Consider the following 144179-nt stretch of genomic DNA (forward strand, 5'->3'; position numbering starts at 1 on the left):
CTCCCAGGTGTACCCTGTACACCCTCCACGGCCCCTGCAGGCAGCCCACAACACAGGGGACTACCCTGCATCCCTGGTCATGTCCCGCAGGCAGCCCACCCAACATGGGCATGCCCCCCAGCAAAGGCACATGTCTCCTTGAACTAATGAACACCAACACATGTCCCCTGGCACCCCCACCCCCCAGCACTGTGGGGCACCTGCCAGCAGGCCCCCACCCATGTCCAACTCATGTCCCCCACCACCCCCACCCCCCAGCACTGTGGGGCACCTGCCAGTAGGCCCCCACCCATGTCCAACTCATGTCTCCCACCACCCCCACCCCCCAGCCACCAGGGTCACCCTCCACCAGGCCCCCACCCATGTCCCCTATCACCCCCATCCCCCAGCCACCAGGGGCACCCTCCACCAGGCCCCCACTCATGTCACCCACCACCCCCACCCCCCAGCCACCAGGGTCACCCTCCACCAGGGCCCCACTCATGTCTCCCACCACCCCCACACCCCCACACCCCAGCAGTGCAGGGGCACCCTCCACCAGGCCCCACTCATGTCTACCACCACCCCCACACCCCCAGCCACCAGGGGCACCCTCCACCAGGCCCCCACTCATGTCACCCACCACCCCCACCCCCCCAGCCACCAGGGGCACCCTCCACCAGGCCCCCACTCATGTCACCCACCACCCCCACCCCCCAGCCACCAGGGTCACCCTCCACCAGGCCCCCACTCATGTCACCCACCACCCCCACCCCCCAGCCACCAGGGTCACCCTCCACCAGGCCCCCACTCATGTCACCCACCACCCCCACCCCCCAGCCACCAGGGTCACCCTCCACCAGGCCCCCACTCATGTCTCCCACCACCCCCACACCCCAGCAGTGCAGGGGCAGCCTCCACCAGGCCCCCACTCATGTCCCCTATCACCCCCACACCCCCAGCCACCAGGGGCACCCTCCACCAGGCCCCCACTCATGTCACCCACCACCCCCACCCCCCCAGCCACCAGGGGCACCCTCCACCAGGCCCCCACTCATGTCACCCACCACCCCCACCCCCCAGCCACCAGGGTCACCCTCCACCAGGCCCCCACTCATGTCACCCACCACCCCCACCCCCCAGCCACCAGGGTCACCCTCCACCAGGGCCCCACTCATGTCTCCCACCACCCCCACACCCCAGCAGTGCAGGGGCACCCTCCACCAGGCCCCCACTCATGTCTCCCACCACCCCCACACCCCAGCAGTGCAGGGGCAGCCTCCACCAGGCCCCCACTCATGTCCCCTATTACCCCCACACCCCCAGCCACCAGGGGAACCCTCCACCAGGCCCCCACTCATGTCTCCCACCACCCCCACACCCCAGCGGTGCAGGGGCAGCCTCCACCAGGCCCCCACTCATGTCTCCCACCACCCCCACACCCCAGCGGTGCAGGGGCAGCCTCCACCAGGCCCCCACTCATGTCTCCCACCACCCCCACACCCCAGCAGTGCAGGGGCAACCTCCACCAGGCACCCACACATGTCCCCCTGGCCCCAGGTCCTGACGATACACAATCATGGCAGTAATGGGCAGCATACCCAGCACAAACACCCAGGCAAGGATAGCATCCACCCACATAGTGAATGCAATTACATGATACAACCCCAATGGCAACAATGTAAATGGACACATGCCCGACACACACACATACACAATGGGTGCAAGTGAATGTCAAAACACATATCATGACATGTATGAAACCAATGAGAAAATAACACAAGTGAAAGTAAAAATAAAAAATGTATTATAGATTCAAAATAAGTAAACAAATCAAACATACAACTATGTGGATAAGCAAATTAATGGTCCATGTCCGAGAACAAAAGTCATAATCAAAAAAACAAAGGAATAAAAAAAATAAATGTCGTCCAAAGCAATATCATGTAGTATGAAAAAAAAGGAAAAACCATTTCCTCATGGTGAACACAATAAGAAATGAAAAAGAAGTATCTACAAAAAGCAAACTATATACAGGAATGTTCCAGGGTCCATGAGCCCAACACCATAAATGAAACCTACTACTACCTAATCTAAAAAATATATACAAAAAAGTGGCCATTGTCCGAGCGGTCCAAAATAATAAAACAAAATAAAGGAAACCTAACACTAACTAACTAAATAACTATATACAAAGGCAGCGGGCAAGTCCTGCGGCTCACTTGTTGATGTTGCTGGCCAGGGCATCATCGAACTCCATGTCGATGTCCTGGAGGCGGGACTCTGTCCTGGCCCCGAGGTCTCGCAGGGATAACCCCATGTTCAGCTCAAACTCCCTGCGAGCTTCCTCGAGGCACTCAGCCCGCCTCAATGCCCGACGCATGGAGAACTCCGCCCTGACCATGGCGAGCCGCTCCTCTTCCGCCCGCTGCCGCTCCGCACCTATCCGCTGGACCAACTCCTCCCACACGGAAGACACCACCATCCCAGGGTTGCCCTGCCCTCCGGCCGATGGCTGCCCCTCTGATCTTGATGGCCCCGAGCCATTATGCCTCCCACGTCGAGCCCGCTGCTGCCTCCGACGCCACTGCCTCTGCCAGCACGACGGCATCCAGGCTGATGGAAACCACCGACGCCGTCGTGCACGTGCCCTGCCTGATGATGCTGTCACATCTTCCATCTGCTGGGGTCCAGTTGCAGTGTTGTCCACCCCTGCTGGACCTCCGACTCCCAACTGTGGCAGGGATGGGATCCCCACCGAGCTGGCTGCATTGGTCGGGGCAGGTCCACAGGGGGCCCTGGTGGCATCTGGCCCGGAAGACGGCAAGGAGAACGACTGGTGGATAGCCTGCACAGAGGAGGAGAGGGCCGCCACATTGGCCAACACATGCAGGAAATCCCCGAACATGGCCGATCCCAATTGGGCCACATCGGCACGGTGCACTTCGTGATGACGTGCGTGCTCCTCCCGGGAAGCACGCACGGCATCACGAATCACAGCCGTGCGCATCGCGACCCCAATCAGGACCTTCTCCACACGGCCAGGGGTTCCCACGTCCGCAGGTGGAGGGGAGTCAGGTGACATGGACATCCCCACTACCTGCGGACGGGCCTGGGACGGGGCATCCCTGCTGGTGCATGGTGGTGCACTCACAGGGTCAGGGACAGCGACATGCACAGGCCCCTCCACGGTGACCTGTGTTGCCTCCTGCCCCTGGCCCTGGACTGCACCACTTGCACCAGCAGGGATGCCCCCACCAGGCCCCATGTGTGCCCCAGTGGCGGCCTCCTCCTCCTCTGTGCAAACCACCAACCTGGATGGCTCCTCACCGTCTCCCGCCGTAGCAGGCCCCTGTGGGGGCTCACCCACCCCTTCCGCTGCAGCCGTGGGTGCATCCCCGCCGCCTTGCTCCACAGCGCCGTCTCCGCCCTCTTCTTCACTAGCCGCTGCGTAGAGGGAGACAAAGAACACAAGCATCAGGGTACTGCACAATGGTCCCCTAGACAGGAAGCAATAGCAGATGAGCACCACTGTCAAAGTACACTTCCATCATGTCCCTCCACAACACATGGGTCAGTCCAGGCAAAACACACACAGTAACAGGCATGCTGCATGCCATGGATATTTCCATGCATGTCCAATGGACTCTTGAAACATTCAATGATATGCAACTCACATGCATCATGGCTCATGCATATCACATGCACACACTTCACCTCAGTCACATCCATCTGGCCCCAAACACACCAAACACAGCCAAAACAAGGGTAAATTGGCTGCTTCACTGAATCTGTGCATTGTCACACACATGTGTCATGCATCCATGGCATGCACAAGTCACAGACACGCAGGTCAGGCACACAGACATGGCTACCATATATGTACCTGGCATCAGCACCCATCCCTCACCCCCACCCATGTCCAGGTACAGAGACTGGCATGCTCTCATGTTCAAAATCTGCATAGGGCTCCCCATGCCGCATTTGGACACATGCAACAACCACGTGGGTCACACATCACTGGTCGCACATGCATTACCATGATGTCCCTGCACACATACATGCATACATGGCCTATGGCACACATACAGGCAAGTATCATAGAACCAGCACACCACAACATGCCCTGTCTCACACAGTAATGCTTGGACACTTACCGCTCAACTCCAGACGGGCCTCCCTCTCAAGGATCTGGGCGTGGAGCGCTGGGCGTACGCGTTCCAGGACCCTCTTCTGGATGGAACTCATGTGGCCCCGGCCCCCCTCCACGAGGCGCCGGGCCTTCACAAGGGTCCTGGACCTCAAGTCCTCCCAGCGCTTCTTGATCTTCTGGACGTTGCGGGTTGCCACCCCCTCCGCGTTGATGGCAACCACACAGTCGGCCCAGATCCTCTCCCGTCCTTCCTTGCTGGCGCGGGACGATCCAAAGAGGGCATCATACTGCCCCAGGACATGCTCCACCAGGACACCAACTTCGGTGGCAGTGAAGCTGGTGCCCCTCTGCCCCTCTGGCCTGGGGTTGCCACTGGTGCCAGATGTGGAAGTGCCCGACATGGCAACCCCAGAGGCAGGTGTGGGTGGGCAACTGGGTCCTGGGGCTGGGCTGTGGAGCGATGTAATCCCAGTTGGGAGTCTTCAGTTCCAGCAGGGGTGGACACAGCAACTGGACCCCTGCAGATGGCTGATGTGCAGGCACCAAATGGCAGGGCACGGTGGCAGCAGGCAGGCAGGCAGGCAGCAGCAGATGGCACGTGGGAGGCTGCTCGGGCACTGGGGGGCAGTAACTCAGCCTTCTGGGCAGGAGCGTGGTCTTCCGTGTGTTTTCGGGTGGCCAGCTTGATACGGAGTGATTTGGCACGTGAAAATCCTGCACGTCAGCGTGAAATCCGAGGAAAGGCCCTTAGCGCGTAAGCGCGTCAGCACGCATACGCGATTCTATTGGACCAGTGTCCCTCAGCGCGTAAGCGCGTCTGTGACGTGACCCGCACGGGTGTTCCCCACTCAGCACGTGATGACGGAGCACACGTGAAAATACTGCACGTCCGAGTGTCATCGCGTGTAATTGGACAAAAGTGCGCTTACACGCGATTGGCCTATGTACGTGTATTTCAGGGGTGCGCGGGCACTTACACACGCAAGTACGTCAGCGCACCTGTATCCCGTGGTGCGTGTGAATTTCCACACGCTATTGGACTGGGAACGAGATTCCAGGGGTGTGCGGGTCACGCGCAAAGCATTAATTTGCGCACTTATCAAATGACAAGCCAGATGCCAGGATGAACATACCGTTCCTAGCAGCAGTGGCAGTGGCCTACCAAAGGAGGAGGAGGAGGAGAGTCAGGGCCAGAATATTCACACCCAGAACCAGCCTGTTCGGGATGCCTGATGACCAGGTGTATGGAAGGTACAGGTTTCCACCACACATTATACTGGACCTGGTGAGTGAGTGGGAGGATGACCTCACATCACCCACCCTGTGCTCCCAAGCACTCAGCCCCCTGGAGAAGGTCCTCAATGTACTGCACTTCTTAGCCACTGGATCATTTCAGCGGACAAGTGCCATAGTGGGTGGGGTGTCACAGGCCACCCAGTCACGCTGCCTACACCAGGTCTTGGACATCATCACTGCACGCCCATCAGTCCGCAGGCACATATACCTGCCCAGAACACCTGCAGAAAGGCATGCTGCGGGCCAGGATTTTTACGGTGTGGCACGATTCCCCAAAGTGCTAGGTGCCATCGACTGCACCCATGTGGCTCTACGTCCCCCCAGAGCCCTGAGCACGCTCCCACCTGCCATCTGCTGCTGCCTGACTGCCTGCTGGCCACGTGCCCTGCCATTTGCTGCCTGCACATCAGCCAGGGGTGCTGTTGCTGTGACCACCCCTGCTGGAACCAAAGGCTCCCGACTGTCACCCCACAGGCCAGCACCAGGACCCAGTTGCCCACCCACTCCTGCCTCTGGGGTTGCCATGTCGGGCACTACGACATCTGGCACCAGTGGCAACCCCCGGCCAAGGAGGCAGAGGGGCACCAGCTTCAGTGCCAGGGAAGTTGTTGTCCTGGTGGAGCATGTCGTGGGGCAGTATGATGCCCTCTTCGGAAGGTTGCGCGCCGATGGACGTCGTGACTGCCATCAACGCGGAGGAGGTGGCAGTCCGCGACTACTAATGTGTCAGGAAGCGCTGGGAGGACTTCAGGTCCAGCACCCTCAACAAGGCCCGGCGCCTCATGATGGCAGCAGTTGCTAAGGGGCGGGCGGGGCCACTTGTCGGAAGATCAGATGAGGGTCCTGGAACGCATATCCCCTGCGCTCCACATCCATGTCCTTGAGAAGCAGACCCGTCTGGAGTCGAGCGGTAAGTGTACATGCATACTGATAGTAAGTTGTGCGTGTGGTGGTGTGCCAGGAGTGTGCAGGTTGAACATGTATTTTTATGTGGCCAAGTAGGGGGGGTGTACAGGGCTGTGAGGGTGACACATGCGAGGGGTCTCATGTGTGACACATGGATGGTGCTTGTGTGTGTGGGCTTGCATGGCACAGGATGTGGAGGAATGATTGTCAGGTGTGATATGGATGTCGATGGAGACACTGCGACAGTTGGCGGAGGTGTACACATGCATGCAGGTTTGGTGTTGTGTGTGCATGTGTAGTGTACTCCCTATGTTGCATGTGATGTGTGGATGACCTTTGGCTGCACATGCTGTTGTATGTGAATGGATGGTGCTGGCTGTTGCATCATGGCTGTGGTATGGCTCATGTGTGCAAGTTGAAATTACATGTGTGTTGGGGATTGTGATGCCATGTCTGAGGTTTACCTATGCCACTCATGTATAACTGTCATGTGTGTATGAGTCCATTTTACAGTGCCCTGATGCCTGTGTTTTCTTTCTCCCTGTCTGCACCGTCAACTGATGAAAAGGACGGAGCAGGTGCTGTGGAGCACAGCGGCAGGGGTCGCACCACCAGCCGGAGACGCAAGGGCCAGATCCCCTCCCTGTGATCTCGTCGGGGAGTGAGGAGTCTGGTGCCGCGTCCCAGGCCGCAGCTGGCAAGGGGAGGTCCAAGAGGCGGAGGTCGGAGTTGGACTCCTCAGCAGCAGAAGAGGCAGCTGGGACCCCACAGGGCCCAATGAGGGAAGATGGCACGGAGTCATCCAGGTTGGTGGGGTGTATGGTGGTGGGTGCCCCTGCACTGCTGGGTGGTGGGGGTGGTGGGAGACATGGGTGGGGGCCTGGTGGAGGCTGCCCCTGCAGTGCTGGGGGATGGGGGTGGTGGGAGACATGGGTGCGGGCCTGGTGGTGGGTGCCCCTGCACTGCTGGGGGGTGGGGGTGGTGGGAGACATGGGTGCGGGCCTGGTGGAGGCTGCCCCTGCACTGCTGGGGGGTGGGGTGGTGGGAGACATGGGTGCGGGCCTGGTGGTGGGTGCCCCTGCACTGCTGGGGGGTGGGGTGGTGGGAGACATGGGTGCGGGCCTGGTGGTGGGTGCCCCTGGTGGCTGGGGGGTGGGGGTGGTGGGAGAAATGAGTGGGGGCCTGGTGGGGGCTGCCCCTGGTGACTGGGGGGGTGGGGGTGATAGGGACATGAGTGGGGGCCTGGTGGAGGCTGCCCCTGCACTGCTGGGGGGTGGGGGTGATAGGGGACATGAGTGGGGGCCTGGTGGTGGGTGCCCCTGCACTGCTGGGGGGTGGGGGTGGTGGGAGACATGGGTGGGGGCCTGGTGGAGGCTGCCCCTGCACTGCTGGGGGGTGGGGTGGTGGGAGACATGGGTGCGGGCCTGGTGGTGGGTGCCCCTGGTGGCTGGGGGGTGGGGGGTGGTGGGAGAAATGAGTGGGGGCCTGGTGGGGGCTGCCCCTGGTGACTGGGGGGGTGGGGGTGATAGGGGACATGAGTGGGGGCCTGGTGGGGGCTGCCCCTGGTGACTGGGGGGGTGGGGGTGATAGGGGACATGAGTGGGGGCCTGGTGGGGGCTGCCCCTGGTGACTGGGGGGGTGGGGGTGATAGGGGACATGAGTGGGGGCCTGGTGGGGGCTGCCCCTGCACTGCTGGGGGGTGGGGGTGGTGGGAGACATGGGTGGGGGCCTGGTGGAGGCTGCCCCTGCACTGCTGGGGGGTGGGGTGGTGGGAGACATGGGTGCGGGCCTGGTGGAGGCTGCCCCTGGTGACTGGGGGGGTGGGGGTGGTGGGAGACATGAGTGGGGGCCTGGTGGAGGCTGCCCCTGGTGACTGGGGGGGTGGGGGTGGTGGGAGACATGGGTGGGGGCCTGGTGGAGGGTGCCCCTGGATGGTGGGGGGTGGGGCTGGTGGGTGACATGAGCAGGTGTGCAGGGTAGTCCCCTGTTTTGTGGGCTGCCTGCAGGGGCCGTGGAGGGTGTACAGGGAACACCTGTGAGGACCCACCCAGCCAAATCGCGTGTGAGAATTCCCACGCACCCCTGAAATACACGTACCCTGCTGAAGTCGCGTGTAAAACTTCCCGCGCACCCCTGAAATACATGCGCCCAGGCTATTCGCGTGTGGAACTTCCCGCGCACCCCTGAAATACACGCGCCCAGGCTATTCACGAGTGGGACTTCCCGCGCACCCCTGAAATGCACGCTGGGAGACATGAGTGGGGGCCTGGTGGAGGGTGCCCCTGGTGGCGGGGGGGGTGGGGGTGATAGGGGACATGAGTGTGGGCCTGGTGGAGGATGCCCCTGCACTGCTGGGGGGTGGGGGTGGTGGGTGACATGGGTTGGGGCCTGCTGGCAGGTGCCCCACAGTGCTGGGGGGTGGGGGTGGTGGGAGACATGAGTCGGGCATGAGTGGGGGCCTGGTGGAGGCTGCCCCTGCACTGCTGGGGGGTGGGGGTGGTAGGAGACATGGGTGGGGGCCTGGTGGTGGGTGCCCCTGGTGGCTGGGGGGTGGGGGTGCAGCGGGACATGAGCAGGTGTGCAGGGTAGTCCCCTGTTTTGTGGGCTGCCTGCAGGGGCCGTGGAGGGTGTACAGGGAACACCTGTGAGGACCCACCCAGCCTAATCGCGTGTGATAATTCCCACGCACCCCTGTAATACACGTACCCAGCAAATTGGCATGTGATAATTCCCACGCACCCCTGTAATTCACGTACCCTGCCAAATCGCGTGTGATAATTCCCGCGTACCCCTGTATTACACGTGCCCTGGCTAATCGCATGTAAGACTTCCCGCGTACCCCTGTAATACACGTTCCCTGGACAATCGCGTGTTGAACTTCCCGCGTACCCCTGTAATACACGTTCCCTGGACAATCGCGTGTTGAACTTCCCGCATACCCCTGTAATTCACGTTCCCTGGACTATCGCGTGTTGAACTTCCCGCGTACCCCTGTAATACACGTTCCCTGGACTATCGCGTGTTGAACTTCCCGCGTACCCCTGTAATACACGTTCCCTGGACTATCGCGTGTTGAACTTCCCGCGCACCCCTGAAATACACGTACCCTGGCACCCTGGCTAATCGCGTGTATAACTTCACGCGTACCCCTGATATGCACGTTACCCGCTTTGCGTTCCTTGTTTGGCAGCCCTGTAAACTGGTCCATGGTTAGCGCAGCCCTTTGCGATGATTTAGCGATTTTGATGGCTTTTCCTTGCGCGAGGGCGTTCTTGGGGGCGTTACTGGCACTGCTGCAGGGTCGCTGCGATACTCTGCGCCACGGCTGGTTTGGGAGCCTGAAATCCATGAATACGCTGTGCGCGGAAATCGGTTTTAGCGCACGTGCCTGGCACAGACAATCGCACGCGGACACTCTGCGCCAGCCGCTTGCGACACTTTTCTGCGAAATTCTATGAATTACCCTGTCAGTTTTTCTGAAGAAATGTTTTGCTCTTCACATTTAGAGGCCGATTCATGGAATAATTAGCGCGGCGCAAGTGGGCAAAAACGTGCGAATCGCAGTGGAATAGCGAAAATCGCAGTGCAAGTGCGAAAATCGCACGAAAAGCAGCGCACGTCGATTCATGGAAGGCCGTGCGCAAGAAAACCAGCTGTGCGATAAAAAAGTGCGCGCGCACGTTGGCGCACGTTGGCGCACAGGCCATCTAACAGCGTGCGCCAGGTCACAGCGAAAATCGCACAGGCCACAGCGAAATTCGCACATAGCGCGGCGCACGCAATAAAAGTAGGCGGAACACGGGCGTAACACTCGGAATGGGGAACAACTTGCCAAAACGTGGGCGTCACGGGGGAAGTACAGGGCACAAGTGCGCGGAACGCCCACACGCTCGCCTACAACACGTATTCATGGAATAGAAATAGGGGAAAAAAGCGCACGCTCAAACCAGCGCACAGGCACAAACACGACCGCCACAAGAAAGGAGGCGGTAGCGTCTCTGCGGCTGTAAGAAATGTGCGCCAAAAGGTGCGCCAACAAATAGCACCTATATACTGCCATGATGAATGTCCCATACTGTGGCCCTCCAGGAAAAATGACGTGCAAAGGGGTACCCACAAACAGGACACCCGCTGACAAAAAATAAGTGTGCATGTATACCGGGGTGCGCGGGAAGTGTCACACGCGATTTGCAGGGTACGTGCATCACAGGGGTTCGCGTGAAGTTATTCACGCGATCGGGCTGGGGGAGCGGGCTACGTGTATTACAGGGGTTCGCGTGAAGTTCCTCACGCGATCGGGCCTGGGGGAGTGGGCTACGTGTATTTCAGGGGTTCGCGTGAAGTTCCTCACGCGATCGGGCCTGGGGAGCGGGCTACGTGTATTACAGGGGTTCGCGTGAAGTTCCTCACGCGATCGGGCCTGGGGAGGCCGGGCTACGTGTATTACAGGGGTTCGCGTGAAGTTCCTCACGCGATCGGGCATGGGGGAGCGGGCTACTGTATTCAGGGGTTCGCGTGAAGTTCCACACGCGATCGGGCCTGGGGGAGCGGGCTACGTGTATTACAGGGGTTCGCGTGAAGTTCCTCACGCGATCGGGCCTGGGGGAACGTGCTACGTGTATTTCAGGGGTTCGCGTGAAGTTTCACACGCGATCGGGCCTGGGGGAGCGGGCTACGTGTATTACAGGGGTTCGCGGGAAGTTCCACACGCGATCGGGCCTGGGGGAGCGGGCTACGTGTATTACAGGGGTTCGCGTGAAGTTCCTCACGCGATCGGGCCTGGGGGAGCGTGCTACGTGTATTTCAGGGGTTCGCGTGAAGTTTCACATGCGATCGGGCCTGGGGGAGCGGGCTACGTGTATTACAGGGGTTCGCGGGAAGTTCCACACGCGAATAGCCTGGGCGCGTGAATTTGAGGGGTGCGCGGGAAGTTCCACACGCGAATAGCCTGGGCGCGTGTATTTCAGGGTGTGCGCGGGAAGTTCCACACGCGAATAGCCTGGGCGCGTGTATTTCAGGGGTGCGCGGGAAGTTCCACACGCGAATAGCCTGGGCGCGTGAATTTGAGGGGTGCGCGGGAAGTTCCACACGCGAATAGCCTGGGCGCGTGTATTTCAGGGGTGCGCGGGAAGTTCCACACGCGAATAGCCTGGGCGCGTGTATTTCAGGGGTGCGCGGGGAGTTCCACACGCGAATAGCCTGGGCGCATGTATTTCAGGGGTGCGCGGGAAGTTCCACACGCGAATAGCCTGGGCGCGTGAATTTGAGGGGTGTGCGGGAAGTTCCACACGCGAATAGCCTGGGCGCGTGTATTTCAGGGGTGCGCGGGAAGTTTTACACGCGAATAGCCTGGGCGCGTGTATTTCAGGGGTGCGCGGGAAGTTCCACACGCGAATAGCCTGGGCGCGTGTATTTCAGGGGTGCGCGGGAAGTTTTACACGCGAATAGCCTGGGCGCGTGTATTTCAGGGGTGCGCGGGAAGTTTTACACGCGATTTCTGCACGGTACGTGTATTTCAGGGGTGCCGGGGAGTCCCACATGTGATTTGACAGTGTGGGTCCTCCCAGGTGTACCCTGTACACCCTCCACGGCCCCTGCAGGCAGCCCACAACACAGGGGACTACCCTGCATCCCTGGTCATGTCCCGCAGGCAGCCCACCCAACATGGGCATGCCCCCCAGCAAAGGCACATGTCTCCTTGAACTAATGAACACCAACACATGTCCCCTTGCACCCCCACCCCCCAGCACTGTGGGGCACCTGCCAGCAGGCCCCCACCCATGTCCAACTCATGTCCCCCACCACCCCCACCCCCCAGCACTGTGGGGCACCTGCCAGTAGGCCCCCACCCATGTCCAACTCATGTCTCCCACCACCCCCACCCCCCAGCCACCAGGGTCACCCTCCACCAGGCCCCCACCCATGTCCCCTATCACCCCCATCCCCCAGCCACCAGGGGCACCCTCCACCAGGCCCCCACTCATGTCACCCACCACCCCCACCCCCCAGCCACCAGGGTCACCCTCCACCAGGGCCCCACTCATGTCTCCCACCACCCCCACACCCCAGCAGTGCAGGGGCACCCTCCACCAGGCCCCACTCATGTCTACCACCACCCCCACACCCCCAGCCACCAGGGGCACCCTCCACCAGGCCCCCACTCATGTCACCCACCACCCCCACCCCCCCAGCCACCAGGGGCACCCTCCACCAGGCCCCCACTCATGTCACCCACCACCCCCACCCCCCAGCCACCAGGGTCACCCTCCACCAGGCCCCCACTCATGTCACCCACCACCCCCACCCCCCAGCCACCAGGGTCACCCTCCACCAGGCCCCCACTCATGTCACCCACCACCCCCACCCCCCAGCCACCAGGGTCACCCTCCACCAGGCCCCCACTCATGTCTCCCACCACCCCCACACCCCAGCAGTGCAGGGGCAGCCTCCACCAGGCCCCCACTCATGTCCCCTATCACCCCCACACCCCCAGCCACCAGGGGCACCCTCCACCAGGCCCCCACTCATGTCACCCACCACCCCCACCCCCCCAGCCACCAGGGGCACCCTCCACCAGGCCCCCACTCATGTCACCCACCACCCCCACCCCCCAGCCACCAGGGTCACCCTCCACCAGGCCCCCACTCATGTCACCCACCACCCCCACCCCCCAGCCACCAGGGTCACCCTCCACCAGGGCCCCACTCATGTCTCCCACCACCCCCACACCCCAGCAGTGCAGGGGCACCCTCCACCAGGCCCCCACTCATGTCTCCCACCACCCCCACACCCCAGCAGTGCAGGGGCAGCCTCCACCAGGCCCCCACTCATGTCCCCTATCACCCCCACACCCCCAGCCACCAGGGGCACCCTCCACCAGGCCCCCACTCATGTCTCCCACCACCCCCACACCCCAGCGGTGCAGGGGCAGCCTCCACCAGGCCCCCACTCATGTCTCCCACCACCCCCACACCCCAGCGGTGCAGGGGCAGCCTCCACCAGGCCCCCACTCATGTCTCCCACCACCCCCACACCCCAGCAGTGCAGGGGCAACCTCCACCAGGCACCCACACATGTCCCCCTGGCCCCAGGTCCTGACGATACACAATCATGGCAGTAATGGGCAGCATACCCAGCACAAACACCCAGGCAAGGATAGCATCCACCCACATAGTGAATGCAATTACATGATACAACCCCAATGGCAACAATGTAAATGGACACATGCCCGACACACACACATACACAATGGGTGCAAGTGAATGTCAAAACACATATCATGACATGTATGAAACCAATGAGAAAATAACACAAGTGAAAGTAAAAATAAAAAATGTATTATAGATTCAAAATAAGTAAACAAATCAAACATACAACTATGTGGATAAGCAAATTAATGGTCCATGTCCGAGAACAAAAGTCATAATCAAAAAAACAAAGGAATAAAAAAAATGTCGTCCAAAGCAATATCATGTAGTATGAAAAAAAAGGAAAAACCATTTCCTCATGGTGAACACAATAAGAAATGAAAAAGAAGTATCTACAAAAAGCAAACTATATACAGGAATGTTCCAGGGTCCATGAGCCCAACACCATAAATGAAACCTACTACTACCTAATCTAAAAAATATATACAAAAAAGTGGCCATTGTCCGAGCGGTCCAAAATAATAAAACAAAATAAAGGAAACCTAACACTAACTAACTAAATAACTATATACAAAGGCAGCGGGCAAGTCCTGCGGCTCACTTGTTGATGTTGCTGGCCAGGGCATCATCGAACTCCATGTCGATGTCCTGGAGGCGGGACTCTGTCCTGGCCCCGAGGTCTCGCAGGGATAACCCCATGTTCAGCTCAAACTCCCTGCGAGCTTCCTCGAGGCACTCAGCCCGCCTCAATGCCCGACGCATGGAGAACTCCGCCCTGACCATGGCGAGCCGCTCCTCTTCCGCCCGCTGCCGCTCCGCACCTATCCGCTGGACCAACTCCTCCCACACGGAAGACACCACCATCCCAGGGTTGCCCTGCCCTCCGGCCGATGGCTGCCCCTCTGATCTTGATGGCCCCGAGCCATTATGCCTCCCACGTCGAGCCCGCTGCTGCCTCCGACGCCACTGCCTCTGCCAGCACGACGGCATCCAGGCTGATGGAAACCATCGACGCCGTCGTGCACGTGCCCTGCCTGATGATGCTGTCACATCTTCCATCTGCTGGGGTCCAGTTGCAGTGTTGTCCACCCCTGCTGGACCTCCGACTCCCAACTGTGGCAGGGATGGGATCCCCACCGAGCTGGCTGCATTGGTCGGGGCAGGTCCACAGGGGGCCCTGGTGGCATCTGGCCCGGAAGACGGCAAGGAGAACGACTGGTGGATAGCCTGCACAGAGGAGGAGAGGGCCGCCACATTGGCCAACACATGCAGGAAACCCCCGAACATGGCCGATCCCAATTGGGCCACGTCGGCACGGTGCACTTCGTGATGACGTGCGTGCTCCTCCCGGGAAGCACGCACGGCATCACGAATCACAGCCGTGCGCATCGCGACCCCAATCAGGACCTTCTCCACACGGCCAGGGGTTCCCACGTCCGCAGGTGGAGGGGAGTCAGGTGACATGGACATCCCCACTACCTGCGGACGGGCCTGGGACGGGGCATCCCTGCTGGTGCATGGTGGTGCACTCACAGGGTCAGGGACAGCGACATGCACAGGCCCCTCCACGGTGACCTGTGTTGCCTCCTGCCCCTGGCCCTGGACTGCACCACTTGCACCAGCAGGGATGCCCCCACCAGGCCCCATGTGTGCCCCAGTGGCGGCCTCCTCCTCCTCTGTGCAAACCACCAACCTGGATGGCTCCTCACCATCTCCCGCCGTAGCAGGCCCCTGTGGGGGCTCACCCACCCCTTCCGCTGCAGCCGTGGGTGCATCCCCGCCGCCTTGCTCCACAGCGCCGTCTCCGCCCTCTTCTTCACTAGCCGCTGCGTAGAGGGAGACAAAGAACACAAGCATCAGGGTACTGCACAATGGTCCCCTAGACAGGAAGCAATAGCAGATGAGCACCAGTGTCAAAGTACACTTCCATCATGTCCCTCCACAACACATGGGTCAGTCCAGGCAAAACACACACAGTAACAGGCATGCTGCATGCCATGGATATTTCCATGCATGTCCAATGGACTCTTGAAACATTCAATGATATGCAACTCACATGCATCATGGCTCATGCATATCACATGCACACACTTCACCTCAGTCACATCCATCTGGCCCCAAACACACCAAACACAGCCAAAACAAGGGTAAGTTGGCTGCTTCACTGAATCTGTGCATTGTCACACACATGTGTCATGCATCCATGGCATGCACAAGTCACAGACACGCAGGTCAGGCACACAGACATGGCTACCATATATGTACCTGGCATCAGCACCCATCCCTCACCCCCACCCATGTCCAGGTACAGAGACTGGCATGCTCTCATGTTCAAAATCTGCATAGGGCTCCCCATGCCGCATTTGGACACATGCAACAACCACGTGGGTCACACATCACTGGTCGCACATGCATTACCATGATGTCCCTGCACACATACATGCATACATGGCCTATGGCACACATACAGGCAAGTATCATAGAACCAGCACACCACAACATGCCCTGTCTCACACAGTAATGCTTGGACACTTACCGCTCAACTCCAGACGGGCCTCCCTCTCAAGGATCTGGGCGTGGAGCGCTGGGCGTACGCGTTCCAGGACCCTCTTCTGGATGGAACTCATGTGGCCCCGGCCCCCCTCCACGAGGCGCCGGGCCTTCACAAGGGTCCTGGACCTCAAGTCCTCCCAGCGCTTCTTGATCTTCTGGACGTTGTGGGTTGCCACCCCCTCCGCGTTGATGGCAACCACACAGTCGGCCCAGATCCTCTCCCGTCCTTCCTTGCTGGCGCGGGACGATCCAAAGAGGGCATCATACTGCCCCAGGACATGCTCCACCAGGACACCAACTTCGGTGGCAGTGAAGCTGGTGCCCCTCTGCCCCTCTGGCCTGGGGTTGCCACTGGTGCCAGATGTGGAAGTGCCCGACATGGCAACCCCAGAGGCAGGTGTGGGTGGGCAACTGGGTCCTGGGGCTGGGCTGTGGAGCGATGTAATCCCAGTTGGGAGTCTTCAGTTCCAGCAGGGGTGGACACAGCAACTGGACCCCTGCAGATGGCTGATGTGCAGGCACCAAATGGCAGGGCACGGTGGCAGCAGGCAGGCAGGCAGGCAGGCAGGCAGCAGCAGATGGCACGTGGGAGGCTGCTCGGGGCACTGGGGGGCAGTAACTCGGCCTTCTGGGCAGGAGCGTGGTCTTCCGTGTGTTTTCGGGTGGCCAGCTTGATACGGAGTGATTTGGCACGTGAAAATCCTGCACGTCAGCGTGAAATCCGAGGAAAGGCCCTTAGCGCGTAAGCGCGTCAGCACGCATACGCGATTCTATTGGACCAGAGTCCCTCAGCGCGTAAGCGCGTCTGTGACGTGACCCGCACGGGTGTTCCCCACTCAGCACGTGATGACGGAGCACACGTGAAAATACTGCACGTCCGAGTGTCATCGCGTGTAATTGGACAAAAGTGCGCTTACACGCGATTGGCCTATGTACGTGTATTTCAGGGGTGCGCGGGCACTTACACACGCAAGTACGTCAGCGCACCTGTATCCCGTGGTGCGTGTGAATTTCCACACGCTATTGGACTGGGAACGAGATTCCAGGGGTGTGCGGGTCACGCGCAAAGCATTAATTTGCGCACTTATCAAATGACAAGCCAGATGCCAGGATGAACATACCGTTCCTAGCAGCAGTGGCAGTGGCCTACCAAAGGAGGAGGAGGAGGAGAGTCAGGGCCAGAATATTCACACCCAGAACCAGCCTGTTCGGGATGCCTGATGACCAGGTGTATGGAAGGTACAGGTTTCCACCACACATTATACTGGACCTGGTGAGTGAGTGGGAGGATGACCTCACATCACCCACCCTGTGCTCCCAAGCACTCAGCCCCCTGGAGAAGGTCCTCAATGTACTGCACTTCTTAGCCACTGGATCATTTCAGCGGACAAGTGCCATAGTGGGTGGGGTGTCACAGGCCACCCAGTCACGCTGCCTACACCAGGTCTTGGACATCATCACTGCACGCCCATCAGTCCGCAGGCACATATACCTGCCCAGAACACCTGCAGAAAGGCATGCTGCGGGCCAGGATTTTTACGGTGTGGCACGATTCCCCAAAGTGCTAGGTGCCATCGACTGCACCCATGTGGCTCTACGTCCCCCCAGAGCCCTGAGCACGCTCCCACCTGCCATCTGCTGCTGCCTGACTGCCTGCTGGCCACGTGCCCTGCCATTTGCTGCCTGCACATCAGCCAGGGGTGCTGTTGCTGTGACCACCCCTGCTGGAACCAAAGGCTCCCGACTGTCACCCCACAGGCCAGCACCAGGACCCAGTTGCCCACCCACTCCTGCCTCTGGGGTTGCCATGTCGGGCACTACGACATCTGGCACCAGTGGCAACCCCCGGCCAAGGAGGCAGAGGGGCACCAGCTTCAGTGCCAGGGAAGTTGTTGTCCTGGTGGAGCATGTCGTGGGGCAGTATGATGCCCTCTTCGGAAGGTTGCGCGCCGATGGACGTCGTGACTGCCATCAACGCGGAGGAGGTGGCAGTCCGCGACTACTAATGTGTCAGGAAGCGCTGGGAGGACTTCAGGTCCAGCACCCTCAACAAGGCCCGGCGCCTCATGATGGCAGCAGTTGCTAAGGGGCGGGCGGGGCCACTTGTCGGAAGATCAGATGAGGGTCCTGGAACGCATATCCCCTGCGCTCCACATCCATGTCCTTGAGAAGCAGACCCGTCTGGAGTCGAGCGGTAAGTGTACATGCATACTGATAGTAAGTTGTGCGTGTGGTGGTGTGCCAGGAGTGTGCAGGTTGAACATGTATTTTTATGTGGCCAAGTAGGGGGGGTGTACAGGGCTGTGAGGGTGACACATGCGAGGGGTCTCATGTGTGACACATGGATGGTGCTTGTGTGTGTGGGCTTGCATGGCACAGGATGTGGAGGAATGATTGTCAGGTGTGATATGGATGTCGATGGAGACACTGCGACAGTTGGCGGAGGTGTACACATGCATGCAGGTTTGGTGTTGTGTGTGCATGTGTAGTGTACTCCCTATGTTGCATGTGATGTGTGGATGACCTTTGGCTGCACATGCTGTTGTATGTGAATGGATGGTGCTGGCTGTTGCATCATGGCTGTGGTATGGCTCATGTGTGCAAGTTGAAATTACATGTGTGTTGGGGATTGTGATGCCATGTCTGAGGTTTACCTATGCCACTCATGTATAACTGTCATGTGTGTATGAGTCCATTTTACAGTGCCCTGATGCCTGTGTTTTCTTTCTCCCTGTCTGCACCGTCAACTGATGAAAAGGACGGAGCAGGTGCTGTGGAGCACAGCGGCAGGGGTCGCACCACCAGCCGGAGACGCAAGGGCCAGATCCCCTCCCTGTGATCTCGTCGGGGAGTGAGGAGTCTGGTGCCGCGTCCCAGGCCGCAGCTGGCAAGGGGAGGTCCAAGAGGCGGAGGTCGGAGTTGGACTCCTCAGCAGCAGAAGAGGCAGCTGGGACCCCACAGGGCCCAACGAGGGAAGATGGCACGGAGTCATCCAGGTTGGTGGGGTGTATGGTGGTGGGTGCCCCTGCACTGCTGGGGGGTGGGGGTGGTGGGAGACATGGGTGGGGGCCTGGTGGAGGCTGCCCCTGCACTGCTGGGGGATGGGGTGGTGGGAGACATGGGTGCGGGCCTGGTGGTGGGTGCCCCTGCACTGCTGGGGGGTGGGGTGGTGGGAGACATGGGTGCGGGCCTGGTGGAGGCTGCCCCTGCATTGCTGGGGGGTGGGGTGGTGGGAGACATGGGTGCGGGCCTGGTGGTGGGTGCCCCTGCACTGCTGGGGGGTGGGGTGGTGGGAGACATGGGTGCGGGCCTGGTGGTGGGTGCCCCTGGTGGCTGGGGGGTGGGGGTGGTGGGAGAAATGAGTGGGGGCCTGGTGGGGGCTGCCCCTGGTGACTGGGGGGTGGGGGTGATAGGGGACATGAGTGGGGGCCTGGTGGAGGCTGCCCCTGCACTGCTGGGGGGTGGGGGTGATAGGGGACATGAGTGGGGGCCTGGTGGTGGGTGCCCCTGCACTGCTGGGGGGTGGGGGTGGTGGGAGACATGGGTGGGGGCCTGGTGGAGGCTGCCCCTGCACTGCTGGGGGGTGGGGTGGTGGGAGACATGGGTGCGGGCCTGGTGGTGGGTGCCCCTGGTGGCTGGGGGGTGGGGGTGGTGGGAGAAATGAGTGGGGGCCTGGTGGGGGCTGCCCCTGGTGACTGGGGGGGTGGGGGTGATAGGGGACATGAGTGGGGGCCTGGTGGGGGCTGCCCCTGGTGACTGGGGGGGTGGGGGTGATAGGGGACATGAGTGGGGGCCTGGTGGGGGCTGCCCCTGGTGACTGGGGGGGTGGGGGTGATAGGGGACATGAGTGGGGGCCTGGTGGGGGCTGCCCCTGCACTGCTGGGGGGTGGGGGTGGTGGGAGACATGGGTGGGGGCCTGGTGGAGGCTGCCCCTGCACTGCTGGGGGGTGGGGTGGTGGGAGACATGGGTGCGGGCCTGGTGGAGGCTGCCCCTGGTGACTGGGGGGGTGGGGGTGGTGGGAGACATGAGTGGGGGCCTGGTGGAGGCTGCCCCTGGTGACTGGGGGGGTGGGGGTGGTGGGAGACATGGGTGGGGGCCTGGTGGAGGGTGCCCCCGGATGGTGGGGGGTGGGGCTGGTGGGTGACATGAGCAGGTGTGCAGGGTAGTCCCCTGTTTTGTGGGCTGCCTGCAGGGGCCGTGGAGGGTGTACAGGGAACACCTGTGAGGACCCACCCAGCCTAATCGCGTGTGTAACTTCCCACGCACCCCTGTAATACACGTACCAAGCCAAATCGCGTGTGAGAATTCCCACGCACCCCTGAAATACACGCGCCCAGGCTATTCGCGAGTGGGACTTCCCGCGCACCCCTGAAATACACGTAGCACGCTGGGAGACATGAGTGGGGGCCTGGTGGAGGGTGCCCCTGGTGGCGGGGGGGGTGGGGGTGATAGGGGACATGAGTGTGGGCCTGGTGGAGGATGCCCCTGCACTGCTGGGGGGTGGGGGTGGTGGGTGACATGGGTTGGGGCCTGCTGGCAGGTGCCCCACAGTGCTGGGGGGTGGGGGTGGTGGGAGACATGAGTCAGGCATGAGTGGGGGCCTGGTGGAGGCTGCCCCTGCACTGCTGGGGGGTGGGGGTGGTAGGAGACATGGGTGGGGGCCTGGTGGTGGGTGCCCCTGGTGGCTGGGGGGTGGGGGTGCAGGGGGACATGAGCAGGTGTGCAGGGTAGTCCCCTGTTTTGTGGGCTGCCTGCAGGGGCCGTGGAGGGTGTACAGGGAACACCTGTGAGGACCCACCCAGCCTAATCGCGTGTGATAATTCCCACGCACCCCTGTAATACACGTACCCAGCAAATTGGCATGTGATAATTCCCACGCACCCCTGTAATTCACGTACCCTGCCAAATCGCGTGTGATAATTCCCGCGTACCCCTGTATTACACGTGCCCTGGCTAATCGCATGTAAGACTTCCCGCGTACCCCTGTAATACACGTTCCCTGGACAATCGCGTGTTGAACTTCCCGCGTACCCCTGTAATACACGTTCCCTGGACAATCGCGTGTTGAACTTCCAGCGTACCCCTGTAATTCACGTTCCCTGGACTATCGCGTGTTGAACTTCCCGCGTACCCCTGTAATACACGTTCCCTGGACTATCGCGTGTTGAACTTCCCGCGTATCCCTGTAATACACGTTCCCTGGACTATCGCGTGTTGAACTTCCCGCGCACCCCTGAAATACACGTACCCTGGCACCCTGGCTAATCGCGTGTATAACTTCACGCGTACCCCTGATATGCACGTTACCCGCTTTGCGTTCCTTGTTTGGCAGCCCTGTAAACTGGTCCATGGTTAGCGCAGCCCTTTGCGATGATTTAGCGATTTTGATGGCTTTTCCTTGCGCGAGGGCGTTCTTGGGGGCGTTACTGGCGCTGCTGCAGGGTCGCTGCGATACTCTGCGCCACGGCTGGTTTGGGAGCCTGAAATCCATGAATACGCTGTGCGCGGAAATCGGTTTTAGCGCACGTGCCTGGCGCAGACAATCGCACGCGGACACTCTGCGCCAGCCGCTTGCGACACTTTTCTGCGAAATTCTATGAATTACCCTGTTAGGATTTTGTATGTTCGCAATGCTTCATAAGATTACATTAATTTGAGTGCCAAGCAAGATTTTGAATGTTGAGAAGTGTTGTGTTATAGGCATTTAGGAGTTTTTAGCAACAAAGGAAATGTTGCTTATAGGCACATTTTGGGGTTTCACTTTCAAAGTGCTGCTTCTCACTCTGCCCTCTGTTGGCTGGTCATGGAGTCCACTGGCACATTTTCTGCAGGGTGTGCTCTATTCCACCACACATGCCCCATGGGTGCCTGGTTGTGCATCCATCTTTTTGTATGCTTCAGAACGTGTTTTTTGTAGGTTTTCGGCGCACACCAGGGTTTTGCCACCATTGTTGCAGTTCCTTGCACCATAGCATCAGAGTGATGGCGCATAGCATAGTGGAGTGTGTCAATACATCCCACAGATTGCAGCACCGCTTTTCTAGTTTTTGAAAGTTTAAGAAACCTTTCTTAATTAGAAAAGTGGCAGTCTTTTAAGAACTGCTTGCAATACCACTGGAGCATGTTTACCCCACTATGTGAGATTTTAGCTGCTTTTGTTGCTGGAAAGCATTACATCTCCCCTCCAATACTTCGACTGACTGCAGAATGGTGGTGCTGGAAACTGGAGGGGAAAATGTCATATTTCTACACTCTTTTGATCATGAGTTCCAAATTGACCCCTCAGCCTGGTTTTAGTCTTCACTTTTTAAGTCTGTTTTGTAAAAGTTTAAAATTGCATGCAGTGGGTTCAACAACGCAAAAGTGCTAACACTGGTGGTTCCTTGAATGCAATTTACACTTCATGTAAAATTACCCATGATACCTAAAGGTGGAGAAAGAATGAGGTGGAGGAGACATATTTTCCTTGACGTCCCCCACTCTGCCTGCAAGGATAGCTGAGGGGCAATGAGCTTCTCCTGTAAAGAAGACGACATTGAGCAGCACAGGTTTGATACCCAGTCCCTGTCCCGCACATAGATGCTGCAGTCTGCCATGAAGCACGCTATAAGAAACCAATGTAGACACATAAAAAAAGTGTACACATTTTTGTACAACTTTGATGACTTCTTTTTACACTTATTACGCTGACGTTGAACAGCACATTGGAAACATGCACTTGCTCTGTTCTGGTCTTTTTTCCACCTTAAAGTTATGTGGATCATGCCTCCCCAGATGTAACTATTAGGGCCCATTTTTACTTTCTTAATGCTAAGTCCTCTTCAGGCCCCCCAACAATATTGTATTCAGCTTGCAGTTCAGCAGCCAAGGAATTAGCCCCAGTAAACCAGCTCAAGAAGCCCCAAAGGTTTGTCAACTTCTGGTTTATTGAGCATTTGCACTCCCTTGAACTTCTTTATGAACATGCTGGGCACCAGTGGCACCTGGGCTACTCCAAGACTAATAAACTTTCCTTAAAAGCATAGCAACTTGTCTACCAACAGGCCATTAAGAAGATCAAAATGGCTTATTTTCCTACTCGCATTTGTGCAGCACATAATCATTCTAAGGCGATTGATGTGGTGCGGGTGTTGTCTCAACCCGTTTCAAATGTAACCAAAGTGTCTGGGTCCCAAGCTCTTTGTGATTTTATTTCTGATTTTTTTCTCCAAAAGATTCTAACAATCTGTCTGGAGATATCAGATGCTAGTGCAGCCCAAGCTGCTTCACTCGTAGTGGAGTTACCCCCTCTTCCTCCTCTTGAAAACCCTTTTGTCTCTTTTTCTCCTGCTGGGGAGGAGCAAGTTCTTCAGGTTGTTAATTAGCTTATATCTGCCTCCCTACTGGACCCTATTCACTTCAGGTCTTCAAATGTATTAACCCGAGTTGGCTTGGCTTATTAGTGACTTTGTCAACTAGTCCTTGCAGACTGATACTATTCCTGCTTTTTGAAAACATGCTGTGATTTTGCCTCTGCTTAAAAATAATTCCTTGAACCCTGCCATTACGGCACATTTTCATTTGATTTCATTGTTGAGGTTTCTGATGAAGATTCTTGAATCCATTGTGATGCCTGGATTAAGAAAGTATTTAGAGTCACTGGGCCTCATTACAAGTTTGGAGGTAGCCATGCCCTTAATAAGGGCATGGATTCCCCCAAACTCAGATCCGGGTTCCCTGAATGGGGAAATACCAGGCCATGCCGACCTTGGAGGGTCCAGTATTTCCCCATTAGGGAACCCGGACCAGGTACATCCCCATTCCCATTTGAGCCCCCATAGGGCTCAATGGGAATGGGGAGGATGCTAACAACTGGCCCGTAATGACGGGTCTGTTGTTAGCATCCAGGTCTGCTCGCGAGACCCGCTAAGGACGCCTGGCTTTACCAGGTGTCCTTGCGGGACATGCGAGCAGACCTTGGAATGAGGCGGTAGGGGGTTAACGTCACCGGCAGCTCTACCGGCACTGTTAACCCCCTACCGCCAGGGTCATAATGAGGCCCTCAGTCTATTTTTGACCCATTTCAGTCAGGTTTTCATCCCCTGATGTATTCGGAATCTATCCTGGTTGTGGTTATCAATGACCTAACCCTGATAGTTGATCAAGGCGTAGTCAGCGTCATTAATTTATTAGACCTTTCCACAATGTTTGACACTATTAATCACGCTATCCAGTGCCAACGCTTTAGGGAGATTGGAATGTGAGGGTTGGTCCTAGACTGGTTTCAGTCCTTTTTGTCTGATATAACCCAATCCCTGTACATCCCCACCGCTTCCTCTACTCCTGTTCCTCTTAGTTGTGGAGTCCCTCAAGGCTCTGCAATTTCGCCATTGTTGTTTAATATTTATCTGATTCCTTTGGCCAAACTTATTCATGCACATGGTTGCAGATTTATTTCCTATGCAGACAATACGCAATTAGTTTTGCGTATCGACCATGATCAGGCGGTTGCAGCCACCTGTTTGCAAAATTGTCTCTCTGACATCAGAGATTGGATACGGAGGAATTGTCTTAAACCCAATGCTGACAAGACGGAAGTTATGGTGCTGGGTGCTGACTATTTGACATGTTCTCTTTGGTCGGCTGCTTTCTGGCCTCCTCCATTGGGCCCGGTTCCCACCCCAGTTACCACTGTAAAAATGTTGTGCATTAAAATTGCTACATCACTTTCGGCAGCACCCCAGATTAAGGTGAGATGTAGTGTTGCCTACTTCAAACTTAAAATACTCAGCAAGATTATCCCTTTTGTGCCGGCCGAGCTATGCAATTTGGTGGTTTCTACCTCGTTTATGGGGAACCTAGACTATTGTAACGCCACCCTACTTGCTCAACCCAAACCCCTTCTTCATCGTTTGCAGGTTGTGCAAAAATACGGCATCCCAGTTAGCCATGCGACTGCCTAAATTCACCCGGACCTCTACTGTGCTTGAGAAGCTGAATTGGCTTCCAATTGCAAGTCGGAATAAATTTAAAATCCTTTGCATTTTGCACCGGGCCTTTCATAGTTTTGGAGCCGCCTTTCTCTGTCGGAAGATTAGGAGATACTGTCCCCATCAGAATCTCTGTTCTGCAAATAATTTTTTCGTCATGTCCCCCGCTTTTGTAAATCCACGGTTGGTGGTAGAGCTTTCTCAGTAGCTGCTCCTGTTTTGTGGAATTCTCTCCATTTATCCCTTCGGATTATTGAGGATCATTTATGTTTTTGAAAAGCATTGAAAACGTTCTTGCTTAATCACTGATTTTGATGTTTTTCCTGTCTTGGTTTAGTTTTTCTCTTCTTGTCAGTTGTTGGGCCCTTTTCCTTTTCTGTGGCCCTTTCTTAGCGCCAGGACCCACTCGAGTAACTGCTGCTCTTTATAAGCTCTTTTTAACATAACAAAACATAACATAACTTAATGTAATTCTAGGATTCAGACTCAGTCACAACTTAGTTTATTATCTGATTGTCTCCAGAGCAGGAGACACTCTAAAAGTCACTGGATCTTGTTATAATTAAGCTTCATAGACCTAGCCCGAAGGCCATACTGGGAGTTATAGGTACTGCAAACTAAGTTAAATACACAAGCGCTAGGTAGTTTCCAGCAACCTCATACTGTCACGGAGTTCCCCCCTTCTCACCTAAGACCGATCCTTGCTGGACTCCGTGGGAGGTGTCTTCTTGCGGACAGACCTGGACTTGAACAAGGCTGAGCGAGTCTCTTCCGACTCCAGCGTGCGTTTAAGATTCCGGGATGCAGCAATCCGGGAATCCGGGAAACGAAGAAGACGTGCTGATGGCGCACGAGTCCAGGAAGCAAGAGGAAAGGGAAAGGGGCAAGGAATGGAAGTAGAAAAGCTAGGAACCAGGAAAGCAATACAGCGAACTACGGAGTACACGTCTGATTGCTACTTGGCAATAGCATTCAGACGTGCAGAGCCGCGGGGGTGCGGTCTATTAGTAGAATACGTTACGTCCAACGTATAGACCGCAGAAGGCGTGTCACGCTGGACGGCCATGTTGGGAGTGTCAGGGAATGCAAGGCCCGTTGCGATAAGGACCAGGAAGACCAAAAGGGGTGCGTCCTGTGGGTCATGACAGCATGCCTCCTCCGAAAACCTGTTCCTCCAGGTTTGCCTGGGTGTATGAGGTGGTATCTTCTGAGCAGTCGAGGGGTATTCAGATTAGAAAGTGGTTTACAAGTTCTTTCACTGGGGGGATATCCTTTACATTCAACCAGGTATTGAAGCTGACCCCGTTTATACCTGGAGTCGCATATCCGGGACACATCATATTCCAGTTGATTGTCCACCACCACAAGAGTGGGTCTGCAGGATTTCCCGGAGGATTGCATGTAAGGTTTTAATAAGGAGGTGTGAAAAACTGGGTGAATCTTTTTCTAGGATTCTAGTAGCTTGAGCCGGTGTGAGACTGGTTTTATAATTTCCTTGATGGAAAATGGACCATGATTCCCGGGGGGCCAATTTGTTTGGCTGTAGATGTTAGGGTACTAATTTCGAGGACAACCAGACTTGATCTCCAACTGAATAAGAAGACCCAGGTCTTCTTTTGGAATCTGCACATCTCTTGGTCTGTGTTCTGGCCTTCTCTAAGTGCTATTTGCTCTCCTGATGTATGTTGATGAGTGTTTCAATCCAGGAGACGACAGTAGGTACCGGTGTGGGTTGTGGAAGAACAGAGGGCAGAACTGATGGATGGAATCCTTGGCTGCAATAAAAGGGACTGGTTTTAACTGCTGAATGATCGGAATTGTTATAGGCGAATTTAGCCACGGGTATCAGGAGCGACCAGTCATCCTGAACCTTAGTGGCAAAACATCGAAGATATTGTTCCAGAGTCTGATTAGCACATTCTGTGGCCCCGTTGGTTTGAGGGTGATAACCTGATGAAAGAGTGCATTGGATTCCTAATATTTTACAGAGGTGTTTCCAGAATTGTGAGACGTATTGAGGTCCTCGATCAGAAATTATCTTGGAAGGAAGTCCATGAAGGCGGAATATGTGCTCCAGGAAGATTCGAGCCAGTTCAGATGAGGATGGTAGCTTACTGAGGGGTGTGAAATGAGCCATATGAGTGAACAAGTCAATGGTGACCCTGATGGTGGTGTACCCTCTGGAAGGCGGTAATTCCACAATGAAGTCTGTAGCAATACATTCCCATGGCCTTGTTGGCAGTGCAGGTTGTAGCAGAAGACCCGCTGGTCTCTTGTTGTCATGTTTATTCTGACTACAGATTGCACAGGCTCGGACGTATAGTTGGACGTCAGTCTTCATTTTAGGCCACCAAAATTGTCTTAGTATGAGGTGGAGAGTGTTGGTGATGCCACGATGTCCGAAGTGAATGGTATCGTGACAGAGGTTTATTATTCTTTGTTGTAATTTTTGTGTAAGAATGAGCAGAGCCTTGTCCTTGAACAAATATCCTTCCTTGACTCTCAGGTTCCATTGATTCTTTCTTGAAATATTCTTCCAGAGTTCAGAGGATTGGGTTTGTACTCTGATTTCTTCCAGGAGATTGACTGCTTGAGCTACAAAAATCGTGTGGGGAAACATCTTAGGATAGGCCTTATCTTCAGTAGTTTCATAGTCAGGCCGTCGAGATAAGGCATCAGCAATCAAGTTTTGTGATCCAGGAACATGAGTGATGTGTAACTGGCACTGGGCAAAGAAAAAGGCCCAACCAGCCTGATGACTGTTCCGACACTTTAATGACTGTAAAATTTGAAGATTTCGGTAGTCCGTGCGGAGCTGGACTGGATATCTAGCTCCCAGGAGTAGATGTCGCAACTCAGTGAAGGCTTGGAGGATGGCTAAAAGTTATTTTTCCAGGACGGAGTAGTGTGTCTCACTGGGAGTCAGGGTTCGTGAAAGGTAAGCAATGGGGTGTTCTAGTTTATCCTCAAATTCTTGCTTCAACACCGCTCCAATGGCGTAGTTAGAGGCATCCGTTTCCACAAGGAATGGTCGATCAATGTCGGGTTGGGCCAGAATGGGGGTTGAGTAAATCTTGTCTTCAAGAGTTGGAATGCCTTATCTTGCAGAATAGACCAGACAAAGGGGGTGTCTTTCTTCAGGAGAGCAACAATCGGTTGAACAATCTCAGAGAAGGTGGGTATAAACTTCTGGTAGAAATTGGCAAGCCCCAGGAAGGATCGAACTTGTTTCACAGACGTGGGAGCAGGCCAGGATAATATAGCCTTTACCTTTGAAGGGTCCATGCCAATTCCCTCTGGAGTAAGGATAAATCCTAGGTAATGAACAGAAGCAACGTGAAACAGACATTTCTCAGGTTTGGCCAAGAGTTTATGTTCACAGAGTCATTGTAGTACTGCCTTTACAAGCTCTTCATGCTTTAGAACGTCTTTGGAGTAGATCAAAATGTCGTCCAGGTAGACGATGACGAAGAGGAATAGCAGGTCAGAGAGCACCCTGTCCATAAAACGTTGAAAGACTGCTGGGGCATTAGCTAATCCAAAGGGCATGACCAGATATTCAAAGTGACCAAAGGGTGTTCTGAATGCTGTTTTCTATTCGTCTCCTTCCTGGATACAAATCAAATGATAGGCACCCCGGAGGTGCAGTTTCGTGAAAATCACAGCACCTCTGACCGCTTCCAGGATATCCGAGATTAAGGGTAAAGGGTACCGGTCCTTGAGGGTGCATTGATTTAATCCACTATAATCGAGGCAGGGTCTGAGTTCCTTAGTGTCCTTCTTAGGAACAAAGAACAATGAAGCTCCGGCTGGAGATTTTGAAGGTCTTATGGTGCCATTCTCAAGGTTGGTATCCAAGTATTCTCGGAGGGCCTTTTTCTCAGGTTCGGAAAGGATGAACATCCTGCCAAAGGGAATCACTGCTGAGGGATCCGTGTCTATGGCGCAATCTTCAGGCCTGCGAGGGGGTAAGGCCTGGACTATGGCAGTTGAGAACACATCAACAAATCCCTGATAGGCCTTAGGAACCTGCACGATATTGGAAACCGTGGGAGGTGCTTGATGGTCTATTGGTGGTTCTTTGCAAGGGGTCAAGGAGGGATCCAGGATTAGACAGTGAGACATACAAAACTCTGAGCCGAGGAATAGTGATCGTGCTGTCCAATTGATAAACGGATGGTGTTTCTGTAACCAGGGCATGCCCAGTACCATGGGGTAATGAGCTGACTTAATAATGTTGAATCGAATCTGCTCTTGGTGGTGGTTAATTGAAAGCTGGTTCTCTTTGGTCTGCAGGCTTATGGGCCCCGAACTGAGGGGTCTTCCATCGATCGCTTCCACCGGCTGCATGATGATTCGTGTTTCATATGGGATGTGGTGACTAAAAACCCAATCTTGATCTATGAATATTCCCATAGCCCCGCAGTCTACCAAGGCCAAAACAGGATAGGTCTTATTCCCGGAGGTTGATAGGAAGGCCTGTAGTATCACTAGATTGTTTTGTCCAGGAGAGTTCAAGGATGGAATTGATGTGGAGCAAACATCTCTCTCCCAAAGCCCTGCTCCATCTAGGATCGGGAGTTGGCGTTTCCCGAACGCAGAGGAGGGGCCAGAGGGCATTCTCTAACCAAGTGTTTGTCTGAGGCACAATACATGCACAACCCCATATTAATCCTTCTCATCCTTTCTTGCGGGGATATGGGTCCACGGAAGGCTCCTCTCTGCATGGGTTCTGGTTCGGTGACTGATCCTGGGTTTGTGTCAGATTTGGAGGTACTCTCAAAGGACACCTTTGGAGGGTTTCCTCTAGATTTTTTCTTCTCTGCCTTCCTTTCCTGGATGCGACAGTCTATTTGCATGGCAAGGTCCATAAGAGCCTGGAATGAGTTTGGTCGGGCCACTCTGGCTAACTCATCTTTAATCTCCTCATTTAGTCCTCTCCTGAAAAGGGTAAAACTTGCCTCCGGAGACCAATCAGCTTCCTTGGCCAATTGCTTGAATCGGGTTACATACGTGAGCACATCCTGGGATCCTTGCTGAAAGTCTAAGAGGCGTTCCTGGGCACTAAAGACCTGCTCTGGGCGATCAAACATGGTCTTTAGGGCCCGTATGAAACCATCATAGTCATCTAGGAGAGCGTCGCCGGAGTTAACTAGGGGTGTAGCCCAGGTTAAAGCATTTCCAGACAGGTGAGAGATTATGAAACCCACCTTAGCCCTGGGAGTGGAAAAGTAATAGGGCTTAAATGTAAAGTGAACCAAACATGAGTCCAGGAATCCACGAAGGGTTTTTGCTGACCCATTGTATTTGTCAACAATGCCGCCCAGTTACACACTTTCTTTTGCGGCTGAATCACGGGATAGAACTAATTGCTTGAGAGCAGCGTTTTCCGCCTTTAAATTCTGCACCTTGGTGGTTAATTCTTGCATACCTCGCATCAGGCCCTGGAAGGCCGCTTCCATGTCGACTTCGAGTGCGGTCGGTAGGTGTCTCAAACTGTCACGGAGTTTCCCCCTTCTCACCTGAGACCGATCCTTGCTGGACTCCGTGGGCGGTGTCTTCTTGCGGACAGAGTTGGACTTGAATAAGGCTGAGCAAGTCTCTTCCGACTCCAGCGTGCGTTTAAGATTCCGGGATGCAGCAATCCGGGGATCTGGGAAACGAAGAAGACGTGCTGATGGCGCACGAGTCCAGGAAGCAAGAAGAAAGGGAAAGGGGCAAGGAATGGAAGTAGAAAAGCTAGGAACCAGGAAAGCAATACAGCGAACTACGGAGTACATGTCTGATTGCTACTTGGCAATAGCATTGAGACGCGCGGAGCCATGGGGGAGCAGTCTATTAGTAGAATACGTTACGTCCAACGTATAGACTGCGGAAGGCGTGTCACGCTGGGCAGCCATGTTGGGAGTGTCAGGGAATGCAAGGCCCGTTGCGATAAGGACCAGGAAGACCAACGGGGGCGCGTCCTGTGGGTCATGATACATACAGCATAATGAGGAGGAAGGGACAGGGCTCGGTTTGCAGCCAGGAACGCCTCTGCAGGTTGCGGTCTGGAAAGGTGAGTGGGTGGTGGTGATGGTGGAGAAGCTGAGTCGTGTCTGCCATATGCAGTGCAGAGAAGATTCTGTAAGGGCGTGGAGCCATCTGCCACCCACCTAACGGTCTGGACACGGGGATGGAAGACAGGGAATTCACAGTGCCTGGACCACGTCCTTCAGGTGTGGACTGGGTGAGACTTAATGCTGCTGTTGGGAAGAGGGAATCTTAGCATTGCACACCCTATGTTGAGAGGGAGCACCACACAGACTGCTCTGCCAGCCAAGGAGAATGAAAGAGTCATATAGCTTCCCCTCTCATTGTCCATTGTGGTTTATTGAATTTCTGAGTCATACCGGCTAGTATGGCCTGGAAATTAACCAATAACAGAGTGCCATTTCACCACCCCAGGTCGTAATGCAGATTATAGGATAAACCATGGAAGATAATTTTTCAGTGACCTATTCATAATTTAATTGGATTTAGTAAAACATGCTTTGGGTGCTTATTTTCCACATCAATAGGATTTTCCATAGAATCATGTCCTTAATGGCCCCTTCATGGCCCCAATACTAGGCCTATATAATTTACATCTAATCCATTTGTGTGGATCCTTTCACATCAAGTGCAAATTGCATTCAGGGGACTGTGGTAACATTGTCACCTACTTGCTGTTGGGTAATCTGTATCCAATGTTCATTTTTTAAAGTCAAGAGTAAAACCAGGCAAAAATCATCTTTACCCTTTAGTTTAATGTTCGTTTTTGTAACACAAAAAAGTAAATGCTGTCTGTAAAGTACGCTTTGCAGATGTCATTTACAATAGATTCCTACAGAATGCACCTGCTTTTAGGCGCTGCTAATTAAATGGACTCAGATTCCACAGGACTCCATTCACTTTGCACCTGTGTGAAAATCACATGCAGGCCTAACACGATGAGCACTTTGATGACAGAGGAGGAAAGCACGTCGGAAATGTTCATTTCACTTGTGCTCCATCATCTCCTACAATCGGATTGAACATGTCCCGGAGTGTTAAACTATGGCATAAACATATTCTGCCCTTGATTTTACGCTCTGGTTTACCGGTTCAATGACTACACAAGGACCACCTTTGTTGTTTGTGTCTTATATATGAAGCTAGTAACCCATATATACGCGCATAAACGCTGTGCCCTCCTGCTATGGACTCACTCTAGTGGAATAAGAGACTCACATTTCACTGGTGTGACCTCACTACAAGGTGAAATGGTCTTCTCTGGTAGTGTTTTAAAGGAAGGAGAATGAACATATTACAAGATGGAGGTGATGTGGTCTATTGGTGCCCCTTGTCGCCACAATCCACCCCCTGCCTTGGAGGCCCATGAGACAATGCAGGTAGTGGAACATTGATGCTTAGTGGGATATACACCGATATATTGTGCTTGGGGAAGTACACACAATAGGGTTCATTTCACCTCAGGGTTGCATGTGACATCATTGACAATATTCGTTTCTCTGATTATCTATCTCTGATCCCATTACTAGAATGTATCCCAGTTTTTGATAGTAAGTGGCCCCATATTACACATTTTCAGCAATCCCAACCGTTTTCCTATAAGAACATCTGGAAATAATATAGTTTACCACAAATACAAAAGTGGCCCAGGGTGCAGAGACCTAGTGGGAAATCCCCAGAGTGCCCTATAGGCCAGTCCACCCCTGCATACGTCCCATTTTCAGTAAACATCACAAACAGGTATTGTGGAATAATGGTCTCTTACTTTTGGGTTTTTATCAGGGCTTTCAAATGTATTTATGATGTTCTTTAAAATGCATTTCGTAGATTTCTTGTCATACATTTTGCGAATTCGCTCCTGCATTGGTAAAATGGAGTTTATCTAATGCAACATATTCTTAAACCTTTAAAAATACATAATTCTTCCAAAATCCATGGCTAAAAATAAAACTATCAATGAGGTGTTTTTCAAAAATATCGCTGCAATGTGATTTTTACATTAAAAGGCAACTTGTTTTTGTGTTTGCTTTAAACAACAACGAATCAAAGTGTCTGTCGAAGACACAATCTCTAACACTGGGACATTGATGCAGAAATGTGTTGCTGTGTCCCATTTCTCGTCAAACGTGCAAAACGATAACGCTGCTTTTTTCGGGTACCTGCAACTTAACGCCAGCTATAGTTGTAACTCTTAAACTGTACGGCATGCCACATAAGTAGATTTATTTTACATTCAAAGCAATCATGGGCGGCTCGCTAGTTAAGGGCGTCAGAGTCTGTGCCCTCAGGTAAATCGTGAATGCAAGCTTATTAATTAAATTGGTACCTCATGTCGTGCGGTTTTGCAAGGATCAACTGTTCGGGTTTATGATTCCTTTGTGGTGGCAAAGCTTGCATGAATATCAACATGGAAACCATAGACGTTTCGCTCTCCACAGGAAGAGCAACCTGAAACGATTGCCTTATTGTTCCGTTGTCGTTTGCTGCACATCTGTCACTTCCTCATTGTCCGCCATTTTGAGTGAATAGAACAGGAAAAGAATACACTCAGGATATTTGTGCATGAGGGTGGTGGGTGGATAACATTTTGGAACATGATACCCTTTAAGCTCGGATAATTTAATTTCCCTGCAAACAATTTCTACTATGAAAATGGTTTGCACTGCCAGTGTCCCCCTCTCTTTGTAACAATGCTCGATTCTGTAATCCTCTTGGAGGCACTTGAAGCTGTGCACTAGATGAACTATCCTGTCACAAATGTGCCCCAGGACATTGAGATAAATGATTTTTTGGTGAAAGGGCTGTGAAAATACAGGCAAACCTGTTCTAGTGTGCTAATGTAGTATCAACATTGAAGAGTTGAAACGAGCAAACCGGTCCTATTGGGAACTAAAGATGAGGCACAAGCAGTATGACGCATTTGCTGAAATGCAGTTCAGATTTTTAATCCTGTCCTCTACCATAAAAAAAATATGTTTTGACTTTGAGCATCACTTGAAAAAAATAGCTGGATAGCATTAAATATATTCGTTTTTTAAAATGATGTCCTTAGCTCCTCTGGTGCCTTTCTCTTATGCTGCAAAGATGTCATCCTGTGCCAACTCTCCACCGTAGTGGTCTCAGAGCACCTTGGCTGGCGTGGAGGTTGCATACTTTTAGGAAGGATTTCATAATTGTATGTAATTTTCCCTCCATGTGGCAACCCCCAAACTTTTTGCTGTTGTTTTACACCCTGATGTAGTCTTTGCCAGAGAAGCGCAGCCTTCCGCCGCACTCTTCTGGGCTTTCGCTCAATTCTTATGGGGAAACTGACATGCCCTTAAGACAGTCAGTACTGGGAGACTTTGTTTCCCTTAGTCCTTTCCTCATGTTGCAGCTTTTGTGCAACATGAAACAAGAGTGCACCGTAACTTACATTACCGCGCTCTTGGGTCTCTAGTCATTCCAAAGGCCCTAGAAACTCTCGCTCGACTTATTATGAACTGTGCAAGTGTGTCACGGATGGGACTGGTGGCAGCTATCGTTTCTCTTGTCTTTTTAACCCTTTTTTGCCATGTATTCGCGCTTACCGCGTTGGGCACGAATAGGTGGCCTGGCTCCCAAAATGGCCATGCCACGAGGTTCTTTGTCCTGTCCGCTGACCGTCTTGCCCCTTCAGCTTCCCCCAGGTCGAACCGACCCGGGGCAGTCCTTATTTGGTCATGCACTTTCTCGCGAAACATAACGCTTTTGCGGGCTTCTGCATGCCTTGTGTGTGCCTCCAGGATGTGGGCTGGGATGTCTGTTCCCATTACACATCCTGGGTGCCAGAGAGTCTAGAGTGTCCTGAATGCCTGGGACCACTGTGGTCCATGATAGGTCCATGTATGGTGTGAGTGTTTGTGAGCAGATCTCCCATTGGGTCCTCTCCGTTTTGGCACGAAGGGAACTTTGGTTAAGAGGAGGCTGGAAACACCACTACCATGTCGATCTCGTGAGTTCACACCGAACAAGGGATAAGGAGCCAAGTATCCTGCAACAAGAAGCTGAGTCGAGGAACCGCTGGTGACCCACTGAAGGTTTGGCACCCTGAACTGCTGTCATCCTGCGAGACCCCCGCTGCATCTGATCGTCCTAGAAGGTCTGCGAAGGGGCTTCGACTCATTGGAATGGTGGGATCAACTATTCCCGGCACCTTCATCAAACCCTGCAAGTAAGCCTCTTCGGAAGTGTCCCTGGGCCAACCAGTGGGCTGACCAGCTTACGCAGGACGCTTTGCTCTGTCACCGCCTCCGTTTTGGGGAAGCCCTCGAAACTTGGTCTACTGCTTGCTCTGCGTCCACGGCACCCTCTCACCGAATTCGTACACTTGGCATTCCCAGGTCTGAAGTGCGACGAGTGCGCCCGGACCAGAGTAAACGCGGTTGCCGTGTTGCCCTGCTGTGGTAACAACCTGTGCACGTCCGCTGCATTTGGGACACCCTCGACCCTGCATCCTGCTATGCAGAACCTACACGGTGTCGAGGCGTCCTGATCATCGCAGCTGAACCTGCCAGCAACGTGAACTGAACTGAAGAAGTCTGGGTCTGCCTGCGTCGGGGACCGGTGAGTAGTCCATACCCCAACCGGTGGCCCCTCGCACAGGAGCCCGTTTCTTTTATACCGCTGTTGCGAAATAGCGACTCTATCCCGCACTCTCACCCTGCCTCTGCCCACAAGTGGAGGCCTTGCTTGTGTAGTGGGGACTTGGTTCTGCATCGCTTCATTCACCTTCCTGAACTGCCTGATATCCTTGAAGAGGCCCTCTTTGTCCATTGGCACCAGCGCGTGCAGGTACTTTTGAGCATAAGGCTCCTCTCTTCGTAGGTCTTGGACTTTCTCCTAGTTAGGTGTATTTCGGATGTCGAACAGGGTCTAATGATTACTTGCACTGCCTGTTTTCCTCCCCATCTAGATGGTCTACATATTACGTGCTCATAACTCCTTAGACCCTGCGGACTTGTATATATTTTGTATTGATTGTGATGTGTTGGTTTACTTAAGTATTATTGTGATTCTTTGCTATGGTCGATGTTACAAAGGCCTTGTAATAAATGTGTCTATATTTTTAATATAACACCTGTCTGGAGTAATTTGTAAGTGTCCTTGCTTTGTGTGCTCATTGAGGTCTTTCCGTCACCCTCACCCCTCTTGAGACTTAGTCTTGACCGCCACCATCGCTACCCTGATTGGTCTGGCTTGTCCAGAGGTTACCCTGTTCCAAGAAACTAAGCTGGCCTCCAGGTCAGAGTTCAGAAATCCACCTTAATACATACTGTGCCCCCTTCGGAGGTATCCAGACCTTAGCCTGCAGAGAGAAAGTAAGCAAGAGCAAGATGAACGGATGGCCAAAAGTGGTTCAGCTACCACAGACAGAAGGAAGGGAGGATGTCGATGGGAAAGACAGGTTTGATTACATGTTGCAGAGAGTCATAGACCAAAGATTAAAGAAAAGAGGGTGTAGTCTAAAATGCCAGGAATCAGAGTGTATCATTGTAGCCGTTTTGAAAATCAAAGGGTCGTTAACAGTCAGTTTTGGTTGGCTGCATCACGGGCTTGAGATGTGCTCAAGCAGACCGTTGAAGTGTGTTGGCATTTTGGCACGAGATCACCTTTACATTTTTCCCACCTGGCTAAATCTATGTTATCATTTGGGGAATACCAAGCCTGTAGGCCAAGTGAGGCCCTGTTGAGAATAGACAGTGTGAAAGCTGAATATAGTTTTGCAGCATAAACGTAGGTGCACAAAAAAGGGGGAGAAAGGGGAAGTACAGGTTAAATGATAAATTCCAACATGTGTTGAAAGTGTAACACCCTTAAATTTGAGAAGTTCTACTGAAACAACTGAGCAACTGAATCTGCTTCAATTCGTAATGAAGCTGATGAATTGGTACAGCTTACCTTTGCAGGAGCTCACATTAACTCTGTTGGCCAAATGCTTTATGTTACTGAGTGTGCCCCTTGTAATTGATGTTCTACTTACAATCATATAGCAGAGGCTAAAATGGAGTCCATAGTTCAATAAGTCCTGAAAAACAGAGGATAAACTAGTCGGAAACACATGCAAATACGAGCTAGAGTGAAATAGCCAACTAACCGCACAGATAAGGGAACATGATATTCAAGCAAGTCCCACTTGCCCTCCACAGCCACAGAATGCCTCAGCTCACCGTAGGGTTTGGCAAGCTGCAGTCTGAATACACATGACTGGCAGCACATTGCAAACTGCAGGTGAAGTACAACACGTGATGGTGTGCCTGCGCAATAGCATGCACATGATAAACAAGATAACGCAAGAGAAGTAAATAACTTTTTATTACACATTTACGACATACATGCAAATTACAATTTGTGGCATAAATGACCATGGCTGCAACATCAGACATAGCTGTATTTTGTGTTGAGTACAGAGTGCTCTGTGATATACTATGTGGTTGCTGGGATGAATTCCAATCCTGGACCCAGAACAACTGAGTATATCCGAAGGCTTCACAATATATTAAATGCACATTTGGTAACCTTTACATACCAAATGATACATGTATCACTTTAAGGAGTGGTAATGTAAGCAGGATAGCAGAAACGATCCTACATATGTGGGCCTACCTGCAGTGAATGGAGCCCCAGATCCCGTCGCTGGCCTTCCAGTCAAGAGAGACGTCCATCTTGATGTTCCAATGATTACAGTCCACAATGGTGCCACAGTAGTTACACTAGTCCTCTCATTCGATGGCCCTCATTCGCTGGTCTTCTGATGATGATGATGTGTTTATTTATATAGCACCTTAAACCAAAGCACATATTTACATACAATATGACCCAACAGAAATTGGGACTCATTTTTCGACCTCAGAATGATGAAAGGCTGAGTTGGACTTGCCAGGATTCGAAACTGCGACCTGCCGATCACGTTCAGATGGCAGTAGCGAGCGCTCAACCCGCTGAGCTATCTTACCAGCTGATCACACAGACAAGCCATTATTGTGGTTCTTACCACGGATGATGTTTACTGTGGCTGGCAGGCACATGCCGAGGCTGCTTATCATTTGGCAGACTTAATTGTAATCATGCATTGATAACCTGCAAACATCTGCTGGGCCGGCTGCTTACAAGGCAGTTCCTTCCATTCAAGCATCCCTTTGGGGATGCACAGGAAAGCAATCTTCCATGTTGGTGCAGGTTGCTCATGTGAATCTTCACAAAAACCTACACGTGAAAAGTACAATACAAAACGGAATGGAGGAAATATGTTAAAAATAATTATTTCTATCAGGGTGTGAAACAGAATGCCAAACATTTGCATTATTGTTTTTGGACACACAATCCTGCTTTTGCATTGCAATCCACTGCATAAAAAAGAAATTCAAAGTTTTTTGGAAAATGGGCAAAGACACTGGGCCTCATTACGACCCTGATGGTGACAGCATGAACGATGCCGGTACGGCACCAGCACCGTTGATACTGTCCCACCGCATTACGAGTTCTGCTCGCAAATTCATGACAGACCTGAGAGGCTGTGTGGCACCCGCGAGCATAACTCGTAATTGCGCCGGCACTGTTATCAACAGTGACGCCGCATCCATGCTCCTCACCTCCATTCTGGCCTATGGAGCAGAATGGGGATCGGGAGCCTGGCAATACCGCCACCCGCGAATGGCCAATTCCCGGGACATTCATCTCGTAATGGGCCAGTTATTGCCCAATCGTGGGAGGCACGATTGGGCAATAACTGGCCTATTACGAGATGAATGTCCCGGGAATTGGCCATTCGCGGGTGGCGGTATTGCCAGGCCATACAGGCACGACTACCGCCATGCTCGTAATGAGGCCCACTATTTACAAAGTTGGCATTGTTCTCTGTGAATTGTCAATTTCTGCAGGGAACATATTCTTGGGTTCATGTTAACCATGTTTGGCATCTCCAACATGTGTGGTAATACCAATATCTTTCTTGGTATAGATTGAGACTTAAATCCTATATAGCCTTATGTGTATGAATCGTTCTAACTGATCAGTAGCCTGCATTGGTGGAGAAAATATCAATTATACATTGGATTGCCAATCCTATCCTCCCTCCCAATCATCCGTTCTTTACTATCAGCATGCTCCTCTTGACCTTCCTACAGGCACAGCACCGCTTTTAGGCCAAGGGTTGGTTCACCTAAATTTGTTCGGTTCTACAAGGAATCCGCACTCCATCTGTGTCTTTATGCATCCTCCATTTATCACAAAGAAGTCCTTACAGAGTTTCAGCATAAGTGTGGAACTGAGTATATGGGGCTGCCTCAATCCAGGTGCATGGAAGCCAGTTGGGGGCCAGGGCAATTTCATTTTGGCATTTGGCTGTGTGCACTGTGTGATAGGAGTTCTAGGCTTGTGGGAGATTGTGGGATAGACCTGTGGAAAAACAACAAGGGATTTTGGCGCCTGAACTGATTGCCTGAGAAACACCTGATACATGTAATTAATTTCCCTGGTGGGTGTTACCCCAACAAACCAAATCCCCAGCTGGCCAATGAGCAGAGCAACGTATTAAATTAGAGGGAGTGATGAGACAGTGCATAGCCTTCTAACCAACTGAGTAAGGCAGGTGAAATTGGTGCCAGCGATCCTTATAGCTCAAGCAGCCCTTCCTCTGAACCAAATGTTCTTACCGCCCATACCCCTTAGCACGTAGATGATGGTAATGAGTGGAATCTCCAGACTGCCTCATCCCTCATCTGCCAATTCTCAGATCCTTATTGCACACAGTAAAATATATCTATATGAGAGTGAGAGAGCCAGAGACAAGGAGAGAGAGAAGGAGACAGAGAGAGAGAGAGAGAGAAAGATATACAGATATAGAGACAGAAATGCAGGTTGGCAGTGGCAATATGAGAAATGAAAGGTGGTCTGTCTTGCTGAGGCCAATAGTAGCAGTGTGGACTCCAGGTTATTTCTCCTTGTAAGGTACTATTCATGTATTGCTATGACGTGTAATGCTCTGCAATAATGTTCCTGCCTTTTTCATGTGTTGCTATGCAATGCAATGTTGTCCTTATATGTTGATTCAGGATTGTCTGTACTCTTCTAAATTATTTTCCAAGATGGCACCTCTTACCTCAATGAGAGCACAACACACTTCTTGAACCCGCTTCAACTGTGCCCCTTATTTGTATACAATCCTCTTGTCTCTATCCAACCTACTCACCACTAAAATCTCTTACCAACTTACAGCACACACAAACCCCCTCACAAAGCTAGCACACACCTAGCCATTACCACCTTTACATTAATCGAGGTCTGACTAAGCACCCTTTCTAGCCCTATCACACAACCTCATATTAGCAGCTAACTAGACCCAATGTGCTGTAGTCTCAGACATTGATCTCTCTCCTTCAGATAACATAATCCCACGTTTTTCCATCAATCCCATACAGGAAGAATGCCACTCTAGCCTTGGGTGATTCTGACCTCTATGCATTAGCGCCATCAGCACCACAGGCTTCACATCTGCCTCTTCTGTTATCGTACTAACAACCTGCTACTTATTAACGCACTCTGCAGTGAGCCCAACCAACACAGAAGGACACTTTGCTCAGTTGCCGTATTGGTAGTAACCATAATGTTGCCACTCCCAAATTTGATAACTTTACCTTTATATATTTAGTGACCATAACTCTTTAAAAATAAATCTCAGTTATGTGTGTGTATGTTCACAGGGCCATCTTAAACACTTTGGGGGTCTGGGGCACAAACACATTTGGGGGCACCCCCTCTGTTGAGCCAAATGAATTAAGGTACCCAGAATATCTGGTTGTGCCTCCCTCCTCGCAATCACAACACATGCTTGGCATGTTACCTCGCAGAGATAAAAATAGCCAATGGTACTCCCTTTCATTCCCCTTACCCCCTTCATTCTTGCTGTAATAAGAATGATAAAGAAGTAGCATTTCAAGGCCAACATCAGCAGTCCACGACAAGGCTACTTGCATTCTAGCATATGTACAGGCCATTTTTCATCATTAGCAGTAACAAGGAAGATACATTAGTCATAGTATAAATCCAGGACACAGATCGAATGTAAGAGGCGCACATAATCCAGAATGGACAGACAACTCAGATTAGCTCCCTCACAGAATGCAAAAATGCTCAAGCATGGAGACCAATTGGAAGCAAGGAGAAATATAAACCTACCATGGAATAGATAATGGATGAAGATTAGTAGCTACCAGGAAGGTACACCATCCAGGCAGATTGAGATTAGATTAGTTGCATGGTTTTCAAGTAGGGTTGCCATTAGAGAGCAAAGAAACAAGTGGCTATGATGTGCAATATATCTAAGCTCACTATTATTATAGAGGAAGCAACACCATAGCCAGTTAAACCATGTGTGAATCTGTTATGAAAATCATACCCTGAAGAAATCACTCAGAAGGGTGAAAATTGTGAATGGTTTAGGGACTACCAATTTTACCATATTAGGCAATGCAAGATTAAATTAGATACTCAGGATTACCCATTGGTTAAAAGGTGAAGCTGGGATTTGCACCCACTCTGCAATTTTATGTACTTTACCACTTGTGTTTCTAGTACGTACCATGAACTGAAATAATCCCATTCTATAGATCTGATTTAGAAAGGAGACAAATCACATAGCCTAACATGACAATTTTAAAAATAAAATGTTATAGAAGCTTATTATGCAAAATGGGAATGATTCTAGCTTCATTGCCTTGATCATCAAGGGAAGTATATAGGTGCCAACATACTATTTGATGTGATCCTAAAAGATTAAATCTGGGTTTCCCTTTTGTATTTTTATGCTTTAAATTGTTATTGTGAAATTGTTATTTATAAACATACACAAAAACCTTTCGGTTGTACAAAAAGCAAACAATTCTTTGTGCCAAATGAGCAGACTTTAAAATATGCTTGCCACAGGCCTGCAATATCTCATCCGCTCTTTTCTGTCTACGAGCCCTTTTGCTGAAATTACCTGCATAAAAAGTCAGATCAGGTAATGAATGGGCTAAACAATACCACCAGCATGTAAGACGGCAACCTTTCCAAGGAAGACAGTACAGTACTGTCAGTGAATTAAGTTGATTTGCCCAGGATCACTGTATCGTCTGCCAGGGAAGCCAGGATAGCATGAGCGCTTTGGTTCCACAAAGTTGAATTTGCATACCTAATCACTTCTCGAACTAACACATTATAGTCTTTATTTGAGGTAGCTGCCTAGGTTTCACAAGCCTCCATCTACAGAAACCAATTTCTAGACCTTCACTATACTGATGCTATATTAGTTTTTTGTTTTTATAGCAACCACAGGTACACGGCTGAAAATAGCGCCTGTTGCACTACAAAACAAAGTACACATGCCTGCAGATTTATCAAATTCAAACATAGGAAAGGCTGAGTAGGCCTTGCTGGAATTCAGAATTATAATCTTGCATATGAACACAAATCTCTGCAATTAGTAATGAACACACTGAGCAATTTTCTGAATCCATGCGGTACTCACATTTATCAGTATGCATTTCAACTTTGGCTTTTGCACGTGATCAATATAATTCCCATATAAAGGTGAGATTGCTACAGGAGTTGTCGTTGTGACCACACAAACTATGGGTGGGACAGGGAACACAGAAAGCATTACAGGATGAATTGATCAGAGCAGTAAGTATTTGTTAGGACAGGCAATAGCTTCAGAGCCTCAGCAATATGCCATGCAATATCTTTACGTGTGCTATTTAAGTTTTGTAAACAATGGTCACTAACTTCTTTAGATTAGACACCTTTGTGGGGGCACCCCTCCAAGGTGGGGGCCCGGGGCACGTGCCCCTTTTGCCCTCCCATAAAGACGTCACTGTATGTTCATGTGAGTGAGAGGGAGGGGGAGAGAGACAGAGAGAGACTGTGTGTTTTTTGCTGAATGTTTGTGTGTGTGTGTGTGTGGATGTGTGTATGTGTGTTTGTATGTATGCATGTTTGAGGAATTGCCATCTTGCAAGGGTGTAGAATTCCTGTTTTTTTGATTTTTTATTGACTAATTATATGATGCAATTCCATCTCAGAAAGGGTGACCCGCTAATCAGGTCCTCTTTTCTAGAGCTCCACGCGAAAAGCATAGTGTACACATCTGTCATGATGAATCAGTAGCCTGATTGCAGCACATGCTCTCCAGTGGCACAGAGCAGGTGCAGGCCACAGGTGCCCTCTGGACAGCTGCAGTGGAAGTTAATTCTATGCAGTGCAGGGGCTGCATTAAAGATATGCACACCGGTTCCATAAAAACTACATAACTATGAAAATGCTATCCCGCTGACAAGTTAAACTGTACATATAATACCATACCTGAGTTTGAGGTAAGCTGGCTAGCATCCCTCATAATTATCCAAGCCACATCGATTTGATGTCACACATGTGTTAGCCTTGAGAGCACAGCCCAGCTGTGGAAGGGATGTGTGTTTTCCCACCAGAAAGACTATATATGCTGCTTCAAGCAAGACCAAGACGGTAGCCCTGGAGGCTGCCTTTCTCTGATCACTTGTGACAGCAGATAACATCTAGAGGACACTGCACTGGGAACAGAAATCAAAGGGCATACCCTTCACAAAGGATTAGCCTCAAACCAGGGAGATGGATACCAAAATTGCCTTTGGTTCTATTGACAAGGCCTTTGATTCTATTGACAAGGGACAAGGGAAGGGGGTAGGGTTAGAGTATGCAGAGGGACGTTAAACCAGCTGGAGGAAGGTTCCACCATCTTGTTCTCATTCTTAGCCTTTCTTCCTTTCTGTCCCCTCCATGTCCTTTAACACAAAGCACTTTGGGTATGGTGTCGGAAAGCAAACTCCACTTGTTCAAAGAACAGGGATTGAACCCTTAAATCAGGCTTGCGATGTCCTAATCGCTGCAGTTATAAAGTGTGCCACACACACCAAAGGTAAAGATCCAATTTCTTATGGCAACGATGAAGCAGAATTAGCAGCAAGTGAAGCAGCATATCTAGAAGTACCAAATTCCAATGTGTCGCTTGAAGTAATATTAAAGCAGGTAGAAATAAAGGTTCCTTACAATGCAATCCCAGTGACACAGATTATCGAATTTCAGGAACAGACCCCGAAGGAGGTGAACAAATTATGGATCGAGAGATAGTGCTCCTTATCCCCAAAATATGTAATTTGAAGACAGAATATTTCAGGGAAAACAGTGATGCCCCAAGTACTGCTCACAGTTGCTCTTCAACAATTGCACTACCCTGCACACACATCAAATCAGCACATTACAGCTGATTTACAGGATGAATGGTGTGTTCTGACCCTCCAAGAACATCTTGGCATCTTCATATTCATCTGCACCACATGTCAAACATACACTACAGGTTGCACCCTGAAAATGTTGAAAGCAACATTGCCCTGCCCTTCAGGGCCATTTTGACACCTCCAATTTGACTACATGGACATGGTTACCAGGTGCCCCTTCTCTCATTGGCTTTAAGCAGGTCCCTGTGTCCACCCTGATGAGAAATCGGCAGCCAGGTTTCTAGAACAAGAAGTATTGCCCCGGTGAGAATATGTGACATCCTCAGATCTAATAATGGGACACACTTCTTTAATGAGCTCTTCAAGGAAATGTCCCTTTTATAGGGCATAAAGCACAAATTGTGTTCAGTTTATCACCGCAAGCCAATGGAGATGTGGATGCCTCAATGGCCTATTAAAGCAATGGTCCTCATTATGGCCTGTGCGGAATGGGTTAACAGGTCCCGCTGATGGGTGCGGACCCGTTAACACCATTCTGCACGATTACAAGCTCCCCTCGCGGGACCCGGTAAGGAACGCCTGGTCAAACCAGGAGTCATTACCGTGTCACGCAAGGGGAAGAGGGAGCAAACAATGGGCCACTTGTAATCGGCCCGTTGTTTGCTCCCTCTCCCATTCCCATTGAGACCTATGGGGGCTCAGATGGGAATGGGGAAGGTCCGGGCCTGGGTTCACAGAGGGAGACATTACCGGGCACTCTGTATTCGGAATGGCCCGGTAATTCCTCATTCTGTGAACCCAGTAAAGGAGCCTGGTTTGGCGGCAGCCATGGAGCTTATAGCTCCTTGGCTACCGCCAAACTCGTAATGAGGCCCTATGTCTTGCAAAAAAGTTGTTACACATTGAAAAAGAGTTGGCTTTATTGTCTTCCTCTGGCATTGTTTGCTCTCTGAAAGCAAAAAGGGTCAGATCATCATCTTACTCCACACAAGATAGTTACTGGCAGGAGGCCGCACACTCCACTCTCAATTGCACACAAAGCCTCTGATGCACACAATTCTGCACAAATTCTAGGTTATGAATTTCAGGGATATCTTAGGGCGTTAACAAATTCTGGCAGATTTATCTGCCACCAGCTTGGGTCCCCTAGTAGACAAGTCACTTTACCAGCAATGAACACTGCCACAGGACCACAAGACAAAACACCTTCACAGCATCAGCAACAGCTCTACCCCTAAGTAAAATATTCATTAAAACTTTTGTCAAGAAGTGCTATCAACCAAAATTTGAAGCCCCTATGAAGTTATCTACACTATGCCCACAGCAGTTGAGGTTGCCAGGTGAAAGACGTCGATTCACATAACAGACACCAGGAAAGACAGCAGATCCAGTGCATCTCCCCAGCAGCAGTTGAAGGAAAAGGGGAGAGAATAAAGATGAGTTGCTTTGTTACTTCTTTAGTTTCTCTGAACTCAGTGCACCCTTTTGGGTGGACGGATACTCATTTTTTCTTACAGCAGCGTGGAACATCAAATTGTGTCAAGCGGATTATGCCTTGTATAATTTTGCTTTTCTTTGCTCTTTCTCTCTTTATGGTCAAAGTTATTTGGTTGTTCTCATGGGTTGGGTCCAGTAACATTGCTAACATTGCATACACACCAGTGAACAATTGTGTATCCATCACCAGATTTAGAAGGGATGTTTCAGATCCAAGAGCTTATTTAGGTACTGTTAAAGATGTGCACCACCCCGAAATAGACAATATGTGGTATACCCACATGAAGGTGGTGGGAAAAGGGAAGCCAAACAACTATTGTTATGTATGCATCTAATCCCCCATGCAACAGGCACACCCAGACTGTTCATACCACAATAATTACCACCAGAGGTTGTGCAATGTGTAGTACATCTTGCCTTATGTATGGTGCAAAGAGTGATTCAGGCGCACTTGGTCCAAGCACAATTGGTAGAAATTGACACCACAGCATACACAGATAACTACATAAGTATAAGGGAGATGGCAGAGACAGAGGGTTCTAAGGAGCTTATATTGAACTATCAGACAACATGACAGAGTAAAGGCAAAGCGGTCTTTATTGTACTACCCCTGATTAGGTGTCCCGAGGAGGTAGGACAGGAACAGCTCCAGTGCAAAATAAGACATCTATTGCAGATGGAAGGTGCCGTATACTATGAAGATGAATGAGTGGAGGAACTCATGGGATGCGGAGCAGGAGGGATGGTTGGACTATCAAAAAGTGCAGTATTGTGTATAAATAAGAACTGTTCTGCTGTGTGGAAAAAGTATGTTACGATAACTAATGTGGATTAATCAACCAGAGATGCCTACCCAAGTACTGAAACCCATACGATTCTCCTTGTGCTTCAAAGGCATGTGGGGACTAAAACATTATGTAACCAGACCATTGAACTTCCAGATATCGAGGGTCAGGTGGACAGCAGCTCACATGGATGTGTACTACCTGTACAGGAGCTTATTATAGACCCAACTGCTGCCACTATGCAAGGATGTGCTTTCCTCAGCAATGCTACAGTCTCCCATGCTCATTGTTCCTAATGTAAATATCACCACCATCAGCAAACAGCCCATGTCGAAGCAAGTGTACATCATACATCAGTGGGCCTGTCACACTTTGGGCTTGCAACATCATCAACGCAGCAATTACCTTTCACAAGAATCCAGTGATAGATTACCTGCTATTCCCGAGGAGTTTATGCTTTACAGTAAGGTGGAGACGTGTTTTACCTCTCTTCTTGCTCCAGGTGTATAGTCATCGGCAAATGCAAAATCACTCAAAATAACAAAGTGGGAGCTCCTCCAGCTGAAATACATTACGGAAAAAGGACAAAATGCCATAGAGAAGAACTGCACACAAATTGGTTAACCTCCCTCCAGAACTCATATGTTCTGGACTTACTGACTGCCATGGAGGGTGACAACTGTGTGAAAATAGGTTTTTCTTGTAGCACATACAAACCTTCCAATAATGCAGAGAATTAAAGCTTAACACAAGCAATTCACTCACTACACATTGTACATACTAGGATGGAGAAGGAAGGAGGGATCGCAGAGCATGATTGGTTTTCAAATACGTTTTCATGGGTACCATCAAGGCTGGGTAATAACTGTAAAGTGCTGATTCCTGTCCCTGTGTTGTTACTCATCCTTTTTTGCAACTGTCAGCTGGTTATGGGTTGCTGCAGAAAGGCCCAATGGAATCCCTATGATGTCACTCATTGTGAAGAAAGTTGAGTCCACTTCCCTTTTAAAACATGTGCACACACAGACAGACAAATCGAATGGTGAGATCGAAAACTGAATGGTTAGAATAGAGCAACTGATTTATCCACAAGGAACACTTTCTTATCCCTCTCCTGACCCAGAGAACTATTGGAAAGAATATGTGAACTGCAGAGAGGACGGGGGTTGTTTTTTTCTGACATGTACCCCAGAGGAATATGCAGCACAAAGAGGCAACCTATGTTATGTTAGTAAGGTATTGGTACCAAATACTGATTTTCACACAATGAAAAAATGCATATAAGGTATTTAATGAATTTACAAAAAAAGGGAAATGTACGAATGCAGACGCAGCACTCAAAACGTGGTGGGACGTCCAACCTGCGGAAGCTCTATTAGCATGGAGATTTGGTTATTTTTAGTGTTAGTGCTTCTGTCATGTGTCACAGTGTTTCAGGCCATCTTCAAAGGGGATGTAGTTTTGGCTTAGTTTTGCCTCATTTTAGAGAACACAAGGCGACCAAGCACATGGTGGAATAATGGGCAGCAAAGATATTGCTACTTGTTTCTATTAGAATAAGAGCCTCTTGCCACATTAGCCAAGGCCTCATCAGAGTGTGTAGATTTCTGTTATTAAGGGCACTAAGCAACAGTTCATAGCCTCTGTCCTTCTGTTTAATTAAATATTATTCCTTTTTCCCCCAGCGATTGCTCAGCATGCCAAGGTCCATGGAGGAAGGGTGAGGTGCAGTACACATATTAGTTATTGTTTCAGGGTTTTGTGAGGAAGATTTTACTGAACAGAATAACGGTTTGTGTTCTTGACAGTAGATAAAATACAATAGTTGTAAAGGACATCATTTGGTGGGAACGGGGCCTTGGGTGAACAAATTGCTAAAGCGTCAAAACTAGATTGTGGTCACACTGCCCCCTAGGGAGTTTTTGGGACAACTTGGTCTGCAATGGGATAACTTGGTAGTGCAAATACATATGGGAAATTAATATCCAAGGAGTTGAGCCTTATTTAGGTTTTTTATGAAGCCACCTGGTTCACAAGAAATAGCCGGAAGAATGTGTGCCAGGGATAGCACCATGTTTCAAAAAAGGAGTTGCAAAAAGTGTTGCATATGCAATTCATTACAAGGCCTGAAAAGTGCATGGGATTGTCAAATTGACTGAGCTCATGTGAGCATATATTTCTGTGTCTAATTTGTTGACTTCACTGTTCACACCTACTACATGATTCCGTCGTTTTGGTGGGACTGCACATCAGAAGTTACATGAACGTGTCTTGTCCAATGAGGGAATGCCGTTTTAATGAATGTTGCATGTGTAATTTAGACCAATCAGAATGAAGCATTTGTCTGCTGACTGCACAATTAGTTCATTCATAGGGGTCTGCATTTAAAATGGTCATGTGTAATGTAATAACCAATAGGACCTTTTAAATGTATACAATGCTTATATGTCTCCATAGGTGGGAGCCAATGGAGAACATGTGATTTACATGTACTTGATATGTGTAATTTATTAAAATTTAGTGTTTTTTCCCCCTTTAATATTGTAACTCAATGTGGGTATATCACAAGCATTTTCAGTTACACAGAGCTGACTGACCCTCCTGTCTGTAATTTGACTGCATTAAAAACTGTTAGATTTTTTCTAATTGGGTTTTGGACCTATCAGTTGTTATATTATTAGACAGTGGGCCTCATTATGACCATGCCGGTCCAGTAACAACGGTGCCGGTTAGCCTACCGGCACAGTTGTTACTGGACTGGCATAGTCCGACTCTGCGGGCGGGAGCCTTCCACCCGCCTGTCAGGTACATACCTTGCGGGCGGAAAGGCACCTGCCCGCGGAGTGGCACTGAAGCACTGGCACTGTTATTAAGTGTGCCGGTGCTTCCATGTTCCCCATTCCCATTGAGTTCAATTGGACTCAATGGGAATGGCGAATTACAAAATTGCCAGCGCCTGACTTCCCGGCCTCCGGACTCGCAATAGCCCGGTGGCACCGGGAAGTCAGGCGCCAGTAATACATTACGGGTTCGGCAGCAACCTGCCGGTTTTAGCGGCACGGTTACTGTCAGACCCGTAAAGAGGCCCATTGTGTACGAGAGTTGGAGTTAATACTGCATCACAAGTTTCATTGCGCCAATGTTGAGATACATTTTTGGCATCACTAGACTTGTTATTAGCCTGCTAGACTTGGTGCATTGCTCTTAGATTAAATTGCTTCACTGGATTTCTTTGCATCTGAACTAGATTAATTGTTTCACTCCCAAAATCTATTCTTCTTCTATTAAAGCAGTTCCACTGGTCAGATGACTAGTTGGAAACACCATATCAATGATAACTGCTAGCTACTGGCCACCTTCGAAATTAAGATTTCTCAGAATTATTATATGCAATGCTAGTTTATGTACAGCACTACATAACAACTTGACTTTGCTCCTTGATTGCTCCCAGATTAGTTGCTTCAATGCTCATTTTTTTTTGTCTCTCCTAACATCACATATAGGTCTTCAGCAATACTCAGACTCATACTCGCAAGTTTAGTCTATGCCAACAGCCCTGCGTTGGACTCCCAGAATACCTACTCAACAGACCAACAGCTAGAGTGCTCCTCATACTGAAAAGATGCAAACACATCAGACCTCTGGTAACTCCACACTGGTTTCTAATGAAACAGAGGATTTACCTCTAGTTTGCACAGCCCACTGCATACTTCAAAGCTGGAAGCCTGAATCCTGCACAAGATAACTGTCTCACTGACTATCATCAAGAGCATTTCTAACCAGTAGTTATGCATTGGTAATAATCTTAATTCATTCCCTTTACTCTCAACCATACTTGAGCACTCTATGCTCAAGCAGCTGCCCACAGAAGAAAACTATGTGGCTTTTAGAAAACAGATAAAAACATCACTCCTTAACTGGCACCAGTTTTGATATCAAGAATTTAACCTCAACTGAATCTACACTCGCTTGCAGCATTTTGGATCCAAGAGAAGCCTTCCAATAAAGTATATGAACATACCTTGAACCTACACACTAATCACTAACATAGACCTATGAGACAATGGATACTTTCAGATTGGATTTCCCAAAATGAATGAATTCAAACTAATACCTTCGAAAAACACAATGCACCATGCTAAACCTCCTGAAGGAAGATAAGCAGTTATCTTGCAATGGGATGGAGTGCAGTGCTTACTTTCTCTCCCCTCTACATGTACCTCCCATTTACCTGCTCTTCCTCAGCTAACCATCTTCCACCCAAAAATTGCCTACTTCCTAACACCACACACACAAACCCTACCACACAACATATGATGGCCTATCTGTAAATTCACCTACATTGAGTTATAAAACATCTCATCTCTGTGCCTCCATGACACCTCACTCCCCCAAACACACACATTAGTTCCTAACTCAGACTCAAAACACTATACGCTAAGTCAGATTTTGGGCTCCATTCTCTGTAAAAACACAAGCACAACTGCACTGCATGTTCGATAGAACAAGAGAATCATAAAGTCCAGAATGCACCGACCTACAATGTAGGTTTGCATCTGCCTGCCCTAATAGTTGACTAATTATCACCCCTCCCACTTTTCCTACAGGGCGAAGACCAGCGAAGCCACTATAATTGGCAAGGCTACTTTACATTACATTGCATTGCACTGAAACAGACAACAGGCTAATGACTGTGCCAGTCCTCACAAGGACACAGTTTGAGTCAATAACACACCCCTGATCTTTGTAGGAGATTTTGTCTTATTGGGGTAAATTCGGGATGTGGCAGTATTTTCTTACCGTAAAAATATTGGCAGTAATTTGGCGGAAAACTAGTCTTACATTTAGAGTGGTCTGGTATCACACTATTTTAGTGACCATATCTTGTTAGCTTGTATTGACGGTAATTTTAGTGGTATCTTACCTTGCGGTATTTTCAGAATTATCTTATTCCTGTGGTATAATGGTGAGCATGTTTTTTTTATACTATAACCCCATCATAAAACAAACCTTTCCTTTCTATTAGAATGCCTTCTAGTCACCTGTAGAGAGCCCCATACTTAGAACACTTCAGAGAACCCAATGAGTTTATTCAAGGCGCCATCTATATTTTGTGGCTGATATTACTGGCTTATGTGCATCCAGTAATCTATGTGCCGGATTAGGCACCCCTTCATTTCAGCATGCAAGGAAGGAATCACTCATTACATTGCATACAATTTCCAGTCTATTACTGACTTTCTCTTGTTTGCTATTTTAGCTACAGTGATAAATTGGTAAATACACTACTGCACTGGTATAAACATCACTTCTGTGCCTCATATATAAATAATTCGCAGATGCATGAATGACACCAACATCTCATTTTTTTTTGTTTTTTAGCTGCACTTCGTGTTACACTACAGTTACCAACCACAGAAACTTACCAACTGATATTTACAGCATCACCTGCAAGAAATAAGAGAACAAAACAGAAACAAGCAGGTATTTTTCAAACATGAATTTATGTTCTTACACTTTGAATATAGAGAGAGAAAAATAAACTTACAATAATTTCTAACTTCTCTGCATTGCCAATGGATTCTAGCAACACTTGCGCACCATTCTCTTTTTTTTTCTCACTTGGCACAAATCTCTTACCAAGGCCAGTGATCTGAGATCCCCGCACAACCTCGCTGTATTTTGCAGTCCCAGTCTCAGCGCAAAACTCCTCCTTACATGTGTGGGGAGCGCCAACTGATTTGATTCAAAGTCAGAGCTCGACCCTCAGAGATACCACTGTCTGTCTCCTGAACCCAGCACAAACTGCCAACTCCCTCTTTTTTCTTCATTAGCAAAACTCTCATTCAGCCCCCTTGCTGATGTGGCTTGTCTGCCTACAATCCCTACAAATCAGGGTAAAAAGAATGTGCCCTCTGTCAGCCTTCGTTTTCAAAACAATGAAGACTTCATGTCCAGAGTAACTGTTTTGTTTTGCTTCCCGCATCTTACTTATTTTCTGTTCTCCACAAGATGAAGAAAAGGCTAGTGTGCATTTCCTCATTGAAAAATGTATTTTAAACAGTGCACCCAAAACATGGACTGTACCTCATTGTGCATAGAAGACTGCATTATTATGTTAGAGGAATTTGAAATTAGTACTTTAGTTAAGTTAGTAATGTTAATCAGTTATGTAGTCTAGTGTAGTCTTCACACTTGAAGCATCCAATATAAATTGTGCACCTCATTATTTTAACCTGGCAGCACACTAAGTTTTTTTTTATTTGTTATGTGTGCTCTGAATGCCTGCAGTTCCAAATTGAGCCTGGCTGTGTTTTCTAATGTATATTGTATGCTAGCAAAACTACTATATATTTTCTGCTGGCAAAAATGCTATATATTATATACATGTCCTAACATCTCTTTCTTGATTGGTTACATCCTGGAAAGAGGCAGTAGCAGAGTGTAGAGAAGGATTCAACTCTGACTCATCTCTGTTTATGAAGAACCCAGGTTCCTGTTATAGATTCTCTACTGTCCTGGGAAAGTATCACTGCAGCTAGAAGGCTGTGAGCCAGGAAAATAATGTAATGTAAATGTAAAAAACATGTTTATTCACATTGCCCATTGGGTAGCTAGTGAGCTTAGTAACTTTGTAAAACAACAACGGGTCTACGTTAAGCCAAAGGGAAGTGAACTAAATTGAAAAACTATATGATACCTTTGAAAGACTGAAAATTCCTGTGCTGGGGCACCGTTGGTATGCTAAGAGAAGCACCTTTCTGATACAGTTTATTAAACCAGTTAGCTGTCTTCAGTAAATATGCAATCCCCCCAATCTCAAAATTATAGTAGGCAATGTATTTATTAAGATGTATCAGTTTGAGAACTGTCCAAAAGAATGAATTTTAACATTTTTCTCACCAGGACAATATTGCTATTTGGGGCATATGTGTACCTCGTGCGTTCTCCATAAATACATTATTTCAAAAAGTACAATTTTTTTCTGAATCACTCAACTACATTAAAGGGTGAGGGTTTGGGCCTAGTGCAGACAGGTGATTAAATTGCATCTGCAATTTCCTGATCTCTTTTATAACCCAAGGATCTCTTAAAACTTAAAAACTATTTTGTTGAAAGAAGAACATTCATCCCCTACTGGATTTGGGATGGAAACCTGTAGACTCGCCCATAAAGCACGTGGAACAACCCTCCCTTCTGGTACCACTACCCATCTGCCCTTGAACTTTGAGATGGAAGAGGCAATGTTTAGCTCTTGGCGGATAGAATCGTTGATTATGTTACCAGAGAGGCCAATAATCTTGGATTATCAGGGCTGGCTGCAAGGAACATGGTGCGATCAATCCTGGCAGAAGTCTTTGTCAGAAACATCTTTCAATTGCTGACCCTTATTTATTGATGTAAATATATAGACTTCCATACGTCATTTCATTCAGACGAGGTGGGAGATTCTGCTAAACAAGTAAGGTTAGGATTTGTTCTTTCATCCACACACCTTTCTGCTGATCTTGTATTATAGATGTGTTTGCAGAACCTAATAGCACAAAGTTCTTTGCCCCACAGGACTGATTATTTTAAGGGGTCAATGATTTCTCATTGACCCTAGCCTTTGCTGCCACATCAAGTATCTTCGTCCAAGGACCTGATGTATTCCGCATCCTATCCTGACAAGTTGCCCAGATCCTAAATATGCCCTTGGAAACATATGTATTTAGTGGCAAAAGAACACAGTTAATGTGAGGTATATTATAAAGTTGCAGTGTCTTTTTGCTTCAATTTCAGGTTCAGGACAGCCAGATCTCAATTTCCTACTGGCATTAGAGGAAAGCATGTTTATACAAAATGTGTGTGCAGAGTTGTCTACATGAGTTAGGGGAAACTAAACCCTCATATAGGTGTCAGTCAAATTTTCAGGATCAAACACTGGAGTATCCATATTATTTACAACCCTTGAAGGAAAAGGAATTTCTTTGTCAGTAGAGCATACCAGAATATCAGTAAGGGAACATCCATGGCAAGCAGTAGCTATATCATCATCATCAACAATAAGGGTGAATAACCAGTTTTCTCTGGGGACAAGATTAGAGCCATCTGCATCTGGGTTTTCATAGCCATCATCATGGCTTTTTCAGGGCTACAGGGTATGCCTGGTCTTACAATATCACCTATTATGAACGGTTCCCTCCATATCTCAGTTCAGGAGTGCATAGACTCTAAATATTAATCATTGCATTCTTTTTGACAATGCCTGCCCAGGGCTTTCTTTTTTGTCTTTGTTCCCCCGGTCTTTGTGGCACCCCATGTTATCTTGTCTAGAACATGTATTATTCAACCTTTGAATGGGAGCCAGTTATGCCAGAGCCTTTGGCATTGCCTCTGCTACTGACTTTTCACAATGTAAATACTGTGCAACTAAGCTGTAAGTTTCCTTCTGCAATGTGCCCTGATACCTGTGGGTCCGGTGTGCAATACAAGTAATAAACAAACAAACAAACAAACAATGTACCTGGGCAGAATACCATGTATGAGTATAACACACACACACAGACAGACACACACTCACACACCTTTGGATACTAAATGTGAAACAGACTCATCAAGTAAAGAAGGGAAATTCTATTTTGATGCATCATTTTCTTCCCCCTCTATTGGTGGTATTGTATTACCTGCCTCTTCTCCCTGTGTTTCGGGTTGCTTTATAGTGTTGGTAGGACTGCAGCCCTTAGCACAGATCAATTGATATTTCCCCATTCTTGTATTCTGGGTCTGCCTCCCAATGCAAAGGTCCTTTCTTGTAGAGAATTTCCTGCCATGCAAAACCCTGTTGCTATACACTTTTGCATGTTCGCTGGATGAATGCATTGTCAAGGTTATGTGAAAGTTGATCATTGTATCAAAACAAAGTCAATTATAGGAAAAAGAATGATGGGGTTAACCAGCCCATATTGGGCCCATGGATGTACGTCTTAATAATTCTAGTCAGTATTTACTTTCTATAATAACTGTCAGATTTAAGACACTTACACAACACCTATCTCTGGAATGTAGAGCAGCAAGAGAAGAGGACTTGCTGGATTAGGAGAGGGACTGATATTGAGGATAAATACTATCAATTTCTTAAGAATTAGGGTTGTGGTCAAGAGCATAACATAAGGAATTTTGGGGGGTGGTTTTCTTTGAAGTTTGTGCTGCTAAAGAAAGATCAAAAGAAAAGATAAGAAATAATATGAAGCCTGTGTGCCTCACCACTGACACTCCAAGAGGTGTGAGTGGAAATTATATGATATGAGAGGAAATAGTCCTCTCGGGCTGAAAAGAACATCATCTTTCTGATATGATGAATACAAACTGGGCCTTTGGAGCTGGCACACATTACTTGGGCATCTGAACAGATCTGACACTTTGTGAAGTTAACAAGCTGATTTCCAATGAGAAGTAGTGAGGTACTAGACAAGAGCAATCACCTGGGAGGAATGAACAGCAATGAACTCAAGTAGGTCTTCAAGAACATTTTGTATGAACTATCCAAATCAACAAACTAGGTAATTATCTTACTGCTCTGCACCATCATCCCAAAGCAAGGTTATCAGCATACTGTAGACATTGCTAATGATGGTCACCAGGGCATAGTGCCAATGAAGTGGTACATTTGTGAGAGGCTGTTGTTTTCCCCACTTGATGTCATGTATGAAAGAATGGTGAGAGCATGCTACATATGCACTTCACAAGCAAAGCCGATAAACCATAACCATTATGAATGTTGGAGCCACAAGCTGCACAAGGTCAGCCATTATTTCCTGGACCTGATGGATGATAATACCAGGTTCCTGCTTCTGAAGCACCTTCCATCCACAAATCCCGGCACTTTCTTTCCAATTCTGGGTGAAGTATTCCCAGAATCGGGCATCCTAATGGTTCCCAACATAGTTCTCTCTTCAAGAGGTATGAATATTAAAGGTTCACAATACACATGGGTGTCACCCAGAACAATTGCACCTCTCATTGAGATGGTGGAGCAATGTATGTGAACTATCAAGAAAACAGTTCAACATAGAGGAGATCTGTGTGCCAACTACATGTCTTTAAAATGTCACCTTACTTATCCACTGGATGATGTCCAGCAGAACCATGATGGGATGAAAATCCCAGCATTGCCACTGACATAGCTCAAGGATATTATCAACAAGCAAAAGAGGAGAAGACATTATATGATGATAGAAATAGGTGGGTTCAGGTGCCTCACACTGAAAAAGATGCACAATGTGTGAAGAACCATTGCACCAGGAAGTCTGATATGTTGTTTGTTATTAAACTACCAAACAGGGATTGACACCAAGGGATCAATAGTCGCATATAGTAACAGGGGGAAGGCTATCAATAGAAACTGTTTTCATCTTAAGAAATACCTGAGGCCATAGACATCAGAGAACAAAGTACATGGGCTTCTGTATAAAATTAATGCTGGAGATCTCGAAACAATTATTTATTTATTTTATTTTATTGGCTATTTGTAAGGCGCCTATACAACAAATGGTGTTTCAAGGTGCCAGAAGACAAAGGGGGAGGGGGGAAAAGGACAAAGATACAATTACAGTCCTACTAGGCTTTGTGATATTTGGATCGTTCAACTGCAAAACAAGAAGTGCAAGGGGCTGAGGTGGGCTGCCGGTATCGGCAATAAATTGTGCTAAAATGGGAAGTCAAAAGGGTGAAAAGGTGAGCTGCAAGTGCTAATTGGACGCCAGAGGGCAAGTGCCAGGGAATGCAGCGAAGGGGGGACTGGGTAGGGTCCTGGAGCCCTGTAGTACTCAGAGAGCTCTAGGCAGCCAGTCCGGCAGGGGAAAGGTGTTAGCAGGGGAGTGAGAGAGGAGAAAAGGAGGGTCTTGAGGAGCTTCCAGAACTTAAGGAGATACGGTTCGAGCCTAAGAGGGGCAGGGAGACCATTCCAGAGGGAGGTTCTTGCGGAGGAGAGACATTTACCCTCCACTCTTTGCTTAAAGACAAGGTCCATGAAAAAAGACAATCTAATGGATTCATGCAATGGTTTATGAGATTGGAGATCTGCAGGGAAGGACATTTCTTCAAAACCAGGGAAAATATGGCCAACTCTTGTAAGGGAACTTTTTCAAGGAAACAAGTTAAGGGTGATTACTTACACTGCATGGAAAGGGGAGTGGTCAGGAGATACGAAATATTTGTTTTAATTTTTTTTATTGGTACGGTTGAGAAACTCAACATTTCAATATATGAAAAATATAGTTCATTTCACATTTGTCATTTAAATACAATTAAACACTTAATACAAATCAATCATTATTCACATCATATACAGAAGAAAAACAGAGTAAAATTAATTGCTAAAATTGAGCACAGCATTCTCAAACTTAACAAAACAAAATTGTTACAACAAGGTTTAAATGAAATTCTTAAGCCAATCCAAGTCAGGCTTGTCTGTATTGTCACTAGGAGGATTTTTTTTATCCATACCATCTTTATCAAGTTTTAATTCATTCAAGAAATGTATTGTTGCATAACCAACAGTTCTTGAATACACATGGAATATGTATTTCCACAGATCTTCCACCCTCATGTGTAATTTGTATTCAAATAGGGATTTAAAGTATTTAATTCTCATTTCCTTTAACTTGTCGCATTTCGTAATAATATGCTCTAGGGATTCATCTTCAGTATTGCAGAACCGACATGTACTAGTAGCAACAGAGTCCTTGGCCCATTTGGCTGTTACAGCTCTCGTATGCCATAAATTCAGTCTCATGCGCAGAAGTCCTGCATGATGCGCGACACTGGGAGAGTTCAGAAGATACGCCTCTGAGATACCATATGCTTGGAGGCCAAAAGGATTTTGGTTGAAATGTTTGTACTTATAGCACAATTCTCTAGTTTCTATCCAATCCATCTCCCACATTTTGCACTTGGCTTTATTTGGGTTTTTAATAAGTAAGTTGTCTGTCATGTCTGCTTCTTGCATAAACCTCTGTGCCTGCACTTTCCATTGCAGAATATAGGCATCCTAAAATGTTTGTATGTAATTGGCTAATTGTCCGATGAGACCATTCCGGTGTTCTTCCAGGACACATTTCCTATAAAGCATACACACTTTCCATTTAGAAGAGGCATATATAGACGTTAACCCCAATTCATGCCTTATCAGGGCTATAGGTGTGGAAGGTGGTAAACATAACAAAGTTCTCCAAAAGGTCCCTTCTTTCATATTCCAAAAATTACTAGATTTAATTGGTTTGGTTTCAGCACTGTATAACAAAATTGGCAGAGCTTTTTGTTTGTAGTGGAATGGAAGAGGCGAAATAGTGAATTTACAATATTTACCACTAATGATTTTTGACTGTGATATCAAACTCTTCCATTTGGAATTTAAACTAAATTCATATGGAGAGTCATTAGGGTTGTTGCTGATGTTTATACCCCGGTAAATATATTCAGATACTGATTCCACTTCCTCTCCACACAACTGCCACCCCAACTTTTTATTTCGTTGTTTACAATTGCCAAATTGAATCACCTGTGTTTTCTTGGTGTTTATGGTGATTTTGTTATGGATTGTATAATTCTCCAAAGCGCCTAGCTTTTTTCGGAGCCCCATTGGCATTTTAGATAACAACAGAAGGTCGTCAGCATATAAAAGCCATTTAACCTCACAGGAGCCCAGCCTTGGTGAATCAGTCAAAATATTATCAAATTCTTTACTGATGTCAAGGATAAAGAAGTTGAAAATGGATGAGGCAAGAATACACCCTTGCTTAAGCCCCCTAGAGCTGTGAATCGGGTCTGATAGATTTCCCTCATTGGTCAGTCTGATTTGTAAAGATGTTTGAGAGTGGAGATTGATGATCCATTTTAGTATGTTCCAGGGGCAATTGTTTTTCATCAGCTTCATAACAAGGAGTTCCCTTTGAACTGCATCAAAGGTGGTTTTAAAATCCACGAATGCCACATATAAGGGTAATTTTAACCTGGCTTGCTTAGCAATGACCGCATTTATGCATAGCAGATTAATTCCTGTGCCTAAACCTTTCAAGAAGCCAGTTTGCCATGGATCTCTTAGCCCCTTACTATCAAGCCACCAGTTGAACTCACGAAGCACTAGGCGGGTGAAAAATTTTCCCGGACAGTCGAGAAGTGCAATGGGCCTATAAGAGGCCGGATCTAATCGGTTGCCTTTTTTATATAATGGTATGAGTATGGACTTTCTCCATGAGAGGGGCAGGAACCCAGAGCGCATCACCTCTCTGAATATTTGCATGAGTATACTCTACCATATTTCAGGATTCTTTTTGAACATTTTATAGTTAAGTCCATCAGGACCCGCAGCCCATGGGCTGCTGAGTTTTGATATATACAATAATATGTCATCCTGATCAAATGTAATTAAAGGATCCCAATTTTTACTTTCAAAGGCAATCTGGCTGTCTGTCAGGGGAGATTGATATATCTGCAGGAAATATGCACGCCAAGTTTCTGGTGAAATGGGCTTTATCTGGACTGAATTTTGATCTTTATAAGTTGCCTCATTTAATACACCCCATATTTCAGCAGTCGACTTGGAGGCAATCTTCCTTCTTAGCATAAGTTCGCTATCTCTCTTAAAACACAGGGCCTTTCTTCCTTTTTGCCAGTTTTTGTATCTCATGAGAAGTTGTTTATTTTCAACGTCCTTTCCTCAAATGGGAGATGTTTTATCGTACGTATCTGCTGTCTTAACTCTGATTATTTATTTTTCACCTCTATATCAAATGCATGGGTGTGCTTATAGCTTTGACCTTGTACAGAATTATTGATTGTCACATATCGCAGCATAGAAGACACATAGTCCCTCCCTGAATTACAAGATAGTTGTTTATCAAAGCACATTAATGAAGAGTCGGACCATCTCAATCGATTTCTCGCATTATTGGCAATTACATTGCCTTTATATATCTCCCCACATTCTGCCGATAGCTTAGTCTCCAACTCCCACTCTAAGCAAAGTTGGTGATGGTCACTTTTGTTATTAGGTCTTATGTTCAGGGACTGGATCATGTTCATCATTGCTTTGTTTACAAAAATATAGTCAATGGTGGCTTCAAATAGTCCATTGTGCCAAGTACTCGCAGGTGGGGTATCACCTTCCACAGCACCATTGACCATAACCAATTGCATATTTTCCATACATTGATTCCATCTTGTTCCTTCAACTACTAGTTTCCTTTTATTTTTAGATATCAAATGAAGGTTAATGTCTCCCATAACTAGTACAAAGTCAACATTTTTTTCTAATGAAATTCTCAAACAGACTTCCTCCAAATGATCAAAGAAACAATCTGATGACAAGTGAGCTTTCCCCCAATAAATGTTGACTATTATGAAGGTGTAGGCCTCACTTGACAATTTAATAAATTGAATGAAGGGCGTGCCAGAATTAAAACTTGTAACTTTAAACCCTTTGGATTTCCTTATAGCTATGAGAAGGCCAGACATAGGTCTCCCCCTGGGAAGGGAGATGGCAGGTTCTAACACTAGCCATTCCAAATTGGGGTTTCAACCAACCAAGTTTCAGGCAACACTACAATATCAAAGACGTCGAGTTCTGAGCTATGAGTGTTGATAAAGTGTTTGAAACCCCGAGTATTCCAGCATACAAGGTTGTTTTTTTCTTTTATGGTGGATTGTTATGCATGGTCAAACCTTTTATTTCCATAGTTGTTTTGGCCTCTGTTGTTGGAGCCATAAATACGAGGTGCCCATGTTTTTGCTCCCATTCTTTCCCTTCCTGTTTCCTGACCCTCTTCTCTATAGATATTGAAACCCATGCGGAGAAGTGAGTTCCTGGCCTCCCACACAATATCAGCTAGAACAGTTGACCGAAACATAATCCTCAAGCTTGACAGATCTTTGTCACTCAAGAACTCCACTCCATCAATATCGGAAGATGTTATGTTTCTCAATTCAGGTATTTCTTTGCAGATGTTAAGAACACAGGATCGATTAAGATCATATTGAGCATGTGGGTGTTCTCTACATTCTAGAATAAAGCAGTGGCAATTACTTTGCCCCATTGTTCTATTCTTTGCGGTATGCATACAGGTTGAGCTTACACTTGCATTCCACTGCTCTCCCTGAGCCACCTTCTCTGACTCCAACAAAATCCTTTCATTGTTTGACAGAGGAGGCAAGGAGGTGCAAGAGTCTGGCTTGGTTTTCCATGTAATAGGATTTCCTTGATCATTTCCCCTTTTACATGTCTCTATCTGCCTTTCCACAATGTATTTTTCAATTGTCTTATTTATTTCCTCGCGCATCTGCGGATCTAACCGACCACCCCATCAACCTCTGATTGTACAACCAGAAGAGAAACACCAGTGGTAATCTGCGATTGAACTCTTTCCTTCACACGTGCCGCCTCACTTGCAGCTACTAGATCATCTAAAGGCTTGTAACACATCCCAAAGGAGAATTTCCCCTTACTTTTCACCATTTGCTGGGTCAGTTGTTCCCTGCAATCACTGTTCTCCTTTACTTTAGGGACATCATCTTGTTTAACATTAGTTATTTTTAAAAATCGTCTGGGCTTCGCACGTGTTCTGTTAGCTTTTTTTCTTTTTAAGGGGTGCAGCTTTTTTGCTGCTGAAAAGCTCGCCTGGCAACTTTTTTACTAGAACAACAATTGCCTCGATTTGACATTCCTCATTGCCTACAACATCTTCGGTGCTCACTATGTCAGGACCAGGCAATACTCTCTCAATGTGCTCTCTAGTTGATTCGGTCCGAGTTTCAGATTCCAACTCTACACCAACATCTTTTGCATCTTTAATGCCACAAAAATAAAATGTTTGGACTGAAACAGCCCTTTACTTCCATTGACATGTAGACTATCAGATTGCGACTCTGGGTCTTTCACACTACAGTGTCTGAAGATCCCATATTGAGGGTCACATGCTCTGGAATCGCCCACACCACCTCCATCATTAAGTTTGTTTGTTAGCTTTGTCAACAATATTGTCTGGTAGTTAATTTTTTGATCCATAGCTTCAAATAATTTGGCCAAAGATAGTAGAGCTGAATTCATTGCCAAAAAGGTTGAGCTCATATCTCTCTGTGCTACACTTTCCTCCACATGATTGTTATTCGACCCCACAGGATCATGACCTTCCCAGGGTTTCTTTACCTGTCTTGGAGTTGGGAGGACAAATGATAATGAGCTTATAGAAGCTTCTTTATCAGAGATTATTGATGTATTAAAGGAAGTTTTAGGGTCCTTATTTGTTGGAACTCATTTATCATCTAAGGCAGGACATGATCACTTAAATTTTGCATTCTAATTGGCGACAAATCATCAACTTGCATGAGATCACCAGTATTAGAATGAACAAACACCACTTCTTCCTTGCTAGATGACATCCCAGACAAATCCATGAAGTTGAGAACCTCCTCATCTAGTGTGCCAGTTATACGTATATTGTGATAGGCCTCCCTCAATCTATGTTGGGCTTCAACAGTGCATGCTTTGGGCGGGCTCTCATTGATTTTATTAAGCGTATTACATGATCCTAGTATGACCTTCTCACAGCATTTACTTTCACTTTCCATTGTTTTGTCTGGTATCATACTTGAGTACTTTGTGCTCTCACTCGTCTGTACATTGTTTTTAATAGCAGCCACTTCTAAGTCAAGACGAGTATTTAACTCTTGCAGATTGTCAAGTTTACCATGACTAACTTTTTTTGGAAGCATTTCATTTTTCCTCCCAGCCATGGCTGCCCCTGGATTGTAATATTGGCGAATGTCACATCCTTTAGTAATGGAAAGATTTCTAGCTTTATTTGCCACTTTCCTGTCACCCATGCAATTCATGCCATTTTTCTTTTGATGTTTTAATGGTGTAACCAGGACAGGGACCACCGGAGGAGAAATCGCTTTTGCCCCATCTTTAAATAACGTCATATTTATCGCTGCCATACCTGTTTTCAAAGTAAATGACATTATTTTTCTTGCTTACAGTATGGTCAATGGTAATTACTAAATACCCTTCGTGTAGTATACGCTTCCCTTTTTGGCACAGCAGTATTAATGTGTCATGTGCTAGTTAGCACAGGCAGCACTCAAGACTCCCAAGACTAATGGAACCAATACACTTGTTGCAGCTTTCCCTCAAAAAAAGAAAAATAAACTTAAGAAGAAAAAACAACCAAGATAAATACAAATAATAAATAAAATAAATAAATTAAATAAATACAATAGAAATAACCAATTTAACAGAAAACAAAAAAAATAATCAAACAAATAAAAACCTCACCACTCTCGCTACTCCCGCTAGACAGCGAGACAGCAGTCGCTCAAAAACACTTGAGCGAAATGCACTTCTGTGAAATGTGCGCGTGCAAATGCGCGCACACTAAGGTTAAATAGAATTCTGGGAGATGATACACGTTAGTATCTGAATAGGGAATGGGAGGAAGAAGGAAAAGAGAAAAAAAGAAAAGAAAGTTGAGGACCAGGAACAACTGCCAAGTAACAGTTTCAAAAGTCCAATGTCTTGCGGTTCAAAAGTTCATACCGCACAACCCTATTAGAAGCAGGGCCAGGTCGCGTAGGCAGCGTCATGTGGGTCAGTTGATTACGGCCCCAAAAACATCCACGGCGAACAGCAACGGAGCAGCGAGACAGCAGTACCACAAAAACACTTGAGCGAAATGCACTTCTGCGAAATGTGCACGCGCAAATGCGCGTGCACTAAGGTTAAATAGAATTCTGGGATATGATACACGTTAGTATCTGAATGGGGAATAGGAGGAAGAAGGAAAAGAGAAAAAAAGAAAATAAAGTTGAGGACCAGGAACAACTGCCAAGTAAAAGTTTCAAAAGTCCAATGTCTTGCGGTTCAAAAGTTCATACCGCACAATCCTATTGGAAGCAGGGCCAGGGTGCGTAGGCAGCGTCACGTGGGTCAGTTGATTACGGCTCCAAAAACATCCACGGCAAACAGCAACGGAGCAGCCCAGCAAGACAGCAGCCAGACAGCAGTCGCTCAAAAACACTTGAGCGAAATGCACTTCTGCGAAATGCACACGCACAAATGCGCGTGCACTAAGGTTAAATAGAATTCTGGGAGATGATACATGTTAGTATCGCACAATCCTATTGGAAGCAGGGCCAGGTCGCGTAGGCAGCGTCACGTGGGTCAGTTGATTACGGCTCCAAAAACATCCACGGCAAACAGCAACGGAGCAGCCCAGCAAGACAGCAGCGAGACACCAGTCGCTCAAAAACACTTGAGCGAAATGTACTTCTGCGAAATGCGCCATACCACCATTAGGCACTGAGCAGGGAAGATGCAAAGAGATAGGCTCTAGGCAGGTACAATAATAGTGACAGGATAGAGAAGAGGTTTCAAGGTTATTGCATGCATATCTGCATCTGTCTAGCATTATTTTGGGCCACATTGCCAGTTTGGCAGTGTGGGAAAAAAAGTGGAGGTCATTCTGCTACCTCAATTTTTCCTGCACCGCCAAGTTACAAGTGTTTCTAGAGTTACCAATTCCACAGAATTTTGAAGGAAAATTGGAGGATGTACATCCAGCATGATGCTGGAGGTGAATACTCCACTTTCCTTCCAAACATCCACCTTTGGTAATTCCTCCAAAGATCCACAATGGAATTCTATGGTCTCCAGAAAATGGGTATTTACACCACCTACCACCACTTGTAATCCTGTGGTAATTCCACAAGACCAAGTCGTGGCAACTGTAAATCCGTGTGGTGGTATCTTGGAGGATTTATCACTCAAATACCTCACAACTCGTAATGAAGTTCTTACCTAACATTACAATAGTACAGCTACCAGTGGAGAAATCTATGTAACCTGGATCCTGGGATCTATTGAACCCAGAAAAACATACATATATGTAGTTGTGATGCCCATGCAGCACGCACCACTGGTGGTCATCAGCTCAGACATCAATTAGGAGAATATCAGAGTGTTGCTCACCCATTTCACTTCTTCATCTTTTCTAATACACTACAAAACCCATTTTTACAACATATTACAAAACAATTTGTGGCACATGGCACACAAAGAATGTGAATTATTTAATCTAATACTATCAATACTGCTGTGGGTATACAAATAAAAAGAACGAAAAACCATCTTGCTTAAAGTCGAGGGTAGAATAGGCCAGTTTGGCTAAAACGCACATACCACAGAACCACAGAGGAGCCATCCCTAGACTATGCCACACTGATGTTCCGTAATGACAGTGAAATGTGTGTGTTAATTTCTGCATCCTTTATAGCTTCCTACCTTTGGTTGATAATTCTGTTTTAAATGAGTGTTGTCCTATAAGTCAAAGACAAATTATATAGAGCAAAATGCATGCTTTTGGGCTAGTCTGAATCCCCACAATGCATTGCACATTGGTTCTGCACAGAAGGTGATTTTCAAGGAATGGCTATTGGGTGGTGCTGTGGCTTGTGTGGCTTAGTTCAAATGGCCTATTCTACTCTAATCTAATATTTCAGATAGAAAGGTTTTGGGTGATTTTTTAAACCCATTGTATTAGTGGTAATGTTTGCTAAGCATACCCCAATTTTCAAGGACTCAGCTTTCAGACTACAACTTCATCCTCGTTGAGCATGGAATGTTTATATGGTGTTCTGCATTATTGATAGAAGTGTAATAGCTAAATATAAATATCAACAAAGGCAAGTTTCTAAAGCAAAAACATGTTTTGTTTAATTTGCATGCTTATAAAGCGATGTTCATGAATGCTGAACCAGCAGTTAACCTGCATTTTGCCTCCTGAAGTCCTCATCTATCTCACAGCTGATGCTAACACTTTTCAGATCTCCCTATATACCCTAACTCTTGTTGCTCCTCATCTCACTGTTTCTTTTGGCCCTCGGGCTTGTGGGCATTTTACTGTATCAAGTGTCCATCTAAATTTGGGTGTGCAAAATGATTTTTGAATTTGTGCATTTCATTGTACTCATTGATTTTTGATATTGTGCATTTCAGTGTGCTAAATGATTTTTGAATTTGTGCATTTCAGTCCGCTAAATAATTATTGAACTTGGGCATTTTAGTTTGCTAAATGATTTTAGAATTTGTCCATTTGAGTCTGCTAAATGATTGATTTTTGAATTTGGGCATTTCAGTGTGTTAAATGATTTTTGAATTTGGGCATTTCAGTGTGTTAAATGATTTTTGAATTTGGGTATTTTTGTGTGCTAAATGATTTTTGAATGTGGGCTCCCTCCTGCCCCTGGCTGCCTATTTTTCTGTACCTCATATCTGCTAGACCACCTGTTGAATTCTACTGTGGACTGTGCATTGCTCTACCTCTCTCATCCCTGCTATGCTCCTGAGCCTCCCTGTGTTTGCCCTCCTGGTGCTCTCTGTCTCTCCTATCTATTCCAACTGCTTCTCCATCTCCTATCCTCAAACCTTATCAAAGCCAATGATCTAGACATTTTGGCAGTTACGGAAACTTGGCTCCACACAGCCTCAGGTCCCACCCTATTACTAGCCATCCCAGAGGGATACACAATCTATAGGAAGGACAGAATAACTGCCAAATGAGGCAGAGTAGCTCTTCTAGCCAAAACTACCTTTGACATAAGAATATCAGAAGAATTCTCCCTCACATCCGGTGAAGTAATCACCCTAAAAATTGCCCTTAAGCACACCTGTACCCTTACCCTTCATATTGCCTACAGACCCCCAGGCCCTATATCTACATTCGAAGATGACATCACCTCTCTTCTGGCCTACAGTATGAAACCTCACACCAAAGCCATCATACTAGGTGACTTCAGCCTCGGATTAAGCAATTCCCTTGACACTCATGCAGGCTTCCTGGCCAATTCCATGAAAGCTCCAGGGTTCACACATTGTATCTCTTCCTGACCCATGAAAAAGGACGTACACTAAACTGGCTTGCTGACATTAATTGTGCCACAGACATCCTACTGAACACTCCTTCTCCTTGGTCGGACCACAATAGCATCATCAACTCCACTACTATAATGACTAAACCTACCAAACATACCCTTAACACATCTACCCGACCGTCCAGAAGCTAAAAAACATGAATCGCTATAACATGCTACCCATTTTGTCGCCTATAACAAATACAATTTACCTCGATGCAGATACGTCTCTACTAGTCAGGCAGTACAATAACACTATGCTAACAGCCATTGACAAAGTAGATAGACTTAAGTCTAAAAAAGCAAAACATATTGCGTGCGCTAACCCCTAGTTCACCTCAGACCTGCACCCCTTACAAGCAACCAAATGGTCTGCCGAAAGCAGTTGGTTAAAATCACCAACACCCGCAAAGAAGGCCCTCTTCCAGACACTAGCCAACACCTATAAGGAAGCAATCATCAAAGCTAAAAGTGACTCCTACAACCTGAGAATCCAGAATGCCCATTCAAGCTCTATAGAATTATTTGCCATTCTCTGTGAGTTGGAATCACCAGCCCCCACTCCAGACCATTCCATAAAAAACCAGCAATGGTGCACCAACGTGCAAAATGCCCTTTCAGACAAAATCTCTCAATTCTTCCCCTCTAACCACATCCTCAACTAAAGATCCACATGTGGTCACCAAATTTATGTTCACGCCTGTGTCCATATCAGAAACATTAATATCATCTAAAAGGATTAAAACCTTCAAGATGTAAAGGTGACACTTGTACCGCTACCTTTATCAAAGAATGTGCCAACGAGTTGGCACCCTTTATCACCACCCTCGTCAACTGCTCATTTGCCTCCAGTTCAGTACCTGATGATCTAAAAGAAGCCTGGGTATTACCACTGTTAACAAAACCTACACTGGACCCTAACATTCCAACTAACTTCTGGCCGATCACTACAGTACCATTCTTACTAAATATCCTTGACGGCGCATATCTACAGATTTAAACATTCTTGGAATCTAACAATCTCCTAGGCCTGAGACAATCTGGTTTCAGACCAGGCCATGGAACGGAAATAGCTATTTTGGACTTAAAAACACAAATGGACCAACTCAAGGACAGAGGAGACCTGTGCATCTTCCTCCTATTAGACCTATCCGCAGCTTTCGATCTGGTTAACCATAAAATCTTATGCCATCATCTAGAAGCAGCTGTCCATTTCTCCCCTGAAGCCATAAATGGATTGAATCCTTTCTCTCCAATTGCACCATGAGGGTCTTCCCTGCCTCATAAGCAGCTCCACCAGCTCCAGTAACATGTGGCGTACCGCAAGGATCTTGGGTGTCAGCTATATTATATTACGCCTTCACAAAGCTTCGATTTGACAAGCTTGATAAAATGGGTGTCACGTATACAAACTAGGAGGATGACACACACATACTCATACCCATCACATGATGCTACGACACAAACTCAAACAATCTTAATAAAATGTACCTCACCATCCAGGCCTGGATGGCACAGAATGAACTTTGCCTCAATGATGACAAGACAAATATAATTTTAATTGGGAGAAAATCTAAGTTAAACAACTTATCACAACAAAACAAATCTTTTCATATTGATGGCAATACCATCAATGTTGCCAACGACATAAAAACTCTTGTGGTCTACATTGACTCCTCTCTTACTCTAACAAGACAGGTCAATGACATTTTCTCGTTCGCAGCCTATACGTCAAAACTGATCCCAGCCAGTAGACCTTTCCTCTCAACAGATAACAGTATTACCCTGGCAAGAGCACTGATCCTCTCTAGGATCCATTACTGTAATTCTCTCTTTGCTGGATCCAGTACTAGAAACATCAGAAAACTCCAAGTAGTACAAAATAAAGCTATTAGAGCTGCATGGAATATACCAAAAAATTATCACATATCGTCAACTAGACGACACATCCATTGGCTTAGTCCAAGATATGATCATATTTAAGATCCTCACTCTTAATCAGAAATGTCTCTCTAACAATGCACCAGCATATCTGAGCATCCAAATTGTAAAAAACACAATCTAATTGACCTACAAGGGACTCAAACTCTAACCTCATTGTCACACCACGAATCAGGAGGCAGAAAACAGGTGGTTCTATCTTCCATGTGGTAGCGGCCAAATTGTGGAACTCCCTAACTCCACAGTTGAGAAATGACACATCCTTCTGGTTATTCTGAAAAATCCTACAAACTCGGCTTTTCAACCTAGATTCTCAACAATAGACTCTAGCCTAGTCCAAACAGCCCATTCCAAACTGAACATAATATGTGCCACAACTGTTCTTTCTGACTCATTAGAATTTAGGAATTGTTTTATGTATGTCGTGCTTGACCTGCATATAAGTTTTTTCTATATGACTTGAATATTTGAAGCACTGCAATTGTACGTGATGAAGTACATTTCTGTAACCAATCTCTGAAGTTCCAGCGGCTAGATGTCTTTGAGCTACGTGCACTTTATAAATGTCCAAATAAATAAATATCCTCCCTCTCGAAGTTTGGGAGGAAGAAATGTAAGAAGGAACTCCTGATCTCAAACCCTGGCCTGCCCATTGCAGACACCTACATCAACGCTTCCTCCAGACGGACTATCACTGACATTCTCTTTGCTGTTCCTTCATCTGACTTATGTACTCCCCACATGGTTTCTGTCCTCTCCCCTTTTTCTTCCTCACCCATGAATGGTGCATCCTCCATGTGCATCTTTAATGTCTATCGCAATGGCACTAAAATGGCCCTGGGCTCTCAGCCCAACCTCTGCCTTCTAGACAGGGATCTCTCTTCAACTTCCCCCCTCGCCTGCCAGCCCTCCATCTTGACTCTGTGGATTTGGCAACTATATACTCTTTTGCGACCTCTACGACTCTTTTTCCCTCACTATCCTTCCCTCTGGCCCAGCAGACTCTGCTGGGCAAAATTTGTATGCTCTCATCTCAACAGATATCCTTCTCTCAAATCCTCTAACTACCCATCTCTTCTGGTCTGACCACTCGCTCCTCACCACCCACCTTGAGGTACCCTGTCCCCTGATGATACCTCTGCGCACACTGCCAGTCCCCTTCTCTGTCATTCGACTGATGAAGCGTGTGTCAGTTACTGCATTTGCCTCTACCTTCATCCCTCCTCCCTCCCCTGCCTGTAACTCTCCTTCTGATTCTGCTCTGGCTAGCCTCTATCTCAAACACCTTGGACATCCTTGCACCTATCATGAGGATCCACATGAAGCCTGCCTCCAAATGCAACTCTTGGTATGACTCCGACTTGGCAGCGTTGAAACGCAACTGCAAAGCTGCTGAGCAGAGGTGGCAGGCCTCTAGTTCATCCTCTGACAAACTGGCATGCCGCCTACTCCAAAGGCAATATCATCTTGCCATCAGCTCCAAGAAGAGGGCTCATGTCCATGCTCGCATCACTGGGAAAACCAATAACATAGCTGAACTTTTTAAAATATGCAAGGAACTTGACAATCCTACTGCAGTAGCCTCCTCTCCTCCTACCTCCCAAGCCCTGTGCACTAGCCACCCACTTCTCCAAAACTCAGGACATCCGGCCCTCACTGTCATCTACTCCTCTCCGCACCACTCCTCTTCTCTTGCCTCCCTTGGCTACCCTCTCCCATACTATCCTCCTTCTCTCCCGTTGCACCAGAAGATGTCTCTAGAGTAGTCCGATCTATGAATGTCTCCTCTAAACCGGTGCTCCCCTGCTCTTCAAGAACCATCAATTTATGATCCTCCTCATTGGGATATATGCTCCCTTTTCCCCCCACATTCACTGGCCACCCTCCTTGGGCCCCCTTCACTCACCTTCCTGTGAGGGAAAAAATGTTGGGGTCATCTTTGACTCTTCTCTCTCTCTTTCTCTCCACACATCATGGACCTTGCCAAGAAGTCCAACTTTCAGCTCCACCTCCTCAGAGGCATTCTCCCTTTACTCAACTTCCTCCAGAAGCTCAACATCTCCAGATCCCTTGTTACCTCCAACCTGGACTACTGCAACTGCCTCTTCCTCAATTAGCCACTTTCCTCCCTTGGCCCCTTCAACTAATCCAGAACAGGGCTGCAAGCCTTATCCTTGGCCTCGAGCCCAGGGACCGCATATCTCCAGCCCTAAAATCTCTCCCCTGGCTCCCGGTGACTGCAAGGATCAAATCCAAGAGCCATTGCATCATTCAAAAGGCTGTCTGGAGCCTGGGACCTCTCTACATCCAGCTTTTTCTCTCTAAATTCCTCCCTGCTAGAGTTCTTCGGTCCTCTTGCTCCTACTTTTTGCAGGTCAGATGTTTCTCCAAGCAGAGAGTGGGAGCTAGATCCCTTTCCTCAGCAGGTTCCTCCATCTGGATCGGCCTACCTGCCCCCCTCAGAGTCAGCTGGATCTTCTTAAATTCAGAAAACATTCTCAAGAGTTTACTTTCCTCCTCTTCCTTCCCTCTCCCCCTCCCGTGCTAACATTCCTCTGCCACTGCAACTGGGGCCGCGTCCCTTCTGAATCATACAGTGGCCAGACCACCCCTGACCAATCTCCCCCAGCATCCGTTTCTAGCACTTATCCTCAGGCTCCCTTCACCAGACTAGCCCTAATCTGGTCCACCTTGTCCATCGCACTTATCTTCCCTTCCGTTTTTTTCCCCCTAGTACTTGCCCTCATTTGCCCCCCAGTACTTGCTCACCCCCCTTGTGCCCCTCACTCCTGCACTTCACCTCCCATCCTTGCCTCCTACTCCCCCACCCTCCCCTGCACTTATCCACTTTTTCTTCCACTTGCACTGTAGGATTGCTACAAGGCCATTATAACCGTCATTGTTGTTTTTATTTTTCCTTAGTTGCCCTAACCCATTTTGCATCTCTTGGCACCTGGAAACACTTGTGTATAGGCGCCATACAAATGTCCAATAAATAAAAGACAGTCATGGCGTATCTGATCCATGATTTGTTCATGTTTTTTATTAAAGGCGCAACAATTGTAAAATGCTAAGCATATTTCGGGATCTAATAAGATAATAAAGGTAAAACAGGGCAGATTTTCATTGCTTGTAGTCTAAGGGTCTGAGGGAATGAGCATTATACTTTTTCCATGGTTTCTCAAAGTGTGGAGAAAAATAAGAAGAGACGTCAGGTGGCTATCGAACTACAATCTCATGATCTGGTCTGATTGTCACCAGCAGACCTCATCTATTTAGACGCCATTTTTGTCTCCTGCCGTGCTTGTGTCTAAGGGTCATTTGGCAAGAAGCCCGTGCTGGCGGCTCTAAGGCCTACTAGGCTGAGTAGTGTGGGCACCCTTTGCTCTTATTACCTGATCCCTACCTAAGCAATAACATAGCAGACCAATTTTGTTTTGTGGACAAATTATAGGCCGTAGGCATTTTATTTTCTTACAGAAAATACATAACAAACACAATAACATAATCATTTGCTTTTGGGCACCTTGTGTCCAGTTTTGGAGTTGCCCAAGGCTCCTCCCGAGTCTTTGCTACCCTTGGGCCTCCGTTCCTGGGCACATGCCGCCTACGACTTTCTTGTACAGTGTACCGAAAGAAAGTAAAGTACTCGGCGTTCTGGCTCCTGCCTGCTTCCTCCTTTTTCCGTTGTCCTTGTAGGGAGGGTTGGGTGGCAAACGTTTTCCTTTTCCCCTTTTTCCAGGCCCTAGGAGCTTACCCGAGAGAGATGAGCTCCTTACCTGGTTTGTCCTGGTTGTACTTTCCTGGGGTTACTTATACCCCTAATCTCCTTTGTTCTTCCCTTGGGGGCCGGGCTTTTCCCAGGCCCCCTGCTGTTGCCCTTTGCACCTTTCCCAGGTGCCATTTCCTGCCCTTCCTGGGCCATTTGTGTTGTGGGCACCAAACGGACGCCCCTCCCTACAGCTTTCGGGCCATTTCCCCCCCACCCCACGCCTAAACTCCCAGGCCCTCCATCAGCCCATATTTCATATGGCCCGGGGCCTGGGGCATAGGCTGAGTAGTGTGGGCTCCCTTTGCTCTTATTACCTGATCCCTACCTAAGCAATAACATAGCAGACCAATTTTGTTTTGTGGAAAAATTATAGGCCGTAGGCATTTTATTTTCTTACAGAAAATACATAACAAACACAATAACATAATCATTTGCTTTTGGGCACCTTGTATCCAGTTTTGGAGTTGCCCAAGGCTCCTCCCAAGTCTTTGCTACCCTTCGGCCTCTGTTCCTGGGCACATGCCACCACACCTGAGTGGGTGCTACCCCACCCGCTCAGGTCCCCCCCAAAAGTGCCTCTACCTACAACCCATTCCTGGAGTGCCCTAAAAATGTTGTTGGAGAAAACCCCCATCCCCTTGGTTGACAGATGCACCCCATCCTGGTGAAACATTTCTGGATTGTTCTGGGAGAGCCCATATCTTATGAAGTGGAGCCCTGTGCTCTTGCAGTACTTCTCCACTGCCTTGTTTAACTTCTTCCTGGCTGTCTCGAAAAAATGATAGCACCAGGGCCATCATGTCTCCCTCCCCCTATCAAGGATAAATTTGTGCTTTGGAGGGAGTTGTTGCCCAGTCACCTGCAATTGAAAAAAGTGTGAGAATACAAGTACCAGAATCCTTAGAGACATCAATGTGAATTAACCCAAAACACCTTCAAAGGAAATGCAACTAGACACACCTAAAAAGGAAAAGAAACACAGCCTCCCTGATGATTGATGGAGTCAAGAAAACGTTTGGAGGAGAAGATAATTTGTTGCTACAGCAGGAAAACTTGACTCGGATCCAGAGTGCGCGCCTTGTCATCATTTTTTAGACTATGTTCCTGGCTGTCTCGATTGCTTGTCTCCTATGCGCCCCATACCAAACCTGTCGTGGTATTACCTCGTAAATAAAGATTTCAGTCTTCCACCAACTGTGAGCTATGCTATGCAGGGACCCGCAAATGTTTCTCTGTAGCTCTCCCCTATTCATGCTCACCAAATCATTCCCCCTGAGGTGTATCACCAGGTACTCTGGTGGGTCCCTGAAACCTATTAGGTCCGACAGCCTGTCGTGGATGTCCTCCCAGTGCATTCCTGGGAGGCCCCACCAAGAGGTAATTGCGTTTTTGAAGTGTAGTCCTTGCTTCACTTCCTCCAGCCACCTGCCTGCCCGGGTCACGAAGGAGTGCCCCACTATCCATGCTGATTTGGAGGGACCCGTCTCTGTGGAAATGGGGGAGATAAGCGCTCATATCAGTTCCTCTCTTATGTATTTCTTAAAACATTGAGATTTCCAGCCCCCAATTCTTTTCACCCTTTTTGCTCCCAGGCCTCCTGCCCATGCCGAGCTTGCAGCTCCAATCCTGAATGAGTGTGTTCCAAACTCGGCTGGGTCCCATCCTGCCTTGGCCACTGCCTGTTTCAGTACCGCCTGAAACTGGTATCTGCTGAGTGCGCTGCCGTCCCTATGTATTAATAGTTACCCGTCGACCTCTGGTCAGATCTCTAGAAAATCCTGGGTGATGCATCTGGGACAGTGGTCCTTCTCTTGGATGCAATTTAGGTCAATAGCCCTTCCCTTCCCTGTTTGGTCAGTTTTAGATTTTCTTAACATTATAGACATACCCTTGCTTCCTATACTAATATCTCTCCGTGCCAGGCCATTTCCTGCTGCCGTGTTACTGGCCACCAGCTCCCCTACTCTGAAGGCCCCGTAATACGCCAATCCGAATGCTGCCCTGAACAAAGCAGTTTCGTATGTGCTACTGCATGTATCCTATAATACTTTTAACAGAATCACTAGTTTCCCAAAGTTCAGTGGCCTTCTGCTGTTTGGTTATTTCCCCTCCAATTTTGGCCAACCTTTCATGGCATATTTTATTCTAGGGCTGTCAGTTGGATCCGGCCCGCCGGCCACCTTTGTGATGTAAGCCACTGCGGCTAGGTGTGCTGCCGCCCAGCTTTTCTTTTTCCCTCTGGCAAATGCCCCTTCCAAAAATTTGCATATTTTTCCCGTTGAAATTTCCCCCACATCCTGCAATCCTGCATCACCCAACACATCTTTTACATGCTTTTCGTACTGCTTACCCATTTTGTAAGTAAGGGCGTTCCTAGTCAGTTTGTCAATGACCCGTTCCATTCTCTGTGGTTCTCCCATTTCCTTAGAGTTGACCTTGTAGCCAACCATTCCTTCCTTTCCAATGCTTTCAATGGGACCCATGCCTTCTGCGGAGTGGGCATCATTTCCTTGTCGGCGTCCGGTCTCAGCTCCCTGAACCTTGCCCACTGAAAACGAGATAGTGCATCAGCTACCACATTTGCTTCCCCAGCGATGTGCCTCGCCCTTATGCATGAATTCATTTTTAGGCTTTCCAGTGTGATTGCCCACATCAATTCTAGCACTATTGGGCATGACGCACTCCCTTTGTTCAACAGGTGCACCATTGCCATGTTATCCGACCATACTGCCAGTTCCTTGTTTTTTAGCTCTTCCCCCCATGCACACAATGCTACCCAAATTGGGAAGAGTTCCAGCAGCGTTATGTTTTTTGTCCATTCTGCCACTTACCATGCTTTTGGCCATTTTTCTGCACACCAACTTTTCCCCAATATTGCTCCAAAGCCAAAGCCCCCTGCTGCATCAGTGAACAACACCCTTTTCTCTTCATCGTTTATGGGTGACCGCCAGATGACTGACCCATTGAAAGACCTTAGGAATTCTGCCCACACTTCCTTGTCTCTTTTAATTTCTCCCCCTATCCTGACTCTGTGGTGTCCCCTTTTGCCCCCTCTTGTTCTCAGCTCAATGCTTCTTTGGAACACGTTCCCTTGTGGTATGACCCTCCCTGCGAAGTTTAGCTTACCCGCTAGTGCCTGAAATTCTCTCACTGTAGCCTTGTTCCTCCCTTTTAGCTCTTTTATTGTCTTCAGTAGATCTGTCACTTTGTCCTCTGGGATCCGGCATACCCCCCTGCTTGAGTCAATTTCAATCCCTAGAAATTGGATAACCTTTGTTGGGCCCATTATTTTTCCCCTGCCAGTGGGAAACCCCACTCACTCGTCATCTCTAAAAATTTATCCAGGGTTGCCTTACACAGTTTTGACCCTTTGGGCCCCACAAATAAGAAGTCATCCAAGTAATGTACTATTCTGGCTTCCCTCATCTCTTCTGTGACTGCCCATTGCAAAAATGAATTTACCCTCTCAAAGTATGCACATGAAATGGCACAACCCATAGGAAGACATTTGTCGATGAAGTATTCCCCCTCCCACTGCATACACAACCACCTCTGGGATCTGCTGTCGACTGGCAACAGCCAGAATGCTTACTTAATGTCCGCCTTTGCCATCCCTGCCCCTTTTCCTGCTTTCCTGACTAGTTCTACTGCCTCCTAGAAATCTGAGTAGGATACTGTCGCATCGCTTTGCGCAATGTCGACATTCACCGAAGTCCCTGGGGGTATGATAGGTGGAGGATTAGCATGTATTCCCCTTCTTCCTTTTTTGGCACTAACCCCAGTGATGAGCATATACATGTTTTGAATGGTAAGGCTGAAAAAGGTCCCGCAACTCTCCCCAGTTCTATCTCTTTCCGGATTTTTTTGGTCACTATGTCCCTGTTCTCGGTGGCAGATTTTAGGTTTTTGGGGGTGTCCTGCGCTCCTTGCCCGGTAAATGAGATGTTAAAACCTTCTCTAAAACCTTGCCTGATCATATCTGTTGCCTCTTGGCCTGGGTATTTCTGGAGCCACCCTTCCATCCTCTCAATTTTTACCAGTATGGCTCCCTTCTCGCCCCAGCTCCTAGTTCTGCTTTTCATTGCCCCTGCTGCTTGGGGCCGCGGCCCTTGTGCACTTGGAGCTACTGTGGTCACCCTTACATCTCTCGCACTTGTGGCTGAACTTGCACTTCCATCCCCAGCTACATGGTACTCCCTTCTCAAAATTCCGACATTGCCCTGGCTCTGTTCTTGTGTCCCTGAGTGCCCACTGCCCCCCCCCTGCGTAGTTCGGGGCAAGCTGCTCTGCCACCCTCTCTGTGAACCATAGTTCCGGCTCTGAAAATGTTGGTCCCTCGTTCTGTCATAGCTATAATCATATCTTCTGTTATTGTATCTATACTCAGCTCTGTAATCATTCTGCCAATACTGCCTCCTCTGCTGCCCTCCTGAGTTCCGTTCCCTGGTTTCCCATTTTTCTTTTAGCACATTAAATATGTAGAGGTTAAAATTCTCTTCGTACCACCCCATGTCTGGAAAGCAGTCCATCTCCTTTCTGAACTCGTGATCATACTCTTTCCATGCATCCCCCCCGAATGCTGTGTGCACTTTTAGCACCCTCTGCTGGTATGCCACTAAGACTACCCCATCCTCTGGGAATTTCTGCAATATAATCATGGACATTATATTAAAGGCCGCCATCCAATTGTCAAAATGTCTTGCTACTGGCCCCCTCTTTAATAATCCTTTCTCATCCTCCTTTATGTCATCCAGTGCCACATTCATCCCTCTTTTTTGGCAATCTAGCAATGTATAAATATCAATCAATTCTTTCCTCCATACTTTTTCTTTTACTTTGTCATTAATAAACCAAGCCAATGCCTTCATGGACCTGCCCTGTGCATCTTTTCCCATTTTTGGTCTGCCATACTTTGTCATGATTGGGCCCCCTTCTGTTGTAACTGCAGTTGCTACCACTGGTGCTAACACCCCCTGTGGTGGGTTCCCTGCCATTGGCACTGCTGCTGTCCCATTTATCGCTACTGGTTGTGGATTGGTTCCTGCTGGTGCCCCTTCAGAGTTTGGTACTACTGGTGCCCCCTGCGGTGCTGGGACCGGAGTCTCCCTGTGTTCCCCACTGTCCCCACTGATCCTCTCCGCTTCTCCTTGCTTACGACCCCCCTCCACTTTACCCAGGCCCTTAAATGATCCCGTTCTTCATCCTCGCTGCTCCCTCCCACTGATGAAGAAACATCCTGCTCCTCCCTGTGTCCCCTCTTGCTTCTGCACCTTCTGCCATTGGTTCTGGGTGACTTACCTGTACCCGTGACACAAGATTTCAACATTTTGACAATTTTATCCCCCACATTGTTTTTCACAGTACCTTTGTTTTTCTCCTTCTTCTTTTTCTTCTTAGGTGCCTCTGGCTGCGCCTGCGAACTCCTCGGCTCTTCTCTCCTCCTTTTCTGTCCCTGCGGCACTTCATCTTCCCCTTCACTGCTGCTGGGCTCCACAAACAGCAAAGGTGACACTGCCTTTGCCCTCTCCTCCTTTTGCATTACATCGAGCACCCATTGTGCCCCATATTCCGTCTCTGCCTTCCTTGCCCATTCGTTGAACTCCTGGGCCCTTCTTGCCCTTTCCTCAGCCATTTTTCTGGTCTGAATGCTTCCTTCTCTTTGGTTTTTACTTGTTATTGTTTCCCAAAATTGTTCCAATCCTTCTTTTAGCCCGTGCTTTCTTCGTTGGCTGTGATTGGGCTAAAATGTCCTCCTTGCCGCTCTCATTACTTCTCCCAGCTGTACCTGTGTGTGCTTATTTGGCTTATTTGTAATCCGTGACTTTCCCCCCCAGCCAGGCCTTGCTCTGGTGGTGCGTGGTAGTCAGAGGATGCTTGCGCCTTTAAAAGAACATTTGGATGGAACCTTGCTGAGATCTTCTTTACTTCTCGGCTTCCCGCGACGGCGCTGCAGCTGGATGGAACCTTTTCGGATATCCGGGGTGCCTCTTCACATGGTCCTCGACCCAGCTCTCGATCCCGCACGTCCTCCGGCTTCCTTCTGTGCGCGGCGCTGGCTGCTCCTTCCCCTGCGGTCTCCGTTCGTTGCTGTTGACTCCACCCGGCGCGGCTCCCTGTTCTTCCGGACGAGGTAAGCTGAAAATGCAGCTCTTCTCCGCTGTACCCGGCTAACGCAAGTTTGGCCGTGCTGTTGCAAGGGAAAAGCAGTCAGACATAAGCCCGCAAGAGCAAACGTAAACATTTTCTTTTTCCCCCTTTTCCAGGCCCTAGGAACTTACCCGAGAGAGGTGAGCTCCTTACCTGGTTTGTCCTGGTTGTACTTTCCTGGGGTTACTTATACCCCTAACCTCCTTTGTTCTTCCCTTGGGGGCCGGGCTTTTCCCGGCCCCCTGCTGTTGACCTTCACACCTTTCCCAGGTGCCATTTCCTGCCCTTCCTGGGCCATTTGTGTTGTGGGCACCAAACGGGTGCCCCTCCCTACGGCTTTCACGCCGTTTTCCCCCCACCCTCCATCGGCCTGTATTTGGCCACCCTCCTTGGGCCTCCTTCACTCACCTTCCTGTGAGGCAAAAAACGTTGGGGTCTTCTTTGACTTTTCTCTCTCTCTTTCTCTCCACACATCATGGACCTTGCCAAGAAGTCCAACTTTCAGCTCCACCTCCTCAGACGCATTCTCCCTTTTTTCAACTTCCTCCATATGCTCAACATCTCCAGATCCCTGGTTACCTCCAACCTGGACTACTGCAACTGCCTCTTCCTCAATCAGACACTTTCCTCCCTTGGCCCCTTCAACTAATCCAGAACAGGGCTGCAAGACTTATCCTTGGTCTCAAGCCCAGGGACCGCATATCTCCAGCCCTATAATCTCTCCCCTGGCTCCCGGTGACTGCAAGGATCAAATCCAAGAGCCATTGCATCATTCAAAAGGCTGTCTGGAGCCTGGGACCTCTCTACATCCAGCTTTCTCTCTCTAAATTCCTCCCTGCTAGAATTCTTCATTCCTCTTGCTCCTACTTTTTGCAGGTCAGATGTTTCTCCAAGCAGAAAGTGGGAGCTAGATCCCTTTCCTCAGCAGGTTCCTCCATCTGGATCGGCCTACCTGCCCCCCTCAGAGTCAGCTGGATCTTCTTAAATTCAGAAAAAATTCTCAAGAGTTTACTTTCCTCCTCTTCCTTCCCTCTCCCCCTCCCGTGCTAGCATCCCTCTGCCGCTGCAACTGGGGCCTCATCCCTTCTGAATCATACAGTGGCCAGACCACCCCTGGCCAATTTCCCCCAACATCCGTTTCTAGCACTTGTCCTCAGACTCACTTCCCCAGACTAGCCCTAATCTGGTCCATCTTGTCCATCACACTTATCTTCCCTTCCGTCTTTTTCCCCCTAGTACTTGCCCTCATTTGCCCCCCAGTACTTGCTCACCCCCCTTGTGCCCCTCACTCCTGCACTTCACCCCCCATCCTTGCCTCCTACTCCCCCACCCTCCCCTGCACTTATCCACTTTTTCTTCCACTTGCACTGTAGGATTGCTACAAGGCCATTATAACCGCCATTGTTGTTATTCTTTTTCCTTAGTCGCACTACCCCATTTTGCATCTCTTGGCACCTGGAAACACTTGTGTATAGGCGCCATACAAATGTCCAATAAAAAAAGACAGTCATGGCGTATCTGATCCATGATTTGTTCATGTTTTTCATTAAAGGCGCAACAATTGTAAAATGCTAAGCATATTTCGGGATCTAATAAAAAAATAAAGGTAAAACAGGGCAGATTTTCATTGCTTGTAGTATAAGGGTTTGAGGGAATGAGCATTATACCTTTTCCACGGTTTCTCAAAGTTTAGAGAAAAATAAGAAGAGACGTCAGGTGGCTATCAAACTACAACCTCATGATCTGGTCTGATTGTCACCAGCAGACCTCATCTATTTAGACGCCATTTTTGTCTCCTGCCGTGCTTGTGTCTAAGGGTCATTTGGCAAGAAGCCTGTGCTGGCGGCTCTAAGGCCTACTTTCCATCGCCATCAAAGAATTCACGAAAAGATAAAAAAAGGATGTGTCTTTCAACTCGTCCCAAGTAATTGGGCCATGAGTGGCCACACCTCGCCACAAAAGAGGCAACATCTGGATACTGGAGGATGGTTAATGATGGAAGTGGAGTGAAACAACCTGCCTAGAATCACGCATTAATCAACTGTACGACTGGGCATATCATATAGGATCCACATGAAGCCTGCCTTCAAATGCAACTCTTGGTATGACTCCGACTTGGCAGCGTTGAAACACAACTGCAAAGCTGCTGAGCAGAGGTGGCAGGCCTCTAGTTCATCCTCTGACAAACTGGCATGCCGCCTACTCCAAAGGCAATATCATCTTGCCATCAGCTCCAAGAAGTTGGCTCATGTCCAAGCTCGTATCACTGGGACTACCAATAACATAACTGAACTTTTTAAAATATGCAAGGAACTTGTCAATCCTACTGCAGTCGCCTCCTCTCCTCCTCCCTCCCAAGCCCTGTGCACTAGCCACCCACTTCTCCAAATCGCAGGACATCCTGCCCTCACTGTCATATACTCCTCTCCCCACCACTCTTCTTCTCTTGCATCCCTTGGCTACCCTCTGTTAAAGATAGCGTCCCTAGGGCGCTGAGTACCTGAACTTCCGGTAGTTGATCGTGGTGAGGTTGCCAGGCTGTCCGATAGATGACTGCAGAAGGTGCAACGCGAGAAACCAGTGCAGCCCTCTCCCTGATATCAACAGGGCTAGGGGTGGACCAGCTCCCAACGCCACAAACGTGCACCTCCCTGATTCTTGTGGCGCCGGGGCAATCTGGAGGGCCGATGCTTGCGGACAGTGTGCCGGAATCCGCTTCTGAGAGGTCCCCAAAAATAGGCTGAAGATTAATGTCCACAAAAGTAGCAGGATTCCAGGAAACGGCTGGGGACCAATAGTAGGGCAGTGTAGGTAGTACAAGGCAGTGCAAGGCACAAGGAAGGCAGCAGGCAAGTAGGCTGGTCAGAGGAGAGTAGTCCGAGGCAGGGGCTGCAGCAGGCAAGGCAGAAGAGAAGCAAGGCTGGGAGGGAAGGAGAAGAGCAAGGCAGTCTAAGGGAACCCAGGGAAGGAAGGACCAACCTAGAACACAGGAGAGGGCAGGAGGAACAGGAATCCAACAAGGAGGAATTAGGGCGCAGCGGAAGGCTGCAGGAGCGAAAAGCACGATCTGGAAACAAACCGCGTTGAGACGCGGTGAGTTTCAAGATTCTAACCCTTAAATAGGGCGGGCAGCACCCGGGAGGCTTGGAACGCAAGCCGTGCTGATCCCGAGTGCTGCCGTGCCCAGAGCGAGGATTGGGAAGCAAGCTTGTGGCTTCCCAAGTGTTCCGTGGACTGCGCATGCGCGAAGAACGAAACGCGGCCTTCCGCGCATGCGCAGATCCCGAGACACAGAAACCCTGGAAGCGCCGAGTGCCGCAGAAGACCGCGGTCCCCCCAGCCGGTATCGAGGATAGCAGCGCCAGGATGGGGCGCGCCGTGACCCATAGGTGTGCCCCCTATGACAGGTAAGTGGCGATGTGGTAACACTTTGCCCCCTCCCAGAAAGGCCAGGAGCCCCAGGTTTCCAGGGAAAACAGCGATAGAAATCACGGACCAGGCGGGGAGCATGCACATAACTACGGGGTTCCCAAGTACTATCACAGGCGGGGTAGCCCCTCCAGTCCACCAAGTACTGGAGAACCCCACGCCTTATGCGTGAATCACAAATCTCCCGTACCTCAAATTCAGGGGACCCCCGGACATCAACAGGTGCAGGACGGAGGAAAGACCGGCCAAAAGTGTCAACCACGTATGGCTTCAAAAGGGAGACATGGAAAACTGGATGCACCCGCCATGTCTGAGGCAACTGCAAACGGAATGCCACAGCAGACAGGCGCCTAGTAATCTTGAATGGGCCAAAATATCGGGGAGCCAATTTGGTGGGCAAATTACGTATGGGAAGATGCTTGGAGGACAACCAAACCAAATCCCCCACCTGGAAAGCGGGTTCCGGGGCCCTCCCCTTATCAGCCTGTCGCTTCATCTGTGCCTGTGCCTCTGCCAAGGTACTGGGAGCCAAGGAGTGTTGATCCTGGATGGAAGAGACGAGCTGATCAGCAGAGGGAACTGCGCTAGAAGGTACTGGACAAAAGGGCACCAGTCTAGGATGCAAACCAGACAAACAGAAAAATGGACTCAGGCCTGTAGCAGAATGAACCGTGTTGTTGTAGGAGACCTCAGCAAAAATCAGATGCGACTTCCAGTTAGATTGAGTGGCATTGGCAAAACAGCGAAGGTACTGTTCCAGTGTCTGGTTGGTCCTTTCAGTCTGGCCATTGGTGTGAGGATGATAACCAGAACTGAGTGCGCGATGAATGCCGAGATGGCTACACAATTGGCGCCAAAAAGACGACAAAAACTGAGACCCTCGGACGGATATGATCTTTTCCGGTAAGCCGTGTAGCTTATATATCTCCTGAAGAAATGCCAACGCCATCTGTGAAGCAGTGGGAATCTTAGGAAATGGAACAAAATGGGCTGCCTTGGAAAAACGGTCTACTACGACCAAGATACAGGTATATCCTTCTGATGGAGGCAGTTCCACGATGAAGTCAACCGTAATGGTGTGCCATGGGTAAGGAGGCATCTCAGTGGGATGCAGCAATCCAAGGGGCCTCTTCCTAGGAGTCTTCACCTGAGCACACACAGGACAGCTCTTGACATAACGGTCAACATCACCGGCCCACCCCGGCCACCAGAACTGTCTAGATATCAGTTCTTGAGTTGCTCTCACTCCACGATAGCCACCTACTCGGGAGTCGTGAAACCCATGAAGTACAAGAGTCCGGAGTGCGGTCGTGGGGATATACAGTCTGTTCCGGAAGAAAAGCAGCCCATTATCTTCAGTAACCTGAGAATGTCTCAGGAGGCCTTCCCGAGCAGGATCAGAACTTGTGTCCTGTAGAATCTTCTGAAGATGAGGCGAAAGTGTGAACAGAAAATGCCTTGGGGATATTAGTGGCTCATCCCTGTACTGACTTCTCGCGTCTGTATCCAGAGATCGAGACAAGGCATCGGCCTTCAAGTTCTGAGCACTGGGGATGTACGTAATACGAAAGTCATAGTGAGAGAAAAAGAAGGCCCATCGGGCTTGACGAGAGGTTCGGCACTGAAGAGACTTCAAATACTGTAGGTTTCGGTGATCAGTACGTACTTCCACAGAATGCCGGCCCCCAAGGAGATGGTGTCTCCATACTTCAAACGCAGCTTTTATGGCCAACAATTCCTTTTCGATTACTGCGTAATTTCGTTCGCTAGGAGTGAGCTTGCGAGAAAAATATGCCACAGGGTGTTCCAAATCAGTTTCAGGTTCCTTCTGCAAGAGAACTGCACCAACAGCGAAATCGGAGGCGTTGGCCTCCACAATGTACGGCATTACATCATTAGGATGACGCAAAATGGAAGCAGTGCTAAAGGCTTGTTTCAAGATGTTAAAAGCCTTGGTGGCCTGTGAACTCCAGAGAAAGGGCGCTTTGCTGCTGGTTAATTGAGTTAAGGGAACCATGAGTTGCGAAAAGTGGGGTATGAATTGCCGATAAAAGTTCGCAAATCCCAAGAATCGTTGAAGGGACTTCAGATCGGAGGGTTGAGTCCAGTCCTGAATGGCTTGTGTCTTGGCTGGGTCCATGAAGATTCATGTGCCACTGATCACGTAACCCAGAAACTGCATTTTTTCCTGATGAAAAGAACATTTCTCAGCCTTAACGTACAGTTGGTTCTGGGACAAACGTCGAAGCACCTCTCGGACATGTTCCACATGTTGCTTCAGGGAGACAGAGAAAATGAGAAGATCATCAAGGTACACCCAAACTGATATCCCGATCAAGTCGCCAAAGACGTTGTCCATGAAACGCTGAAAAACAGCCAGGGCATTACATAACCCGAATGGCATGACCCGGTACTCGTAATGCCCGAAAGGGGTCTTAAAAGCCGTCTTCCATTCGTCTCCTTCTTTAATTCGAATTAAATGATAAGCGCCCCGCAGATCCAACTTGGTGAAAACCTGGGCAGCCCGAAGGGATTCCATGATGCTCCGAATTAAAGGCAATGGATATCTATCCTTGCGTGTGATATCGTTTAACTGACGATAGTCAATACAGGGTCGTAGGGTTCCTTCTTTCTTTTTCACAAAAAACAACGGGAAACCAGCTGGTGACTTTGAGGGAGTAATGTATCCTTTCCTGATGCAGTCTGACAGGTATTCTTGAAGGACCGTCTTCTCAGTAAGGGACAAGGCATATACCTTCCCATGAGGTATCATAAAACCAGGTACCAGTTCTATAGAACAGTCAAAGACTCGATGAGGAGGCAGTGGTATATCTTCGGGTTCGGAAAACACGGTTTGAAATTCGGAGTATTCCTGTGGGACAGACAACTGGGAACAAAACCCAGGAGGACCGGTACCCCTCGATGGTTGGATTATGGTGAAGAAGCTAGGGCAAACCTAATACCACAGGATAGGAGGGTGACCTGATGACATCCAAGGCGATTCTCTCCCCATGTTCTCTAATCTGGATATGTAGACACATGGTTTGTTGACGAATCGGACCAGAAGATAAAGGGGTCCCATCGATCACCTCGACGGGCAGGACACTTCTCCGGGCGAACAGGGGTATTCCATGACAGACTGCAAACGTCTCATCTATGTAATTTCCGGAGGCCCCACAATCCAGTAAGCCTAGAACCTCTACCTCCTTGTCAAACCATGATAGCTTGATCTTCACAACCAGTAGAACAGCCGGTTGCATGGGCTGGAACGAGGTATTGTAATTGGAAAGGACTGAGTACGAGTTTGGACCTGTCGTTGCCCTTCCTACTGACGACAGGCCTTCTAGTTTTCCGACTTCCTTTGTGGGCGTAGAGGACAGGTACTCAAGAAATGCCCAGCAGCCCCACAGTATAAACAAAGTCTTAGACTTCTTCTGCGTTTTCGTTCTGCTTCAGAGAGCGGACCCCTAACGGCTCCCAACTGCATGGGTTCTGGACCTGGGTCCGAAGACCCGGAATTTCCAGCCTGAGTGTTGGGTGGTCTTGTGAACATCCGTTCAGCTCGTCGTCTCTCACCCCTCCGTTCTGCCAATTTGTGGTCTATACGCAACACCTGTTCGATTAATTGCTGTAGGGTGTCTGGCTCTGGAATATGCAGTAATTCGTCCTTATACTCCTCTCTCAAACCTCTTCGAAACAGAGTCTTTTGGGTTATCTCAGGCCACTGGGAGTCGGTTGCCAATTGACGGAAACGACCAATGTAAGCTATTATATCCATAGAACCTTGTTTCAGATCCATCAATTGGTTCTGGGCTGTGGAGGCCAGATTTGGTGATTGAAATACCTCCAAAAATGCTTTTTCAAAAGCTACAAAGTCATTGAGTATGGGGCTATTGGCGGACACCAACGGGGCAGCCCATGCCAGGGCATTCCCAGTCAGATTTCCCAGAATATATCCTATCTTGGCTTTGTCTGAATTGAAGTAGGAGGCTCTGAAGAGGAAATGTATTCTGCAGTGGTTGCAAATCTCTACCACACGTCTTGAATCTCCGTCAAACTTGATGGGCGTGGTCTGGGACATAGCTCCTTCTCCCTGAGGTGCTGCCCCAGCGGATTGTGACACCATTTGTCTTAGACCCATGTTCTCTTGACGGAGTGCTGTCATTTCGGCCCGAAGAACTCGCATCTCCTCCTGGAGATCTTGAACCTCATCCATCTCGGAGTCGGAAGGTAGGCGTCTCAATCTGTTAAAGATAGCGTCCCTAGGGCGCTGAGTACCTGAACTTCCGGTAGTTGATCGTGGTGAGGTCGCCAGGCTGTCCGATAGATGACTGCAGAAGGTGCAACGCGAGAAACCAGTGCAGCCCTCTCCCTGATATCAACAGGGCTAGGGGTGGACCAGCTCCCAACGCCACAAACGTGCACCTCCCTGATTCTTGTGGCGCCGGGGCAATCTGGAGGGCCGATGCTTGCGGACAGTGTGCCGGAATCCGCTTCTGAGAGGTCCCCAAAAATAGGCTGAAGATTAATGTCCACAAAAGTAGCAGGATTCCAGGAAACGGCTGGGGACCAATAGTAGGGCAGTGTAGGTAGTCCAAGGCAGTGCAAGGCACAAGGAAGGCAGCAGGCAAGTAGGCTGGTCAGAGGAGAGTAGTCCGAAGCAGGGGCTGCAGCAGGCAAGGCAGAAGAGAAGCAAGGCTGGGAGGGAAGGAGAAGAGTAAGGCAGTCTAAGGGAACCCAGGGAAGGAAGGACCAACCTAGAACACGGGAGAGGGCAGGAGGAACAGGAATCCAACAAGGAGGAATTAGGGCGCAGCGGAAGGCTGCAGGAGCGAAAAGCACGATCTGGAAACAAACCGCGTTGAGACGCGGTGAGTTTCAAGATTCTACCCCTTAAATAGGGCGGGCAGCACCCGGGAGGCTTGGAACGCAAGCCGTGCTGTTCCCGAGTGCTGCCGTGCCCAGAGCGAGGCTTGGGAAGCAAGCTTGTGGCTTCCCAAGCGTTCTGTGGACTGCGCATGCGCGAAGAACGAAACGCGGCCTTCCGCGCATGCGCAGATCCCGAGACACAGAAACCCCGGAAGCGCCGAGTGCCGCAGAAGACCGCGGTCCCCCCAGCCGGTATCGAGGATAGCAGCGCCAGGATGGGGCGCGCCGTGACCCATAGGTGTGCCCCCTATGACAGGTAAGTGGCGATGTGGTAACACCCTCTCCCATACTATCCTCCTTCTCTCCCATTGCACCGGAAGACGTCTCTAGAGTAGTCCGATCTATGAATGTCTCCTCTAAACCGGTGCTCCCCTGCTCTTCAAGAACCATCAATTTATGATCCTTCTCATTGGGATATATGCTCCCTTTATCCCCCCACACTCACTGGCCACCCTCCTTGGGCCCCCTTCACTCACCTTCCTGTGAGGCAAAAAACGTTGGGGTCATCTTTGGCTCTTCTCTCTCTCTTTCTCTCCACATATCATGGACCTTGCCAAGAAGTCCAACTTTCAGCTCCACCTCCTCAGAGGCATTCTCCCTTTTCTCAACTTCCTCCAGAAGCTCAACATCTCCAGATCCCTGGTTACCTCCAACCTGGACTACTGCAACTGCCTCTTCCTCAATCAGCCACTTTCCTCCCTTAGCCCCTTCAACTAATCCAGAACAGGGCTGCGAGACTGATCCTTGGCCTCAAGCCCAGGGACCGCATATCTCCAGCCCTAAAATCTCTCCCCTGGCTCCCAGTGACTGCAAGGATCAAATCCAAAAGCCATTGCATCATTCAGAAGGCTGTCTGGAGCCTGGGACCTCTCTACATCCAGCTTTTTCTCTCTAAATTCCTCCCTGCTAGAGTTCTTCGGTCCTCTTGCTCCTACTTTTTGCAGGTCAGATGTTTCTCCAAGCAGAGAGTGGGAGCTAGATCCCTTTCCTCAGCAGGTTCCTCCATCTGGATCAGCCTACCTGCCCCCCTCAGAGTCAGCTGGATCTTCTTAAATTCAGAAAACATTCTCAAGAGTTTACTTTCCTCCTCTTCCTTCCCTCTCCCCCTCCCGTGCTAACATCCCTCTGCCGCTGCAACTGGGGCCTCGTCGCTTCTGAATCATACAGTGGCCAGACCACCCCTGACCAATCTCCCCCAGCATCCGTTTCTAGCACTTATCCTCAGGCTCCCTTCACCAGACTAGCCCTAATCTGGTCCACCTTGTCCATCGCATTTATCTTCCCTTCCGTCTTTTTCCCCCTAGTACTTGCCCTCATTTGCCCCCCCAGTACTTGCTCACCCCCCTTGTGCCCCTCACTCCTGCACTTCACCCCCCATCCTTGCCTCCTACTCCCCCACCCTCCCCTGCACTTATCCACTTTTTCTTCCACTTGCACTGTAGGATTGCTACAAGGCCATTATAACAGTCATTGTTGTTTTTCTTTTTCCTTAGTCTCCCTACCCCATTTTGCATCTCTTGGCACCTGGAAACATTTGTGTATAGGTGCCATACAAATGTCCAATAAATAAAAGACAGTCATGGCGTATCTGATCGATGATTTGTTCATGTTTTTTATTAAAGGCCCAACAATTGTTAAATGCTAAGCATATTTTGTGATCTAATAAAATAATAAAGGTAAAACAGGGCATATTTTCATTGCTTGTAGTATAAGGGTCTGAGGGAATGAGCATTATACCTTTTCCACGGTTTCTCAAAGTGTAGAGAAAAATAAGAAGAGACGTCAGGTGGCTATCGAACTACAACCTCATGATCTGGTCTGATTATCACCAGCAGACCTCATCTATTTAGACCCCATTTTGGTCTTCTGCCGTGCTTGTGTCTAAGGGCCATTTGGCAAGAAGCCCGTGCTGGCGACTCTAAGGCCTACTTTCCATCGCCATCAAAGAATTCACGAAAAGATAAAAAAGGATGTGTCTTTCAACTCGTCCCCGAGTAATTGGGCCGTGAGTGGCCACACCTCGCCACAAAAGAGGCAATGTCTGGATACTGGAGGATGATTAATGATGGAAGTGGAGTGAAACCACCTGCCTGGAATCACACATTAATCAGCTGTACGACTGGGCATATCATATGCGGAGACTGCAATATGAGCCGAGGGGTCAACTGGATACCTTTGAGGAGCCCATCCGTTTACACTCACACGTGCGATGGGAAATGGCGCACTGAATGCCAACCGCAATAAATCATGACCCGTGCTTGACACATGCAGTGTCTGTGGTTTCACGGAGACAGGACTTCCCTGTTCGGAGCCAATGGTGATAACCCACTGGCGTTTATTAGAACGGTAGCACCATTGCTGGGAATGGGAACAATTACTCTGGGATAACGCGTGCAGTCGTGGGGGCGGGGGAGGGGCTGTATTTGTCATGGGGGCGATGGGGCGGAGCCAGTGGTGGACGGATGGTGGGAAAGTAACAGGTTTGTAAAGAGTGTCAAAAGCACAAGACTAAAATAGCTTTTATTGACTATTTCGATGACTTGTAAGGTACAAAAATAACAAACATCAACTGTACAGTAAAGTTGAGCAAAAAGAATATTACTCTAGCTTTAGTTTGCCTCTCCTCAACCTATAAATATGATATGATATTTATTACACGCTTAATACCCAGAGGTTTCTAAGCAGGGACCAGGGGATAGAACCTGTGGTACAGCGTATTGGCTTGTTTCCAAGGCGAGCACGTTGCCCCTGAGCTATCCTCCCGAGTTCAAAACACCAGCACAAAGAACAATATGAGAAATAATCACTTCTGGAAAGAAACAGATGTCTTAGGAAAAAAAGGCACCTGACGGTAGTCATTGTGTCGCACAGCATGCATCCCTCTCATTCACAATCACCCACCATTAGGACTTCTTGAGGTACAGTAGTCACTCTAAATAGTCCAGTGGCTGCTCGGTCTGCAGGCATCTAACATTAAATTCACTTTAATGTGCGTATGTTCCAACAAGACAAACAATAGCAAGACAAGCTTTAGCAGAGCTCTTGTGAGCTCAGAATGTCCCAGAGCACTGGTGAGAGCTGTTCACCGCAGGCGCAGGCGCAGTAAATTAAGCTGCCTGGGCATGGTTGTTTGATTTCTATGGAATCCAAATTAGTGGAGACCATTTTTGCTGGATTGCCAATCCTGGCAAATTTGGCCGAATTCCAACACTGTGTAGCAACTTGTGAAAATGACTAGCCCCCATATCTACAGGTTGTGATACATTTAGACATTTACATCCTTGGTCGCCTGACCCTGCGCATGTTGAAAATGGCAAAAAGATATGGGGCCTGATTTAGAACGTGCATTTCAAAGGCATTTGGTTATAAGTCGATTTTGCAAATCAGTATTATTTTTTTTTCTTCCAAAATGTCAACTGATAATGAGTTTGGTTATTTATTCCATGAAGTGTTTGCAGTACTTTCTGAGTATCCCAAATCGTAACTATAGCATGTGATCACAAGTCATAATAAGGTGGCATTTTGTAATGTCACATATTTTTTTGATTACCACCATGGTTATAATGAGGCCCCCTTTTTGTTATTCAAATGTATTTTCTCTTTGCATGTCTGCTCTCAGGGCGGTTTGCTGATGACGCGTTTCACTTTGGGTAATTCTTTCTCTTTTTTTATTTAGCTTTTGGTTTATTACAAACCTTTCGCAATATTACATTTTATTCATAAAACATAACTCTTTTACATCGAATTTTCAACCATTCACAATAATTAAAGCATATTTTTACATAATCAATATACATCAAGTAAAAGTAAATCATTATTTCATTAATGTTTTCCAAAACCAAAACACCAAATTCAAAAAAGAATAATGATGATTCTCACACTCCTTCATTCCCCACCCCTAAACATTCCCAACACACATTCACTTACTATCAAGACCACACTAGTGACGCCTCCCAGTCATCTGCTACTGAGTAGGCCTACTCCCTTACTCTTGATTGCCCTTTTTAGGTTCAACTCCCACAGACATGTTTGTATATTTTCTCAAACTTGAGCTATTTTCAGATGAAGGGATTGCTGTTCAGTTGAGACTAGCCTATTCCATGGGAGGTCTGCACTCAGTATTCTATCATGGTGAATGACATATCTATATATATAAAAAAGTCAAAATGTGTTTGTTCGTGGTGGGATTTGTGGCAAAGCGTTGTTCCTTATACAATTCCACTCCGTTTCACCAATCTGCACCAAATTTTACACAGTTACCTGTTAGGACCCTCCAAACATTACTAGATGCATGACATTTAAACACCCCACCCCGTTCCCCGGATTTTAGCACAAGTACAATTTTGTTTGAGGGTTTGAGGCTTGGCGAACCATTGTTCCTTATACAATTCCACACCGTTTCACCAATCTGCAGCACATTTTACACAGTTACCTGTTAGGACTCTCCAAACATTACTAGATGCATGACATTTAGACACCCCACCCCGTTCCCCGGATTTTAGCACAAGTACACATTTGTTTGAGGGTTTGAGGCTTGGCGAACCATTGTTCCTTATACAATTCCACACCGTTTCACCAATCTGCAGCACATTTTACACAGTTACCTGTTAGGACTCTCCAAACATTACTAGATGCATGACATTTAGACACCCCACCCCGTTCCCCGGATTTTAGCACAAGTACACATTTGTTTGAGGGTTTGAGGCTTGGCGAACCATTGTTCCTTATACAATTCCACACCGTTTCACCAATCTGCAGCACATTTTACACAGTTACCTGTTAGGACTCTCCAGACATTGCTAGATACATGACATTTGGACACCCCACCCCGTTCCCCGGATTTTAGCACAAGTACACATTTGTTTGAGGGTTTGAGGCTTGGCGAACCATTGTTCCTTATACAATTCCACACCGTTTCACCAATCTGCAGCAAATTTTACACAGTTACCTGTTAGGACTCTCCAGACATTGCTAGATACATGACATTTGGACACCTCTCCCCTTTCCCTGGATTTCAGCACCTTCACACATGAGACGGTTGCCTGAAATCACCAAAACATCAATGTGGTCGTAGAAGGACCAGTGCTGACACGAGGAACAAAACGTGAGGTCCAGGCCCTAGGTACATGGTTTCCAAGATATTTGCACTGCAATGCACCGCAATGAACTGCAGCACATCAGGGTTAGGTGGGAGGTGGGGTGAGAGCACAGAAGTCCCAGTATGCAGCAACACACTAACATTTGCCTCCCCCGAACATCTGCTCCGGGGTATGCCAGCCAGTTTACACATGCCCATTTTCAGTGTAGTTAACTTCAGGATGCAAAGCACATCAGGCGATAAGCAAATTGGAACATCGACCTTCAGGATCAGTGTTATCATGTCTGTCTGCGGAACCCATTCGGAGAACGGGTGCATCTGCTAGTAAACAATATTTAGAGCACACTGCTCTCCTTCCTTCATATTCAGTTAATATGTGCTTATTTGATTCAACTCTTATTACCAGACAAAAACATCACAGTCTCATGTCCTTATCGACATTCAGCCACAACCCTACTCTATCCAGTTTAGGTATTAGGTTTGAGTGGAATCTGATTAAGGGATTGCACGATACTTAACTGCGGGAAATGTTGCAACAAAAGCGGCCATGGCTCTTTTCCAATGAATATTCCTAAAATTGGCATAGGACTTATATGTATCACCTTGATCTGTATTCAAAGCCTAGTCCTGCTTAAGTTTTTTTTTTTTTTTTTTAGCTACATTCGGCCTCTCTGTCAATTCTTCAATCCTTGATCCTATTGAATTTAAATAATCCATACCTTTCTCCATAAAGTTGATAACCTCAGCTACTCTATTCATACTATGAGCCTCTTTCAGCACAGAGTTCTGTGGGGGTGAGAGAATTTTACCAATTGCATTGAACCAACATTACCATAACGTAGCAGACAATGAGGACAATCATAAGATATTTCTCGGTATCGGGACAGGTAAGGACAGCGGCATATTGACTGCTGATCTCCATACTAGACCTTCTACTTTTGTTAAAACCTTCCATTCTTTGGACTGTATAAGTTCCAGACCATAAATCAATTTTTCCGTCCGATGCCTTTCATTTTATAAAAATAGTTTAGCGGAATGAGAGAACATGTACAATATTTTCTATTTATCATCTTCATCTGTGCTCGCAATGATTTTGCTTTAGTCCGTAGATTGTCCCATTGTAGCTGGATACTTGTGCTGTTCTTTATTATGAAGCCCGAGTATGCTATAGTCTGAACCTGCTCTAATGGAACTTTAGTAGCAAAAAGCGGCCATAGTATGTTGTGCCTAGAGTCTGCCGTGGCTACTAGTCGAGAAGAGACCCCACATCCTGTTATTCCAATAGAGTTGCGACTAAAGGAGAGCACAGTTATTTGGAGACCGGTTTATAGTTCCTGATTTAACAATCGAGGAGCTGAGGCATTTACGACAACTAAGACTGTGCTAATGCATCCTAAAAACTCTGTAAAAGTTCAGCAGGAACCTTTAAGTGGCTGTTCATCAGTCACACTATTAAGCAATCTCTGGTAAGCCTGAAGTATATTCATGCATCCGATCAGTCCATCCAAGATCGGCTATGTTACATCAAGTCAAATGCAGAAACAGCTAAGTATGTAATGACAGAATGGCCCAAGGTGGGGGCAGACTATGTAAAACGTTTGGGCAAGTATACTCATTATTTAGAATACATCCAAGACGATGATTTTTGGAAGCGGTGTATAAACTCCTTAAACCGGGGCTACATATGGCACTGTTTAGGGTATGGAAGATTGTGGAGGGGCGACTATGCCAGATGTCGGATGAAGTCAGGGACGGCTGAGCCTCTGAGTGGGGATTAAGTGATCAACAGATATCTATGGAAGGAATTAATTAGTCAAATATAAAACTACGTGTTAATGAAGTGCAGTACATGTACTTTCACTGCTGGCCTATGCCATTGCGTATGTCTTATTTCCTACTCTTTATGGCAGGATATGCTCAATATGTCGAAGACGTAGAAGTCTGAATTTTAATGCAGAATGACAGGTATATGGTCATTGATGCTTATCTGACTGCATTCTCATCGTTGACAACATTCCTTTCACTTCTACTGTGTGTGTGTTATGCTTGTTCCTGTGCTGATATCATGCTGCCTATTGGATAAAACAGTGACTGCTTTTTTGTGTTTGTACTATTGAGAGAAGTAATAGTGTTATGTTATGTAATGTAATGCATGTTTTAAAGCAAAATGTTTCAATTAATATATTTTTAAAATTTAAATGTGTTAAGTGTTATGTTAACTATAACACATTAAATAAATAAATATAAGAAAAAAAAAGAGTTACGTCATAGCATTAGGACATACAAAAGCTGGATGAAGTCCCTGAAAACGTTGGTGCATCATGGAGACTGCAAACCCGTGCGTAGAACACTAGGGAATATGGATTTAGGCGTGTGTTGTTCACCTATAAAAGCTCTAGACACGCAAGTCTCATTACAGGCCCAGCCAATTGCCGAACAGGTATGCGCAGACCATTTTGCAAAATGGTATGATGGTAAGCAAGAATCAGCCTCAGTGCTGTTAGGTAATTTGTCTGAATTGTGGAACCTGGATATCCAATATGAGGATATTATGGACATTATTAGCACATGCAGTCCTTCAAGGGCCCCTAGTCCAGACGGTCTTACTAATGCTACCTTTAAAACTGACCCTCTCGTATGGGTGTGTATATTGGTGGGCTTGTTTAGAAAAGTCTCTGCAATGCAGACTCTGCCTCTATCGTGGCAGGGTGCTGTTATAATATTGATATATAAACCAAGGAGACAGATAACATCCAAGAAACTATCGCCCAATCTCATTACTGGACTCCAGCAGCAACATATTTCTGCTTTTATTTTAAAGAGTTAGAGAATTGGGCAAACAGTAGTTTGATATCCATCAGGTTGGTTTTTAAAAAGGATGTGGGAACCACTCGGAATTATTTCTGTTTGCAACTGCTTGCTGAACAAGTGAACCTTGTAGGGAGACCTCCTTTTGCGGCCTTTATTGACTTGTTACAGGCATTTGACTGTGTAAACCTCTCCAAATTATGGCACAAGTTACATAAGATTGGCTGCCAGGCAATGCTTTTGAATGTTTTAATTGCCCTGCATACTAACACTAGGATTAGAATTAGGCTAGATCAGCAGGCAAACACCTCCAGGTGGTTTAGGATGCATTGTGGGCTCCGCCAAGGCTGCCTACTGGCACCCTATAGGGGCTTGCGTTGTTGAAGTTGATAAAATTCCCCCTCGTTTAGGTTTGATGCACCTGCACTACATGGCATATGCTGATGACCTGATCATTTGTGACCCGATGCCACTGGGTCTCCAACGTGGTTTAGATGCTATAAACACTTGTTTACATCATATTGCTTTAAGACCGACCGTGCAGAAAACAAAAACGATGCTGTTGAAACATAAACACACATTGAGCAGGAAGGGCTTATCTTTTAATAGCCAATTGGATAAGCTAAACACAGAGGTAGTTAAAGATTATAAATAACTAGGGGTGATCGTTTGAGATAAGGAAAATAATCAAGTAGTGATTAAATCTTGGGCCAAATTGGCGGCTGCTCAATTGAGATTATTGGACAGTCGCGTTGGTCGTTTTTCTATTTCCGCGTTTTTATCAGCAAGAAATACTGTGCAGTCTAAATCATGTCACTGAAATAGATATGGGATCATCGATTGGGATAAAATGGAAGCCCTTATTTGGAGAAGGACGCTTGCTTTACCTCAGGGGGTGCCTAGAACCATAATATGACATGAGCTTGGTTTGGTGTCCATAAATGCACGGGTTGATTGGAAACTTGTATTATTATATAGCACGCTTTTATCTCCTCCTGGATTTTTTTTGAAAAATTTAGGGAGTCGTCTGAATCTAGATCTTGTAAAGTGTTGTACGCTTGGGGTAGCAGGTGTAATGCAAAACTTGCAAACGTGGGCTCCACCATTGATTTGCTAATAATGTGTCCTGACAACATTAAGCAAGAAGTGAATGAGTATGACTGGATATGTAGTCAGACGCACATTTTAAACTACTGATTGTGTTATCATTTTAGGTTTGCTACTAAGGCAATTAATGAGCTGCCACGCTCTTTAGGAAAATATCCTTCACACCCTTTGTGGTCTAATTTTATGAGGTTGAAGCTTAATTTGCTCCCACTTCTGAGAGTGTGGGTTGTAGATTCTAGAAAATGTACCCACTCTGATGCCACGCTTTTGACCCTTCACATTTTCCACCGTATTTTAAACGCACAGGAAATGCCTTTAAGTATAGCCATTTTAGCTTTTGTAACACAGATTTTGCAAAATGGTATTATAGTGCACATGTATTTATGGTAAATTGTTGTTATTGTATGGAAAATGTAAATTGTTGTTTTTGCAAAAGGTTTACTGTAAACCATAATGCAATAGAGATTGATTGATTGATTGACTAATGCCACTTTATTTATGTGCCGAGGGAAGCTCCCGCTCTTCTTTTGATTTTTAAATGTGATGTGTTCACATTTTTTTTTTTTATGGTCTTCTGCATGTTTACTGAATGCAGTAAACTTTCTATGCAGTCCTCGTTGGGCTGAATGAAAAATGACAATGTGGTCCGGATAGGACAGCCACGATTACCTAGTTTTACTGAGAAGGATTGCATGTTCTCCAAATGGTCTCCGTAATCTGATAGGAATGAATTAAAAAGTGTTGGGGCTAAAACACAGCCTTGCCTCAGTCCTATAGTTGTGTCAATCCCTGTAGACAGCAGCCCTCCTTCATTCATTTTTATCCTTATTTTGGTGTTATCATGCAACATGCAGTATACCCCAACCCTTTAACTTTTGCCAAAGGGTTCATCTTATCACTTTGTCATATGCTGCACCAAGGTTCAGGCATGCTAAGTAAACCGGAGATGTTATGTTAAGTTGATTTATACCGTGCACGACTAACACCCAGGGGTAGTCTCCAGGTGCTTGCATGGCTCTGCAAGAATGGGGTGGTGGGGTGGTTAGCGAGGCTAGGATGAAAGGATAGGTTCAGAACTAGGAGAAAATGGTATCTGTGAGCTTTTTTTTGCATGTGGGAGTTGGTGCTGGAGGCCCATTGCGTTGTAACCATATGGGTAAGACTCAGTTCGATGTGTGGTGTTGGGTGGGTTGGGGTTGTGGGGACTGGTTAGTGTCCATAATGGGTCCAGAGTTGTGGGTGGCCGTAGCTGTAAGACTATCTGGTTTCTTGGTGTAGACTTGCGTTGTTGACGTTTTTATTAACTATGTGGGGTGGTTCACTCTAGGTGTGCTTCCAGCATCTCATGGATGGTTGGTGTGAACATAGAATTGATTCTTGGTTTGTTTATGCATAGTGTGGCTAGTCCAAGGTCTTGTGTAGTGGTGTTGGTTATGTTGGAGGAGCAGGAAGGGGAAATGTGTTAGTAAGTCTGTCGGTTTGTTGGAGCTTCTGGGGTTGTGGCCTGATGTCCGGGAACCCGGGATCCCAGCCTGAAATTACCACAAAAAAATGTTTTTAAAGGGAGGAAAGAAAAAGCTTTCTTTCTGGCTTGCGCATGGGTAGAGTTAGTATGAAGCCATTTATGGTTGTGCCGATTACCAGCCTAAAACCAGTAGAACCTTTTAGTTCGACTAACCTCATTTACCCATTCAGATAGATGTTGTAGTATAATTGATGGAAAGATTTTACTAGATATGTTCATCAATGTTACTGGGCGATAACTTAATGGGTCAGGCATGTCAACCTTCTTATAAATGGGCAGGGGTGTTGCTAGGTTTGCAAAAGATTTGGGGCTATGCTAATGTTAAGGACTATCGGGACTGGGGGCTAGCAAGCCTTTTGATTGAAGCCCCTGAGCTTCTATCCAGGGCTACAACCAAAAGACCTAGGGCTATAGGCCCCTTAGCTGCAACATTTTCTCGTTATTTTAATTTAGTTTAAAACGTTTTCATTATTTTCTATTCATTATTTTCACTGTATACCCTCTTTATGTCCTCATTTGAGAATGTTTTCTCCCAACCTGGTAAATCCTGCCAATGTCTGTAGTTTTTTTTTTACCATATAACTATCATTAAACATTGCTAAGTGGGTACCAAACCACCATTGCTCCTGTATTGGGTTTAGATAGTCTCCTCACTACCCACTTTTTTGATAGCAAAGTTGTTAACATCACCTGGCTCTCTATTAGTATAATTTCCTATGTCTACTTTTTTAGATAATTCATATATGTCTGAGCCAGTTTTCTTTTTAGCCTCTAAACATTGCCAAGAGCTCTTTTCCCACATTAATTGTACATTTCTTAGATCTTGCCTTAATATGATTTTTTTCTTTAGTGCCTGCTCATCAAACATGTGAACATTGGATCTTTTAAGTTGCCTTGGTGCTTTTCTTGGGATTGCATCATTTAGCTTGTTCAATTAATGAATATAGTTAAGTTTAGTTTAGTTTAGTTTAGTTTAGTGTATTTATTTGTAGAGCGCACCTAACCTTGAGGTATTTGGGCGCTTATGCTTAAACAGTAGGCAGTGGTTACAAATGCAGGGCAGAAGGCGGTTGACTTGTGTTACAAATCAAATCAATGAGTTGGACATGAGCAGCAAAAACATTGTATGGTAAGATAGAGTTAATGAGATACAAAGAACAGTAATGATGTATTTAAATAAGAAAGATAATGATAATGAGAGGTACAGTAAATATGATACATATTTGTCAATAGCAGAGTGATGCAAGACAGGGCATTTAATTGCAGTGACTGAGCGAAGAGCCAAGATTTAGCTTCTTTTCTGGAGGTCCAGAATGCGGGTTCAGCTCTAAGTGCTCTGGGAATGGAGTTCCAGAGCTTAGCTGCTAGGACGCAGAAGCTAGAACTGCCCGTTTTTTTTAATTTGTATTTAGGAATGCTGAGACATTGTAGGTAATTAGACCTAGTGGGTTTATTGGATTTTTTCCTGGAAAATTTGGCAACCAGGTATTTTGGCATGGTGTTGGAAAGGCATTTGTGCGTGATAACTAGTTTTCAAAGAGAAATTCTATCTCGCACTGGGAGCCACTGTATATCACATTTTATGCTGAGACGTGGTTGGTGCGAGGGATATTAAGGGCAGATCTAATCATTATTTTGGAGCACTTGTAATTTGTTCAATATCCGTTTATTGGAGCCTAGGTATAGGTTGTTACGATAGTCTAGCTTGGAAAGAATCAGGGCTCTGGCTAGGATAATCCAACTGTTGGAAGAGAGAAATGTTTAACAGGCATTAATCAATTTAGAAGTGCATGCAGTGGCTGAGGCAGTCACATTGACTTGCTTAATGAGGGTATGGGTGGAATCTAGGTATATGCCTCGAGTCTTGACCTCACGGGAGATTTTAATCATGTTCCCATCGATGTTGAAGGATTTCTAGAGGGTGTCTAGCTTGTTGAGAATGGGCTGCAAACGTATGAGAAGAAGCTTGTTCTTATCATCGTTCAGGCAGAGGCCATGGGAGTCCATCCATGCCTGGATGTGAAAATAGATTTTGTTTATCATTTTGGAAACTTTCTCATAGCAGCCCATGAGATTAATGAGGATTTGGGTGTCATCCGCATAATTAGTTTAGGATGCATAATTAGTGTAGGTGACACCCAAGTCATCTAGGTGGTTGAAGTGGAGCTTCATAACATTTTTATATAAAGTGGGGAGACACAAGAGCCTTGTGGGACTCCACAGGATATTGGTACTCGTTTGTCCGAGGCTGAAAGAGCAAAGACTCTCTTTGTCCTGTTTGCTAAGAAGGATTGGATCCAGGCAGCGGCAAACGGAGAGAAGGAAGCCGCTGAGGTCAAGTGTTTTGTAAGTATGTTGTGCTCAACTAAATTGAAAGCGGCTGAGAGGGCGAGCAGCAGAAGGATGGCCAGTTTGCATTTATCTTTTGATTCATCCATTTGGATTTTCAGATCTTGGAGGGCCGTTTCAGGGCCATGCCTCGGTCTGAAACCTGATTGCTGGAGGCCTATGAGATTGTTGTCCTCAAGGTGCTTTTGGATTTGGAGATATGCTGCTCTATCAAGGATTTTCAGGAGAAATGGAACTGTTGTTATGGGTCTGTAGTTGTTAGTTATATTTGGGTCCAGGTTAGATTTTTTTAGAAGAGGCATGACCCATGCCTCCTTGAAATTCTTTGGGACTGTGCAGGTTTCGAAGGATGCATTGATTAGGGAAGTGATGATCGGAGAAAAATCCTTAGCTGCTTCCCTTATGACAGTGGTAGGGCAAATGTCTCCCTGACATTTAGAAAGTTTTAGGCTGGCTACGAAATAGGAATCTACTTCCTATTCTCTAAGGTAATAGTAATTGGATTGGCAATGCACAGAACTTTCAACCCATTGACATATTGATCTAATTTCAAGTTTAGACATTCTCACCCTGTTTCTTCCGTTATTCATTACTAAGTTACTCAGCTGTTGCTTTACTCCATGCCGAGTGCATGATATATTCATAACCAAGGACAAACACACGTGGTCGCGCATATTCTAAGAACTCTATATTCATGGAGGTACATTCTTGCATAACTTGTTCTGAGGCAAATCCACGTCTCAAAACAGATTCGCATTTAGCTTTCTCAAGTTCCATTCTTGGAAACGTCTAGCCCATGAAGGCCCATGTTCTCCATTTTTCGTCCCATCACAATGGATATTAAACGTGCCCCCTTTCCCTGCATCCTTAAGATTCAGGCATTGAAAGTGCAGATCTCCCCCAATTAACATGTTGTCATCATTATCTCCCAAATGCAAATCTGTGAGAATATTGCTTACATCAAAAATATCATTTCCCATTCTACACATGTTGGATTCGAATACCCATTAATTATAAGTACACAACTCTCTTCCATTTCACCCAAACCACACACTTTCACGGCAAGCACTGAGTCCGAGTTGGATTCCATCTCGGTTATCAATACTTTTTACCTATTGGCTAGTGCTATTAACAATCCACCGGAGGGTCTCACCAAACATTTTTGCTAATTTCGTGTGTACAGTATATCCCTCCATTGGTACATTTGTTGTTAACCATGTCTCTTGTAATAGTAACAGATCGTAGCTCGATATGCATGGAAATAATTCCGGGTGGGCGATCGATTCTTGTACCCTCTACAATCTGACAATATTAAATTGAGAGTATTTTGCTACATAGGTCTAGATGCAGATCGATTACCAGCAGATCCTTCCAACACTAATGACAAGCATGACCAATCACTCATACTGCAGTTCTCCTTCACAGCCTGAGCTGTAGCTGATACTACTCGCTGTACAGGTTTGTCCAATGAACATTTGATTTTGAAAATAGTGGCCTTTCATTGCAGTCACCTCCGAATTGTGATCTTACTTTGCCTTTCCCATTCTCCCACACTTTTGGGCTATAGGCATCATAGCACCAAGACTAAAATGCTTCTGATTTCTCCTGTATGGCCTTTGAGACCACTTGAGAGTATAACAAAATCCAGTTTATGGGTTAGAAACTCAACTTGAGCAATGTCAATTTACGGGATTAACTTCAAAGCTAGAATTGAATGCGTTATGTGCAAAATGTGTCTCCTAGTTAGTGGTATTGTGTCCTCCTTCGGCAACAAAATGTTCATGCAGAAACACTTGACTGGTTCCATTTCTTGTGATACCTCAGAATCGTCCACCTCTTCTCGAATCTTGTGAATATTTTGTTTAATCATGTATGAATCCATATCTTTTTTCTTTTTCTTTGGACATTTTCTCCTGATGACCAGTAATCCCATAAATAATAGTGTCCTGTTCTTTTGTTTTTCCTTTTCCCTTTTTTCTTCTGTGACACTAGGGAGTTATATTCCATTGCCTTTAATTGTAATGCCCTTAAAAACTTCCTTGAGGATTACCTTTTTTTGTTTTTGTTTTTTTTATTTTTCATTTTTCTCAATCTCTGCTCCTTTACTTCTTCCTCTTCCACTATTTTCACTGCTTCTGCATCATTAATATTGATAAAGTTGGCGTTCCACTCAGTCTCTCACTCATAAGGGTGTTAAAACTGATATAATATTGTTTCGCCTTCATTGTATATGTTGGCCTATGCCAGTCACTTTGCGAGGAAATCCGTATTGCAAGGTCTCAACCTTAAGTGAATCAAGCCTCCATTTTAGGTTAAAGCCGCCATTTTAGTTTATCGTGCAAAGTCACCCTGTGGCCTAAAATGGCCGACCTGTGTTCTCTTGTTCTTACTTTAACCTCTTCAACCTTTGTAGGACAGTTAATATCCAACCTGCCTGCAGGCTACATGTTAGGGTCATGTAGACCTTGTCCTTTTTTGACCTCGGGATCAGGGGATTACTTGAATTGGCGATGTTAACCTACAAGTATACAAGAACAATAACGCTGTTTAAACATGTCATGCGAAACATCTGTTTGACCTGCATTAAACCAATGTGTAAACACTGTAAAGTTAAACCCAGAGAATAATAGTGTTTGTTAGCAAATGTATTAAAAAGTATACAGCATGCACGAGATATGTAAATTAGGAATGAACCTGGTTCGACCCTAGCCCAGTACATGATTAACTTTTAGGAGGCTGGACATCGTTATGAAGAAATTGTATAAATACTCTGATGTCCAGCTAGCAATACCTGTTCACTGCTCACATTGAACCCTGCTGGTGGTCTCTGTGATGTACTGACGGCCAAATAGCTATTTGTGTACTTTGTTTTGTAAACTGTACAGTATTGCAATAAAGATTCTGGGAATCTTTACAAGCCAGTGTTGGTGTATTTCTCTTTGCATGGTGTAAAAGCCTTAATATTGTATTTTCTGATTCCACAAGGGTATCAGGAGATTCCTCTACTAAAGCCTCATTAAATATCTCTCTGCAAAGTATTATTTACTATTGATTCCGGACACACCATTTCCACCTTGGTTTCCAGAGGTGTTCGCTTTATTTCCTTGAGTTCCGAAGCAATGATGTCCACTTTCCCTGAGATTGTTTGTAGTAATTCCGAATTATAGACCACAACTTCTTTTATCTGGTCGTTTAGTTTTTCCAGTGACTGAGGACCAGAATACGTGCTGCCCCTGGCACTAAGGTTAATTTCTGGTCTGGATTTTGGGTGTGACCTAGGCAAAGGGGTTTTAAAAATCACACTTATTTTTTCATTGGACCAACATTTTGAGCGTCTGCCTGAGGTGTCCTCACTTGCGACTAAATATAGGAATCACTTTCTTGCATCAGTGTCCAGAGAGCTTGATGCCCTATCACATGGGCCCCAACTCTCCATGATGGTTCATACATCCATGGTGTCGTGATTTTTGAGCCGTCACCCCTATTCTATAACACCTCTGTTCCTCCTTCCATCCCCATGTGTTGTTTGGAAAAATAGTGAGTTATTTTATCCTGATTAGTAGGGGTCCCCGGCCCTTTATGAATGACATATATAATTAACAATGGTACCTGGTTAAGTCTTGATCCCCCATGTTCTCACAACATATCTCTACACAACTGTGATCAAGACCAATAGTAACAGACAGAGCTAGACAAACATGAATTATGTCTACATACCTTCTCTTTTACGACAAAGATTTCATAATTTTAAAATCGATATATAACTATTCATGACTGTAGATGAACCAGTCCGCACTATGAGTTATCTATCTTTTTAAAATTATGCCCTGGTCAAAAAGGGGTGTGGCTTCCCACATCACATGGTGGAATAACTGGTTTATCCACTTCCCCCAAGCTCAGCTTGCTACCAGAGGCACTGCCCCTCCCAGTTTCTCCCAAGAGGAAGCCATTTTACGACCCCCCCAATACAACATTTGCCTGAGTCCAGGACAGGGCGTTGTTCAACTTCCTGCAGTCCCCAGGTGCTCCTCCCCTAACCCAATCAGAGAGGTGTCATCTCCTTTTGGCAGGGGCAGCAGGATGCAGCCAGGCCTGGGAAGAGTTGTTGAGCCAGTTCAACTCCTGTCGGGGGTAGTTGTCAGGCAGAATTCAATTTCTTTAAGTCAAGCTTCAGCTAAATGTCCTGTTTGTTCCCAGTTTAAATCAAACTTACAATTTTTACACTTGCAGCTAGAATGCTGATTCTAAGTTCAAAACCATGACATTTAACAGTTGCAAACTATGTGACACTCAAAAGTAGGTCACTCATTTAATTTAAACATTTCGATTTTAGTGGTTTTAAATCCAATTTCAATTAAGCTGCTGACATCCACACCTCAGCCAGTTTTGTTATAAACATTGTTTTGGGCTCTTCATCTTCCCAGATTTTGTATGCACACAACACTTCATTCTGCCAGATGTCTGCTGGTGTTCAGTAAGATTTTTGAATATCCTGCAATGTTCGAAATAGGCACTTTGAGCTTGCATTCAGGAAAACAAAGGTGATTTTAAGGCGCTTGTGGTCTAACAACACTGTTATTTTTCCTTTGACACCACCTTTCACCCCTGGCGCTTCCGGTCCATCATGCTGGCACTGGTGGGTGGCAGGTTAGACAACCATTTTGGTGTGCGCACAACCGTGCGGTTTTCCTGGTTCTGGGATGGAATGATGGGCGGCGACAGATCCTCCCCACATCCACCCAGTCTATTGATTTAGTTTTGTTCTGGGATAGAATGATGGGCGGCGACAGCTCATCCCCACATCTACCCCGTCTAATAATTCAACATGGGTCAAAACCCTTGACATGTACCACTTTCCCTGCTGCCTTGCACTATCAGCGCTTGTGTCACCCTCGTTTGCAGGCCATCTCCTATTTCGCTATTTACCAGCATCTGCACCACCCTTAGGGCTCTGTTTATGAGATTGAGAGAACTCATGGATCCACAGCATTATAAAGGATGCATCTTTTTGGTATTACGATTCCTCAGGTTGTAAACCATGGCGGACTCTGTGTCCTCTCGTTCTGGGCTTGTCACACCGACACAGCTTTTTGTGTCAATGCAATGATCTCAGTACCTGCACTCACCTGCACTCCAACTGCCTACCAACTGCACTCTGTGCTGTGGGAGGAATCCTGCACGTCGAGGAGGATCAACTCCAGAAAGCAGGAAACAGGTACGCGTGCCTCCCGAATGCGGTCGCCTGCGCTCTCACGACCGCTTTCGGGTAATGATATGCTACATTGAGAGATCTGGCTTTAAAGCTACATTTGGGCATTGGTATTGGGCATTTATTGAAACTAAGAATGTTCCGATGAGAGCTGTTGGTTTGCCATTGTTCTCCTGACTAGCGACCTTTTTGTAAGTGCAAAATGTTTGCATTATTAACTTGTTCCCTCTAAAATTCGAAAAGTGTTGTTCTGAGCAGGTACCTTTCAGTTGGCGCACTGGCCCTCCTGCAGTTCTGCACTATACACCTTTCACATACCCATCTCCACTGCTTTAAGTTGAATATGAAATATGGGGTGGGGTCTAATATGTTGTGATGCAATAGTTGGCGGTGGGGCCTAAAAATGGTGTTGTGCAGCCTCAAATCCCAAGTAGCTAATAAAGCTTTATAAGAGGAGTGGCCTGTGTAATTAAAGGAGTGACCTAACTGAGCCAATCTAATTTACATATGTGCAATGAAAGGCAAACACATCTGTTTTCAAAGATGTATTGAAGTATTGTTATTGTGCATAAAAAAGTTGACCAAAATCCATTACTCGTGCATTCTTATTAAAGGCATGCTAATGATAATACTTTAATACAATGTATGGCAAAAATCAATATCATAATAGTTCCCTTTTCTGTTTGAAAAGTGCCTAATTTGAAATGTCTTTAACTGATGTTGTGATTCTAAACATCACTGAAGGTGACATCTACTGGCAAAGAGCAGTGTTGACACTCATATTTTAATGACATTTGGCCAGGGAGGTCAGTTTGGAGAGCCCTGGCAGAGCCCTGGCTCAAGGGCAATTGTTGGAGACTGCCAGGACTGATCCTTGGCGAGCCCTGACCCACTTAAAGCGCTGCCCTTCTCCAGTATACACAAACACGTCATACGTACAGTGGTTCTCCATTGTACACATGTCACACAAACAGAGCAGACAGCATCAGTTTAATCTGCAGTAAGATAGAAACTTGCTCACAGAACATTTACACGTGAGGCAGTTATGACCCTATCAAGAAGTTTACCCACAGATCCAAAAAACTGATTCTGATGCAGCCCAAGTGTACAGGAAATGCCACCATCAAACCCCCATGGGCGTTGGGGAATGTGCTGAGTTTCCCATTCCATTTTGGGCCTCTCTGTGGACATCGACCGGAGAGCTGTCAGCAAGGTTGATAACAGGCAAAATACATTGTGACTAGAGCCCCAGAGCTCAATTTTGATAAATTCATATTTATTTAATTAAGAAAAGAGTTGGTATTTACCAAAACAACATAGCCGCATCATGCTTTTGGTGTCACTGCAGCTGTCAAGAGGACACCTCTGACTTCTAAACCTGCTCTGTGCCACTGGTAGAGCAGACGTTGAAATCAGGATACTGATGCAGCAGGGGGCAAGTGCACACTATGCTTTTGGCATGGAGTTTATGAATGGGCAATCTGATTAGCAGATTTCCCTTTCAGAGATGGAATTACCTGTATAATTGTATTATTTAATACAAATCAAAGAAGCCAGGGCTTTTTACGCACTTGCCATATGGCAATTTATCACACGCCCCACTGCCAAAAAGGATGAGACTCAACCTTCTTAGGCTCCTCAAGGTGAGAAAACAACTGATTGACATCTGCACTAGCATGTTGAATTCCAGACTCAAGCAGCATGTTCATTTTAACTCTCGGCAGAGAGATGTCCCAATGTCCAAGGGCTGGATTCTTCTCAACCACAGCCCACTTTTTCTCTAATCTCATGAGCCACCTGTGAAGACAGGTAATGGGAGGATTAGCAACATCTAGGCTGAGCTGCACTGAGTCCACTCCAATTAAAGTTTTACAGATGCCTTTCTGGCTTTTATTTCCCTAACCATAGTCTGAGAGTTCTAAAACTTAGGCCCTGCTTACGTCAGCTTTCCAGTGCTGGAAAGTGGTTTGGCAGGCATAGGCCGGCTGAGCTTTCTGTGATGTCTGCACAGGGACAGAGATGACATGGGGCCCCCTGTCAGTTATGACATCTTGAGGGAATCCCCTTGAGAGAAGTTACTTTTCCTCTCACTTGACCAACCAACCACAGGTAGTGGTGCCTGTCCTGTCCTGTGAGTACCGAGTTAGGACTGAATGGAGGACACAGTTTGTATCTCTCAATCGACACAGGGATTACAGAAAGGATCTGAAAGTCTGTCAGATGTCCCAGCCACCTCTAAGTGGTCAGAAGATTTGTCAGGAACCAGGTCTGGTAAGAAAATCCTGGTGCATGAGTTAAAAAGCAACTCATGGATGTGCCCTGCCCCAGAATTGTTTGGTTCCTTGCCTGTGAACTGGCCTGTGAACTGGACAGGGCTTCCACTTTGCTCCGGTACCTGGTTTTGAAATAGGCCAGGGCCTTTGCTCGGCAGCTGTTCCCCTTTTAGGAGTGCATCAGGACCTCCACACTGCGCCTGTTCCTCTGTCTGCATCAATAGACTTGCCAGAGTGGGACAGTGCCTCTGTCCCTGGCGAAAGTCAATTTTACCTGGGCTTCCAGCTAAACACAACTCCTCCAGCTCTGGCTAGCCCTTCAGGTCTGAAACATTACTGTCCACCATCTCAGGTATCGCCTCTACTCCTGTAGGCAACCTTTAGATCACTGAATCATTTACTACCTCCGTAGTCACCTCAGTGGCCACTGAATCCTCTCTTGCAAGAGTAGAAGTCTCAGGGGACTTCAGGCCTGGACTGGGAGCTACCGATGAGGCGAGTCTCTTGGCACTCTCCAGCTGAGGAAGCCTCAGAACCTCAGCCCTCAAGCTCCTTCTCCTGTGCTGCTCTTCGAGCTTGCACTCTAAATACTTCCTTGAGTATGCCTGGGTCAAGGAGGCTATAACCAAACAGACACCCTATTGGAATGTCGCTTTTGACTGCAACATAGTGCGGGGAGGTTACACTCCTCCAACTAAGCCCTACATTTTCCAAAGGAAAGTACTTCAGACTATCAAACCCTCTTACCTGTGGGTTTGGTCTTTGGGTGTACTGCCCGCCTTCACCAGTGTATGCTCTAGCAGCAGTATCAGTCAAGGTGTGGATGTTTCCCCATTTTTGGAGACACAGTCCAGAAATATCTGAGTCTTGCTGGCAACTGAAGCCCTCTCAAAGGACCCAGTACAATTCCCTCTCAGGGTGAGGGACTTTTCAGCCACTCCCTGGCCTTGTGGGACTTCATCTGTTAAGCAGCCCACACTGATTGACTGTTGGCTCCTCCTCGAGAGGACCATCAGTCACAAAAAAACAGCTTGGATTTCCCCTTGCAGGCAACATCTTCCACCCTATGTGTCAAATCTCCATACTTGAAACAACCCTTGGTTGTGGAGGGTATGGGAGCCTCAGTGCTAGAGGTGCCCACACACTGCTTTCCCGTGTGAGTTGACCTTCCACAGATCTGAGATTTCCCTTTGGATTTTTGGGGACCTTTCTTAAATAAAGGGTCGGAACCTCCGTCCTTTCCCTCTCTATTTCAATAAATGAAAGACTCTAAACTAGGTGCGATCATTTGATTATATTCTATCTAATTGAGAATAACAGCAGCGAGGGCTCTTGGGCTCAAAGGACTTTGGGTGGGGGTCCCTCTTGTGCTGCCTGATGTTCACTTTATGGCTGTTTATGTCCCTTTCAGTGAGTTAATGTATCTGCACACTGAGAGTGGTATAGCTTATGTATAGCAGTAACTTGCTCCTCCACATTATTCTCCTTTCCTGCCTGCAATAATGAAGGTTGGGCCCGAGCTAAAAGAGGCCAGGCCTTGCACCTCGTGCCACAGCCTTCCTATCCCAGTTGAGACGGTTTGTGATCTATTGAGGCATATGAGATGCCTGAACAGGATGTCTGCCACACATGAATTCTTTTTCCACCTCTGTTCAGACAGTGGAGCCCAACAATTTGAAAATGTTGTCAAACATTTAAAATAATCTGAACAAGTGAACAAGGCCCTTGGTCTGTACTTGAAATCCATGTGATAAGTGCTTGGAGCAAGCGGTTATACTGTAACTGCCATTAATTCTATTAATCTTTCGAGTAACCAGGTGTCTCTATGACTTTGAACCTGTGAAGGGAGTGCTCATTGCGATGTATTGCTCGGGAACTGCATTCACTTGTTTTTTGTTTCTGGGTACTTGGCAAAGAGTGTGCTGAGCAATTATTAATGTTGAATTGTGTTTTTAGATGTATTTTTTGTAAATGTTAGGCAGGTTCCTGATTACACTGAAAATAATATTGTTTAGATAAGGGAGCATGAGGTGAGATCAGAGTTTAAGAGGTCTGGGGCTAAGTTCTCTAATTACTACTTTTGTTCTGAGACTCCTGATATACAGGGTAGACTTCAGTGCTTCATAAAAAGTAGGCCTTGTGTCTGTAGTGAAATATCCTGGGTTTTCAATTAGTCCCTACATTATTAACCTTGAAAAGGGAATTCTGATGATAATGTTTTGTTGTGACCATGACTTACTGTCTCCAAACAAATTTGGGAGGTTGTTCTCTGGAGTACTCACTGAAATCAAATTTCCCAAGATATTATATGATATTTTGTTTGTATCGCGCCCATACTCAAGAGTTCAGAGCGTGACTAGACAAGGGAAGGGAAACAAGGGAGGACAAAAACAACGATCTTAATAGACCCAGTGACATTGAGAACGTGCAAGTGCTGGGGAGAGGGAAGGGGGAAGTGCGAGGGGCAGCGGAGGAGTGGAAAGGTCTGAACACGTGATAGAAAAACAACTGGTATTGCAGCCAGCTGGTGGTAAATGTGAGAATAAGGTGTTGGCAACTGGTGTCTGATAAGTGCTAGAAGGGGACTGTAGGGTAGCAGATACAGACCCAAGCGCAAGGGTTGCATGGAGGCAGTGCAGGTGTGTTGCTGGGAGGGCAGGGATCTAGGCCCAAAGTCAGAGGGTAACCAGGTGCCTGGTGCCTAAGCAGACAGATCATCAGGGGAGAGGAGGAGCAAAGGCAGAAGCAAAGAGGAAGCTCTTGAGGTACTTCCGAAACTGGAGATGGTTCTCCTTACGTTTCAGAGAGGCAGGGAGGCTGTACCAGAGGGAGGCCCCAGCCGAGGAGAAGGATCAACCACTAACCTGTTGCCTGGAGAAGCGACTGACCCTAAGGGAGTTGGAGGTGAAGGAGTGAAGAGCTTGAGTAGGAAGGTATTTACAGAGGGAGAGTTGAAGGTATTGTGGACTCAGGCCCCAGAATGCCTTGTGGACAATGCAAAGGGTCTTGAATTTAATCCTGCAAACACTGGGAGCCAATGAAGGGATTTCAGGCTGGAGAGATACGATCCCAGGGCTTGAGGCCAAGGACAAGTCTTGCAGTCCTACTCTGGATGAGCTGCAGAGGGCAGAGAGTGGCTGCAGGCAGATTTAGAAAGAGGCTGTTGCAATAGTCCACCCTAGAGAGAACCACAGCTCTGGAGACAGTGAGCTTCAGGGGGAAGGAGAGGAAAGGAAGAATACCTCTGAGGAGGTTCAGCTGGCAGTTAGACTTTTTTGAGACGTCAGAGATGTGTTGAGAAAAGGAAAGCGTGGAGTCGAAGATGACCCCGAGGTTCTTAGCCTCGCAAGTGGGAGCAGGGAGAGGGCCAAAGGAGGCCCATGCATAAATGTTGTTGGGTGTAGTCACTGGGATTATTAGGGTCAAGTTTAAGTCTTTGACCCTTGTGCATAAGACAATGTATGGGAAACACCATTATACTTCAAACATCAGTTTAAAATCTACACACCTAGCTGACCGTTACAATCTAAGAGTAAACATTGCAGGATTCATGGAATTATTTGTGCGAAAAACAGGGAATTTACACACCAAACTGCGTGCAAAATCCTGGTAGTCGATTCATGAAATCAAATGCACAGGATTTTCCTGGGACTGGTGTGTATTTTGTGGCAGCCCGGCACACCCATGCGAGCGGCCGAGTGCCTTGCCCCGAGACACCACACAAAGCGTGGCCATGGCTTGCACAGAGGACTCGGAAGGGGGTGGAGCACAGAAAATCAGGCAGAACAAGGGAAAATGTGGGCGTTACAAGGGATGGACCACAGGCAGTCCATCGCACGCCGACTATTGGATGGAATGATATGTATTCATGGATCCGACTGCGCAACCTCTCGACAGGGAAATGGCCATGCAAAGCCCTCATAGTATTCACCACATGAAGGCAGGCGTACAGACACCTGTGGATATGATTCACTGCAGAGAGGTAAGATCGGGTGTCGGATTCAGGGGTGTGTGTACGCCACGGGTTCAGATCTAACTTAGGGATGCGCTTAAGCAGTGTAGCAGGGTGCAGGTTCTTTACAGGGGTTTGCATGCAGATTTTCTGCGTTTTCCCTGAGTTACGATAAATCGTACGCAGGTTGTCGGGGTGCCGGTAACAGTTACGGGGGACCCCACGCAGGGTCCCCGAGACCAGGCCGCTTGCGGGGAACCTCATGCACTGGTTTGAGGGTGCATGTATTCGTGCCTGGGGCACGCGCAAAGGTGGCTGTTCCTGTCTATTTTTGATTTCTTTGGGGGCGTGTCAGGGGTGTTCCAGCCATGACTTGCGTATATGGTTACTTTGCATGAATAATTCCATGAATACGTAGAGCGTGCAGATAAGTTTAATCGCACAGGCTTGCACAGTGATGTTTATGGCGCAGGGACGCTGCAGGATTTCGGTGCAATTTTCCATGAATCGCACCCTGTGTTGTTGTGCAACAACTGAGATATGTTAAGAGATGGGACAAGTTTTTACTGTTTGTACAGCCTATCTCTGGCCTTCTATTTGACTGAGAACCTAATGACTTTCAGAAAAAAAATAAAACCTGGTTGTTTTAAGAAACCTCGTGTGTAATATCAAGAAATTCTTTACTAGTCACTGCTGCTATACATTTTAACTTTTTTGGTGCTTTCATTCTCTAATGGGCTGTAAGCAACTGCCAAAAAAAGCAAATAACATATGATAGCTAATAAATATTCTTTCCTCTCTAAAACGTGCATGTGATTCACACTCAGTTACAGCTATGAAATGGTACAGGCACTGTCTCCAGCAAACTTTCTGAGCTACCAAACTATCATATTTTAGGGCTAGGTTCATGGAATTATCTGCGTGGAAAATAGGGTAGTTGTGAGCGCAACTGCGTGCAAATCCACCTTCATCGATTCATGGAATCGAAAGTGCCGTACTTTTCCTGGACTTATTTGGAGTTTGCGGTGGCTCGCCACGTCTGTGTGAGCCGTCGAGGGCCTTGCGCAAGACACCAAGCAGAGCGTGGGCGTGGCTTTCGCAGAGGGCTGGGAAGGGTCGGAACACAGAAAATGGGAAAGAACGTGCAAAAAAGTGGCCGTTATGAGGGACAGCCCGCAGGCAGTCCCTCACACACCCACAATTGCACGGCACAGGACATGTTCAAGAATTTGACCGGGCAACCTTACAGCTGGGAAATTGCCACGCAAGTCCTTCATATGATCCACCATCCGAAGGCAGGCGTAAATACACCTGTGCATAGGATTTGAAGCACAGAGTTGGGGTTACATGCTGAATTTCGGGGTGCGTGTATTCAATTGGGGTTCCAATGTAACTTAGGGGTGTGCGTAAGCAGTGTAGTGGGGTGTAGGAATGGTTTACGTGGGTTTGCACACAGATTTTCACAGTTTAGACCGAGTTATGATTTTTCACACGCAGGTTGTCAGGGTGCCGGGAGCAGTTACAGGGGATGCTGCAGAGCCTCCCCGAGATGCAAGTCTGCTTGAGGGGGACCCCACATACTGTTTGAAGGGTGCGTGTATTTGCGGCCGGGGGAACCCACAATGGTAGCTGATCTGGCTGTTTATGCTTTGCGTGTGGGCGTGTCGGGGGTGTTCCGGCCACGGCTTGCAAATACAGTTACTTTGCGCAAACAATTCCATAAATACGTGGGACACACATTTTTTATAATGTGCATATGCTCGCGCAGAGTCTTTTTCAGTGCGTGGCCCTTGTGGGATTGTGCACATTTTCATTAATCGGGCCCTTAATGTTCTACCTCTCTCTCGGCTAAATCCTCTTTACATTTTCCACAAGTCCCGTAGCTACTATGATGACGTTCAAAGAAAAGTCCTTAACATTAGTCAAGCAGCCATCAGCCTCCTGACTAGACAGATCACGAACTTCAATCACATTTGCCTTTTATAACCAACAAGGCCGAACCTGCTCTCACAACTCCTCCGAACCACAAAGGACATTTGGGTAGGTTCACGATAAGCGAATCCGCAGAAATGTGAGTGGTTCGGTAATCACTAAATACGTTTAAACCGTACTACAGAATATCAGCAATCTAAAATACAAACTTAATTTCATAAGAAAAAAAAACGTTCATTTATTTTAGATTGTGGCACTACATCACAATAGGACTTTTGTGGAGGAGGGGGCGGCAGCAAAAAATAAATACAGTCCCATTGTAAGTATAGGGTTTTTCACCCAGAAGGCCTTTCAGGAGGAATGTATTGGCTCAACAGGAATGAAATAGAAATAGCTGCTTCCTCTTCGGAATAGTTTATACGACTTTCCCGTGATGGTGCCCTGCCCAGCGCCGCCATCTTCCTTATATTGAAAGGGAAAGTGGTGGAATCGGCCAACAGCCCTTAGCTCACTTTGCTAACAGGGGTCAAAGTTCGCCGTGAAACAGGCAGCATCTTCACCTGTCTAGGGAGCTAAAGGCCACTGTGATTGCCCCTAAAGCACAGTTACCCATCGCCCCCATGTCTCGCATGACAACTTTAGCCTCGCTTGGCTTATTAATTATCAGCTATTTCCGTATTGGCATGTGTCGCGCCTGTCTATTTATAACGAGAATAGACAGCCAACGAGCACGAACTGCTGCTAGAAACGGCGAAAAGTGGCACATATTTGTTGGGGCCACTTGTCTGCTATAGCTTTACCGTATCCAGTGGGGGGAACTCAACAGATAACTCATGCCCCTTGGTGCTCGAGGCCCTTTGCTTTGCGATCTCAATATATTAAATGACCAAGAGGTTAAAAAAAAAAAAAGCATGACTAAAACAGTGTGTAAAACGATTGAACCCGTGACTGTTCGCCTTCTTCTCACTCGTGCTATTGTTTTCCTCACCTGAGCCCGTTTTCTCATTGGAGTTGATTTATGAAGCCACGTTATCTAGCATGTAAAGCCTTTCTGTGCTTGCTGTTAAATGCAGGCATATTTTGGAGTCACCTCATACTAATATGATATTTAGGGCGTCACTAGTTTTGTTGATGCTTTTCGGATCTCACCTTATGGGATTTTGATAGAGAACAAATAATGTGCATATCATATGTGACACCACATTTTTAAACTTTGTCACCCGCCCTCTCCACTGCAGAGACCTTCGGCCCAGAGTTTATGGAGAGAAGTAAAAAGCACAGCACTGTAAAAGAAGAAAGAGGACTATTAAAAATATAACAACATGCGACATCTGTGAAGTCCATCAGTCGAATATTTTTATTGCCCACATTTGCTTGGAGTTAGTGTTTATTGCATGTCATGGGTGCTAAAAGCAGGATGCCGTTTCTCACACAATTGCAAAAGCAGAAGGATGTTATTTTCTTCTCACTGCAGCAACCGTACCCATAAATGCGACTCCCCACTGAGTTAATGTATCAGCTAAACAGGAATGAATTAGGGAGAAACGAATACAGGTGAATAGATTAGTCACACGGTCAATTTATAATAACTTGATTTGACAGCAGCTAAAATGCAAGGAAGCCTGAGTACATAGAGGAAAGCAATTGCTTTCGAGGTTCCAATCCTGAACTATTCAGTTGTCCATGAGGTCTCTCAGAACGCTGAGGTGAAAATAATCACATTGTTAAGAGCCAGCCTATAACTTTTATGCTGCATTTTACCCCTCATTGGTCCATTCCCAATCCCTGTGCGACCCCCGTGGCAAGAAGTACATGGGGGTGGATATTCAGGCATGTGGGGCGTGTTAAGGGGCCCGGTGGTCCCAGGCCCTACTGTTGAGGGCTGTTATAAAGCCTGGAGGTGGTCATTCATGCTGGCACTCACACACAGACCTGCTGTGGATTCATGGGTTGTTCCAGGAGGCTTTTTTGTACAGAATGTACATATATACACCATTCAGTTACTCTTGTTCTACGTACATTGACATGAAGTACAGGACAGGGACAAGGAGCGGTATTGAACTTACATACATAGGAGATAAAAGCCACCAGCCATCCTACCATCCCAGCTCAGGCCCCCAACTGACACTCTCAGAACATTCACTCACAGATCCACCCAACATTCTCCTGAGCTGCATTCATGCACCATCACTGTGACAGCAATCACTCCAGGCCAGTGACATCACATGACAAGACTACATTACAACATCTCCCTTTCATACCCTGACACATACCACACTTCATCACAACATCTCCCTTTCATAACCAGACACAAGCCACAACATCTCCCTTTCACACACCAAAAGTCTTCCAACACAACAACATCCTTCCATCCAGTCCCACCACATCCAGACACAGAGCCTGCCACACTCTGGCGCAAACCAAACTATCAGGGGAACATCAATCAACCATACAGGTGGGGAAAACAGAAGGGGGGGACCATGGATTGCCTGACAACGGACCCGGGTGCAACACAAGCCGTGAAGCAGAGCCAAACAGAAACTATCGTCCGAGGAGTCCAAATACACCAACATACGGGTGAGGGGTGTTGCCACAACCAGGACAACATTTACAGGAGGGATACATCGATCACACTCCTTCCAATCTCACAACCAGGACTCATTCAACACAATCAGCTCCCACTTATCAGCCTGACACACATCCCACAGATCACAATCCAAAACACTAGCAGATCAACTTCCAACCAATTAAATATCAGACACATGCACACTGCACACAGCATTCATTTGGTGCAAACATACCATAAACAGGGGACTGTGGAACAAGGCAAACACACACAGGGGTGCAACCTTTCACAACAGGCGAGCACATTCATACCCAACCGCGCCACGTACATCCTTGAACCCATATACTCAAGCATGCGTCAAACAAACCACAACAATACCAGACTCACGCACATGAAACAACATTGAACATATAATGCGCTCCTGGTAGCACTGAAAAACTTAAAATGAACCAAGAACTTAACCTAGGGAACATAACTAACCATGGTCCAACTTGCAGGCATACATTTTCTGTGCACATTTACATTTTTATCTTATCCGCTAGCCATTACAACTCTATCTCAGCTGAATAAATCCTTTTTCCTTTTACATATATCATTTTTCCTTTTATAATAACTCAGTAATATTTGCTTTTAACATCAACCTTTTTCGCTTGGTCCCTTTTTACCTAGACCTCAATTTCCATGCCATTTATCAGATCGGTTTATACTTACTCTGGAAACGCACATTTTTTCTTTATTTGGCCACTATTACCATGTCCACCTCAAATATAAGCATACCTATCCACTGTATCACTTGTACCTCTTTCAGAGCGTACATGTTACCTATGACAAATCAATAACCCGCACTACACACATAAGCTGCGATACACGAGTTATGCTTGGATGACACCAATTTGCACACACATTTGCGCATATGGGGCCACAACGTGCAAGATGAGGGGCTGGAGTCAGGAGTCATGGTGGCAACTGACTGCCGAGCGGGAAGCAGATCTGCCCATTATTGGGATGATGACACGTGGCTTCTGCACGAACCCAGGAGGGACGTTAGTCACAACATCCCATGCCAGGTGTATACAACAAAAGAACAATACACTTAATGACACTACATCACATTACATACTTCCACAATTGCTATAGCTTAGTCAGCTAATAGGGACATTGGGCATGTACATTCATACTTGTGCTTATTCCGTTTGTTGCCCTTGTGCGAGGCACGGAAACCCACACCTGGGCATGCCAGGGGCTGCATCTGCCACTTGATATCCAGTTGGGGGAATGGGGCAAATACATAGTCAGGCACACTTTATTTGTCCAGGAAGGTGGATTAGCCATGACATGGGCCTTCGACTTGGAGGTGGGCACTGACACATCCTGGGGGGACGTGGCCACAAGGATCTACACAGTGACGTGATGACCCATAAATTGGAAACAGGGGCAATTGGGGCCGGCGCCCCTTCGGGCAAACTTTACAATCATTATTAGTCCTGAACTGGGAGCACAGCCCCTCCAGCACATTACTATTCACTGGGGCATTGGGAAGCACTCCTCCGAAGGGCGACACTTTGGTTGGCCCGTGTGTCCAATGTTCGCGGACTGCATCCTGGCAAAGCCACAACTGGATGCACCACGGGCACATCTGCTGTACAGAGCGCTAATGGTCCGTGGTTGAGGGGCAAGGAGCTCTCGGCGTAACTCTTAACAGCGTTGTCCACAGGGCTTTGCTGGGAGCAGTACCAGTATTGTGTATGGCACGGCACTGCTGCTGTATGGGAGTGGCAGTAGGCGGCAACACCCTGGTGGCTGATGGCTGGGCCATGCTGCAGCTGTACTCCCCCGGGTGGGAGGCTTCTTTTCAAAAGAGTAGCAGAGTTTGCGTCCCTCTCGGGAGCTTGCACATAGGGAGGGGCAGAGCTGCGGGCAGCGGTCACGGGGTGTGCCCTTCTTGGTGCACTGCTCGGGCGGGGACAACTCACGTAAGTGAGGCAGGAGTGCCTTCCTTGCTGTTGCGGCAGAGGAGGCTAGGTCCTGGTGGTGGTGCAAGCCGCAGATTCCCCCTTACCTAACCAGCAGCGCTGGACCCCGCTGCTTAGTCTACCAGGTAGGGCTTGTCATTACTCACTGTGGTGGTGCCGCCGGCCTCGGGCTCTCCCCTGGATGGGAGATCTCTTTGCTCCTTGCGGCAGAGGCCACACCTTCTTCCTTCTAGTGGGCTTACATTCTTCCCCAGGCTGGAGTGAACTTTGCGGGCAGGGGCACGCAGAGGGTAGCTCACGAAGTATACAAATGAAAGTGGCAATCAAAGTGGCATTTACAGGGCAGCAGGCTTGCCACCAATCCCTGCCAAGGCACCTCCAAGCAGAAGTCATCCCAGGCAGCAGTGGGGGCCGCGGCATGGGTAGGCTCCCCCAGGCGAGAGTTACCATTTTGGTATCCCGGCATTATACCCTTTGGGAAGCCAACGGTGGGCCTCACTAGATTCTTTTGTGCCTTGCTCCATCTCCAAGCTGGAGCGAGCTTCACATGGGACGGGGAGACCAGCTTCCTAGCAGGGGGCAGGCAGCGTCCCCTTTGGCCCGACACAAACTCCCCACGCAGGAGCAAGCTTTTCCACCATGCTGGAAGGACGGGCCAGGCGCCTCTTGTGCGTTGCTCCAGCTCCAGGTAGGAGCGAGCTTTAGCAGTGCCGAAGAGAAGACTTCCTGGCAGGGGGTAGGCTGTCTCCCCTTTGGCCTTGTGTGAACTCCCTGTACGGGAGCGAGCTTCTCAACCATGCTCGCAGTACTGGTAAAGCCCCTCTAGTTCAGGATCGGTGAGGTGCCGTATCCCATCCTCGTTGCTCGTGTTAAGGGGCCCGGAGGCATTGCTGGCCAATCCCATTGCCTAATGTGCAGCGCTGGCGCGCAGTAAATGAGGTGCCGGGGAAGGCGTCATGGTGGTCCGCTCGGCCCTTAAGTGGGATGATGACATGTGTCTCACATGCTACGAAATATGTGGCTTCTGCACAAACCCAGGAGGGGTGTTAGTCACAACAGGGTGCATAGACAACCTGCACCAACCATACTTGAGGTTTTGCTATCCTCCTCCACCATCTTCATGTGTCAAACTCCTTCCCTCTTCACAACACCGAGAACCAGCACGGAAAGAAAATACTCTTTCCCCTTTCAGACGCCAGTGGAACATACAGATATTCCATTAGAAAGAACGAGCATTTAGAAACATCTTCAAGTGCTAACAGATTCGCATGTACGCCCCACTCAATAGAGAGAGGGCACTTGCCCACTGAATGGCACTCTTGTAGTCTGGCACGCCTCGCTGACACCACGCCGTGTATGTCTGGAAAGAAGGGAGTATCAGGGCACCACCCAGAGCTGGATGACGGCCAACATGTTCGAATCACGTCAGGAGTGCACGGCTCCGCCTCGAGTTCTGCTTCTTGTATTTAACAAAACACAGGTCGCAATCGTTCAAACTGACATAACATTGCAACGGGTCAATTACACCTTCTGTGCCTCTCCCCTGCAAACAATAAAGCTATTTATAAAGCATGCATATCTCCAGTGAGTGATGTTTCGGCGGCCAAATGTGCACATTGACGTTGATTAAAGGCAGTTTCAAGTCAGACGCATAATGACAAAGTTTTCCCACTTTGTACAATTACTGAATTGGATCAAAACGTCTCACATTTGGACGTTGAAGCTCGGTTCTCGATGAGGTGCTATTGTTTCACTGTTCCGGGGAAGCAACACAGGCTCGATCCCGGGTCCGCGCGTAGAACCTCTGGGCATTAAGCGCGTTATAAATACGCAACTAAGACATATTCCTGTAACACCGCCTTGATGCCCCCAGGCTCTGCGAGCGCTTTAAAAATGCAAATAAATCAAAATAAATACATAAGTATGTAAAATAATCATTTACAAACCAATAGGGCTTTATTTATTTTGTGTCAGCGACAACGTCGGATGGGTGAGATAGAACGCGATTTGAAATGGGAGCTACAGTAGCTATTTGAGCCCCGTTTGTCATATCGACTGACATACACTACCCCCTTTTTGAGAACATGAGACGCTATTCTCGTTGAGCAATCTCTGCCTGATTTGCCAATATGCTGATGACAGAGACACTAATTGCACATCTGCATTCTACCCACAGTGCGGTGCTCGGCGGAACCTGCACAAGGATTTGCCCGAGCCGAGCACATTGTGATGTGTGGGGAGGTGCAGCAGCGTATCTTTCGTCTGTGGACTTCACTGGCACAGCCTTGGACTGGCAAGTGGGTTTCGACATTCCGCCTTGGCGCTCCGAATTAGGAGCAGCAGCGGGAGCTAGGTTTGACTATAACCTCGATAATGCCTTATTCAAATTGACTTCATATGCTTTTTAAATGTTATTTGTTGCCGAAGCACATAATTAAAATAGGAAGACTGCTGTCATAGGAAAGACACTAGGCGGCTAATCTTGCAGTGTCAATGGCCGCGGGAAAAAGCTGAGCAAGAGCTAACGGTCCCCTTTCACACTGCGATTGCTAACCCTTTGATATTCAATACCGATTTTACATTATTTTATTTTTAAACATGTTATTGCAGTACCAAATTGAGTCCACTCCATTGCCCTCTGATGGCCTGTTTAATGTGATATATTTTAATATGCTACTTCTGTGGTTTTGTAGAGTCAAAGTTTAATCCACAAAAAACATGAACTAGAACACGCTGAACTCTTATGAACTTTGTGTACTGGTATACATTTTACCAAATGCATATATAAATCCATAGAGATCAACAAATTAATATGCTGAACAAAGTTGCCAAATGTATTTGAATCATTGCACGAATATATTATTAAAAGAAACAGAAGTCTTTATTTCTCTACCTTTATTAATGTTATAATAGTTCCTTACGTAATACACTGGTGATCTGTCAAAAGTGTGCACAGTTCAGTGGTCGATCACAACCAAAACACTTTTTCACCACTTTTCAAAGAGACACTTTAAAAGATAGATGTGCTGATTGCTGTTAAGGCATGGTTTTTATTGGTGCTTTCATGTTTGACTCCGAACATTCCTCTCTTTCATCTTTTTCATCTCCCCATTTACATGCTTGGCATGGGCTGTGATGGCGTAGGGCATCCTTCTGTTATGGAGATGTCAACCTCAGCAGAGTGGTACCAGTCCAGGGGTCAAGTCCTGAAAAAAGAAAGTAGGAGGATTCATGAATGTGGCTCCCACTTTATCCCAACATATTCACACACCTGCCTCATCCCACTCATCCACTGTATCTCGCACTACTCACCCAAGCCTCACAACTCACCCCTGCTATCTCAATCAATTTCACCTCCCTACCTCACCATATTCACGCACCTACCTTACCTACCTTGACCCACTCACACACATTAACTTACAACCCATCACCCACTATACCACACCCCACCTTCACCCACTAAATCGTGACCTACTGACCCCCCACCTCACCCTTTCAGATGAATGGCAGGTATTTTAAACACTGGAAAAAACGGCCTTGACTTTTTTCAAGTAAAAATTATAGAGCCATGTGGAAAGGGGCCTACCTGTCATTACCAATAAATACGCAGCATTTTAATTTACAAAAGAAGGAGGAATCAACGATCCCTGTCACATGGAAAACAGTATTGATAAAATTGAAAACAAAAATGGCCCGCACAGGTGTGTGCAAATAAAAACCATTTTAAAAAGTAAAAGTGAAAATAAATATATCATTGCTCACAGAAAAATGTCTGGATATGTGAGTTGACCAAAAGCAATGTATATTATGTTTCACCTACAAATCTCCTGTGATATTGGAAGAACCACTTTGTCTACATGGAAACTGTCAGCCCAAGGCAGACCCTTGGGCTGGCTGTCGGCAAAACTTCACAAGGACGTCTCCCACTACAGCCTGTATGCCACACCTCCCAAATGACCAACTGCAATTAAAGGTCCTGCTAAAGGTATCACAAGTCAGTGTTATCCAGACCTGCTGGCTCTGAAAGCATTGACTTCAAGAAAATGTACCCCTTGGCTGGAGCATGACTAACATGTGTGAAAATGGGGGCGCCCACTACAAAGAGCAAGCTTCCAACACAAAGGAGATTAATTAAAAAAAACTGTGGGCACAGGCAGACCCAGTGAAAACAAATAGCCGGGAGCCAGGAGTCAGCACCATTTGTCCCACAAGAAGACTCACAATTAAAAAGACTATTATCATTTAGGCCTTTTTCTCAGCAACCATAAGGCAGATTGATTTCATTTTTGTAAAAATAATTATGTAAATTCCAGGTGGTTTTGGGGATATAAAACCCATCTACCTGTGACTCTGGGAACAGTAATGGCAAGTTATACTAGGTTTCTGACTGATCTGAGCATGTTTCAAATGTGAGAGTTGGTGAGCGGGTGGAACATGAAATTAGGGATATTCTTAATAACGTACATATTCATACATTGTGTGCTTTTTATGGAAACAGCAGAAAGGTGCCACATGGCCGTGCTACATGGTATGGATTTGGGGGTCGACTTATCTAATTCTCCAATTTAGCTGAATCTAAAAATATGTTTAGTAGAACAGTTGCTAGTAAAATGATGAAATTGTGATACATAACTAATTTTTGTCAAAAAAGTTGAAAGGAGAACAAAGGGCCATTACAAATGGGAATTGCCAATGTGTTGCTCCAGATCCCTAAACCAATCCTGACTTGGAGGCTGGGTTTGGGAGGAGGGAGAAGGGTAACTGTGCAATCCTAGTGGCATTGATTATTGCAGGGTTCTTCCCCAAGATTGTAAAATTGGTGGTGTCATCACTTCTATAGAAGGGGGACTGCACTAGGACAGGGGAGCAGGAAAAAGTAGACACGCAGGGACAGTCAGAGTGGAGAGACAGACCATCAGGAAGGCTGAAACTTACCATCTGACAGATGTAAGGAGACCCCAGATGAGATTGCGGAGAGCGCATCTGGGTGGAACTGTCTATTCATAGGAAGGCCTCAAAGCTGACTGGGTCCTATAGTGGAGAGTGGGAGTTCATCTTTGAGAGTGGAGTGACCAGACTCCTGCCCTATCTTTCCAGAGGGTTCTGACATGCAGCTGACTTTCCTGAACCTTAAACAGAGGCTTGCTATGAAAATAGAACTGAGCTCTGGGAAACCAAAAGGTGGGGGGAGTCTGCTTGCCTTGAATCAGTTCCCTTTAATGTGGGTTAGGGAGGGGGGCAAAACCGTGTAGATCCTTAGCCTATTTCACCCAAACTATTAATTTAATTAATTCCCATTTGGCAGAACACTACTGGGTGAATTGTGTAAAAAATCGAAATTAACAAAGCTCACTTCCCAGTGTGTGCTGAAAACTATAGCCTATACATTAATTGGGTAATCCTTGTTGTCCAACTGACCCCGACACAGGCCTTTCAGTAAGGGGGGTCTGAAATCAAAAAATCCCCAAAGCATTCCAATGTTTCTGTCTGACTTCCCAACATAGACCAAAGCAAGGGGGTGGGGGGGGGCTGAAAAACAAACCGAGAAATCACCCTGTGTTTATTTTAAACCAAAAGTGTGGGCAAAATAATAATTACTAATCTTGCAATCCTACTGGTAGCCTTTTAAGCCTTCAGGAAAATCAAAATCACAAAACATTACACGATAAGTGCCTTTGTGATTGATCAGGGTCATTATTTTGTGAATTGAAATGAGCAGAAAGTGAAGAGTTGTGATTGTGTTCTTTTTAATTTCACTTTTGTGATTTATTTATGGGGAGAGAAGTTGATTGTGTTGTGCCACGGATAAAGTGGTGTTTGACATGTTCATGTTAATTTCTATTACTTTTAATTTAAATAAATACCAATATATTTTCCGTACACGGCCTGGTTCTTGGCTCATTGTTAGCTCAGGGGAGAGGGATCTGAGGGGGATGATATGTGTCTGAGATAGGGCTAAAGACAAGAAGAATCTGTTAAACAGATTGTTGAATAACCATGTGAGTGGGGAGGGAAGGAACTCTCCGTGTTGATGGTGTCTTCTCAATAAACTGTTACACACCCCCTCTACGACTTGCACTCATCCTACTTCAACACAATAATAATTTGATATTTATATAGCACCAAAGCGCTTTACATAGCACATACATTTTTATTACCCAATCAAAATTTATACTCACTTTATTGATCTCGGAAGGATGAAAGGCTGAGTCAACATTGCCGGGATGTGAACCTGCGAACTGCAGATCAAATACAGATCGCAGCAATGCGTGCTTAACACGATGAGCCATCTTACCAGCACACTATAACCCACCCACACTAAGGGAAGTAGTAGGTGGGGTGCCCATACATTCAACCATCTTTGTATGCATGTTTTTATATCTAATTCACGCTACAGTAAGCCTAATTTGCTCTTTACACTGTCTGAGCAAGAAGGTGTTCATTTATTTTTTTATAACCATGTCTTGTTCATGCTTCACAGGCTGTGCCCTATGATTGATGGTGGCAATAAGGAAAACTGAGTGCCACATCTAATCGTCAGAATGGAGATGGTGGAGCACTTGGAGGTTTCCTGCTTTTGGACAAGAATAGGGTCATCCTCGGAACATTTAGCAGCATGGCATTCTAAGGGCGTCCTTGAAAAGTACAGACGCCCTCACCAAACATCTGATCAAAGTACTCGATGCAACTGCAAACAGGGGCAGAACCAATGTTCGCTCTGACCTGCGCGCTGGGGCACCTGCCCAGCTTCGTTCCTCCTGCCACGCACAGGGAAAGCAGGAGCGCACAGGCCACAAAGCAAACCTTGAAAAACAACATTCTCTCTCTCTCACTGCAGCGCCTGTGTCTCCTTCACTCTATAAGACAAGTCTGAACGATGACGCAGTTAAATACTTATCAGGCTTAATGTCAAGTGCTACTTTGGCCTTTCCTTCTGCCACAATAACAAAGAGGTTAGCAACAAGCGTGATGCTCTGGCCCCATTAAAAAATAACCGGAAATCAACAAATTAACCTTTTAAGATTATCTCTAGGATCCGAAAAGCGCACCCACACTCTCAAACATGAACACGTTCGGCGTTTTCCATACGGAGCAACGAGATGAACATTTTAGAACAAAAATAGAAAGGCAATTAAAAAAAATAAACTCAAGTGACCCACTCTCACAGTCATAGATTTAGTGCTGGTGCTCCAAAGATGTTTCCCCAAATACATAGTAGGATGAATTTCCCCAAAAATGCGAGTATGCAGAGACGGATAGGTACATGCACACTTTCTTTTGCAGTGCAGCGTACAATAGCGGTGCAGTGCCAGGAAGACAGCTTAGGGCCCGCTCCAAATGCTGCAAATCTGTACGCTTACGGTAGACATCATTATTACACATGGTGTAAGCGGTTCCACTTTCGCTTATGATGCCTGGCATACGGGGGGTTTGCCTGCTAGCTCTTTTCTTTTTCACCACACAAGCATGTACCATCTAGGAGCATGAAAACGTTAGCACTTGAAAGCAGTGCTCCTCGAATGCTCACTAATGATCACTAACTTCCCAGTATATACTCACCTGAATCTCCACACCTTCTGGTACTCATTGGTTATACTACCTATTACGCCATTATTATGTATTTTGTGTAAAAATGTTCATGCATTTCCTGTACATATTGTCCTTATTACCTCCACTGTATATAAATGTATGATATTGTGCAGCACTGTAACCTAAGCTGAACAACCCTCTTGATGTCTGTTGCGCTCTGATACCCCCGGGTCTGGCGCGCACTACAAATGAAATAAACTACAAACCCTCCTCTACCAGATAATGACAAATTTAACTTGAACCCAGAGCTATGACAAAAGGTATGTGTGCTGCTCAGAGACTGATTAAACTGCAGGGGTGCCTCGCTCCCTATCTACCACTATTACATTCAGGGCCTTCACCACTATTTCTGAATTAACTTAACACACATGGGGCCAAATGTACAAAATATTTAGCGTGACTTTGTGCTGTAACATGACGCTTTGTGTCACGGAAAAAAAGGATATCCGATTCACGGATTGGACTTTTCTCTGGTCCTTCCTAGTGTGCGCAGTGCTGGTGCGCTTTGCACCACAAAGAGCGCAACATGTTGGAAGGGCCAGCACAAACAACTAAACAGGGGGTGGAACATGCTAAATCCCTATTTAAATGGCCTACAAAGTAAACACAGGCAGCAATGGATCACAGACAGGAAATAGGAAGCAAGCCAGTTATTGTAAAATACAGCACCGATACCAGAGCGGGGAGGTCGAAAATAACACAGCTGGGAACTTGACTAAGAGGCATATAACCCACTAACCCAAAAGCTCAAATTTCTGCATACTTAACTTCCACAAAAATCCACACAACCACCTTCTAGCACAGCAAACTGCACGCACTTCACCACACACCGCAACAACAACACATAAGTCACACCAACAGCACACGAGGACTCACATTGATCCGATATTCACACCCAAGCTCAGCGCACGGTGAAAACCGAAATGAAGCTGCCAACAGGACATCACCTTTCTCACTTTCCTATTCCATCTTCACCTTACTAGCCCCACCCCACCTTCTTGTTTACAGATCCGCCTGAGCGCTTGGGGAACCAATTCCGTTGGTGATGGTGCGCGGTACAAATATCTTTACAATTAACATTAACATTTAAGGTGGAAAATGAGGAAGAACATGGCGTGGGGAGTAAGCACTGTGCACATAACAAACACGACTTATGAAGCACTAAGGAAACCCTATTCACAGAACCTCTTTTGCAATTGTCTGTAGTCTAAAGGAGAACGCACATCTTGCCATCTTACTGCCACTCGTTACATATCACAAGGCACACAGCACAATGAAAGCTCACGTATAAAATTGCTATGTAACCCTATTGAACTTAGGGAGTCCACAATGCCCGTACCTGCATTACTACCACTGATCCTACCATATGGAAGAAGGAGAAGGAGGTTGAGGAGGAGGGTAAGAATCTTCCATGCACGGATTACATTATTTGGGTTGCCATATGATAAGGTGCCTGGAAGGTACCGATTCCCCCCCCATGTCATTCTAGTCCTGGTCAGGGAGCGGAAGAATGACCTAGTGTCACCCAACATTGGCTCATTGTTAGCTCAGGGGAGAGGGATCTGAGGGGGATGATATGTGTCTGAGATAGGGATAAAGACAAGAAGAATCTGTTAAACAGATTGTTGAATAACCATGTGAGTGGGGAGGGAATAAAGTGCTGACCTGATTGCCATCTTGATGATGTCTCCCTCTGCACCTGCACACCACTGCCATATACGTGCTCCTGCAAATTGGAAAATCAACAGCTGCCCACCCACTCCCTCCAAATGCATGTCTCTGATACCCTCATTAAATAATGAAGATTCTCTCCAGAAATACCAGAACGTATACAAGACAACCACATGATAGACAGACATAAATAAAAAGGTAATGTAACACACCTCTCTCCCTCAACAGTCCTTACCTATATTAATGGAAACACATCAGCAACATGACACATGACAAGGACATGCTGACATCCAACACCTGCACTTCATCAGCAATGCACTTCACAGCACACACATCACCCACATGAATACAGGTCACCTGGATCATCCACTATGTTGAATGTGACAGTCAGGTGTTTTGCACAGCCATGCAACTTGGAAATGGATGGTGTAGAGGAGCAGAGGTACCTATCCGCAGGAGATCCTACCTCCCTACCTCCCCTGTATTGGAGACACGATCAGAGATTGTGGCCTGTCTAACACCAGTAATTGTACCAATGCTGCAGCGAGTATTTGGAAGAAGGTATCCATTAAGACAACCATATCGAAAGTACCCTCAAGTTAATGAGGAGGAAATCCCTGAAGGAATATGAGAAAGAGCTAAGAAAATGGACTGATGACATCATAAGAAAGTGTGCACAAAGACCTGAAATACTGAATAAACACAATTGAATCCTAGAGGAAAAATTATGAAGTAAGAATCAAGTGAACCTTAAAAGTGTAAAAGAAGAAGATTACACATTAAGAAGTGATGCAGAAATCAGAAGGATAATGAATGTACATACACTGAAACGCAAGAAAGATCAAGTCATCGTATAGGCTAGCTACAAGTAGTATATACAATGCAGGCGGAGCCGCCATTCTACAGAAAATGGACATTGGTATCATGAAATAATTAAGCCAAAGAATCATGAAGAGAAAATGAAAGGCTGTGTCACAGTCGAATAGTAGGTTGTTGGAGCTGCGTTGGGAGGCTGTCTGGCCTGAAGTCAAGTACTGAGAAGTCCAGGTCAGCTATTGTTAGGAAAAATTTCATAATTGTATGTAATTTTCCCTCCATGTGGCAACCCCCAAACTTGTTGCTGTTGTTTTACACCCTGATATAGACTTTGCCAGAGAAGCGCAGCCTTCCGCCACACTCCTCTGGGCTTTCGCTCAATTCTTATGGGGAAACTGACATGCCCTTAAGACAGTCAGTACTGGGAGACTTTGTTTCCCTTAGTCCTTTCCTCATGTTGCAGCTTTTAAGCAACATGAAACAAGAGTGCACCGTAACTTACATTACCGCGCTCTTGGGTCTCCAGTCATTCCAAAGGCCCTAGAAACTCTCGCTGGACTTATTATGAACTGTGCATGTGTGTCACGGACGGGACTGGTGGCAGCTATCGTTTCTCTTGTGTTTTGAACCGTATTTTGCCATGTTATCCGCGCTTACCACTTTTGGCACAAATGAGTGGACTGGCTCCAAAATGGCCATGCCACGAGATTCTTTGTCCTGTCCGCTGACCGTCGTGCCCCTTCACCTTCCCCCAGGTCGAGCTGACGCGGGGCAGTCCATATTTGGTCATGCACTTTCCCGCGAAACCACAAAGCTTTCGCGGGCTTCTGTTTGCCTAGTGTGTACCTCCAGGAAGTGGGCTGGGATGTCTGGTCCCAATACACATCCTGGGTGCCAGAGAGTCTGGCGTGTCCTGAATGCCTGTGACCACCGTGGTCCGTGATAGGTCCACGTATGGTGTGAGTGTTTGTGAGCATATCTTCCATTGGGTTCTCTCCGTTTTGGCGCGAAGGGAACTTTGGATAAGAGGAGGCTGAAAACACCACTACCATGTCGATCTCCTGAGTTCACACCGAACAAGGGATAAGGAGCCAAGTATCCTGCAACAAGAAGCTGAGTCGAGGAACCGCTGGTGACCCGCTGAAGGTTTGGCACCCTAAACCGCTGTCGTCCTGTGAGACCCCTCTGCATCTGATTCCATACTGTGGTAACAACCTGTGCACGTCTGTTGCATTTGGGACACCCTCTACCCTGCATCCTGCTACGCAGAATCTACACAGTGTCGAGACGTCCTGATCATCGCAGCTGAACCTGCCAGCAACGTGAACTGAACTGGAGAAGTCTGGGTCTGCCTGCGTCGGGAACCGGTAAGTAATCCATACCCCAACCGGTGGCCCCTCGCTCAGGAGCCTGTTTCTTTTCTACCGCTGTTGCGATATAGCAACTCTATCCCGCACTCTCACCCTGCCTCTGCCCACAAGTGGAGGCCTTGCTTGAGTAGTGGGGGCTTGTTCTGCATCGCTTCATTCACCTTCCTGAACTGCCTGATATCCTTGAAGAGGCCCTCTTTTGTCCATTGGCACCAGCGCGTGCAGGTACTTTTGAGCATAAGGCTCCTCTCTTCGTAGGGCTCAGACTTGCTCTTAGTTAGGTGTACTACGGATGTCGAACTGGGTCTAATGATTGCTTTCACTGCCTGTTTTCCTCCCCATCTAGGTGGTCTACATATTACGTGCTCCTAACTCCTTAGACCCCTCGGTCTTGTATATATATTGTATTGATTGTGATGTGTTGGATTACTTTAGTATTATTGTGATTCTTTGCTATGGTCGATGTTGCAAAGTCCTTGTAATATATGTGTCTATATTTTTAATATAACCCCTCTCTGGAGTAATTTGTAAGTGTCCTTGCTTTGTGTGCTCATTGAGGTCTTTCTGTCACCCTCACCCCTCTTGAGACTTAGGGCCTCATTACACGGATGGCGGTAAGGATTTACCGGTACCGGTAAAATACCGGTACCGGTATATCCTTACCGCCTTACTACGAGGTCCCTTTGCGGGTTGGGGGATTTAACGCCTGCTTTTTGCAGGCGTTAAAAACCAACCCGCAAAGGGACCCAGGGAGCTAATTACGGTACCGCAATTTGCGGTACCGTAATTAGTGCCTTCCACATTCCCATTGAGCCCTATGGGGCAAAAATGGGAATGGGGAAGGGCAATGGTGGAAGGGGGAATTGCCGCCCCGCCAACCTTGGAATGGGGCGGTAATTCCCCTTTCCGCCAAGGTGGTGCCGGTAATTTACCGGCATGAACCATGGCGCTAATAGCGCCATGGTTCTCCGCCATCCGTGTAATGAGGCCCTTAGTCTTGACCACCGCCATCGCTACCCTGATTAGTCTGGCTTGTCCAGAGGTTAACCTGTTCCAAGAAACAAGGCTGGCCTTCTGAACCTCTGCCCATCCAGGTCTGAGTTCAGAGATCCATCTTAACAGCTATCTACGCTGGAGAGGAACATGTGTGCAGAGGATGAATCCTTTCATGTTAAGGTGCAAGAAAGAACACAGAAGATGCCAAGTCTTAATTCAATAAAACATTTAAAAGCTTGCAGAATTAACAGAATCGTGGCCTCTGGTCACGTGAGTCGAGGCTAAAAATAGGGCTTGGACTTGGAGTTCCAGGCACGATAGCGAGTGCCCTCACTCCCGTTGCATTTATAGGACAAGACTATTCTGCAAGGCCAAGTACAAAGAGAATTTCACAGCAGAAGGCATGGGTGATGAGAGATGTTGGGATAATTGGGTGGTAGGGCAGCTTCCTGTGCTATTTACTTGCACATGGGTTTTGGCTTATGTGCTGCTAGTTGAACCGAATGTTCCAGACATGGCACAAGCATGCCAACCAATTGTATTAGTCCATACAATGAATAACCTTATAGCTTGAGAAACCAATGAAACCCTGTGTAATGGATTTTTCTTAAAATGAAACGCTTGAAGAGGTGGTCATGAGCTGTCCCTCAGATATCGGACAGCCAATAACAAACCTAGATCCTGTAAGATTATATATCTAGATGTGTCCCTTAATCAATCCCGACCCTTGATAGATTTTGCATTATTGCCACGTAGCATGACGTCAGTCTGACGCACAAAGTATATCATTGTATTTCATGTGGAAATCGCAGAGAATGAGCATACGTCTGTTGATGTTCGTTTTAACTCCCTGTTTTAGATAATTGCTAATAAAACAGCAACTTGCCATCTTCTTGAGTTTGTCTGGTTATTCGGACTTAGAATTATTCTGGTGTAATCCCATCCAGTAACAGATGCATGTTCCAAGGGCTCATGTGGTAGCAGTGCGGATGGTTTCAATCTAAAATAGTTTTACTTCAGAGACGATCGGGCATCTTCTGCCAGTACCTGGAAGATCGTGGCATTTCCTGTGAAGAGCGGCTGATAGAAATAAACTTGATTGTGATATTTTATGAAAATTAGTTGGGTAACGGGACTGTTGTGTGGATAAAGGAACACCTAGGTGATCCTATCTCAAGGGAAGACATCTCAAATTCCAGTCTGAATATTAGAGAGAGGATACACACGGTCAGGACCGTGGAAGGTGACTTAAACTCGGAAAGGGGTAATATAATTCGAGGCATAGGAAGAATACCTCTTAATATAAATGATTATAGGGAAAAGAGAAGGTGTTCACGTGGGTTTTTAATGTGTACAGTATTATTATTTTGCTTAGAATTTGATGTATGATGTTCTGAAAAGTGTTACATTGTTAAATTTAGAATTGAAGTAGTTTTGAGATAAGTCAAGTAAATGATTGGCGCCAGTCAGAAGACAGATATGGTGTTGAGACAAAAGAGGATTGAGCAGTGATTTATGGTGCTTGCTCATATGTTATGTTTTTGTGATTAAAAGTGATGAGCAATTCGCTTTAAGATAAGTATAGATTTATTAAATATAACAAGGTAACGATCTGGTAAGTATTGACTGTTAATTGTGACTTGTCATTATGGAGGATACTCCTTTTATGCACCTTTGTAAAACATTACCATGACATGTGCCCAAGCTCAAACAGTAGAGTGCAGAATGGGTAAATGGCACAGCTGATAAAATGTTCATGCCATGGCCACAAGGGGATGATTGTCAAAGGCAGTATTACAATACATGACCACATATGTGCACGCTGTGTACACAGGAAAGAAATTAGAGAAAAGACTTGCAATTTTAGAACTCTGGAAAATGTATCAAGAGAAGAAAGAGGACCCGCCCCCAGAAGAGTGGATACTTAATCAGCATCATTGGAGGGCATTGAGCCCTCGGCTCCTCTTACTCTGCCTGAAACTAAGAATACAGATCAGAGGTGACCGGATTTTATGCTTTCAAAGAATTAAAAGCAGCAGAGGGGCATAATAATCTGGTATATGCACCCCCAACCTATAGTAGTGATGACAGGATGACAGTCTAGAAGAGAGTAAAAAGAAGGAAGACGAGTGTAGATTCATATGAGATAAAGAGGAACCAGGCAAGAGATCGACAAGGAAATTAAGAGATGGAAAGGAGAGAAGGATAGGGCCGATGAGGTAACGCTTGTAGAGAACAAATGGATGGGAGGACAGATATTACTCAAGCTAGATGGGAAAAGCATTGAGGAGGTAAGGCAAAAGGAAGGCAAAAGGAAGACAAAGATGAGCAGGAAAAGAAAGGGATAGGAGAGCAAGAAAGAGAGAAGAAAAAGATGCACAACAAGTGGATGAAAAAAGATTACAGAGAAGAAGAGAAGAAGAAGAGCGAAGTGAAGAAGTAAGAAGGGAAGCATGAAAGCAAGAAGAAGAGAGTTCAAGAAGAGATGTGAGAGAACAAAGGGAAGTGGAAGAAGGAATAAAGCAGAATAGATGGCAGCAAGATCTTGATGCCAGCCTCGTTCTTAAAGAACGAGGAAGACAGAGTGAAGAAATACAGGAGCGATGGAAACGATAAGAGAAGTTTTCACAAAGAGAAAAGTGACTCAAGAAATACCTAAAGTAGCACAAGAAGAGGAAAGATATGATGCAGAAGGTATTGGAGAAAGGATCAACAGAACAGCGAGTATGGGTCTCAGGGGAGCGGCAGACGATGCCAGATACCAAAAACAAGGGATAAGGAGGAAAACATGTTAATTGATGAACACAGAGGATTGTCTTTGAGTAGATTAAATTTAGATAAAGAAGAGGAGGATGATAGTCACACCAGTTGGGGTGTAGCAATGTCAGACGAAGAAAGGAAGTGACGTCGTAAGATAGAAGGGGAGGGTACATGCACCCCCTTGGGAAGTAAAAATCTGCATAAAGAGGTAAGATAGTCAGATCTGGAACATCCTAAGGAAAGAACACCAAATCCTATACCATATCCCAAACCTTACTAAAGATTATGGTGTAGTGTGAGAGGAGAATCCCCACCCTATGTGAGTAGCTTAAGGTTGTTACCAGCACGAAGGTGAACAGGGGTGATTACCCCTACATGAACAACCAAATAATGGGGTCCAGTTATGGGATGGGGTTCACATAGTTCCCCTTGTTAGAGAAGGGGGGCAATACCACAATATATTCCATGGCCCCAGATGGATAAGGATAACTTAAAATGAAGGTTACCTAGTATGACTACGGGTGACAGAAAATGGATATACGAATTAGAGAAAATGGCAGGGGGCAATATGTTGGCTGATGACATTTGGAAACGAGCGGGATATGCAAGTGTGACAGCACAAAACATGGCGCATTATGGAGCAACATTTAATAATTGGAGGGCTAATGTTTGGAGGGCTCTCAGGGGACAGTATCCCGATACCTTAGATAGGGGTGCAATTATGACACGTAAAATGAAAGATGAAGACCCTATTGCCTATATTCAGGATAGTCAAGAGAGATGGCAGCTTGAGATGCATGAGCCTTTGGAAAAAACTGTGGCATTATTCTATCATATTTTGTGTCAGAGATTGTGTCAGGGATTGCCTGAAGAAGAGACAAATAAAAACACAAGTAGGAATGGAAGCGAAGCCGTGGGCTGAGATACAGTTGACTATCGTGCATCATTGGCGATTGTTACAAGAGAAGAAAAAAAGGAAAGAAGAGAACAGGAAGATTTAGGAAGCCAAGTTAATTCAGAAGAAATTGTCAACATTTGCTATAGAAGGGGCAGTATTGACAAGTGGAGAAGGAGGAGGAATGCAGGAAATAACGTGTGCATCCCAGGTGAATAATGTACACCCAGTATATCAAAGTGGGTATGAGTTTTTGCCATAGGTAGAGGTGGAGGTTTTAGAGGAAGAGCAGGTGGATTTCAGAACACCCAAGGTGGATTTTGAAAAGCTCAGGGTAGAATTCAGAACGCTCAGGATGGATATAATGGTGGGTTTGCCAGAGGGACACACCCATTGCGCTGGAATTGTGTCATAGTAGGGCATATTGCACGTGTAAGCAGAAGCCGAGGAAACATGCAACAGAATGGACAAAATTCAAGAGGTGGGACAGGTTATCCAACGCCATACAGCACACAAACACAAGAGGGCTGTGCCCAGGATCACACATCCTATCAACCACACGTGCCGCAAGCACAGCAGGTACAACAGCAGGGGCAAGTGTATATGCACTCCCTGCAAGGGCAATAGCAACAAGCACCTATGCAGACACAATGGATTGTGAACACAGGGCAAGCACAAACAACTAGGATAGGGGGTGTCACTGTGGTAGGATGGAACCCTTTTTATGGGGACAGGGATGCAATTGTACCCTCAATAGGACAGCTCACAGGGTGACTTGGTGTGTTCAGTAATATCGGTAACACCAGAACCCCAAGAGGAACCAAGGGTCTATGTGACGATAAGAGGCACATATTTTTTCTTTTCTTGTAGACACTCGGGCGACTCTCTCTTGTATAAGGGAGGGGAAATACCCAATGTCAGGTATTGCTATGAATGCTCAAGGGTTCTCTGGAGCTACGATTTTACCTGCTTTTACTGATAAATTACCTGTTTCTATCGGGGATGTGACATGTCTGTCCCCTTGTTATATTCAAGACGAATGGTAGTTAACATTCTGGGTAGAGATTTGATGAGGAAACTTAAAATGATGATTTCATTCACTGATCAAGGAATAGTGTGCTCCACTCCAGGAATACACTTTTTAAATGTAGGAGAGTTTATACTGGCATTTAGTGGACAAGTGGCTCTATGAAGGGTTCCATTCGATCCAAAGTCTTCATGTATGGGGTGAGCATTTTATTAACATGGCTACCTGGATAAGTAGGGACAATTGTGAGGATACATGATGAATTTTTATTTAGACCACAAGTACCTATGGATGAATAAGATGGGCAGATTATTCTCATAGAATTGAAAGCAGCTATAGCATGGGGGGAAATAGCAATGCCTGAAGGAGTAGATGGCGAAGGCAGGGCATGGAGAACAGTGATAGCTCTTTAGGAGGGATACAGATTGACTGATATGACAGATGAACATATGGTCAGAGATGAATGTATAGATGATGAGCTAGTGTTTTTTTTATAAGCATTATATATTGGATCAAGATTGAGAAAAGGGAAGTCCCACAGCAAAGCGCACTGATGCGGCAAAGACTAGCGTTCTTTCAGGAAGACCTAGAAATGGTGACAAGTGTTCTTCGGACTACAGGCCGATATGACGTAGACCTATTGAAGGGACTAGGGGAGGTCCAAATTAAACTCAATCCAGGAGCAATTTTACCCCGAGCAAAACAATACCCCATGTCTCGAGAAGCTGATGAAGGCATAATTGAGCATTTCTCAGCATTGATGAAACAGTGAATCCCAGTGCCATCAGAGTCCTCGAACAATGCTGCAGTGTATCTGATTAAAATATCAAAAGGGGGAGTGGAGATTTATCCAGTACTTGCGCCCTCTTAATCAGATTGTTGAAGCGGAAACTCCATAAGTACAATATTGTGTAGTATCCCATTTGAAGCTAAGTATTTCAGAGTGATCCGTTTTGAAAATGTGTTTTTATCGATCCTGTTGCACAAATATTCACAAGACCTTACTTCCTTTGCATTCAGAAAAAAAGAACAAAAAATTGCTCGTTTGCCCCAGGAGTACTGTGAGTCCCTGTGGATTTTAATAGGGTTCTACATATGGATTTAGGTAATATTGAACTCAAAAGTGCAGTAATTCAGTACGCGGATAATATATTAATCTGTAGTGAAACAGAAGATTAATGTAGGCATGACTCTGTTCAGTTAATGACTGCATTGGCAGACAAAGGATATAAAGTAGATAAGGAGAAATTATTTAATTGCCAGGATCATGTGTTGTATATAGGCCAGTTAATTCCACACAAAGAAAAGAAAGTGACACCTGAGAGAGCTGAGGATATCATGAAAACACCAATGCTAAATACAGTTAGGTAAATGCAGCAGTTTCTAGGCCTATGCAATTATTGTAGGGCCTTGCTGTTCGACTACAGCACATACACAAAACCACTTTTGCAAGCACTTAAGAAAACACAAGCTGGTAAGGAATAGATAGAATAAAGAAATGGAGGAAGTATTTGAGGAATTAAAAAGAGCAATTTGTACAGCTCCAGTTTTGGGAATTCCCAATTATAGTGAACAATTGTATTTCTTTTCACACACGCAGTAATGACAGCAGTATTAACACAAAGAACAACACTAGTGTATAAACATTTGGCGTATTACAGTGGGATTTTAGAGCCCGTTATGAGAGGACATTTTCCATGCAAACAATCTTTGGCTGCTGCTGCATTTCTGATTGAGAAGTTCACAAGTATTACCATGCGCTGTGCAATGAGGCTCTACGTGGAGCATGCCTTATTTGCCATTTTAGAGAAACCCAAAAGTACATTGACAACACAAAGAGCATCTGCATATGAAGTAATGATGTCTAATCCAGCGATTCAAATTGTGAGATGTAAAATATTGAACAAACCCATGTTTGCAGCTGAACCTATAGAAGTAGATGATCATGTATACAATTGCACTATCTACTTTGAATTTTATGATGATATACCCTGTGTGAAGGAAAATGCTTTAGCGAGAGGAGAGATTCTCTTTATTAATGGTTCATCTAAAATCGATAAAACTAATGGGGGAAGCATTCAATATATGCAGTTGTAAGACACAGATTAAATGTGGATTTGAGGTAATGGTGAGTGCAAGACTACTATCCCATTTCTCAGCACAGGCTGCAAAATTGGTAGCGGTTATTGCTGTGCTTGAGAAACACAAAGATCAGGAAGTGACAGTGTACAGTAACTCTGCCTATGTGACGTCAACCGTACACACAGGGCTGTCACGTTGGAAAAGGAGGGGTTATCTCTGCACAGACGGCACTCCAGTGCAACATGAGTCTTTATTGGACATGTTCATTAAGGTGCTACAACTCCCAGTGGACATAGCGGTCGTAAAATGCATAGCGCATACTAAATGAACAGACTTTATCTCTCACAGAAACAAAGACACAGACTTAGAAGCCAAAAGGGTTGTGTATTCCTCCGAAATTCCAACTTAAGAAACTCAAACTGTTAAAGAAGTATTAAATAGAAGTATGCTGGTATGAGAGGGATTTAATATGCTATCAATTACGTAACTTATAGAGATACATGGAAGAGACCCACAAGAAGAGCAGGAGCTATGGAGACATAGAGGGTGTTCTTTATCCCCCACGGAAGCACTATGGAGACAGGAAAACACTGGAAAGCCAGTGATGCCAGCGGCATTACTAAAGGTCGCACTTGAGCAGCTGCATTACCCTGTGCAGCTAACACGAGAAAGTCTTGCTGCCACTATTGCAGAATACTGGTTTGTTCCAACTCTATTGGAACATGTTACACAGGTCATTGTGAATTGCATCATGTGTCAGAAGTTTACAGCTGGGAATACACTAACAACAATCAGAGGAGAAATACCCTGTCCAAATGGCCCATTTCAGCATTTGCATATTGATTATATCGATATGCTGCAGACATGCAATGGGTATAGATATCTATTGGTGGTGATGTATCCTATTTCTCAATGGATCGAAGCCGGTCCTTGTACACATCCTGATGCCGCCTGAGCAGCAAAGTTCTTATTGCGCAAGGTATTTCCGAGATGGGGTGTGTGCGACGTAGTAAGGTCTGATAATGGGCCACACTTTGTCAATTAGCTATTTGAACAAATAGGCTTTTATTAAACATAAAGCATACATTTTCATCTTCATCTCACCCAAAAACAAACGGTATAGGTGAGAGGCTCAATGGTCTCCTCAAGGAAAGAATAGCAAAGATCAGGTTAACTTTGAAAAAGGGATGGATATATTGCCTACCCTTAGCATTGTATGCCCTTTGAAATCAGCCAGGTTTAGATCATCATCTTATGCCCCATGAATTAGTAACATGGTGCCACATGAGGATGTCCCTCACACCCCCATCTAGAGATAGAAGTGATGCCCAGAGTGTAGAGCAGACTCTAGTGATGAGATGCATGATTATTTGACACGTATGACTACCAGTGTTTCTTTCATTTCAGATCAAGTCAAGCATCGGAGGGAGGGGTTGAAGAACACAGAAGAGGGTGGCCCAGTAACTGATCCAAGTGAATTATTGCCATCACCAAAGTTGTATGTTGGAGAACAAAGGCTTATGAAAAACGTTACACTTAGATGGCACGACCAAAGATTCAATGGACCATATCAAATAGCAGAAGTTTTCCCTACTGCAGTTAGGGCCTCTGGAGGAACAGCGTGGTTACATTTGTGTGACATGAAAATCTACAAAGGCGAGTCCCTCCCTCTACTACCCGATGACTGGGAAGCAAGACAAGAAGAAGAATTGCCACATGTGCAGACTCAATCAATGACCAAGAAGAAGGACGATAAAACAGTGTGTGATTAAAAAACATTTTTTTGGGACTGGAATTCATCGGACACTCCTTAAAATACTAACAGGAAGTGCATGAACTTGTAGAGAATTCCAGAGCTTAAATGTACTTTTTAGAGATTTTTTGAAAATGTTAAATCATATCGGCACTATGCCCAAGCGTCAATTCTTTATTCAAAACTGGAAGAGAGATAAATACCCAGACTTATTTTGAGAAAATGTATATGTTTATTGTATATAACACATGACACCAGTCGATACTCACACATATAGGATTGTGGTTGCAGTTTATGTGTTTATACTTCAGTCATACCCTACCCTCGTTAGGAGAGATGTTAATGTTATCAGTTTTCTCCATGATCTGAAGAACAGCCCAGTTGTAAGAAAACATTTGATTGCAATAATCTAACTGATTATTCAACTATGAATGTGATTTGAGTACATTTATTAAAAATGATTCAGGGAGAAGAAAATTCAGTTGCAAGAAGGCTAGTAATTCAACAAGAAATGGCGTGGCACACAAAATGTGTTTCTAGACTCTTATGCATAATATACATATGCACGTGTGTTCTTTTCTTCTTTTTGTATCTTACTTTCCAAACTCTTTATTATTCTGATGGTTAAATTAAAAACATGATACATGTGATTTTTCCCAGTATAAGTACATATGATGATAATTTCTTTGACCTATTTGGGCATGTCAAACGACATAAGAGGGATGCAGAAGAAGATAACGAAGGGATAAATACCTATATTGATAATTCGGCTCACTTGGCGAATAATATGTGGTGCCAACATGTGAAAAATTTGGGGAAGCAAGAATCTGATGAGAACTGTTATGTCTGCTCTCTCATCCCCTATTCCATGAGTACTGTAAGAACATTAATTTCAAAGAAGATGGTGGCACATGATGCGACGTGCCTCAGCCATCAACCAGCATGTACTACCAGAGGACAGTTCTAAGGGCGCAGGGCAACCATGCGATGGTGATAAAGAAAGACGTACCCATACCAGGCAGATTATATCAAGACAAAGCAAATGGAAAAAGAGCCTCGATGGACAGGCAAGATTCTTGAGTATCCTTTTGTGGGACAAGACAAAGTAATAATTGAAGACATTAAGAGGATGAATTGCTCTGAAAAACTGAAAAGGCTGGAATGCCTGGATGCTGGGAGTGCTCACAGATGTTAATCTTTGGACGAGTGATTATGACCAAAGGATGGGAAGATGGGATGATGTCCTGTGCAGCTCATCTACTGAAGAAGGAAACAGTTCAAGAGGTGCAGAGATTGAATTATGAGTGTCTAAAGTCATGGGCCAAGAACTCTAAACTGCTGACATGAGTAGTTGATGAATCAGGACCAGTGGTAGCAGTCCCATTGATGAATGCAACAATGTGATTTTGAAACAAATGTAAAGTCAGAGTTGGAGAAAATAAGGGGTGCAAGAACATAATTGATATCCCATAAATGAGGTGAGGGGCTGCTGTCCTTATAGATAGATATTGGGCCTGTGGATCCAGAGCATATATGAAGTTGGCCAGGAACTGGGGAGGAGTGTGTTCCATGGTACTCATCCATGTTCCAGCCTGGGTGATTCCCCAGAGTGACCTGAATATTGAGGGATTTCCTAAAGTCAATGAGCACCTGAGAAAAATAAGGTAACTTGCATTCCAGTGGATGAAGAGAGAGAATTATTCCTGAGCTAAGTGAATAAAAGCTTACAATGAGATTCCGGATGAGCACAAGTTGTTCAGCAAGACTGCTATGATAAGGACATCTATAGTTATGCCTGGAGTCCAAGCAGTAGTGAATATCAAACGGTTGCAAATCACCAGATCCGAGCTGTTACGGGCAATCAATGCCAATATAAAAGGATGTAACATCATAAAGGAAGAGTTGAGAGCTATAAGATTAATGACCCTCCAGAACAGGTATGTCCTCAACATGATTACAACAATGGAAGGAGGAGTTTGCGCCAAGGTCGGGCCTTCTTGCTGTACTTTCAGACCATCTCATGATGGTGAGAATGGGACACTGACAGATGCTATAACTATGTTGACAGAACTACTCAGGAAAATGAATGAGGAGACAGACGCTATTGGAGATGATGATTGATTCACATTTCTGTTTGCCAGGATTCCGACATGATGGCAAATGTGTTCAAGTCCCTTAGATCAGTATACGGATGATGATAATGTTTTGATTCTGTGTAATAAGGATAATAATTGGACAATGGCAGAAAACAGCAAAAAAATCAGCGGGAATGAAGATATTGATTGATGTGAAGGATGAAACAGAACACAACGTGCCAACTGAAAGTACCATCAGAGACCACATAAAGCAAGTATTGTGGCACCAGAAGGACCAAAATTCCTGTATCCAAGAGATAATAAGAATAATGTGCGACACTGGGTCTTCTGTTCCCCAAATGGAGAATGTAATTACATGACCTGGAGTGTGGACGAACACATAAAAAATGAAGGACGCCCGGAAGGGGGTAATGAAGATATGGATAGAAAAGAAACCTTTCTTCAAAAGAAGATTCAAAGAAGCAGGAAAGCTTGAGGAGGTGGTCAAGGACTCGACCTGAGAGGGGAATGCAGAGGAGCAGACATGCACATTCTCAGAAGATCCTACCCCTCTACTTCCCCTGTATTGGAGACAGGAGACTGTACCCTGTCCAACACCAGCTAATGTACCAAATCCACAGCAAGTATTTGGAAGAAGGTATCCATTAGGACAACCACATTGAATGTACCCTTGAGTTGATGACAGCCCGCAGGAGGAAATCCCTGAAGGAATATGAAAAAGAGCTAAGACAATGCACTGTTGATGTCATCAGAAAGTATGCACAAAGTCCAAAAATACTGAATGAAGACAATGTATGAATCCTTGTGGAGAAATGATGAAGTATGAATCAAGTGAACCTTAAAAGAGTCAAAGAAGAAGATTACACATTAAGAAGTGCAGCAGAAATCAGAAGTATAATGAATGTACATATGCTGAAACGCAAGATAGATCAAGTCATCATATTGGCTAGCTACAAGTAGTAAATAGAATGCAGGCGGAGCCGCCATTGTACAGAAACTGGACATTGGTATCATGAAATAATAAAGCTAAAGAATCATGAAGAGAAAATGAAAGGCTTTGTCACAGTAGAATAGCAGGTTGTTGGAGCTGTGTTGGTGGCTCTCTGGCCTGAATTCAAGAACTGAGAAGTCAAGGTCTACTGTCTACGGTGAGGAGGAACATGTGCACAGAGGATGAATCCTCTCACGTTAAGGTGCAAAAACAAACACAGAAGATGCCATGTCTTAATTCAATAACACATTTAAAAGCTTGCAGAATTAGCAGAATCGCGGTCTCGTGTCACATAAGTCAAGGCTGAAAATAGGGCTTGAACTTGGAGTTCCAGACACGATAGTGAGTGCTCTTACTGCTGTTGCATTCCTAGGACAAGAATACTCTGCAAGGCCAACTACAAAGAGAATTTCATGGCACAAGGTATGGGTGATGAGAGAGGTGTGACTAATTAGGTGGTAGGGCAGCTTCATGCCCTATCTACTTTCACCTGTGTCATGGCTTATGTGCTGAATGTTCCAGACATGGCACACACATGCCAACCAATTGTATTAGTCCATATAATGAAGGATTATATAGCTTGAGAAACTAATGAAACACTGTGTTACTGTTTTTTCTTAAAATGACACGTTTGAAGACGTAGTCATGAATTGTCCACCTGATATAGGATAGCCAATAACAAATCTAGGTCCTACATGATTGTATATCTAGATGTGTACCTCAACCAATCACAACCCCTTATAGGTTTTTCATTATTGCCACGTAGCATGACATCATTCTGAGGCACAAAGTATATCATTGTATTTCATGGGGAAATCATAGAGCATGAGCGTATGTCCTTTGATGTTCGGTGGAACACCCTGTTTTAGATACTTGCTAATAAAACAGCAACTTGCCATTTTCTTGCGTTTGTCTTGTTATTTGGATTCAGAATTATTCTGGTCTTTTCCCATCTAGTAACAGATTCACGTTCCAAGGGCCATAAGCTCAGTGGACTGGGAACCAAAAGAGGACATGGCAAGGATACCCAAAGTTACACATGCACTACCAGCTGCACCTCCTCAGAGGTATTCTTCCTTTCCTCTCCTTCCCCCAGAAGATCACCGTCTCCAGAGCCCTGGTTCTCTCTTGCTGGACTATTGCAACAGCCTCTATCTAAATCTGCCTGCCTCTACTTTTCCCCCTCTGCGACCTATCCAAAACAGGACTGTGAGACTTGTCCTTGGCCTGAAGCCCAGGGATCGTATCTCTCCAGGACTGAAATATCTGCACTGTCTCCCAGTGGCTGAAAGGATTAAGTTCAAAACCCTCTGCATTATCCACAAGGCCTTCCGGAGCTGCATTACCTTCAACTCTCTCTTCCCAAATACTTTCCTTCTCAGGCTCTTCGCTGATCTGCCTCCAACTCCCTCAGGGTCAGCCGCTTCTCCAAGCAACGAGTCGGTGGTCGATCTCGCTCTTCAATAGGCCAGTCCACCGCTGATCATGAAGTGGCTACTGGACATGACAAAGGACTGGAGACACATGCAAGGCTGGCATGACAGGACTGCAAATGGAATGCCACACAAAAAATGAAGCCATTGCATCAGCC

Source organism: Ambystoma mexicanum, chromosome 7q, assembly GCF_040938575.1.
Source record: "Ambystoma mexicanum isolate Mex_15411 chromosome 7q, UKY_AmexF1_1, whole genome shotgun sequence".
Lineage (NCBI taxonomy): Eukaryota > Metazoa > Chordata > Amphibia > Caudata > Ambystomatidae > Ambystoma > Ambystoma mexicanum.